The following is a 144,179-nucleotide window of genomic DNA, read 5'->3' on the forward strand; positions in this document are numbered from 1 at the left end:
TTATTTAGCGTGAGTAGTTTCCACTGCAGAAACTATTTTTCAAATATAGACTAAAGTGGATAATGCAACATCATCAAATGCAGCTTGCAGCATCACAACTGTGGCGTAGAGTGGTGCTAGTAAAGTGAAGTGCTCACTTCTAGTCCGAATATTGTTTAAATGTTTCCTCAATGAAGCATTCTCTGTGTTGTGTGAATGCCGAAAACGCGTCTTTAACCAGTAAGACCAGTAAGAAGAATAAGAAGAAGTTCCCCTAATGGAATAGCTCTCTAATGCCACCCCAACTTCTTGTACTCCTCGAACAAAATATGAAGTACCACAAAATATCAAACCATGCCAATGTCATCAACTTCATCCTTGTCTTGTTCAAAATTATTGTCAGCCACTTTGGCAGCAACTGCTGCTGCTTGCTGCTTTCTGCTTACTGCTGTGGATAAAGTGATTTCAAGTGTGCACCAGTACAGCAGTGCAGCAGTGCAGCAAAGCAGCAGTTGGAACTGTAGCAAGAAGTATCAAGTGCTCAAGAGGATTTTATTGAAGTTGATAACGACGATGTTGAGGACGAGGACAGAGACAGAGTTGGTTGGCTGAGGGCTTGGTCTGATTGCTCTGCACATAAATGCAAGCGGCAATTTGACGAAATTGTCACAAACTCAAATATTTCAGACTTAAAATTGGAAGCATTTGTGTTTGGAAACATTTTTGAATTTCTGATTATTTTACACTTTTAAAGGGAATTTCCGGAAGTGGATTTGCAGCTTAAGCACTTCGCATACACCGACAATGAAGTGCATATCAAGGGCAAACCAAGCTGAGTTGCTCTCAGCTTGAACTTTGAAATGAAAAGTTTTCCTTTTGAAATCTAAATTGCGAAGCCAACATAAACAACAGTCCTTGTGTGCTGAAGACGTACTTCATCTCTCGAGCAACACATTGGAACCTTTAGATACAATTTCGCGCTCATATACAAACGTTACATACGACTACATTCTATATGTAGAATGTAGTCGTATCTATTCCAAAATTTATGTTTACCGTTTTTATGCGTTCGTCCTTTCTCAGGTTCGTTCTTAGACAGGATTTGTGCTGGTCTTATATGTTTTTTATATTTGTTTTTATTTTATTTATTTTTTTTGTTTTTGGCGTTGTGAGTTTGATTTCTGTTTGTAATCCACCCTATTTGCTGTTATTATTTTTCTTAAATTTTATAAATTTTCATGAGTATTTTTTAGCATATATTCTTGCGTATATTTCACTTAAAATAACATTTCTACTTGTGAGCTTACTTTTGGCCTGTAAATCACTTTTTTCATTTAAATTCACTTTGTTGCTTCATTTGCATTTCATTTGCACTGCTACGTTTTTATTTGCCATTAAAACAACAATAAACAATGCATTCACTAAGAGCTTTTCACTACAACTTGCGCGTTCATTAACCGCTTGCATAGCAAGTCACCGTGCAACTGAATTCTAAAAATCAGTTCAGAATTCTTATTCATTCACTGCTTGCCTGTTGGGCTCTTGGGTTGGTGTAATTCCAGACCGAATCATAAACGCACACTAAACAAATTCAACCGACACACACATGATACCATTTGTACGTTCACGCTGTGACTGAAGGCACTGTTCACTGTGCACTGTTCGACGACTTCACAACAAACCGTAAATGAAAATGAGCACATTTTCATTTCACTCGCTCTCTCGTTGGCATTGCACACAAATTACACAGACATTACACAACGAGTGCCGCACACTCGCAGCATTCAAACAGCATTTGTTTGGTTAAAATATTATGAATTTGCTGCTTTCGTTGTTGCTCATTTTCATTTTCCTTTTCCTGTCGTTGCTTTTGTTGAGTTGGTGCTGGTGTTGGTGTTAGTGTTAGTGTTGGTATTGGTATTGGCATTGATATTTGCGTTTGTGTTTCTGTGTAAAAGTGCTGCCAGTACCGATTTTGTGCGCTGATAAGTTTGTTGTGTTTTGTACTAATTTCCTGTTTCCGGCAGGTAATAAGGATAGTTTCAACTTTTGCTTTATCATTTTCACTGCTCTGTGTTCAGCGGAGATTTTTCTTTTTTGCGAAAAAGTTTTCCGTTATTTAGCGCAAATATTTCAGTTGAATAAATTCAGATCTTAAAAGCAGTGCTAATATAAATAGAGTGTAGTTGATAATGATTTTAATATTTAATATTAAAATTATATAAATAAATTGTTAATAATCATATAAGTAAATAAGCGATTGATTTGCATAAATAATTTTTTATTATTTGAAATGAAAAAAGGTTGAAATAAAAATTTATTCAATAAAAATGTCTATTGTCCTTTAAATATAAAGCTTTTGAGAGCAATATTAAGAGTGATGTGTAATATAAGATCTAATTGCTATCCAGCCTCTGTGTTGGACCTGTTAGTTCCTGCAAAGTCACAAGAAACTTATTAACTAACCGTAATGAATTGTTACTTTGGAGACAACCAAGAGTCAGAAAACATTTACAAAACATTTTCAGGTGCTGAGTCATGAACAGATTTTTGAAAGAAAGATAGTTCGCCAAGTATATAAACCTATTCTAATTGACGACGAGACATTCAGAAGAAACGAAAAAACGAAATTTTTGACCTGCTTAAAAATGAAAATATAGTAAGATTTATCAAAGCACAAAGACTAAAATAAGCAGCTCACTTTATAAGAATGGGATCTGAAAAAAATCTGGCCAATATATATAATACTTATCCGATTTCAACAATGCAACATCAAGTGGCATTATTTTATAAATTAATTTGTGGTTTGTGCGCTATATGTAGATAAAAAAATTATTTAATTCTATATAATAAATATTAATAAATAGCTTTTTTAAAAACCTATTAGAATATGGAATTTATAATAAACCGAAACAAGTTGGAAGTACCTTAAATAATATCAGTTGTTTTGCAACACCAAACTATAGATAAAGAAGGAGCTAGACTGAGCCGAACTTGTTTCCACTCTAAAAGATAGTGTTTACCGTTACTCGAAAAGGTAACACCAAAGCAACTTTTCAACACTGTCCAGACTTATCCAGAACTAGATGTAGTTTATGGACGTCCAAGTTTTTAATTGGATATATAATTAATATTTGCACCACCGTAACTAACAACGATGTCAATCTGAGAATTACAGGAATAATTACCATTGTCATTGGTTGTAAATGTGGACTCAATAGGTAATTGGAATGTAGAGCACATATACGACGAAAAAAACTCACGCTATTTAATTCGTTCATCCTATCTGCGTTTGTGTTTGGTGAAGAATCATGATTTTTATCGCAAAATGATGAAGCAGTACTGAATGTGCTCGAGAGAAAAGTTTTTCGTAAGATCTTTGGTCACTAACTCCTATATGAGTTGGTGATGACTACCGCGTACTGCTGCCGCAAATGAATTAAGAGCTGAGCGAACTGAGCAAACTGACATTGTGCAGTGAATCAACATCCATTGGGTTAACTAATTAAGTGATGTTGTGGGAATGGATGACGACGTTTTAAAGAAAACGCATTTGAAGTGGCAGTTGGAGGAAAAAGATTTAGCCGAAGATGTTGTCAATGGGGATGTGATCAAGTTATGGAAGCACTAACTACGCACATTGAATGAGACTGGAGAAGGCGCACAAGCAACAGAAGTGTGTGGAAAAGGGTGCTAGATCAGAACGAAACCCAACGACGGATTGCTAAGACCAAATAAATAAACAAGTAAATAATGTGCAATGTGGATCAATCAAATCCAATTCTGACCAAACAAACGATAGACTCACTTCGGATATGGACAACAAATAAGTTTAGGTGTTAACTCTAACTAAAGTTTTATAAATTTTGAAGTGTTCCAAGGTTACAAGTATAACTATTTAAACTCACTGCTCCTATCATTAATATTTATACGTTTTTAACTCATCCTCATCAAGTCAATTTAAATTCTCTACTTATGTCTTATATATTCACACAATGAGCATCTTTATTGATGTTGGTTGTTGTTGTGGGCTGTGGGTTGTGGGTTGCTGTGCCAGCGTTTGATGCACACATTTTCATTGTATTTTAATTACTGCTGTTGTATGCTGGATTGCCGACAAGTGTTGCCAACTCAGTTTGTCGATAGAGTTGCAGTGCTCTACTACCAGTGTCCATATTACTTTCCGGTTTCCGGACAACAGCTTTTCTGCTTTCAATCAGTGCAGTTTACATTTTCCGATGGTTTGCTGATAAGGCTCCATTGTCAATTGGAAATTATGACTGTAATGAAATTTAAATTATTTGTAATTACACAATAACAATAACAAAAACGACAAAAACAATGTATCTGAATACGCAAATAACGAAATAATTCAGCAATAATAAAATGAAGCGAACACAAAAATAAATTAATTGTGTGGTGTGTGGTCCTATATTAATCGCAGGCGTACATGAGTTTTTCAATGGATTAAGTCATGCAACTGAAGAAACTTAAATGATAAGAAACTACCAAACTTTCAAAAAAAGTTCACAAAACTATACTTATGATAGAAAATATTGTTCGAATGCCAGCAATTATTTGAAATTTTATTTATTTCGACTTTATATTCATTGTCCTTTGTGAATGCGAAACCACACGAAATAATCTATTGCAAAAGGATGACAACAATTTCCCAAATTTTCCTAATTTTCATATACATTTATCTCTGCACAGCGAAACACACTTGCACAATTTACCCGCCTCTTGCACGTTTTTTGCTCATTTCCAGAAACTTCCGTTCCGGGTAGCTCACTTGTGTTTCATCTGATTGTGTAAGGCGTTGCCAATTTAAAAAAAAGTGTGTACAAATTTCAATGCCAATTTATGAAAATTTATATTCCTGTTAATAATTAACTTCCTTCGAGTAAGCTAATCAGACAAGCAATAGCAACAATTTCCCCAATATTGCCGCGAATTTTAAAGGAAGTTGTCGTCAGGAAGTTGATAATGGCAATTGTGTCTCCAACAGTTGAAGATTTAAGGGTAAAAATTTTGAACAAAATTTTACCTGCAAATAGGGGATGCACACAATACAAGCAAAATGGTTGAAAATAATTCGATTTGAACATGGAAACTGTATATAAAGCTATAGTTCAAGTAACTAAGATAAAGTGAGTCTTCGTTTGGTAGTAAAAATTCAGTGCAGAAATGTTAAAATGTCTTCAGACGTGGACTTGAGTCAATATGAACAATCAAACCTCAAACAATTTTTGTTTCAATGTTGACAGTAACTTCGCCGCGTCCGTTTCCAAGCCCGGATGAAAAACCGGGACCGAAATGTGTTAGCAACGAACTACAGAACTCTGAGAAAGTTCTCTCTGAAACCTTATTTTTGAGGTCTGCTAGCAAAATTTCATAATATCACTTAATGATAGTTTATGATGAACGTTCGTGTCTGGGGCATTTAACCAGACGAATGATTGAGCTTAAGGTTTATACAATTATTTCGAAACGAACTCAAGTTGAAATGTCGAACAAAAGCTTCAAATAAAAATATGTTAGCTCTTCTAAAAGGATCGATGATAAACGATAAGAAAATATTGTTTGTGATTTGGAATATTTCGACCATTGCACAATTGGTACAATGTAGATACTGTATATAGATAATGTGAGCAAAGATTTGCGAAGAATACAATTGAAGAGAAAAGCAAATGTAAGAGCATAAATTGAGAGGCTATCTTGGGACAGGTTTAAGTCATCTATTTTGTTTGTAACAACTGAGTAAATACATTTTAAAAACCGAATTTAGACCTCATTTTCGATGAATATTCAACCGATGACCACTAAATAAAATAGCAGCTCTTTAGACAATATCTCTTTCCTTTTTCCGAAATTCATTAACCACTTCCTAAAAATATTTTTTTGATTTTATTGAGTAGAAATATTTCGTTTGTAGTGGATTTGCTGACTGATTGTCAGCAAGGAAACTATGCAAAGATATTGAATATTTCAGTCAATGACTCCTACAATAAGAAAAGGAAGACGTTTTAAGAAGTCTTCTAGAAAATATTGATCAAAACCCCCCTTAAAAACCATCAATTCTAAGATAATAAACTTTTCAATCCACCTTCAAAATGTTTGTAAAACGTAACTAACATAGTGGATCAATGGTCCTAAATGTATATCGAAGAGAAAAATTGACATGTCTTCAACTAAAAGAAGAGGAACAAAAGTCTAACCAAACACGAACACACAAACATACCAATCCGAAAACGTAACAGTTACAGAACCCAGAGTTGTGTTGAAATCTTACAGAGATCATTTAAGGATCTCAATATCCACAGTTATAGAAGTCATTGGAAATGAAAAAATATTTATGAATTTGTTAATATTTAGCTTAACAAATATTAGTAGGGTAAAAGTGAAGTAAGAAATGCCGATAAATTGTTGTACACCAAGCGTTCGTCAGTACTAAAAAGCTACTCTGATAATAATTCCGCTGATAAGATAAAATTTAGTAAGAACTTTTTCTACCGCTGATAGTCAAAAAAACATTTGTTGTGTGTTGTACAGCAAAAAAAGATTCAGTTAGTCATAAGATAACCACTGCAGTTGCAACTAGAAACGCAAAAATGGACGATACAGACTTTTTCGGAAAAAAGAAATCCAAGCAAGACAAAGCAGATGCAACCAGTAGCGGCACCAATGTTCTGCCCAACAGCTTTGCAACAGCGGAACCCTCATTAAAAGCAGTCCCAGAGAAAAAAGTTGTTATATCACGTCCCACCGAACAAGACACATACTACAACAACAATCCCAATATTGGCATTGCGATTGTTCTGAATCACAAGGAAGTCAAAGGACAGAAGCCACGCGTGGGTACAGAACAGGATCGTGATGCGATGAAGAGCACATTGGAGAGCTATGGTTTTGATGTGCGTGTCCACAACGAATTGACGTTTGCTGAAATAAATGATGTGCTAAAAGCAAGTAAGTGAATAATTACAAAAGCGAGTGAAGGATAGTTGCACTATTTTTAGTCGAAGTACAAAGCCATAAAAATCAATTCATTCGCTCGGCCCTCGTTGACAAGTTGTAATTAGTTTAGGTTTTCTGTGTTTGGCATTGTTTTTTCTTGTTTTTTTTTTTTGAGTTTACTATTTTATCAGCTCTTATCAAATGTTCGAATACTGAAAATAGAAAAAAATCGTCACCAACGTCGAAGCTAAGCAAATTTGTTTACCTAAGCCGTTAATTGGAAATTATGAAATTCATTCGAAAAATATTTAAAATGTTGTGAAAATTTCTATGCAAATTTGCGAGTTTTAATTCGAAAATGAAAATTGAATATGTGGTCTTATCAAGATTTCTACATTCAAATTTTTTAAATGGATTATTTCGTTTTCCAATGAATTTTAGATTCATTAGTGGATTAAATTGTAAAATAAATAGTTAATGGAACCTACTATGATCGATTTTAATTCCAAGGAAATTAGATTTTTAATTTAAAAATGATATGGCAACGTAACGGGGGAAAGTGATCGTCAAAGAAACGCAAACCTGCGGTATCTTTAATAGAAAGGTTTCTGTATGAAGTATTGGGTTATAGAAAAAGTATTCCCTGTTTTTTGCCATTTTCAACAAAAATTTTCATTATTAAAGATTAATTTGAATAAAGTATATTTTGTTGAATAATATTTATGATCTGTGTTTTAAGTTCTGTGTTTTATCGGTGAAAAAAATTGACCAATTGACCTTTACCGGCTATTCGTTCAACCACATTTTTACCATTAAAAGAATTTTGCAGAAACCGAAACTAGCAGTAGTCAGGTGATGCAAGGTTCGTATCAAAACTTCCTAACCAAGTTCGGTGGATTTATTCTGAGCCATCAAAGAAGTGTGTGATCTGACATTATTATGATGGAGAACACTTTTTCTGCTGGCCAAATCCCTACACTTTTCTCTGATTGCTTCGTTCTAGTTGTCGGATTATGAACAGCAGAGGAACGAACTAACAATTGCCTCAGGCTGGAGTAGCTCGTAATAGACAATTCCATTTCGATCCCACTAAATACTTAACATAACCTTGTTTGCCATCAATGCAGGCTTTAAAGTCGTTTGTGAAGGGCCATATGCATTTGATAATACTTTAAATATTTTTCAAAATTGTGATTTTTATTATATATTTTTATATAGGTATGTATGTGTATTTAAAATAAAGATACACATAATTCATTTTCATTTTAATATATATAATAAACCAATTTATTCTATCGATCCATAGCTGCCAATGAAGACCATAGCAACAGCGACTGCTTCTTACTTGTGGTTATGTCACATGGTTCTGAAGGCAAAGTATTCGCACGCGATATGTCCTATCCAGTAGAACGTTTGTGGAATCCATTTTTAGGCGACAATTGCAAGTCCTTGATAAATAAGCCGAAATTATTCTTCATACAGGTGAGTTTCATAAAATATTTATTAAATATTTTTTGTATAGCAATAGTTCAGTTTATAGAACTTTAGCAATGGAAAATCTCCTACAAGTTATGTGAGAGCCGCAATGTGCTCCGCTTTGTGGTTTTATTCTGCGCGTTTCATGAAGCACCAAAAGTCTTTCATTGAAAACAATTTTTTGTTGATTGGTTTCAGTTAAGCTCCCAGAGACTAATACTCTGTTCACACATATTGAGTCATTGTATAATCTAAACTTGCTCGTAATACGTTTTAAAAGATTTTCTTCGTAGCTAGACTAGAGCGGGGTCATCTGAATGATTAGTATTCCGGGTTGAGCAATTTTCGCGTTGTTTATCTATCTTATTTAGAATTTAACACAATCATACGAAAAAATTCTCCCTTCCATTGGTTGTCAGAAAAGGGTTTCCAACAAAATGTTAATGATCGTGTATCCGTGTTATCCTAAGTTATCATCTCGGTGATGTTCTATTAGGATGATAACCTAACGGTTATTCTGTCTGAGAAACACTTTAAAAGACAATTTAAGGCCGGCAGCTTTTTATACCGGTTTTTATTTACTGGCTGTATTGTTTGTATTTGTAGAGCCCAATTAGAGTTTCATTACTGAAGTGAGAGTGTATTGAGGAAAAACTGCAATCAAGCCTTCTATTTTAATATATGAAACTCAACTAGGCTTCTAAAAGCAATAGAATTTCAGCCAGTAAAAAACACATCCAATATAAGCAGTATTGTTTTGCTGATAGTGATCATATTATTTACTTTCAAATAGCTATTGTGAGAGTCATTTTTCTAAGTTACGGTGTACAAGTGAATAAATCCAATATTTTGATTTTAAATAAAGATTTTTAGAAAGAATATTTGCATTGTAATTGCGTCCTAATTACGTAGTCATCATTCTTCACTTTTGATGATCCAAATCATGATAAAATCATAATAATGATAACGCACGTTTATATCTTTATGACTCGATTGATTCACGCTTTAGAGATAATGATACCATCACCCAGATGAATAACTATGTACGAAGCTTAAAAGTTTTTGATTTCTTAGTTCCTCTTTATAAATCTAACAGTTTGCTATCAGCACTTCAACCCAATCTAAATAAGACTAATGAACATATGTTTCTCTAAACGTCGTTATTATTTAAGTCTACAGGTTATGAAAATCTTTGTCTTGCTTTCCGTCTATCTACAGTGTATGTTTTTTATCCCGGCTGAGTGAACGTCAGCTAAATTTTCTCAACCTGTAGTTTTGGGTACTATGCTTGTGCCTAATTGTCGTGAATAAACTATATTAAACTGAATTTAAGCTTATGTATAACGAACAGCTTCTCCCAAAAACTTCCATTAACTTTTAATTCAAGGAGAGTTATCGGAGTTCTCCTCGATCAGTCATGGTCTAAAGATTTATGTATCTGTTCCAATATCTCTTGGTTACTCGCGTTACCCGAAGTTTATCACTTATTATTAGTTTATCACTTATCACTTATCGTACCTCCTTTGCTACACTCAGTCCTAATTTTATAATTATAATCTTATTTTTTATATTTTCAGGCATGCCGTGGTGAGAATTTGGAAAAGCCTGTATTGTACTCAGATTTTGCACCCATGTCACGCGAATTAAATCTTATAGCAATGCCTGCTGAGGAGCAGCCCACAATCATAACCTATGCCATTCCAAACACAGCTGATATGTGTGTCATGTATTCGACATTTGAGAGTGAGTTCACTAGAACTAAATGCATTCATCCATTTAATGCTCTTCCATTTCAGAATATTTCTCCTTCCGTAATGTCGAAAACGGTTCCTGGTTCATACAAAGTCTGTGCGCTGTCCTAAACGAAGCCAGAACGAATGAAGCAGCCACAGCACAAGGTGCCGAACTCTTACGTCTGCTCACAGCCGTAAACCGGAAGGTGGCCTACGAGTACCAGTCCTTCGCCAAGAACGAAGCTCTCAACCAAATGAAGGAAATGCCCAATTTTCTGTCCACTTTAACGAAATTATTTTACCTGAAGGTGAAACGTAAAACCTAACTCGGCGAGAAGTGACTCATGTGAATTGCCCACAACACACAAAGAAAAAAACAAAAATTAACAATTCTTTCGACTTAACTGAAATTGTTTTGTATTTATTAGAGAAATAATAATAATGTATCTTTTATATTTTTAATTGCAAGCAATCGTTTGTGTTTCGTTGTTTATTGGCCGTCTTATCAGCGCGTTTCATGAATTCCCTTTGCATTGATAAGCTCCGCTGTGTTCGATTTTGATTTTGATAAGAAACGCCAAACCAAAATTAGATATTTTTACTTGCTTTGTGGTAAATGAGTTAATGAATTCATGTGTTAATTTGCGTTTAACTAATTTTTTCATAATCAAACAAAAAATAACTACAAGTACACACGAAACGCACCACACACTTCTTCAGGTTTTCAGGTCTTCAGGTGTTCAGGTGTTCAGGTCTGCATGCCGTCATGCACTTTATGATTGCTTTGGTTTTATGGCTTTTAATGGCAGCACTTAATTGTGCGTTGGAATAATTCGAAATTGACCCTTCCTCTGCTCCATTTCATCATGACTCCATTTCTCCACTTACAAACACTAGTCGCTCTGCGGGTTGAGCTGCGCTCCAAAAAAACACATGCACGAGGGCGTAGATGAATGATGACTCAATCTGTTCATTTGGCCGCACTTAAATTCGTTTAATAATTAATCATGCACTCGGCTTATTACGACATGCAGTCCACGGCATGACACAGTCTGCAACAATTTCATTTCCCATTGTCCTGGCACTGTCACTGGCACTGGCACAGAACTCTGATGTCCTGACAGCACTAGAGCGTAGGTCAGCAGTGTCACCGGCCAAAAGTCAAATATGCGTCATTTTTTGTGTTTTATGAAATTTAATATCTTTTTTACTAGTTTGAATCCTTGATTTTTATTAATCAATTACTTCAGCAGACGTCAAATACTGCCAAATGCTCAACATATTCGTACCACTACATGTTTAATAAGTGGAATTTATATTCGGGTTCGCAAAAGAGTACAGATTCACAACAGGACAAAAATTGAATATAAGGAATGCAGTTATTACGAAAATTAATTATTACTAAAAGAAGAATATTAATTTAATTTATAATTTAAAAGAGTTCCGAGAGATGGAAAAAGCTTGAAAACACATTTTTACCATTTGTAGTTTCTCCAGTTGCAATTGAAAGAAGAGTTATCGAGTTACTCAATATATTCTAATAGTAGATACATATTTAAATTGTTGTATAAATATGTGTGACAAACTCAAGAAAACATATTGCATATACGTCGACTACGTTCAGTTCGATGGCGATAACACATATTGACAGCTCTCTTACTAATCTCTCGTACTAATTAAAGTGATTATTTACACCTCTTGTACTCTTGCTTAGCACTAATAAAAGTTATTAGGTATAGACTACTTAATTATTATTACTTATAATGTAACATTTCTTTGTGAACCTTTTTTCTACCGTTGTTCTGGAACAAACAGGATTAGTAGTTATTCGGCGATAATTGTTTTGAACCATGATTGGTTAGTTTGCCTCACATAACTAACATTTATGTACCATTTTAATACCACATTACACTCAAGAAAAGATAAACTAGACCCATCCAGTTGAGTTTATATAGAGTTTAACAGATCTTTCGTTCTTACTTTTGAGTAGTTTGACAGACTATCGCAAAAGCACGATTTGATCTTTTTACGAAACCTGGGCAGCCAGTCAAAAATTGTGTGATAGTCTCTTCTTCGTCCAAATTTCTGCAAATTTTACAATGAATGTTTTCGTTGTGTGCAATGAAGGCGTATTTTCTCTGTTTGGGCTCACGCACAGTAGTGATCTTAAAGAATTAAAATTAGCTTAACAGTATGGACTCAGTTTCTGTTAGTCTCTGTTAGACTTGGTGTAATTGTATAAAGGTCAGATCGTTTGAGATATGTGACATATTGTGAATGACACAATAAGGCCAATAAGAGATGCACCTCTCTTAGTGTGATCTCTGGAATCTCATAGAAACACCAAGACCTTATGAGGAAATAAATATAATTATATATCTATAATCGACTGAAAATAATTAACTGTGATTCTCCTTTTGGATACAACTTTGTATAACTTTTAATATACATGGATTTTATGATGCGTTTTATATCTATAGCTATTTATATATCAAATTAATTGCAATAGAGTAAACTTATTTTACATTATTATGAATTTTACTTTTCTAACTTAGATAAAACACAGAATTATTAAAAAACTTAACTAAAAAGAAATAAATAATGAATTACTTGTCCTTAGCTTTGAATCAACCTCACTGACTCAATATCGATAAAAATGTTTTTACAGTTTTAAAGACACTAAATGAAATGCCTGCGCTAGCGTCATTATTATAGTATCTTCTCAACTGTAATTGGGTTTGTCTTCTTTAGGTGGTTGTCTTTGATATTGGAATATAATAGCACAGTGCCACTGCATTAATGCGGAAAACATTATAAGTACATTTGAAATAATCATGGGTTGCCAAGACAAATTTTTAATGTTAAGTAATTTGAATGACATGGATTTAACAGATATATGTTAACAAGAACTTACTTTAGTATATATATATAAAAGTTTTTTTTTAATTTTCTTTACTAATTTACTATAAGATTAATGCCAATTGCTGTCGACTCCTCTTGTTTGATAACATATTTAGTTTGTAGTTTGGGGAACGAACAATTGTTTTGTTAAAATCAAAAAGACAAAATGCTTGGAAGTAATCTTCGTACTAAAAAATCACCGAGTAGATATATGAAGCTGCTTCTCACATGGGTACTTACATTACCGACATCATAAATAATCAGACTTTGCTCTCCAACTAGATTCTTTGAAATGACATAATTTCTCAGGACTTTATATAGACAAACATATTTTGTTATATACATCAATAAGAACAAAAAAAGCCACCGTACAGAGATATCTTTTCCTTTCAAATTTGGTATTATATAGGACATGAAAACAAATACAACCTATTTACAATGATGTAAAGTAAGCCGAGAGTTCATTTTTGTAACTTAGTCATGGCTTAGAGTAAAATATAATAAAGTATAAAGGGGCTTTCAGTGGGGCAGCGCAATGTAATGATAACAGATCCTTTATGCTAATCAAATAATCATACCATAGATCAGAAACTGTTTCTTGCTGAGAAGTTCTAAATATCTAATAGGACTATAACCTTCAATGGATTAATGGCTATTCTCTTCTTGGCTCGTTTAAAACCAGAAAGACCTAAAGTATATAGCTCCACGATGATATTCTCTCATCAAAAACAGATTCATGCGTCTTGTTGAAATGGAAGCGGCAAGTACGATGACTCTACCTAGATATCAAGCTAAAAATTTGAGTTTTACCAAAGTAAAGAATTGTTTTATAATTATAGACATAAATCAGTTCTTTATAATGACAGATAAATCTTTATATTATACTTCTCTGTATCTTCCGCAATTTCGTTTTAAGAAGATACACTGTTATTTGGCATAAATTTTTTTGGATCAGTGACTTTTACTACTTCAGTCCTAGTCCTGCACAGGATGTTTCTCGTTTTCTGTAGACTGTAGTTTGAACGAGTTCCCACATTATATATTATATGTGTATACTTAACGTTATGAAGTTACGTTTTGTTTACATAATGAAGCAATCTTATTACTATTTTAATTGCATTTTGTGTAAAAAGTTTTCATCCTTTTTTGATAATGAAGACCTTTTTATAGTACTTTATATTCATGGTATGGCAAAACACGTCCTTGTTATTCTTCATTTGAATTATCATCTATGGATGAAATTAAAGACTTTTCAAGATATTTGATGAAAGTTGTTTCCATTTTAAGTCAATAACCCTGACAATGGCTGGCATTCCACTTCGTCATCACACCAAAAATTTCTTGAATATTCTGCCTTATGCATTTCAATAAATTGCAAATGGCATTCAAAAAAGGAAACAAGCAAACTTCAGCCACTGATGTAAACAACGTTTATGGGTCAAGAAGCTAAAATGTGACCTCTTCGAGTTGACTTGAAGATGAAAGCAGTAGTCAACTGCAATAAACTGTACATCGTCGGTGTAAATAATTTACGGGTCACATACGAGCTATCCGATGCAGTCAAGTACAATTAATGCCAGCTGCATAGATTGTTGCTGCAAGTGAGCAATCACGGCAGCAACCACGGCACTGCCAGCAACAACTGCAGTAACTTGAACTTGTTGCGGGCTCAATAAGCGAGCCCATTTATGTACGGCACGAGTTGGCTGTTTGGAGTGTTTCATTCAGGAAGGCAAATGCCATTGAAGGCTCCGTATTGCCCATGGCACAATGCACTTTCAACATCACCAACAAACGCGAACCATCCAACCACCACATCACCAAACCAACAAGCCCCTGAAATCGTTTAAGCGTCTTAAATGTAATTTAGTACGAGCCACATTTGCATTGCGGCAGAAAAAATATTGGCTCAAAAGTAATTTAATAATTAAGTTTCCAATTTAAAGACTCCTGCTTTGACCGCATTTTCCTGATCTATACATGTTTGGCCACTTTTATTCGAAAACAGAAGAAGAAAATGAGCTGGGAAAGTTGTTTAGCGGTACACATAATTCACATTTGTGTTATGTAAAATGTATCTGTGGCTCGCCTGCCTGGCTCGTATGCAATCGACGAAATTCGAAGTATCTGCGTATTTTTAGTATTGACAGATTTCGTGCAACGCGTTGGTTGCACTTCACCAGTTGCAACGCAAACGAAAACTTCTGCTCAGGCACTCATTAGAATAAAACCTGAACTGGTGTCTGCCGCTGCACCGTTAGTGGCTTCAAAGTATCTACGAATTACATTTTGTCTTCATAAAATAATCTTTTTATGCCCGTGTTTTACAACTTCTTCTTCTTTCTTAGCCGAATGCGTCTTTTCCAAGCCAAGCTTTTCCATTTTAAACTGCTTTCCTGCACAACTCGAATGGCAACATTTTCTTAGAATGTGCTTAGAATGTTGCAGAATCTCATTGTTTTTATTGTTGTTGTTGTTGTTGTTGTTGCTGTAGTCGTTGGTATTGTTGTTAAAATTATAATCGTTCTGGTCTTGTCCATGTTTTCTTTCGGTTTGCTTGCTCTTTCATTCTTGGTCTTAACGAGTTTTTTTCCATTATGCGAACAAAAACTAGACTGAGTTCTAAGTCTTTAACTCATTAGGCCTCGTTTATGTCCATATTCCACGTCTATGCTAATTTTTCAGCGTTTTTAGTTTTATTGTTGTGAATTACAGTTTTTATTAACTATAAAAAAAAATAATAGAATAATGGAAACATTTATGTTGCAAGCTTAGGTGGGATAGAATCGTTACAGTGGAAAAGTGGAATTAATTCGAAGTCTTTGAATATCCAGGCTTGGTTTAAGAAAGGAAGTTTTAGCAAGTGAAATCGCTAAAATGAAAAATATAAAATATGACATAATAAAAATGATATGATGATATGATATACGATATGATAAAAATATGACAATAAATGTGAAAGAGTAAAAGCAAATGCACCACAATATAATTGAAATTTTTAGAAGAAACCTTCTTCTAGAGACCAATCCGACCGATAATTGATGGGTATATTAAAAGGCGCTGTAAATAGAAATGCCTTTCAATGAAAATTAGTAACCAAATCTGATTTTATTTAATGAACATAATTATAAATAAAATATTTATCATAAAAGAGCTGATATTGTCGTAGTACTTTATTCTGCCTTTAGAGCCAGCACCTCTATAATTTCTATTCTAAAGCCAATGACACAGCTGTTAGTAAAAGATATCACTTTTCTTTCAACCCGTTCTAACTACCGCTAATTCAAAGTGTTCCTTAATATACAACTTTTATAACACGAAATATCATTTTACAAAGAAAAGATTCGACTTTTTTGTAATTCTCTGTAATTTGCTCTCTAAATCCTTGCGCACTCTATATAGTTCGAGTTACAGAAAATTCGAGTTATAGATGTTCGAGTTATGGAAGTTTAACTGTATCTTAAAGAAAACTTTAGGATTTGAATTTAAAGCTTAAGACTTACACCTTCTTTAAGTTCCTTTTAATTATGTCAGCAGCAGTTTTTTTGGTCACCTATTGCTTGGTATCATTAGGTTCTTGGTATCAAGTAGATGCGTTCATGAATTTGCGTATGACGTTGGTGCCAACCTATAGGTTGTTTCTGCATACATAACTTGGAACAATTTTGATTTCTTGGAAACGCCAATTTGACAAGAGTTTTTAGTAAAAACTTTTATTTCACTACACTATATATTCATATAAGTTAGTAATCGAGATATCATGTTTTAAAGTTAGAAATTTTGTTTGCCATTGCTTTGTGTAATCAATATAAATACTTCACATAAGTGACAATAGGCAATAGACGGTATTAGTGGTTTTGTTAATATAATGATTGGAAACAACATAAAACCGTTTAAACTTCGTTATCTCGAGATACAAACGATATCGGCATTTAGCGTAGTGGAAAAAGGTTCTCAAAATAGCTGACTCTATTAAAATTCCTGATAAAATCGGAGAGGCTGGAAAATGGCAACCTCGCCAACAACTTGTGATATCTTCTTTAATAATCCTGGTATTGAAAGTACCAAGTATTATAGCTAATAGTGTCTCTACTAAATAGGGTCTCATACTCTACACTACTCTACGTCTCATAGATAGATTGTTTTGTTTGGGAACTTGAGCACATATAATCTGTTAGTTATGAACTAACATAAAAGATAATGCTTTTACGAAGCTTCTCGTTGATATAGGCACCTATCCAGTTCGACAAAATATTTCCATCTTAGTTCTTTCAATGTAATTCCATCAAGCATGTATATATAAAATTATTATCAACAGTTTTAACAATTTTTGTTCCAATATTTTTCCATCTTAGTTCTTGCAGTGTTATTCCATCTAATTATATCTGAGCATTTTATCCACAGTTTCGACTATATTTTCTTTATATAACATAACTCGTCTATTCCCAAACACAGAATTTAAATCATTTTCTTGAAGTTCATGTAATATCCAAGGATGTTATAATGACTGATGTATTTAAGCGATAGATGGCATCAACGGGTTGACAGCATACCAGGTGCCAGAGTATTATGTATTATTATTTATCTATTAAAACTATTAGGACGATAAAAAAGCACTTTGACTATTTACTCATATTCTAATCTGACTAATTTAAATATCTGACTAATTATTGGAATACATATAAATAGAGAAATAGAATAAGAAGTACTACTATTAAGCTTAGTTCGTTTCACTTTTCTAACCACTGTACCTTCGTCTTTATCGAGACCGTAGTTTTGAATCAATTAAAAGATATTAGTAAAGTCGAAAGAAAATTCTATGCATTTTACTGATTATTATTGTTAGAGTTGTTGTTGTTGTTGCTGTTGTTGTTGTTGTTGTTGTTGTTGTTGTTGCTGTTGCTGTTGTTATTTTTATTGTTGTTTACAATATTATTTTTTTTTTATTTACTACTACTTAACAAATGCATGTTAATCCATTCTTTTGTGTTGCACTTACGCTAACCGTGTGCACCTCTTTCCAATTGACATATGAACGCGTTTAAGTGTTGCTCTTAAAACCAAACCATATGGGAACTAATAACAGCGGCAACAAAGAAGCAACAGCAACAGCAACAACAACAACAACAGTTGAAGCGGATAATAATAGTAACAACTTGAAGCCGCACTTTAAACCAAAACAATAAAGTAGCTGCTTGCACGCATTTCAAACTGAAACAAGTCACACTGGCCAACAGCACCAAAGCTAAGCACAAGCAGCCAACTTCACCAGCCGTCTTCACCATTAACTCGCCAAGTCGCTAAGTCGCTGCCATTGTTGGCTTCTTGGGTATGTCTTCATAGCTGAAATCGTAGCCTGCATTTCTTCAGCTGTGTGCGGTTCCGAATAGCTCCATTGATGTGGTGCCACAGTTCAGTTGGTGTTCAAGTGCGGTTTAAGTTGCAAGCGTGCGCGGAAATTGCAAAGAAATTTACAATTTACACGAAGAAATTTTGAAAAGATATTAGTAAAAAATATACCACAAAAAAAAAACAAAAAGATACTAATTAATTGAGATTAAGTCCATAAATTGCTCATTTATATTCGGTAAAATATTGCGCCTTTCCAATTTAGTATTTCATTTAACGTTTATTGACCTCGAGCAATGATGTCCATTTGGAAGTGCTTAACCCAATTGTCGTAAAAGGACTAAAATTATTATTTTAGTCGTAAAAATTCTAGTGAAAATATAAATAATTGTGAGTGTGTGGCATTGTGAGTGGCTGAAGATGCAGTTTCCGTGCTGGAAGGATTTTTGGAATACATGTGTCATATGGAAAATTTTGCTCATATTGTTAATAGCAAAATTGGAAAAATCACAAGGCAAGTCTCCTATCGTTATTATCTGGTGCATATCTAATACGTAATTCGGGACGCTTCATCCGCAAGTCCGGCCGTACGTGCAGACTTAACGAGTTCGTCGTTTAAGTCATTCACTCAATGAACCGTTAAGTAACCTCGATTTGTGCCAATATCCAACTTACCTCACATCTTCGAGTTGGTCGAGTGTTGCTTTATGGTTTGTGGCCTAATACGCACATTTACTTTGTTTATCTTGAAATTAATTGTGTTTTTGCGCCCATTTAACGATATTTCATTAAGTCGCAGACAAATCAAACCAAATCAAACCAAATCAAATCGAAACAAAGCAAAACATATTTTTATAATAATACAGAAAATATACAAAAATAAGAGCAATAACGAAAATTATATTAAAAAATCAGAGAAAAAAATATAAAAAGTTTAGTTTACATTTGCGTGTGAATACGTAATTTTGAAAAATCCAATCCATTCCAATTCAAACCCCGAATGTTAATAGCCACATCCATTCACATGTCGAGCTGCGGCTATTGAGCCAACTCAGACACAAAATAATAGATGTCTTTTTATTAGTAACAAAACCCAAAAATTATTTGGTAATACTTTGACTAAAATTTGATCAAATCACTCAGTGCTACAAAAGATAAGTTCGAGGTGAAAGTTATTGAATAACACCAGAAGTACACAAAGCACATCGAAACTTCATCGTTTCATTGAAGTAATGCAAATGCAAATGCAAATGCCAATTCAGATACAATACAGACTCATACTCGGACTCGAATTAAACTTAAATCGTCAATCCATTAAAAACAAACCATCCTCAAAACAATACACTTGTGCTTCATCTGTCACAAATTTAATGTTAAAATATAAAATCCATTTAATAAATAAAATTTGTTTGCGAAACAAACGATGCCATGTTTACTGCATTATCTTCCATCGGACAAAGAAAATTTGATATTCAATCACAAATTAATGGATTCACAAACAATCGACAATATCGATAAACACATCACTTTAATCGGTTAATATCAATTCAAACCGATAATGACCCTTTTTCGCAATAGAAACCGTTCAGTAGTGAAACTAATTTATACCTCAATTAGCCAAGTTAAGTGATTGGGTATTAAGACCTATTCACTCCATACTAAATGTAATATAGGACTTATGTATATAATATTTATATATACAAAAATTATATACGGACTATAAAGTAATAAAAAAATTCGTTTATTTCCTAAGACCACTGATGATGAGTACTTGGCAATACTTGAAACAGCGTTGTATGGACAGCCTAATTTCAATGAATTAAAACAAATTTTTGTCCTTGTCATTTGTTTACTATTCAAATCCGTCTAACTTTTAAGTAGTTTCTTTTCTTCATAAAGACGCGCTACTATCGGCATGTCAAAACTAACATTAAAAATTTTCTTTATTGAAAATAAATTTTAATCCTACCTATTGACCATTATTTTTCGGTTAGCTTATAACCGGTCAATAAGAGAGTATTGCAGAGATTAGATCGAGTTAGATGGAAGTCAGAGGGTGCAAGATGTTTAATACATCAAAACAGTTCAAACAAGTACTACCGATTTTTTCCGAATCATCAAAATGTGTGTGGTGTTGCATTGTCACGATGGAAGCTAATTCTAGTCAGTTTCCATAATTGTTTCATTCAAGCTTCTAAGCTCTTCCAAAATTTAATTTTATTTTTATTCTTACATAATATTGTTGTTATTGTATATTTTCTGTTTAAAAATCATACTATTTACTTCCAATCGTACGCGAAAATGAGAGCTATTTTTCTTTGGAATGCATCGGTTAAGTGTTCTATATATGACATAATTTTCACAATACCCACTTCAGTTAAAAAATATTTAAATATATTACTTGTTCTTTAGTAACGATAAAAAAATACAATTTGAAAAGTTAAAGATTCGACTCTTTGTGATCCTACTTAATATTCTTTATCTTTAGTATTATATCTATATATTTCATTTAGAAGTTAGATCTCATGATGTCTGCTGCATATTCTTCAGCTATAACTTTAATAGTTTTGAATTAGTGGCCTGTTTTGTTCTTAGTCTATTAAATTACTTATTTTGCTTATGTACCAGTCGTTGTTTTGTATATATTATAATATTTAATCATCTTTTCTACCTCTCATTTCCAATTTAAACACAGTATTATCATAAACATTTTTTGTTTTACAAGATATGATTTAAATTGCTTTCAATCATATTTTTCTGACAATCTTCAATCAATATTATGGTGTATATATTTTATACAGAACAAATCGAATCTTAGGTCTTCATCTTTTTTCTATATCTTATCTTAGGTCCTCATCATTTATGATATACTGTACTAACTAATAAATCTTTATAAATGACTGCTAGTGAAATAAGCAGTCACGTATTTCTCCATATGTATTTCGAGTTTGTCTGAACAATCAAAATTGCTATCAGTGTCACTATATATAACCTTTATTAAGAATAACGTAATATTTATTGATATATCTCTTACACTATAGTTATAAATAATACCCCCATACACTAGTTTAACACCATACAATATCAATAACAGAATGCAATACAGAATTATGGAGCTCTTGATTTTATATATACCGGGTGTAAAGCCTTAACTGCTATTTGCTTATTAGTAAAGTATCTACTACCAGTTTCTGATATACCTATGTGTGCCTTTGTAATATGTAATGTATCAGCTGCACAATGATCACAGTGCACTTGTAGTGATAATAAACTTTCGTAAGACATTGAACATAAAAATTTAATACCCAATTTTCTTCAAATTTCTCCAAACAGACTTTCAACTTCTGCGATTTTATTGCTCAAATTCTAATCAACGTACTTGGGCAGTTTCTTTAGGTTTCATTGAAGGAATTATGGCGTTATGGCGTTTGAAAGTATTTTACCTTCGCAATTAACAATTAATTTTAGCAATTAAAAAATGTATTAAACCGGAGCTCTTACCGACTCACACTTGTATTTATGTCAATTACAAAGGCTGAATACTGAATACTGAATACGGAATACTTGTAGTCATTAAAAGAATAAAAATTTTGTTCTAATTTTTATTAAACTGCATCTCATTGTCTTTAATTATAGTTACTATTGTAGAAGTAATACCTATCTAAATATACACATAATGATTCAATATTATAGTACCAGGTATTTTTCACTTCTGTTACTAATTCACAATTGCTATTGTTTTTGAGTTCAATTTTTCTAAATTTTTATGACTTTTATGATTGGGATATATATTAATTCAAAGGTTTAATAAGCTAAATTCACTTTTTGTTGAAATTAAAATTAAACGTTTAATATTTTTCAATATATTCTATATTTCAACTCTTAAGGAGAAGTCATCATCAGGATAAGGATCGAATATAAATTAATATTAATGAAAATTTCACTCTCCTTAAAAGTCATCATCAGGATAAGGATCAAATATAAATTAATATTATTCAAATCTATATCTAAGCGTCATCCTCTTTACTCTATTGTTTTCTCTATTATTTATTTTTACTTTTATATATCATGATTTTGAATCGAAAAGAGTGAAATTAGTGCAAAAACGATCAATAACTGCAGGAATTGCTTGCTTACTAGGCCGATTTTGTTGACCCTAAAATAGACGAAGTGCTCTATGAACTTTGAGACCAGATTTTTTTTTTATATAGTTAAGTTTCCACGATTTGGAAGCGTTGTTCTAGCGTTAAACGATTCATGATGAATTCCCAAACCTTACTGAAGATAAATGTCAACACAGTTTGACATTCTCAGCTGTTAAACCATAGTTATCGATACCGATAGTTCTTATGCAGCTAGAAAAACACCAGATATTTAAAAATGGCCGGTAAATAGAGGTTGAAGAATACAGTACAATATCAAGGGTATTCTGGTAGCATAAAAGCCACCAGTGAAGCAGAGAACTTTGATTTTGATACGAATAGATCTTTGAAACTGCGAGTTTCCTAATACGATTATGTCCTTTGTTCAAAATATCCAAATTTCAACTTTAAAATTTCTTTATAGTCAATTTCTTCACGTAGAGACTAATTGCAATGTTACACTATTAATGACATGTTTTGAATTATTATCTAATCATTAACCAGAGTCTTAATTGTAGATCTCCAAATTTTGTAAGAAGTCAGAAGTAATTAAAAGTTCAAGGTAGAGAAAAATTGGTCAAGGTAAAATAAATAATAAAATAAAATTTAGAGAACTATAAACTTTTATTTAAAGCTTGAGTGCACAGTCACCTGAATGTATCTATTGTACATAACCGTGATCCATTCAGAGTTTTCGGTGTTCATTTCATAAAAATGACAACAAAGTTGGAGAACTCCAACTAATGTATGTAATATCACATGTTGCTATGATCTCTAAAGTAACCAGATCCTCAAGTGTACCAAGCGAGCGTGTATTAGTTGACATTATCTTCGCCGGGATAGGAACTTGTTTTGCTTGATGTTGGTCTACACTAAACCAGTGATATGCAAATTTTATCTTCACCCATTATCTACATACTTCATTTAATTAACTTTATCAAGTTTATAGAACGGCTCAGACGCAATTGGAGGCATATGGTATTTGACGCTTTTGTACTTATAACATTTTATGGATTTCGTGTTTAATTGCTTTCTGGGATTCTCATTTTAAGACTACAGTATTGATGTTCATTATCGTATTAGGTTAAGGCAATCGTTAACAATTTTCGAGGTTTCGATTTATTACAGCCTGGAGCGTTTTTATGCCGTCTAACTATTCGATAGTATGTAACTGTGGCTTTCTTACTCTTGTTTCGAAGACATTCTCTCGCACATATTTGACTAACATGTATGTCTGTCTGAAGAATTGTTGGACAGACAAAATCAGTTTACTAGTCCTATAAACTAAGGCTTACCATTTTCTATTGAATTTTAAAGAACCTATTAGATATATATATATATATAAACATATGTATATATATTATATGTTATTAAAATGTTAATACATGATTGATAAGTTATGGCTTCCTTTAAATTGGCTATTTGTACTAGTATATGCAGATACTTTCCCTTAAAGCCATTTAAAAAGAGTAAGACAGCAAAAAAAAACAACCTCAATAGTTTCTGAGATTTCTCTATTGGCTTGTAAAAAATAAATAATGCAATATTCACAAAAAATATGTTTGTAAAAAATGTTGTACATAAAAAAAATGTACGGACATATCCGCACCTAAATAATAGATACTTGTGTGTTTGTAGTTCCATGTCACTTTGATCGCATTTCAAAAGTTCGTCTCTCACTGCGTATCTGCAACAAATCTAAAATATGCAAAACAATAAAACCAACTGCGATTTAAAACAATAAAACAAACGCTAATGCCCAATTTGGCCCGTATCCACACATCCACACATCCAACTAACCTAAGTAAGCCAAGTCTTCCAACTCTCAGTCAGAAGAAGATGGATTCGGATTCAGTTAATTATGTCATGAGGGTGGGAAAAATTATGAAAAAGCTGTTCGCTCCTCAGACTACAGTGCAGTTGCAGTTGCAGTTGCATTTCTGCTGCAGTGGCAGTTGCCACGGAATGCAATATTGTATTGTTGGTTGTAAAAGTGTTGCTAAATAAGAAGGCATCAAATATGTTGTTAGCTGCAGTGCTGGTGCCGTAGTTGCCAACAATGCGCAGTAATTTCAGCAATAAAGTACGATTTATTGTGGGCAAAGGGAAAAGCAAAAAGCATGCAGTTAATAACGCCACTTTGCGCAGACACGGATGGACCGAAAGTCAGGCAGACAGGCAGACAGGGCGGGCAGGCAGGCAGACGAACGCGCTAAGATATTTTATTCTATAAACAAAGAAAGTTGCACTTCTTTGACTTTTATTAATTAATAATTTCTGCAGTCGCGGGAGCAGTGGCGTAGAAGGGCTATGAGTCTTTTTAAAAAATTTATTCTATGAAATGTATAAATTGTTATAATATTGCATTTTTAAAATAAAACCATTTAGTTTTGGTATTGTTGTAAATAAAATATATAATAAGAATATATATTATCATATAATATAAATACAGTCAAACTTCCACAACTCGAAGTCCAATTTTGCAAAGAAAAGGTTCGACTTATGGAGACTTCGAGTTAGAGATTTTGAAAGAAACTAGAATTATATTTTAAGACATTTATTTATTTATTTAAAATTAAATAAAGCACAGAAGTTATAGTGAAGTTTAATAATTAGAAATTAGTTTTGGGATTTTAATTTTTTTTTGTTACTTTCAGTAAAAAGATATTCCATTTTATTTGAAGCCATATAGTGATAGTGATCATCAGTTGTAGTATCATTCGTTTGCAAATTTAAATTCAGAATATTGAATGAGTCTTCTACTTCATTATTGAAAGGCAGGTAAACAATCACATCCACGGAACCCTCATCATCCCTTTCCGTTGTGCTTAGAATGGGATCCAGTGATTTAGAGCTATAGTGCCCAGCAATATCGTCATTTGTAGGAAAGCTTGATGTACAAATTTCATTGTGAAGCTCAATATAATAGCTAAGAGTAGCGTTAGAAGTTACTTTATTTACTTTAAACCACGCTGCCAGCGACTGGCATTTACACAAAGAAGCAATATAAAAAAGAAAAGTTAAACATTTGGTTTGGAAAAAGAGACTTCCCCTAAATCCAATTATGAATTCATACTAAATTCAAAAATTCTACTTATAGAATGCATATTTCCACTTTCCTGTCGGCCCGGAACAACATTTCTGTTCAAGTTATAGAGAAATTCGTGTTATAGAAGTTCGATTTGTGGAAGCAGAATTGTGTGTAATATGCTCTCTAAAACCTTGATGCACTGTTTTTGATTCGAATTATAGAAAATTCGAAGTTTGACTGTATATGTATATAGTATAATACAATAAAATATTTAAAATGCAGTATTATCCATATACGCTGTAGAGAAGTAGGTGTTTTCTCTCTCCCCCGATTACTGGAATAAAACTTTCACAATGCTGTGGAAATCTTCTCCATTCATTCCTAAGAGGTGGTTTAGTGGGTGTAAGTCTCACACGATGGTGTAGAAAAGAGGATACTGGACTAAAAACTTGATCAATTATTTAAAAGATGAAAGTAATTTCTGCAGGGTTCAGAGTTTTTGCTTGTGTGTCTAATAACTCAATATTTGTTATATTTATGTGTCCTGATCTGTTTTCAGCTGAACTTTGAGATTTTAGTTGAAGGACAAGACTTTTGCTAGTCGTGTCAATTTTCGTCGCCAGCAGTACTTATCTTTCTCGGTGTTTAATATTAAAATCATTGTAACAATTCTACTTATATCCAGTATATTTTGTGTATGCTCGATACTTTCTTCAGCAAAAGTCTTTGAATAACAGCTGTTCTAAGCTGTTACTTAGAACAGCTGTGTAAAACTAAATATTAACTACGCCACTGTGCCATGTTGCACTTGCTTCATTCACTTTGCGGCTTGTTGCATATTAAATTTTAGAAAGACTCCGATATAATGGAATGGCACTGCAAGTGTTGCAAATTTTTCGCACGGTGTCGAGTTAATAATTTAATTTTTATTGTTTGCAGATCAGATACTTTTTCGTAGCTACTCCCTTTTCTGTAGCTTGCATACTTAAATATTGTAATTATCAAATCAAAAAGTCAACAATTTGTCGCACAGCCATGTTGCCGTGGAATGGGTGCATAGTGCATTTATCTAAACAGGATGTTGCAGCAAAAGTTGCAACAATCGCGATCGCATTTCTCGCTTTCAATTTTTGTAGTTATTGTAGTTTTTTTTTTTTTGGTTAAATTGTTAGTTTAATATTTCTACTTACAGCCAATACGAGTTGCGCTTTTCACACTTCAGACGGCATAGCCGCCGAAAGTGAAGGTGTACGATTCATACGCCTACGTGAGGACGCAGAAGTGGGCAAGGATATACTTATATTGAATGCATACCCACGCACAAAGATAGCGCTGATGGGAGCCGAGGGCAGTGGTGATCACAAGTACTTTGGACTGCAGGAGATAAATGCAACTACCATTGGAATTATGCTTTCACACTCTTTGGAGGATTTAGTAGATAGTGAGGTGCCAAAAAATTTATTAAAATTTCGCGTTCTCTGTGCGGGAAAAGGAGAAAAACTTGAAGAGGTACGTGACAGACTATTACAAAAACCAATTATTAATTTTTCATTGTTTTATATGCTTTATATTTTAAATTTGGCATTCGCAGGGTAGCTACTTATCGATTACTGTTTATATAGAAGATGTAAACGATAATGTGCCAGAATTTCTAAATACACCCTATACTATTAATATTAATGAGAACACACCAGCCGGAACTGTGATTTTTGAAGGCATACAAGCAATCGATCATGACAAGCCAAACACGCCAAACTCTGATGTGCATTTTAGCATATCGACTGTGGCAGATCAGTTATCCGCTGATGGCAGTCCATATTTTGCACTGAAAGGTCCACATCGTCCATTATTGGTACTGAAAAAGGAACTTGACTTCGATTATGGAATTCGAAGTTTTAAATTGCCACTCTTTGCTTGGGATAGAGGCACACCAGTGAATCAAGCGAATACGACAATTACAATAAATGTGCTGGACATTGATGATCTTCCACCAAAGTTTACTGAAGGCGTTTACCGGACTAAGATCAATGAATTTTTTCCATTAACGGTGCAATTTGTAAATCTCTAAAGCGTTCGTTTTTTAATCATTATATAATTTTAGGGAAAACCAATACGAATGCCACTCTACTTTTCACCACCCATAATGGCTTACGATCAGGATTCGTTAAATGCAACTTTGATTTATGATATCATATCAGGAAATGAAAGGAAAATCTTTCGCGTAAGTCCACATAATGGAGTTGTTTGGATACAAAAAGAAATCGATCTAGAAGAAGAAAGCTTACCGGGTAACACATTTGTTTTACAAATCGAAGCACGACAGCGTGATAATCCTCTACAAAAAGCCGTAGCCAGGTAACACCTATCCATAAGAAAATCAAAAATAGTCTATTAATCTTCATTCTCTAGAATTGAAGTTGAAATACTTGACTTAAATGACAATATGCCAGAATTTGAAGCGGACTTCTACAATATATCAATTGTGGAGAATTTACCTACCAGTTTCAGTGTTTTGCAAGTAAATGCTATTGATCGCGATCAGGGGGAAAATGCCGAATTTCTTTACAATTTAATTGAAGAAGAAGTTTCTAGAGGTGCTTTTCGTATTGATTCCCGTAATGGTTGGATAACAGTGCGTGATGATCGCTTACTTGATCGTGAGCAACGCAAAGCAATACGTCTAGTTGTAGAAGCTATTGAACGGAATCCACCCTACATAGGCGATAGGAATTTCAGAAGAAGCATACCTAACTCAGTTAAAGTAATGATCACACTGTTGGATACAAATGATAATACACCAAAATTCGAACGTGGTAATTTGTATGAATTTAAAGTGCCCATTACTGCACCGGTTGGCTACAAAATCGGCGAAGTAGTAGCTCTGGATCCAGATGATGGCCCAAATGGCATGCTGACGTATGAACTGCAACGACCTAAAGGCAGTGGTTATATACCATTTCATTTGGATAGTAAAAATGGCAGCATACATGTTAGTGGACCGTTACGCAGAGGTCGTATTGCCGTATTTGTTGAAGCAAGTGATCAGGTGAGAAATATGGGTATTGAAAATGCTGAAAACTTTGGATAAATGTTACTGTAATTATAATTAAGCTATAATTTTAATACGCACTTTTTTTTTGTTTTGAACTAAACTGCCTTATTGCAGCCTACAAATCCATCAGAGCGACGATTTACCTTAGCAGTAATAACGATTGAAGTTTACGCTACGATTGACGACCAAGCAATAGATTTTGTAGGTGCACCTTATGAATTTTGGGTTGGCTCAGATGCAGGATTAGGTACTTCAGTGGGTCAAGTTCGGACAACTCTCATTTATGATGGAGAGGATGAAATTATGTATGATCTTCTACACACATACTCAGAAGGTGTGCCATTTGCAATTGAAGAGCGTTCTGGTATTATAACGGTTATACGTGAACTGTCGGAATTCAAAAGAAAAGTTTATCACTTTGAAGCAGTTGCGAACTACGTGAGTAAATATTTCATACATTTCTTATAAAAAACAAAGTCAAATGGATTTCTTTTACATAGATGTTTGCAAATTCATCTCAACCACTGCCGATGCCTCGCAGCGCACAGCCAAAGGCACTAGAACTTACTGATGAAGGTGTTCTCATAACCAATGTCACCATACACGTAGTACCGAAACCAGATAATAGAGTTAATCTGCGGCCTGTTATAGAGTAAGTATCGCAACTACATTTGAGGAAAAAGACTTAGAAATTTTATTGCAGAGAAATCAATATGAATGCAATTACATTTCACATCGAAGAGAATCTAGTTGGTGGCAAAATTGGTCAGCTGCTTTATAAGAACGGCGTTAATGTGGTAAACAACGACTTGGGTTCGTACAGAGAACTGAAACACAAAAATAATGTCACTATTGGCAGTAAATTTCGTAGTAATAACCCGCGTCTTTTCAATAGAAAGCGTCTTCCTCGTAGACTTGTAGGCGATTCCAATGTAAAGCTACGCTACATCATTGCAAATCAACAAGAAGTTGTAAACAAAATTTCTATCACCGAGGATGGAACGCTTATAACACTTATGGGACTCGATCGTGAACAACAACCTAAATATGATCTCACTGTGATTGTGGAGTACTCCACAGGACTTGTAAGTGGAGCTGGTATTTATCAGGTGCATGTGAAAGTCGACGATGTGAATGATAATGCGCCCAAGTTTAACGCGTTGACTTATGTTGGTTTAATTAATGAGAATAGTGCAAGTGGCAGTGAAGTTTCCACCAACCAAGTGATACTCGCGAATGATGCTGATGAAGGACGCAATGCTGAGTTTCGGGTTGTACTGCAAGGGGAATATAGTGAACAGTTTAGCATTGAATACATCAACGATACTTCAGAAGTACTTAATAAGAGCCATTACAATTCGCGTCTCACCAATGCTGAGACATTTAACATTTTTAATTTAACTGATCAGTGGAATGAAGAGATAAAATTTGTGGAAATGCAGACTATGCTTATGGAGCCTAAAATGAAAACCGATGTTGGTCCACATTTCCGAATTAAGTACACAGGCAAACGTCAATTGGACCGAGAAAAAGATCAACTCTACAATCTTAAAATTGTAGCAGTTGATACCGGCGGTTTATCGACGCAAGCCAATTTGAATATTTTGATTGCTGATGTCAACGATAATGCACCAATATTCGAACGAATTTCAGTATTTAAGGACTCCAAAATAGAAATAAGAGAATATACCACTGACATGGAAATTTACTTTGTCGAGAGTTCGTTCCCACAATTACAGTCAGTACCATCTTCGATTGTTATACCGCCTTATCAAATCCCAGGCTCACCAAGGTACAATAAAGATAGCACATTCAATGCTACTTATATGGGAGCAACGGGTCAAAAGCCACGAGCAAGAACGCGTATAGCAAAGAAGAGCCGATCGCCTCGTGCACCTTATCAAAAGGCTGGTATAGTCAAATGCCCTTTATTTGCCGTATACGAAAACATACCGCTAAACACGAAAGTACTGCAGGTTATTGCCAGTGATGAGGATTTTGGCAAGAACGCCCAAGTGCATTATGAAGTTTTGGCAGAACACATGGACCGCTCAATTGGCTCTGGTATGTTACCGAAGGTATACGGAGCAAAGTATTTTACTATTGACAAACTAACTGGTGAACTGCAGGTCAACTATCCTTTAATGGCAAATGCGGAGATTTTCTTGAATTTGACTGCCACGGATATTGATGGACTAAAGGATACAACCTGTATACGTTTTACTGTGATTGATGTGAATAACCATGCACCCACATTTAAAAAATCATGGTACAGTTTCGATGTGCAAGAAGGTGAATACAACAATAGCGTACTTGGTCAAGTGTTAGCAGTTGACCTCGACTACGGAGAAAATGCAAACGTATCTTACAGCTTAAGTGAACTGGACTTGCCTTTCAAAATTAAAACACTTTCTGGAGTCATCAAAATTATGGGCACACTAGATCGCGAAGTTCGTGCCAAATATAATTTTCAGGTAATTGCAATGGACAATGCAGAACCGCTGTACAGAATGTCCAGTACCGTTGAAGTGGAAGTGAATGTACTCGACCTTAACGACAATAAACCAGAATTTGTGGGCTATGACGATATGACAAATGCAGCGCAATACATAACAGATCTTTCAGATAAAACAATTATGGTGCCCATATATAAAGCGTATCTCGATCGTAGTACTACACAAGGCATGTTTGTTAAGCAAGTGTCAGCAATAGATAAAGATTACGTGGGTAATGGCAACGGCTTAGTGCTGTATTCCATTCAACATCAAGATCTGCACACCCCCATATTTCAGATCGATTCACGTGACGGTACAATATCCACTATAGCAAATTTCAAAAGCTACAATGAGTACGAACACTTAAACGTTACCGTTGTGGCATCCGATTTAGGTAGCCCACCACGCTCTTCAACTGCAGTCGTGCTTATAAACCTACAAGGGCAAGCTGTCACAGAACCAAATGCCAAGCCAATTGAAGTAGTTGAATCGCAAAATATTTCCGTCTTCCAACACCAGTACTACGAGGTAAAAATGCTGGAAAACAATGATGCACCTGTGGAAATATTAATTGTTAATTTAACTAAAGATATCGATGTCGATGCTTACCATTGGACGTTATTGATGGAAGTGGGTGCAGATGCTGAAGATGTGCATCCGCCATTTGAGTTCGAGGCCAAAACAGGTGCATTGTATGCACTCAAATCATTCGATAGAGAAACTAAAGAACTGTATCAACTACGAATTCGCGCCGAAAAGTCTAATCGAGAGGCACGTACTTATGCGCAAATTTCCTATCCTGTTTTGGATGAACGTATTCAAGGATTAGAGCAAAATGAATGTAGAGTGGTTGTGAACATATTAGATGATAATGACAATACGCCCAAATTTAAAGGAAATGGACAACCAATAATTGCGGTAGTGCCACGTTCTGCCACTTTCGGTTATCCTGTGACAACTGTTCATGCAAGTGATGCGGATGTTGGTCTCAATGCAGAGATACGTTATCGTTTGTTAAACGAACCGTCCAGACTTTTTGCCATTGATGAGTTTACTGGTAAAATTCGGCTTATTGGTAATGTGCCAATGGATGTACGCGTTTATGGTTTCGACGTTAAAGCTGCAGATCGAAATGGTGCAGATGACGGTAGAAGTAGCATTATAAATGTGTTTGTGTATGTAATTGAAGAGGCTAAGCAAGTGCGTATTGTCGTAGCAGGCAAACCAATTGAAGTGGAAAGAAAAATTGATTCTCTTACTAATCTGCTGAGCAGTGCTATACAAATGGATGTGCGAGTGAGATTACTTGAGCCACATATAGGTGGACTGGAACCTGCGTAAGTATTACTTCCTTATAAACGTAAGGCTTTTTTATAAATTAATGGATAGTGTAAACTCTAGTGTACACAAAAATTTATTGATATTAACTTAGTTATCACTTATAAACCGCATTACCAACCTTATGTACTTTATTTTGCTTATTTAATTTAGCAATTTATATAAGTGAACGATTTTATAAATTTAAATCCATATAAATATTTCTTTTCAGTACTGATGCTTATATTTATGCTGTTGATTTTCGTACTAATTCCATTTTGGATATGGAGCAGTTACATGAGTAAGTAGAAAACTACACGCCTTCAGCAACGTTATCCTAAATTCTTTTCGTTCAATTTTTAGGTCATTGGCTAGCTTGCAACTGGATACATTACAGTTTCAGTATGAGAAGCAGCTGCAAGAATCTGACAATATGATTACAGTGGGAGCGTCTATGCCACGCATCATAGAATTAGCAGAATTTGGAAAGCTGGCACACAATAATCAAAGCTCTTCTCACCTAATTGGAGGCTTGGAAATCTTAACTTTCCTGCTAATCATTTTATGTGGACTTGGTGCTGCGACGGCTGCTTTATGTTTCATGTGCCTACGTCTGAAACGGTAATTGTACTTTACAGAAAAACTCAACTGCATAATTAAGACTGATTTTCTTTAAACTTTAACAATAATGATTAATGGAATATTTCATAATCGAATAATTAAACAGATAAGCACTGATTTATAATAAAATTAAAATGCAAAAAAAATTTCATTAATTATTTTTTGTTTTCTTTGTGGTCTTGTGGCCATTGAAGTAGAGATAAACAAGGCAATTACTAGCTAAGAACGTTGAAGTTCACTGATGCGTTATTGTTTATCGGCTTAATTAATGAGTATCTTCAGATTATCGACCGTTAGAACTTTTCAAGATACAAAGAGATACAACATTTATTGAAAGAAAAATAAAAACTGGTTCAGTCTTAGTATGCAACAGAATATTTTATAACTGTAAATGTAAACCTACACACATACTCCATATCACGTTCACTTAATAAATAACATTTCCAGCATTCCTAGATACTTGACTCATATAATTTTCTGTGCTATTTTTTTAATTAAATATTTATTTCTTAATAAATTATCTTGTTAATGATTATTGTCTTTTTTTTGTTCTCATATGTTTTCTGCCTGTTACGCCATCCTTCATGGGCTTCAGACGAACTTGGTCACAACAGGATTTTCAATCGTCCGAAACCGGTCTCACGTATACAATTGCACGTGCTGGCATCGAATCGTGCCGCCAGCAACGCAAACGCCATATTTTACAACAACATCAACTACAGCAACAACAACAGCAACAATGCGGTAAATCAATCCACACAACAAGTTCTTTCATACCAGAATCGGTTTGCTCGTCAGCACAAACGCAATCAACAGCGCCAGCTTCACAGAAACTAGAACACCAACTGCATGCACATCAGCATCCACATCAACAACACAGTCATCATCATCATCACCATCATCATCAGCAGCAGCAACAACAACAACAGCAACAGCATCAACAACAAATTGAGTAAGTTTTCCACAGTGAAATGGAAGTGCTGTGCAGATAAATAGGTTAAGTGCGTTTGGCACTTGATTTCTTGACATCAGCACAGAAACTGAAGAAACGAGAAAACCTGTATAGGTTTGGATGTATGTATATATGCCAAGTTTAAACAAAAACCTTGACCTAAAGGTTTACTGAATAGAAGGTAATAGTTTAGAAGGTAATGAACTTGAAGAAATAACTTGTAAAGAACAGAAGAAGTTCTCAATGGCAATTTTGGTCTATGGGAGCAAAAGCATTTCATTGCCCAAAATAGTTTCTTCCACAAAATGGTTTTGTTTTCCAATAATCTTGTTACATTGTATGTCTAGAATCCATCTATTGTAATTTGATCTTATTGATCCATTATTCATTATTATTTAGCTTGTCAAATATATGTTCAAAGGAATTTGTTTATATATCTAGTAAAATACATTAAAAGCTAGGTTTATGGATATGTAATTGTGAACAACATCTGTTCATATAGAAAATCTCGCATTAAAGTGAATAAATGTTTATATCATTATAGTCAACGGCAAAGAGAATATATAGATGTGCCTTTACCCAAATCGATTGTTAAAAACAACTTAGCTCGTTGCAGTTCTTTAGAGCAAGACACCTCACCAGCTCCTTTTGTGCTGAACTACAACAGCTGTCAGCCAGTAAATAATCTGTAAGTTTTTATTTGTAAATGAAATCGTTATTATAAAAAATTACAAAAAAAAATTTTAAATCATATTACAGCGTTGCGAACAGTCCTTATGAGAGTTCTATGTTCTCATTACACTCAAATGGGCAAGACTCTGGTGTGGACTTTTTAAGTAGTAGAGAATTATACGAAACCTCGCCGGACTCATTACAATATGTAAGTGCCAATAACGGACAACGCCTGAATGGCAACGGATTGTTATGTCCGAAACATGCCAAAGCACATATGGAAGGAAAAATGAATAATGCAGATGTACAGAATGTGATTACCATGACCGGTAATGTGACTATACCAGAAGAGTGCACGTAAGCTTTATTTTAAATCTATCTAAATGTATATTATAATGAGTTGTGTTCTATTTTCACAAATTTCAGAGAAAATTACGAAGAAAACGATGTGCCACTAACTGCTTCAAATTGTCGTAGTTCGATGCTGAATCTGTGTGATCACCATAGACTTAAAGAACAAGACTATCAGAGCACGAATTTTGAACGTCGTAATGCTTGCGTAAGGCACTCCTTTTCAGGTGTTAGAGATGACCTAGTGCAGAACTCGCCGCAAGTGTCACTTAGACCACGTGGACATACACTGCGAAATTCGATGAACGATTTGGAAGAGCGATTGCAAAATCTCGAGCAATCTTTCAGACGGCCAATTGAATTTGGCAAATCTCATTCAATTTATTAGCTAGTGATTTTAGAACTATAAGAACCACTTATCCGTTGTGAAGTGGAAAGAAGCTTTTTCATAGTGAAATTGATGTAACTTTCGTGCAATATGGAAACATTTTAGTAACGTTTTCTAGCTTTACTATTAGTTTTTTATGTTAATTGTACCTGCCAAAAATTTAAAAAAATTGATGTTAAACGCATGTAGCTTTAAGTCAGTAGAACAAGTATTCGAAAGAAACTATGTCAATTGAATTAAAATTAAAAATATATGTAAATTTATTTTAGAGACTTTATATTTACATAATAAATCATTTTTTTATAAATTTAAACAGTATTTGGAATCAACTTCAAACGGTTTCTTTATTCTCTTAAAGCATCCCAACGATACTTGTCAGCTAAAAGTATTGCTTGATTTTCTTCAAAGCCAGGAGTCACCTTTTTAACATTTTCCCACCATTTCATGACATTTTCATATTTGCTGAAGTCGAACTCAGCATTAGCGAAAGTGGAAACTGTTGCTACCAAGGCAATGTCTGCTACGGTAAATGTATCACCAGCCACATACAATTGATCCTCAAGAAATGTATTCAAAAACTCAAAAGCTGTTTCAATATTCTTGTAAAGAGCAGGATCACCCTTGGATTTCTTAGCTAATTGCGGATAATAATAGTCTCCCAAGGCCTTGTATAAAGTGCCCATATCGAAGTATAAACGTTGATTTATCAAAGCACGCTTTTTAGGGTCTTTTGGGTACAATGAGTCATCCTTGCCATATTGCTCGATTAGGTAAGTCATAATGGCACGTGATTCCCACAAAACGAAGCCATTATCAACAATTGTTGGTACCATATGTTGCGGATTAATTTTCATGAATTCAGCATGCTTCAGATGCTCGCCCGCTAACAATTTTAATGGAATTCTATTGAGTTTCACACCCACAGCTGCAGCTGTCATTATGACAGCACGATTTGGAACCGATTGAGGAAAGCAATAAAAGTCCATTTCTATTGTAAAAAGTGATTAAGGTAAGAAAATATAATATTTTAATTTAATTTATTATAGTTTTGAAAAAGTATAAAGTACAAATAAACTAAATCAAAATATAAAATGTAAGTTCCAAATATGCACTTACTTTTTAATTTTTTTTATATAAGCAAAATACCTAAATATTTCAAATATCTTTAGTTAACGTTTGATTTGTTCCACAAAAGCGTTTACACAGCAGGAACTTAACTCAATCGAACCACAAATGCAACTAATCTAAAAGCCTCAAGTGTCGCAGAGATAAGGAGTGCTCTGAAATCGTTCGCACTAATAAATAATCTTCACTATCAAAGCAATAAAATTACTAATCGTGTAATTACGAAGAGAACTGGCAAGTGTTTTATCTGAACTATTTTCTCTTTACAGTTACAATAGATCAATTTATGTTAATCATGAATGTACTTCAAGATCTCTCCGATTTCAATTTGTTCAAACTAATGGAGGTACGACGACATGCGAGTAAATGAGTATAAAATATATACTAAGGAGAGTTCATACAAAAATTATTGCTGGAACTTGAAATCTACATGGAAGTACATATTTATGATAATGTAATTTGTTTATGATTTTTGCTTAATAGTTTAGATACTGCTATCAAATAAGTTTAAGAGTACAAAGACCTGTTGTACAGCGATTAGAAAAAAGGCTTATATTATTTTTGAGTATAAGGGAATGTATGATAGTTTATCATATCTATGTTAAAAGATATATAAACTTTATAAGATAATCTATTTTAAGCATTATAACTTGGCGGTTCTTAAAATTATTACAAATAGCACTTCAAGTTATTTATTGGTACTTTTCGTTACTATATATTACAAAATATAGTACTTATAGTACTATATATATAGTATATAGTACTTTCCTTTACAAATATTGTTTTTCTCATATATGTCAAACTTCTTCATTTCTTGTCACACAGATCGAAGAACATTTCCTTCTGCTTTACCGTACCATTTAGTGGTCTCAAATGAGCGACTATGGCGTGGAACTAAGCAACAGCCCCTCGAGAAAATTCGACAACGGAAATATAGGTCGATTGGACATACGTTTCGCAAAAGCACAAACGACGTAGCCCATGCAGCACTAAACTGGAATTCGCAAGGTAGTAGAACCCGAGGACGACTACGCAATTCTTGGCGTAGTACCATAAACAATGAAACAAATAAATCAAGAGGTGAACTGAGATATATCACTCGAAATAGGCAAAATTAAAAAACTTTTGTTTAAACTCTTTGCGAATAGGCTAAGTTTATACAATCAAATATTGTACAGAACATGCCATAATAATCATCGTACCAATAGATACTCGTAACATTTTTCTATGTTTAAATAAATTCATTTTAATATAATTTTTTATTTATATTTATTTATAATACTATAATTGAGCACAGTTTTAATTAATTAAAACACATAAGCATTTAGATAACAATAACTTATTTAAATATTTCTTATTATTTTTTCAAATCCTCGTAACGTTTTTTCGAGGATAAACATGCTTCCCAATTTTCTTCAAAACCGGGCACTACTTTCTTTGCATTTTCCCACCATTTATTGACATTGTCATATTGACTGAAGTCAAAACCAGCCACAGCAAAAGTGGTGACTGTCGCCACCAAGGCTATATCTGCCACAGTTAACTTATTACCGGCAATATAAGTCTGACCATCCAAAAAAGTGTTTAGGAACTCAAATGCTTTCTCCATCATTTTGTATTTTTCTGGATCTGCTGGTGCCTTAAACTTAATTTGTGGATAATAATAATCTGCAAAACTTTTGTATAAAGTGCCCATGTCAAAGTACAAACGTTGATTCACCACAGCCTGTTGTTGAGGATCCTTAGGAAACAAGGAGTCATCTTTGCCATATTTTTCAATTAAATAAGTCATAATGGCACGTGATTCCCACAAAGCAAAACCATTATCTACTAAAGTTGGGATGGTATGCTGTGGGTTCAGTTTTAAATATTCTGGTTTCAAGTGCTCGCCATTTGGCAGACTGATTAATTTTGGATTTAGTTGGACGCCAATGGCTTTTGCAGTCATCATAACAGCACGGCAGGGTGCAGAGTGTGGCATAGAATAGAAATCCATTATTTATTGATATAATTTGAACTGAAAAATTAATAAAGTATTGTTTAGAATATAAAATTTTATTAAAAACAATTTTGAATTAAGTAATATATATAAATAGTGCAATAGTACAATATATATACCATATATATAAATATATATTATGTAGTATATATGTATTTATATATTATTTTATATTATTTCTTACTTACTTTAATTAATTATTACTTACTTATAAGTGTAAGTGTAATAAATAATAAGTTTATTTATACAAATTTTTATAATTAATTATTTTTAAAATTTTTTTAATTTTATATTATTAATTATTTTTAAAATTTTCTTATTTTTAATTGAAGCAACTAAGCACAACATGCAAATTATTTTTTTTTTGCTTTCTACAGATATTTTAAACTTAGTATCTTCTATAAAAAATTATTGTTTACTTTTTGGTTTTAATTAATTAGCACTAATTCTTCTTCTTTTTTGACAATATTAACAAACAATTCTGAGTACATCCAAATAAGAATTATACAATATATTTATATATATTACTATCTTTAGTAGATACTTTAGAGCTTCTTGCTTGTCACCACTGTTTTTTATTTTCATAAACAATTTTTTAGCAATAAAGTCATACGATATTTTATTATCTAGACACAATACATATGTATTTTCGGATTTCGCTTGTGGCTGAGATATGAGATACATAAGTAAATAAAAAAAATATTAAGAAATATGTTCTGAGTATTTATACACAATCTGTTTCAGTTTGTTTATACTCATAACTCACTTTTTTCCCCTGAAAAACTTGAATTCCAACTTGGTGACCACAGCGTCAGATACGAAAGGCAACTGAATTTAAAATGAAAATATTTTTATATTTAAAGCATTTTTCAGAGCAAAAAGTCACACTTTTCAGTAGATAAGATACTTTTTGTTGTTGCCATTGATTGTTTAAATAATTATTGTTTTTCTAAATTCAAAAAAGTAAAATAAAATTAACACTCTCGCCGATTAATTTACACTTGAAAATTAATTCAACTGAAATAAAACTAATTAGTTTCACTGATTTTTTTTTGTTGTTCTAGAACTTTTATTTCAAGTGACGTAGCAACTTTTATATATATGAGTAAGCCTCAATAAACTAAAAGTTAATTAAATGCAAATATACACACATATAATATAATAATATCCAAGTGTGTACTTCACCGGTAAGCCCGTTTATTTTAAATTTAGTACTACTATATGCGAGTATTGTTCTTGTGCGTGACAACGATTATCGCTCCACTCATCTCCACTATTTTATACATTTGAGTACACGTAATAATTTCCACAGGTACGGTTCCACAGCTACTTAATGAAGCTACTATGAAATTTATTTTATCCTTACACAAGTGGCAAGACCCTTTCTAGTCTCTTAATGGCTCTCAAAATATTTATTACGAAGTAAGGCAAGTACCGGGCGCAAAATGAACCACTTACACATACATAGGTGATCTTAATCAACATAAAAAGACGAATCGATTTCGCTATTGTCATCTATCTGTTTATAATTATTGCCATCTCGCTGATTATCTATTTGTTTAGTAATTCGCCTAATTTATATTTCTATATATTTCTTCGCTTGTTTGCTAACATATAAAGTAGTTCCTACTTTTTTCAGTTAATCAAATAATCTTTGCGTAGGGACCTTTTTTGATACTGTCAAAACAGCATTAAACTTCAGTATCTCCAAAACTAGATTATTTCTCAAGATTATGGCATATAGCGTAATGGAACAAGTTTCTCAGAATTAATGACTGCTTAAATCTGTTATTAAATCTTAGCGACCCAGAAATCGTAATCTAATCAATGCTGAAAATAGATGTATGTCTTATCTTATCCAAAATAATAGTTTTAAAATTATATATGTTGAAGAAATTATAAATACTGGACATTTAACAGAACTATCTGTGGAAAGTGCATTTAAAGCTTCGACAAAGCAAGGTTAACGTTGTTTCTAGTCGTATTGACCTTGTCTTCATTAATTTCTATGATAAAATACATGATTTTCACTTAAAAGTAAACGAGCAAAACATTTGGACTTTCCTTCCCACTAATTGTTTTTTACAATGATGAAATGGATCATGGTGTTATGGTATTAAATGTTATATGTCAAGGCGATCTTGTATAGTAATTAAAAAGAATGTCAGGTTAAAATATAATGACTGTTTGTTTTTTTTAGTAAATCATATATAAATCCCAAAATGAACACAGGCTCCTCGGGAAGGTATGCAGATCTGAGTTCAGTTATTGCTTAGTTTGATGAAGTGATAAACAATAATCCAGTCAAGGCGTGGAAAGGGATTATAAAGGAAACTCGCAGTTAGTTGAGAGTAAAAAAGCTCAAGTGCACTGACTGAACTAGCCTCAACATAATAATATAAAGAAAGGGATTTTTTAGTAATAGAAATTAAAAAGAATTTCGTTGATGATTTCATTAGAAGAGACTTCTTTCTTTTTCCATAAGTTTTTTCAAGTGAATCTTACTTAATAAAAATAAATCTGTTTTGATTATTCAATCATAAAAACTATTGTTTCCGGATTTCCCGAAATAGTTCTAAATAGAGTAAATGGTTTAGTTCAAATGTTATTTTATTCAAAACAATTAGTCTTTTATTAAATTTATAAATTAATTCTATACATTTTCACTTCGCAATAAATTATTTATTTCTCATTTCATCGAAAAGTTTTTTACCCTCCAAACACGCATCCCAATTATCATCAAAACCAGGAACGTTTGTCTTAGCATTCTCCCACCATTTATTAACATTTGGGAATTTTGTGAGATCAATACCGCCCATTATCATCATGGAAACTGTTGCAACTAAAGCAAAATCAGCTATAGTTACATTATCACCAGCGGCATAAGCATGTCCATCCAAAAATGTATCAAGAAATCCTAAGTTCACTTCCATTTGTTTGAACTTCTCGGGATCAGCTGGTTGCTTCAATCTATACTGTGGATAAAAGTAGTCACCAAAACTTTTAGCTAGTGTTCCCATATCAAAGTATAAACGTTGGTTAACTACAGCGCGCTTTTTGGGATCCTTTGGATACAATGAGTCATCCTTGCCATATTTCTCAACCAGGTAACCCATAATGGCACGAGACTCCCAGATCGCAAAACCATTATCAACCAATGTTGGAACGGTATGTTGTGGATTTATTTTGACATACTCTGGTTTAAGTTGTTCACCTTCCAATAAATTCACGGTTTTTTTGTTAAGAGTGACGCCAATGGCTTTAGCTGTCATCTCAACGGCACGGCAAGGCGCTGAATAACGTAGGTAATAGAAATCCATTTTGAACTGCAAACAAAAATAATATGTTAAAAATATTTAATAAAATGATTTTTTATATAACATATATATTTTTAGTTAATTTTTAGAAAAAAACAAAATTTTATTTTACTTTTAACGTAAATTCCACACAATATTCACTGGAAGAATTCAATTCCGCACTGAGCTGTGACTGAAAGTGCTTTCGTATTTAAAGCAAATGGACTCTCCGAAGATTGTTGATAAAATAAGTAAAAAATACACACAAAATACACAAAAATCAATACAAATTTTTTTTTACTATTTAATCACATTTGATATAAATTTAAAATATAAACACCCTTACATATTTATATGGAAAGGTTTTAATCTAAATCTTCGGTATCAGTGACGTGGTAAATTCTTATCGGAATGAAGTGATTAACTAATGTTTATTTAATAGATAATGTAAACCATAATTCCAATCATTTTCATACACGACAATATAGACAATATTACATCGTGATATGAAATTGGTTATGAGCCACAGAATGGAAATGCAGACAATACATATAGAAGAGTAGAACTAGGTAAAATCCATTAAACTCATTTTCAAATTCCAGATATAGCCACAACGAATACATATGAAATATGAATGTCCCAATACCAATCTATCGCGTTGAAGGCGCGGATCACTTACACTTTATGCAAAGAGATCATACTACGAGTAACGTCTTCAATATCTGCAATTATCTTGAGCAAACATTAAAAGAAGTGAAACTCTATAAAAATAGCAATTATCAGATATTTTCTATCTCTTCTAATCCGAAGCTACGACATCAGCTGTTCAAAAAGTCCGTAACCCGTTCACATTTCATTGTATGGTTTCAAAGAATCGAGTCAGGTCTTGAAATTTAGAGTAAAAGAACTCAAAAAGTTCAAGAGAAAAATAAACTTAAAATAACTTAAAATTTTTAGAATTCAAAGATTCAAAGATCTATGGACTATCTAAGTAAAGCCGCAAGTATTATTTGAAACCACATGCTCATGTTATAGATCTTAGAATATACTGATTGTTCAGTAATGCGTTTATTAAGCTGGTTATAAATTTTAATACATTATAAATTATACAAGTTATATTGGTTTAATAGTATGTGTACATATATGAGTATAGGTAGTCGTAATAATTAGATAATGCTTTGTAGATTTCTATATATTGAGTCATCATACATTCGGTGCATTTGAAATCAAAGTCTATTATATGACTCTTTATATCTAACAAAATATTTACTTACTAAGCATTACTGTGCTATTTTAACATTTTTTTTCCAAAAATGCGATTATCTAAGTTCAACTAAAAATATAATTTGATGATATCAACTCAGTTGATAGTGTTTGGTACTTTCTTTGCAACTATTCGAAATTTAAATCCATAAAAAGTAAGGATTAACTGGTTCATTTAAAAACAAATAATTGTATTGTTTAATTATTATTTTTATTGATAAGTAGTTTCCTCTACATATCTTTGTTTAGGACTATTGCTGCAGCAGAAGAACTAGACCAATTCATATAACTATCTGCAGTGCTATCTTAAGAGCAAACTCTAAAGAATAAATGGTTGGTTATTTATTATTTAAAACAAACCGATTTAAAAAAGTAAAATACGTCTGTAAAAAAACAATACAGAAATATGCTCTATTAAGAGATTTTTTATTTTTCTCCATTTTTTTGAGTTATCTAACTTAGATATAAAATTGATTAATTTTAGCGTTTTTAAATGCCAGAACCTTGTTCTTCTTCTTTTTTTTTAATAAAGGATTAAATCCTGTTTCGATACAACAATTGAATTGAATATATTTATGTGAAATAATGACATATCAAATGGTTATGTTTCTGTATGTCAGAGCCAGGTGTCCAGCATTCTCGCCATCTCTTCAGCGGTCGACCGGGTAATCTCGCGACTGTTGGTTTCTATATCATTGCAATCGTGGGCAGGCGAATCTTGTTATAATATTAATAAATTAATATGTTTTTAATTCTTTGCAAATAGCACTTGATTTGATACACACTTGAAAAAAGTGTAAAGAGAATTTCAACATCTCTTGCTCCACATGTTCTACAAAACAAAAAAAAGATATAGTTCCATGTCATTTAATCCATTGCCGTTTTAGTGGTTGAAATCAAAATGAAGTTTCTAAGTCAATACTTCACAGACAGAATAAGGAACAACACGATTTAATATATCTCCTGAGGAACCATGGTTTTTAATATACCTCCAGTACTGTCTTATTACAGTCAGATGTATTATAAAGTATCCAGAGTGGTTGATGCTCGGTAAGTATTTTTTTGATTAAGATGGTGTGAAATAAATTTATTATTTTTTATTGAAAAACATCTTTATTTGGTTAATTATTACATATTTTAAAAATTGCTGCTGAAGGTAATCTATAATCAAGATTTTGAGTAATTTTAAAGCTTTTGTAAAGTGTAAGAATAAAAACATATTACATTCAAATTTAATTTTGTGCATTTATTTTGAGTTTATACTATATAACTATAATATTCAATATTATAATATTTTTTAAATAATATTTTTGAGCTTATAAATAAATTTTAAACATATTTCCACATCTAAGCAAACTAATTATTTTTCATTTGATCAAATAGCTTTTTAGCTTCCAAGCAAGCAGCCCAATTATCATCAAAACCAGGAACGGTTTCCTTGGCATTCTCCCACCATTTATTAACATTAGGGAATTTGGTAATATCAACTCCGACAAGTACAAGAGTAGAAACAGTAGCTACCAATGCAAAATCAGCAATAGTGATGCTATTACCAGCAGCATACGTTTGTCCATCCAAAAACGTATCGAAGAATCCTAAAGCTACTTCCATTTGTTTGAACTTCTCCGGATCAGCTGGTTGTTTAAGTCTATATTGCGGATAGAAATAGTCAGAGAAGCTTTTGTATAAGGTGCCCATATCAAAGTATAAGCGCTGATTGACTACTGCACGTGTTTGGGGATCTTTTGGATATAATGAATCGTCCTTGCCATATTTTTCAACCAGGTAACCCATAATGGCACGAGACTCCCAGATTGCAAATCCATTATCAACTAAAGTTGGAATTGTGTGTTGTGGATTTATCTTCAAATATTCTGGGGTAAGATGTTCACCTGCCATCAAGTTTAAAGGTTTTTTGTTAAGTGTCACTCCAACTGCTTTGGCTGTCATTTCAACAGAACGACAAGGAGCTGAAGCGGGCATATAATAAAGATCCATCTTGAACTGTAAATATTAATATAAAAATTTATTTAAAATATAATTCATAGAAAAGTATATTTTTAGAACGCAAATAAAAATGATATCATACGATTTATTCAATATACGCAAGTCATGTTTCTACTATAATATATAATTATTCTAAAACTAAAACTAAAAAGAAAAAAAAATTTTTTTTAAAAAACAATAAAAAGTTAATTTATCTTATTTGGCTATAATTATCTCTATTTTATTTAGTTGCTAGAATAATTATTCAACATAAATTTACTTTTTTAATTCGGAGATTCCACACCACTCGATGTTGACTGCAAAGAATTCAATGTAGTACTGAATTGGGTTCGTGAGTTTGTTCGGTATTTAAAGTACTTTCAGTCCATGGAGAGTATTTTTTTTTGATGTGGAAAACATTAATACAATAACAAAAATCGATAAGTATTTTTTTCGCAGCTAAATTATATTTGATATAATTTTAATTGAAATACTATTTGTACTGAGTTTTTATGAATGACATCTTGTAACGAACATGTTGGGGGGGACTCAACTACAAAAAACATATTCTTTAAACTGTAAGGAATCGATTGCTTATAGGAGTATACAATTTATATAATTCCAATTATGACATAGACATACTCTAAGTATTGTATTGTAATTAAATAAAATACGAGAGACCTGTAAGACGCTTACTTCCTAATCAATCAGCAAAACTTTAATGAATTAGTTTGAATTCATCTTATAAAGATCAAGAGACTTACTCAGCCCAAGATACGATATCTTTAATATGGTGGCTTTTATAACTGGTAACTGACTATTTGTTAAACATGCTCTCAGATTCAGAGCACCCTTCAATGAATATTGTTGTAAAGCTGTAAAGATGAGGAGGAAAAAGAAACAGTAAAACATATTTTTTGTAGCTGACCGGTACTAGCTAGAAGTGGAGAAATTTCTGACGCAAACATAACAAACTCTCTCATAGAGGTGTAAAAATATCCTGTACCTTATAAGAACTTTAAAATAGTTCCCAGTTAACCCAGATAAGGTATTAGTATTTCTCATTAAATTCTAATGACTGAGTTAGAAATGAGGAATGGCTTTCAATTTTGAAATAATTTGCTTATTAATGCTCACACCAAACCAATTACTTTTTTTTTGTTTTTTGAAACTAGGTATTATAACGTTTTTCTAGGGCAATTATTGGCACTACAACTAATGTACACCTCTTTTCTTTATTACAGTATTCTTCCAGTTCTTAAAATTTCTCGCAATCGTTTTCTAATTATTGAAACCACATAATCTGACCACTAGTAAGAATAGTAACATAAGTAAGTAAAGCAGTTAAAGTATTGTGTGTCAAGCAGCGGTATCGAAATGAACCCGAAGCAGGAATATAGATTTCTCTGCCTGTATTGTCTAAGTAAGTTGGTCGATTGGCCGACTGGAACATTGACATAAATTAATCTAAGCTAACTGGTTCGTGAACGCTTCAGATCGTTGATTCTTTGAAACACAGTTTTTAAGCCACTGAGTTAACTGTTGTGCTACATGGCTAGCCCATCTAATTCTCTGTGACTTTATTCACACTTCCACGCAAGTATCTTGTAACAAAGTCAGAGCCTCATTATTTTATTTTAATGGGCCTTGATTTTACTATTACATGGCCAGTAATTCTCGTGATGAACTTTCGCATCAAAAAACAGAACAACTAGTGCTATGTTAAATTGAATAAAGAAGATTTTTACTTATTAAAAAACCAAATATTTCTTACAACAAATATTTGCGTCACAAGAGGATGATTTTTTTACAAATCATTATTCATGACAGTGCACTAATTCCGCCATGCACCCAATATACCAATATACTAATGTGTGATATATAGATAACATTTTTATTACAATAACTCGGTCGATAATTTGTCTTAGTCAAATACAAACTAATGACTCAATTAGACAGCGTGGTTTGGTATTTTAGGAGATAAAAGCAAACTGATAATTTGAACAAATTATTTATAAGTCGATAATGTTAATAGAACATTTTTGCTTGTATTGTAGTGGAGTGACATGAATTGGTTGGTTAAAAATAAAATAAACTTATTGATTTCTATGAAGTTATTTTCCATAAAATAGAAATATGAAGACTCAATTTTTGAAAACATCCCCTTAATAATGGTTCTTATTCCAATTAGTCGTAAGCTCATCTAAGTGTATCGTTCGCTCTCTTTTTGCGTACATATTGCACTATAACATTTTATAGTTCATACGAACACATATATAGTTGACCTTATGATTTTTATACTCTACTAATCAATATAAACTTTATTCAGAAATAAATTTTTTTAAACTCTTCAATTTGAGAGCTTGAAGTTTCGTATGCAATGAAATTCTCTATCTAAATATCGTAATCTGCTCGGACTGACATACTCCTATTAAATCTCCAATAAGCACTACAACTATATCCTTAGAAGTTGAAGAAGGCCGGGCTTGTGAGTGTCCACCTCAGATGGTACCTACCTAAACACAACGACATTTCGGGCAAAATCAGGGCAAAAGGCTTGCCAAGACAGGTACTCTGCTTTCTGACAATTATTCCTTCTGTATTGGTATGCCTCTTGTAACAGTTATGTTGACAATTAAACAAAAATATTTAAGTGTAGCTAAAACAACCTGGACAAATGAAAGGTTTTGTCAGTTCTAAAGATCCACTGGATCCCAACTTGACCGTAAATATACTAGTCAGCTACTTTAACTCAAACGGAATCTGCTCAATACTGTGATATTGGTGCTGACAGGTTTCTGCAAACTAAGAAGACCTACTTGGTCTACCCCAGTATGACTTTTGTTGTAGTTGTAGCTCTGAAGAGCGTATTTCATCCTCATTATCAAGGTCATAGAAATTATATGAATAACCGTGCTATGTTTTTGCGGTGCACAGCTTATATAGTACATCTTAAACTGTTAGCAAGTAATTCCAATTCAATATGTCTTCTTTAATGTTCTTGTATTAGAAACATGTAATATTATTATGTTTTTTATTATTTAATACTCCTTAATAATTCAGCATTCAGTAGTTTTGTTGTATAAAATCAAAAATAATTTAATTCATGTAATAAAATCCTTTTTATTACTTTAATAATTTAATATTATTTAACAAAATAACAACAAAAATGTTATTAAAAATTATAAAAATGCAAATTTCTTACATTTATTTACTTTTAATAACTATTAAACTTAAGGTAATCCATCAAAATACTTCTTAAATTCTTGACAACTAGCCCAGTTCTCATCCCAACCAGGAGCAACGCTCTTAGCATTATTGTACCACTTAGCAACATTGGCATATTTGCTAATATCAAAACGAGCTATATCGAATGTTGAAACAGTAGCCAATAAAGCAAGATCCGCCACAGTAAGACTGTCACCTACAACATACTGTTGACCCTCCAAAAATGTATTCAAAAAGCCAAATGCAGTCTCTATTTGCTTAAACTTTTCTGGGTCAGCCGGAGTTTTGGCCATTATTTGTGGATAATAATAATCAGCAAAGCTTTTGTACAAAGTACCCATATCGAAGTACAAACGTTGATTGATAACGGCACGCTTTTTAGGACATGTGGGGTATAAAGAATCACTTTTTCCATACTTCTCAACTAGGTAAACGCAAATTGCGCGTGACTCCCAAATGGAAAATCCATTATCAACTAACGTTGGGATGGTGTGTTGAGGATTTATTTTAATGAACTCAGGCTTAAGTTGGTCACCAGCTTGCAAGTCCAAAGTTTTCTTATTTAACTCAATTCCAAGAGCTTTAGCAGTCATTAGAACTGAACGGCATGGTGCTGAAGCGGGTACATAATAGAAATCCATTTTTGATTGATTTTTGAACTTAACTGTAATGAGGAAAAGTTTATAATTAGTAGTTTAATGTTATTTTAAAATAAAAAATTATTTTTTCCCCATTACTTTATATATGTATAATATTATGTTTATGTATATATTTCTGTTTTAATTACAGCTTTCAATTCAGTTACTCGTATTTATTTATGTAAATATATATAAAAGTCTAAACGAAGCAATAAAATAAATAATCAAAATTAATCGAAAATAAAGTGCTTGTAAAATGCACTTAAAATACACAATGAATACACAATGAATAAGAAATAATTTCTCAAAAAAACCGCTGTTAAAACACTTGTAATATCAGAACACATAAATTGTTTTATTGTTAATACAATGAACTTAGTTTCTAGAACAATTCTTATAGTTCTCGATGATTGGAATTACTTTTATCCTTTCTTGAAATTTTATTTTCTAAAATCGAATAATAATTTAAGCAAATATAAATTAATATCAAGGATCCATTTTGATCCTTAAACTTTTTTTAGATTTAACGAAGTTCTTATCACAAATTTAAATTCAGAATAGCACAGAATATAATTAATTTCGAATTCCAATAAATAATCTGTATTAAACTTTTTATTTCCAAACTACTTACTTCAAAGGTAAACTAATAATGAAAATTTTATTCGTGGCCCACGAATTTTTATACAAATTTTTTGAGTTTATTAAAAAGAGATTAGAAGTTCAGTTCGCTATATCAATTCTTCCGTAGAACTTCTCCAGTGAGATGTGGATGACTAAGCAAAAAGAAAAACTGAGTGCCACACTCGAATTATTCGATAAGAATTGTTAAGTGAATACAGAAATAATTCATTTATTATTTTTGGTGAATACAAAATGCAAGCGAAAACATAGAAATAATTCTTACTTCTATGTTTTCAATGTATTTTAAACTTCGATAAAATAATGACTTTCAAAGTTCGTGTTATTTGTTATGTACATAATAACTATTATACAAATATACTAATGTTATGAAATATATTAATAAAACAATGGTTAAATAAAAACCAAGTAATTTAAAACGTTTCTATTTGTGTCTTTTTTATACATACCTATATATATAATGCAAAAATTGTTACAATAAAGTTTCAAGTATAATTCTCAGTTCAGTTAAATTTAAAAGAAGTGCAAACTTAAGAACATCTATTGCAATCAGTTCTCCAAATTCCTTTCATAATTTGTTTGCTTCAGTTTCAGTCACCTTTCTTAACTTTTATCATCTTTTGATTATTATAACTAAAACTTTATGTACGGAAAAATTAAAAATATTTTACTAATAAAAATGCCATAAGTGTATGATTTTTTATGATCATTTATTTGTTTATTTTTTTTTATATTATTTGTTTCCAATATCCGGCCGGCGTTTCGTTTAGTATTTCATAAAAGTAAAATCATTTTAAATCTGGTTTAGCTATTACAAATTAAAATATACATATATTTACAAACATACATATATACTTGTTTGTAAAAATGTTTACATTTAAACTGATCAAGTTAACAGTTCTGTTAAAATAAAAATCAAGCCTTTTTACAAAAAACATAGAAAATTTTCTATGTTTTTGCTTCTTACGGCATTATAGGTAAAGCAGGTAAAGCAGCACCTACTTATGTACAACAAGTTTCTTGGCTTTTAAGTATTCTTGTTAGAATTCAGCCGCTGTTATTAGAACGAACTGGGTGCATTGCCTTATTAAGCAATTTAAAGAATTGCAATGTATAAAAAAATAATAAAAGCATTTATAGAATATTTGTTTATAATAAAATAAAATATTTAGTAAGCTTTAAATATACATAAAACCTGTAATATTGCTACAATTACATACAACAACATCAACTCTTTTTGCTTACATATCCATATATAGAATACAAATACAGAATTGGTATTGTGTACTTCTTAACGGTCTTAGAAAACCGGTGAAAAGAATTTTGAAGTAGAAACTGCATAGTGACAACTTAAAAATGTATTTGTAAAAAGTTGAAACAAGTCACGTATTATAAATAAAACAACAAATACAAAACAAAATGTTTTCTTAAATATTTAAAAATGTTTAAATTCGCGCTTATAGAAAATTAGCTTGCAGTTTTATTTCAAAATTATTGGCTGGCATTTGTTACATTGTCAATCGCGCTGTTAATAACAATACTGTTCCATTGAACCGCTAAGTTACAGAAGCTTTTAATAGCATAGATAATAATATATTAAGCTTCCACACTTGCTATTGTATTTATTAAGTTAAATATATATAACAATAACAAAATACGTTATATTTAGTTACATATGCATTATATAATATCATATGAATCTTATAGTAAAGTACTCTCCACTCACAATAAAAGTATAAACAATTTCTTTATAAGCAATATGTACGAATATTATATACATGTAGGTATGCATATATCTATCAAGTGTTTATTCAAGTATTTATTTAATTAAATTTTAATACTTTAAGAACACTAACTTAATAATTATTATTTCAAGCTTTTAATTGAATTTTAATTAAAAATTTATATGCAGCTAACACATGCCAGATCAATATCCACATACACTGCTTTAATGTCTCGCAGAGCAAATAGAAAATAAATATGTTTTCTCTAAGAGAATGGGAAAAACTTAAGACTACCTATTCCATCAAGTATTTTAATAACTAACACAGAGAATACGGACACTATAATCAAAGCGAAAATAATAAAATTAATAAATAAATTTGTTGTGAGCCCAACCTTCTTAAGAAAGTAATTTTCTTTCATTTGAATGCCTTAAAAAGCAACTGAATGTGTATAGACCAATTACTTAATATATAATTACTATTATTACTACCACTATCCACAACATTTCTATACAAAAATAATAATTATAGATAAAGATAAGTAGAAGTAGAAATAAAAGAGGAACTAATAATTCCCTTAGAAAACGAAGGACAGTATACTTAGTTTTGATTATTTTATATATTGTCCATCATTGGAATTCACTTGTGCCATTCACTTGTGGGTCATTATGATGACGTAGGAAAATACTAATGTCAACAAAACTTCCTATATAATAAGAACAATTTTCTTGATTTCATTTTGTGTTGATTATATCTTCACAAGTACTCAGTAGAAAAATATAATTTTTGTTAATAAGTGTTAAACAATAAAATTTTTCTTATTGTATGATTTTATCAAAAAAACATATGACATATATGAGTACATACATATATGAGTATTGTGGTAAACGTTACTCTAATCACGCGGTCTATTTTACAAAGAAAATCAATCGCATGGACGATCACCTATTCATACTTGCCTAGGGTCATATCCAATCGCCCACCATATTTATTCTGTTAAATCTATTCCTAGTTTCCCAATCTTTAATTTGCCCCTCATATTTGCATCTACGTAGATCTACTCGATCTTCATCTTCTACAAAACATTTCCTTATTTCTAGAAAAGCTGCAGTCAGCTATATTACTAATTCAATTTACTGTTCAATTGTACTTTCTGAGACCATGTTGAAAGTGTTTAGAATAATCCCTTTTCCTAATCAATTCACCAGTTTCATTCTATTATCTAACTAATTCTGCGTCAGTAACTAACGTACTTTCTGGTTTATGTATAGCTGTTCTTCTCTCATCCTTTCGATTACAACAATAGGACTCATGTATTGAATATTTACGTATAAATCACATAGGATATTTCTTCATTATTTTAAAAGCAGCTTTAATAGATTTCAGGCTCATATAAAGGGATAAAGAGTTGAGATCTACATCCATGTCTCTATTGAAACTTTGGCTATCCGCCTTCTGCAACATAAAAAAAAGGAGTCTAAACTATTATTTGGACGATTATCATTATTCTATCTATATACTTAATATATACATAGGTATAGGCAATAAATAGTATAGTGAATAGTCAACACCGTAAGGCACCCAAGGTATTTCATAATAAATTGAAATGAAATTTTGTTTTCAGCTTAATTAACGATACAGTGACTATTAGTTTTTAAAAAATTTTTTTTTAATAATTTTCTTAAAGAATTTGTAAACTGATAAGCACTTTCAGCACTTCTACCATTGATACAAACCACTTGGGTCTGTAATTGCAGTAGCTTTATTCGCATATCAGCAAATTATTTAATATTAAAATACGAAGAACTCTCCTTACTTAATGTCAGCTAAGAGTGTACGTGTACACATCCATACATATGTATGTGTGTATAGCCACCACCCCCATCAGCTTCGCTCACTTTAAAAACATAGTTTTTTATGTGCTTTGTAGAGCAGTTGTGAACTAAAAACAATAAAAACAAAACAGATAATTTTATAATCACGATGACAGTGCAAAAACCAACAAAAATAAAAAGTTTACTCAAACATCCAAAGCATGTACAAGCCCACAAACAAACACGTCAGCGCTAACAGTGGCCACGCTTTGTAGTTGTTTGGATTTTTTTTAATAATCAAATATTCTAAAAACAGTGTTACCAAGTTTCAATAAAATGAAGAACTTAATCCACTAGTTATTACTTTACGTATATATAATTCATATTATAATATATATGCTTATTACATTAAAAATATGTATTTGATAGATTGAATTCGTATTCAAGTTTGTATAAAAATCTGTATTGTGACAAGTTTTAAACTCAATAATCTATGGGAAGTGTGAATATACTAACATCCCATGCTGTTAGCAAGCATTGTTCGTCAACTCCAACTTAAGCTGAGAATAAAAAGATGACTAAACAAGATTAGCTTATAGACTAAATCATAAGAAAGGAGGGGAATTTCAGGAATGATTAAAACAAAAATGTTTATCTATTGATTCGGAATTAGTATACTAGAGATACGAAATTCGTATCGCTTAAAATAAAAATTTCTTATAAAACGTTTTGAAGGAAAAACATTAATTATTGGATTTAATACCCAAATATTGAAAAATAACCTAAAATCGTACAGTGTAGTTAACATTTGTAATAAATCAATATAAATTTCAATATAAATTAAATGTAAATTTCTTGCAATATAAATTTGTAAATACGTACTTTGGAATAGTTGCATACCCGCCTAATAAAACAAAAATTCTACATATATTTTTGATCCATTCATAGGTTTTTATATGTTATAAAAAAAAGTATATTTTAAATACATCTCTACCTATCAAAGCAACCAACTTAACTTAATTGCGAAATAATTCACTACGAACCCTTGAAACTAGTATTGGAGGTAACCTTCATATGAAGTAAATAATGTCTAATTAATAAATAAAATAATTTTATCTTTAATAGCATACTTAACATTTGTTTTGTTTTGTTTTCCTATATTATCTTATCTTACTTGCAGTATTGTAGCATATATTTAAGGGTTGGCAACTCTATCAGCGTAATGTTTGCTGTGATCGCTTAATATTCTTCTAGAAGTTTCCTTTTATCAATTCGCATATATTTGTTTAAACTTTAAATTATTTTTATGGAAGTATACAAAAACAAATTTACTAAGAATGTTTTGTTTTTTTTTTTTTGTCAATATGTATGATAAGTGATTTCAGCAAATAATTTTATTATTGTGTTAATAAATATTTAAAAATAAAAGTTTTAGAATTTATACTATCTTTCTTCATTTTAGTTTGAATTCAACACTAAAATATTTCTATTTTTAGATGAGATGAGTTGTATTCAACTGTTTTTCTTTTTTAATATTAGTCTTTTAACTATTTTAATTTTGAAAGAATATTTAGATCATCGTAAATTAAAGATATATAATTGAAAATTAAAAACCAAATGGATTCATTAAATTATAAAAACTTTGTTAGTCATTTCCAAACCGAGGGAACCAACAGAGCAGTAAGTTTAGCCGAGTTTCAAGAGAAACATACTGTGGATGCTTTCTGGAATGTGGGAAAGCATGTGAATTTAGGTAAACTCTGGCATGCACTAATATGAAGGAATCATAATTACTGTTGGTATTCCTTTAAAAAAAATAATAGATTATACTATCATAATAAATTCGACTGATTGAACTAAACTATCTCTATTTAATTTTTTATTGCATTGTTGTTATGAGAAAAAACACTACTGTTTTGCCAATAAAAGAAGAACGAGAACGTTGAATGTGTTCTATACTTAAAACCACCTTGTTACATTCAACTAATCTTTAATTAAAGATTTTATTTCCAATAACTATACAGTTTCAGTTTTAAAATATTTTAACTTTTGTGCTGTTGCTATTCAAATCACCATCACTTCAAATAATCGAAACTCAAAGATTAATTATAGAAAACTCATATATGACACATAATATTGTTTTATTCAGTATCGTTGTTGCTCATTTAACAAAATCCTACCATGAAGTCTATATAGACTTTTTATATAAAAAAATATAAAATCTACTTGAAACCTGAAGTAGCTGATCTCCTTTAAAACTGACTTAAACTCCATTCCAATATATTCAAATAGACAATATAATCTAATTACTTAAAAATAAATGTAATTAAATTATAATAATATTAAATTTTTAGTAATACCAAAACAAATCTATCTAGGATAGTTGATTGAATAAAAAATAAAACTTAAAAAACAAAATAAAAAAAAGAAATGAAGTAGACACTTCCTTAATAAAATGAACATGATTTGCACTACATTTGTATGAATAAATAATTTATTACTTAAGTTATAGTTTTATTCACAGTCTTCTGCCTTTTTAAATAAAATTTTGCAGTTTAAATTCAATGCTAATAAGGGGTGTACTCAAGCTAGTATATAGTATATGTAAAAGGCAATAAAAATGCTAACTAACGGTTACCACGTTTGTGAAACTAATCTGAATCAGTGCAGGTGGACCGAGTATATATTAGTCAAAAACCTAGAAAGGCAATAAATTTTTTAATGAACATATGTGAAATACATTTGTTGGATAATACACACATAGATTAATGGCAATGGAAACAGAAAAGTTGATTGGAATCACTCAGCAGAAAACAAGTATCTGCAAGGTTAGTGCACACCGCAGTTGGTCTAAATTTATGTGACGCACCGGAACTAGTTCGTTTCTCTATGCGTCATTAAAAAATATTTCCCAAATGAAGAATGAAAGTTTCAAAAGTTATTCACATAATTATATTTAAATAAAGATTAGTGTTTAAGAGTGTAACAATTAACCTTAAGAAAACAGAATTTGAGTGTATATATTTTACTTATCACATATATGGACATTCTTTGTAATAAATCTAGTTTAAAACACTATTTAAAATACCAAAACAAACTCAATCCCATTCAATATCAAAAATTCATTTTACTTGTTTTTGTTTTAGAGCTCAACTTAGATCTCAATATTAATATAAGTTAGGCTGTAATCAACTTTGCTGACATAATTCATACGTAAGTCAGTTTTGTGTCTTGAATTAAGACTGCAAAACCTCGAATATTATTTTCTTCTCTTCAAGTTGAATTTTCAGCAACAAATAATAGAGCATAATGTCCGCACTACGACACAAGAAGTCATAGAAAATTAATAAAAAAAATGTTCAGTTCACTTATAATAAAATAGATTCAATCAGGCCAAAATTTTTGATAACCCGAAACGATTTTTAACGCACTTCTTATTATATCTTTATGCTTCATGCTCTCACAATGTTTGATGAACCTCTCTATGTTCTTCAATTAATCGACTAACAATATTTTATATTATTTGAATAGGAGAAAGTTTTTAAATTTTCCGAACATAATTCTCCAGATTCTAAAACAAATATTTTTGTATATATAAGTATATATATCTCGCCATATATACATAGTAAACTATACATATATAATAGAAATTTTGAAAGGGAATTTTTCAAGTCATTGTTTACTTTTATAAAACTATTTTCATATTTCTCTTGGTCAAGGTCACATTCTCATTACGTATCTGCCTCTCTTTGTTTTTATAGAACAGTACATACGTATATATACGCAATATCTTCTAACAGTTTTAACTGCACTACATATATAATATCATATAAAATTATATACATACGGTCACTGACTTTTCTAAACACAAGTTTTAATAAATTTTTGGTTTTAATGGAGAGAACCAGCATAAATAGTTAAAACTTACTATAAATACTCCATAAATTTTCATAAACAAAACAACTTCTTAAAATTTTTAGCATTTATTTATTGTATAAATATCGTTGATTAAATATCTCTTAGTAATATCTTAGTATGTATATTCTTTTTGTTGATGTTGTTGCATACTTAACAATTTTTATGTATTTTTAATTGAAATATAAATACTTTATGTACTTAAATTCCTACAAAAGTTGGAATTAACAAATTTTTCAGTGTTCAACACTTAAAACATAACTAAAATAATTATCTTTTTTATGATCGATGGAAAATGGGAATAAACGAACGTCGTCCGTATCTATTTTACTTTCTATAATATCAAAAAACTAACAAAATTAGTTAAAATACTTCTTGAATTCTTCACAACCAGCCCAGTTTTCATCCCAGCCAGGTGCAACGCTCTTAGCATTGTTGTACCACTTAGCAACATTGGCATATTTGCTGAAGTCAAAACCAGCTACATCGAATGTTGATACACTGGCCAATAAGGAAAGATCAGCCACGGTGAGACTATCGCCAGCAGCGTACTCTTGCCCCTCCAAGAATGTATTCAAGAAATCAAAGGCAGTCTCAATTTGTTTAAGCTTCTCAGGATCAGCTGGAGCTTTAGCGAATATTTGTGGATAATAATATTCAGCGAAGCTCTTGTACAAAGTACCCATATCGAAGTACAAACGTTGATTGATAACGGCGCGCTTCTTAGGGCATTTTGGGTACAAGGAATCAGTCTTTCCGTACTTCTCAACCAAATAGATGCAAATAGCGCGTGATTCCCAAACGGAGAAACCGTTATCAACCAAGGTTGGAATGGTGTGTTGTGGATTCAATTTGATGAACTCAGGTTTAAGATGTTCACCGGCTTGCAAGTTCAACAATTTCTTGTTCAGTTCAATTCCAAGAGCTTTAGCAGTCATTAGAACTGAACGGCATGGTGCAGAACCGGGCAAGTAGTAGAAATCCATTTTTTTTATTGTTATAGGTTAACTGCAACGATAAAGAAAAGTTTAAAATAAAAACCGTGCAAATAAAACTATTTTACGATAAAATTATATCTAAGCGGGTAAATCACACAGATTATAATAAATGCTTTATTTTAATACACGACTGTTCGGAAAAATATTAATCTTTTTATTTTTTTTATTTTTAATTAAATTTTGAAACTTATTTCTTTTTTTCCATGTGCACTATTTTAAATTTAATTTAATTTTAACTTTTCAATTTTATACAATATGAAAGTTGCCATTAAATAATAATTTAATTTTTAAAAAATTTTACTAAGAAAGTTGGCAGCAACAAAAATCAAAATGGATGCAAAAACGCAAGGAACTTTAAGCACACAAGCATTTTTATTTATGGCAATAAAAATCAATTTTTCTTGTTTGTCACAAAATTTGAATTAAACACAAACAGTTTTTTTTCTTTTTTACTTTTTACAACTTATTTATCCGCACAATTCAACAAAATATTGCTAATATTAATAAAAGTTTTAACAAACCCAACCAACTTACTTCGCAAATAAACTTATAATAAAATTAGCTAGAGCATCACGCTGCATTTATAGCAAATTTTTGCATTTTATTGGTGTGAGTAGCACAACCATATTCTCACCAACACATTGTTTGCAATGAGTAAGAGATAAAAAGCGGTAAAACAATTGAACATTAAAGAGCAAAAAATAGTGTGAATTGGATTTTTCTCCATTTCATTTCTCATTGGAATTGTGAATGAGAGAAGAAATAGTGCACAAAAGATCAGTCAAACATTGAAAAATATGGAAACTTAAATATAAGTTTGTGTAAAAATTAAAAGACTTTCTGCATTTACAAAACTGTAAAAACTATATAAATTAATAATTTTATTTATCTGAATTACTTAAAAACGAGTTTTTATTGTAACCAACTTACAACCAACTTATGAATTCAGCATTATTCACTGCTGCTCTCTTCTCCCAACAATTATTTTATTTTTTCTCTGCTATTCATTTTCGTATTCCGGCCGGCTATGTTGAATCATTGCCAAACATACTTTTTAGGTTTAATATTGTTGGCATTTTTGACTTTTATGTATTTAATATTTTTGTTTAGACATTTTTAGTTAATACATACATATGTATGTTAATGAAAAATATGTACTCAAATTTACATGCATATATATCTGTACATATTTTAATAAATAATATCTGCAAGTTATGAAAAATAATGAGAATAAAATTTTTAAATTTATAAGTAAAAATAAAAAAAGCATTTCAAAAGATAATTTTATCTACATACATACATACATATGTATTTAAAGCAGTTGTACATTCAGTAAGTTAGAATACAGTTTTAACTTAAATAAATTGTTATATAAAAACTTTTTATTGAGGGATATGGAAAAACAAGCAGTCTGAACAGTTTTCAGCATTCTGAAAACAAAACTATCACCTTTCTATTACCATATACACATACATATATATGCACATAAATATTTTCATAAACAACTAAAATTTTTTGCTGTGTAGTTGCAAGTACAAGTACAAACATATAAAATTAAAAACTCATTAAAAATTCTAGCTTAGTATAACTAATCTTTCCTATACTTGTACTATACTTTCGTACTTAAGAGTATTAATAATATTTTAAAATTTATAGACATATTTAAGTATATCTTGCAGTTTTCGTAATCTTCGTACTACATATAATACTCCTTTGAACATTGATGCAGTGTAAATGCCTTGCTTTAAAATCCTAAAAAAACAACACAATAGCAAATGTTAGAATTTCTATGTTTTTGATCAAAATGTTCCAATAAGATTTAAGTCATTCTTGTAAAAAAGCTTGAAGTTTTTAGCGTGTGTTATTAAAGCCTAATGTGGCACCCAAATGCTTCTGATATACATATGTATGTATGTAATTAAAAAAATATTTATACAATTATTTTACTATTAGATACATATATAATGCATTTTTTAATTATTCTAAAAACTAGTTGGTTGTTGCTGTTGTGCGCGGCAAATACCTAGTCGGAATTGGTAATATATTTTGTTTATTAAACAAAAGGCAAATTATTTTAAAAGGTAATTAATTTATTAAAATCAATGATCATTGATATATAGTTTTCTAATGCTAATTTCAATACAAATCTTAAAATATTCTATATATAAGCTTTAAATGTGAGTTTGGCTATTTGAAGTGAATCCCTTATAGGCGAAGTTTTAACATAGCAACAACAATGAACAGTACGTTACCTTCAATTATAGTTTCCTATACGAATGCCATCCAAAAAGTGAAATGTAGCGGTTGATATGTGTGTGTATGTTCACATGCATACTAAAAGGGGCTTAAGCTATTACAAAATTTGTTTAACCTTTCACTTGCTATGAAACAATAATTTTACAAATACAATGAATTTTTTTTGCTGATATTATGAATTACAAAGCTTCATAAGTTTTTTATAGACTTTATGAGATTAAGTTAAATATAAAAACTATTTACAAACTATTGATATATTTTTGTTTAATATGGGAGCTATACACCCTCATACAAATTCCTTTAAACATACAAAATATATGTATGTATGTATGTATGTACATCGAAAATATACCGGCAATTTTGTAAAAGAGTGTGGAAGAGTGAGTGAGCGTGAGTATTGTTGGCAACAGTGCATTTGGGGACAGCTTTTAGAAATAACTTTGCGAATGCAACGAGAGTAATTTAGAAAAAAAGTTGTCTTGTTTATTGTGGTCAGACACGACTTTGTCAAATAAACGGTTTAATTGCTCTAAAAAGTCGCTTTCTACTCAATTTATTGAAATGCTAGTAACTGTAAGGAAGCAATTAACAATTTACTTTTATTACTTTATTTCATTTACAACTCTAATTATTACTGCTCTTGTACCGCTTAATGTCCTTTTCCTATGTAAACCGCTATTAAAATAATTATAGGAAGGAACAAAAAAACATTATTAAAAATGCTGCAAACTGCGTTAGGCAAAGAAAAGTGAATTGGCTTTTATGGGGTTTATGGTACATACATTTATTTGATATTGATTTTAATTTAATTTTATATGAATTTTGTAAGACTAAATTATCTTTTCAATCATATACATACATACATACATATATATATGTGCATATAAACACATTTCTTAACAAAAATATTTTTTGTGATAAATATGTACTTCATTTTTTATAAAATTTGTTTCTAAGGAATATTATAATCTATTATTTATAAACACTTGTATTTGATATTTCAATTGAAAACCTAATACGAGTTATCTGTTTTGTTATACACACATTTGTACATACATATTTTAATATGTAAGTATAATATGTAAGACCATCCTAACCAATTAGCTTACATGCTGCTACTGAACAAAGGCCACAGACGTCTAAAAAAGAAGGACACCATTAACATCTGTTAACCTTCAAAATTTTTATTTCATTTAAAATATTATAAATTTTCTTTAATTGAACTGAATGTGATTTCTTGAATTAATTTTAATCTCAATTTTAATTTTAATATTAATTTTCAATTTTATTTTATTAAATAAATTAATGTCTTAATAATTTTTTCCAAATCAATGGCTTAGGAAAAAAAAAATAAATTTAGTTTTAAGATTTGATCACTTATTGTTAGTTTCCAAATTGAAAGATTCAATAAATAACGTATGAATTGAAAAAAAAAAAAAAAAAAAATATGTAAGTATGCATGGAAAATATAAATAAACACCCGGCAGAAAGAACATTGCACTGAAAAAACATTTGCTAACAAATAATACAAAAATAATATTTTAATCAAGAATGACAGTGCAAAAAAAAAAATATATGTATATATGATAACATTTATTCAAACATAATAAACATTGAAAAAGCTCACAAGCAAATATGATAGCGCTGCCAATTGCCACACTGTAAGCTCAAGCAAATTATGATAGTTTTTTTTAGTTCAAATTGTTGTTAATTATTTCTTAGTGTACAACAAGAGTTGCCAACTTATGAGAAATTGCAAAATATACAAAATGATAAATAATCAGCCTGAAAAATTTTTGGATCAGTTAAATTTTGAAAATTTTACGATAAATGTAACAGATTCACTGGATGTCTTTTTCTAAGTTTAAAGTGAGTGAATTAATCTATTAGATACAGATAGTAGATAAAAGCACATGGCATTGCAGACACGATTATAGTATCTTAGAAGTCGCGATTTTATTACCGATCTTAGATGGTGTTTAATAGTTGTTTGTATAGTTAATGCAAAATGTTTACAATTCTAAAATCTATACCTCAATATGTTTAGGTTTATAAATTACATGGTGAATACTTAAAAATAACAATTTTTAACATTCGATATGCATTTCAAATCAAAGAAAGATTAAATGGGACGAACGGTAATTGTAATAATAAAATGATTTATATTCATACTAACAGTTTCAACTTTCTTTTTTTATAACTCTTATCAGATAAAAATCAGTGCAATCTCTTGTGAACAATATCTTCATATCTTATCTAAGTAAACCATAGCTACTTGACTTGCAATTTTGTTTGCATTTTATGCGACATGGCAACACTTATCAGCACAACGCCTATGAATCAGGCTGTGATCACAAACTGCAAAATGCTAGAGTATTTGTGGAATAAAAGTACTGGCAGTTTATTTCGTTTGCTCTACAAGAGTTTTAGTTTATCAATTCTTAAATAATTACTAAAGCTCTTGTGTAGATACATTTGTTTACTACTAATTCAGATACGATGTTTATTTTGAAATTGTAGATACTCTTGTTTGGTATTTATTTTTATATTCGTATTCGTGTACATATGTACATACATATGTACATATGTATAAATTAATTTTGTCAAACTTTTAGGTTTTATTTCTGTATTTATTTCCGAATATATATTTATTTTGTTTTAAGTATTATTCATAGTTTTAGCTTGAATCAGATATAAAACTAAACACGAAAGTTTGTTTTTTAAGTATTTTGGTTTCTACATAACACATGCCGGGTTTTTGGAAAATCCGCTCTTTAGCTGTTTTATTCATGGAATAAAAATGTTTAGAAGAGTTTTTCGGCTTCAACGATTTTGAGTATTTGTTTTCAGTGTCTTTTAAATTTTTAAGATTATTGTTGGATTTCGTCTCAAAGCAATCAAAACCAACGATTATTCATAGAAGCATAAAGAAATGTATGTACATATTGTATGTATAGTAAGTATATTTACTTATAGGTTTTTAACGTCTGTAAACTTCAATCTGTGAAGAAAACTGTTAACTTCAATAGTATATATGTATGCAGCTACAGGAATATATTAACTTATGATTAAAAAAGCCACATTAAAGGTCAAATATCCTATTTAATATAAATTCAAATTTTATAGAATTCCCTTATAGCAGAACTGTGTATTTATATGGCATCCATACTTAAGTCTAGACCAGTCGTTGTAATTAAATATTACTATAGTTGAATAAGTTGTTTATTTTAAATTGGAGTAAAAAAAAAAACCTATATAGATAATTAAAAAGCAATCTTTTGAAAACAACTACATCTATCATTTTGAGAGTACTGGATGGAAAAGATCCCATATCAACCATATTAAATCATAATAATCATTATAATAATTATTATTATGCTAAGGCTAGTTGAGTCATTGCACTTTTGCACTTTTACTCTTTATTAACAGCGAGGTTTCTTCATAACCCCTGTCTACACCTTGATTGGATTTTTGTTTATCACTTTATCAGACTAAACAATAACTGACCTCAGATCTGCATACCTCCCCGAGGATCCTGTAATTTGTAGCGATATACTATATACAAAATATTTTTTTTGCAGTGTTTTATTGTCAAGATTAGAATTCTCTAGTTCCATCTGAATACACCATATTGTCTTACTTTCATTTAATAGACATGGTTTTTACTTTCTGAAACTATAAATTTCATTATCGTATGAAAGTTTTTATGATAATTTAATAATATCGTTTATATGCAAACTATATTGTCTTGGAATAGAACTTGAAAATATGTATGTATCAATAAAACAAAGTCATTACCAGCTAAGAGTAGTCCGGCTATCTTTGAAATAATGTTAATGTTAATATCAATACGTTGTCATACTAATATATGGAAGTCGTTTTAGAGATATACGTAATAGAGTTTCGATATAGAGTCACATTCATTATAAGAAAATTTAAAAGCGTATAACTCTGAAACATTCTGAAGATATATGTATAGCATGTGTCAAGATCTTCTTCTTCATTATTGGAAATGTGTATGTACGAATATACAGGTTTTATATACAGAAATTTCCTTACTAAGTCTTCAGATTCACACGCTGTGTGACAGATAGAGATCGGCTTCTTCATGATTGGAAATGTGTATACGAGTATACAGGTTTAATATACAGAAACTTTCTTACTCCTACATTTTTTATTGTTGTTAGCTGGCACTTTTGCTTCTGTTAATTTTATTATACATATTTTTTAATAAAATGTTTAAAATTGAATTAAATTCGATTGAAACAACAGTGTCTTCACGTATAAAAGATATTTCAATATCCAACTTAAATACTTAATTGCTTAAATAAATGAAACCGAGAAGTTTTAGTTATTGACATGAAACTCAAGTTTTACATAACTTAAATACATTTTTAAGAGTTTTAAGAGTTAAAGAGGTCGTACTTAAAAAATTCCGAAAATTTTACTATTGTAACCTACGCAAACCCATTGGAAAAACAATCTGTAATTACAATAGATATTGTATTTAGATTGTGTTATATTAAAGCGGATCGCAATTGTCATATTGCCCCTCTGACGTAGATTTTGATAACTCATATGTCAACCTCTTTAACATACATTTTTTTTATGAAAGTATTTTCTTTCATTCATTTCATTGACTGTATCCAATCAAGTGGGTTTATCTCCAAACACGCACATAAATGTATCTTGATTTGTATTTTATGTTAATAGGTGAATGAATACAGAAAACGGTTTGTTGTGTAACAGCAATCGCATTTCATTTTTTTGTAGTTATTTCTTTTTAATGTTTATTTCGATTTTGTTACGGCACCGTTAATAGTGGTAGATTTAGATATTTATAGTTGGGCTACGTTGGGTTAAACTACGGACAACGACCGATCGCATTTAGTCAAGGCCACCAACAAACCTGTCTATGAGAAAATAGATACAATGCATGTAATTGAAATTATTTTCGATGTAATTAACAATGCATGAAACTTCCAACTTCATGCCGAGACTTGCGTGTATATTTTTTAATATATATACAAATGTAAAAATAAAAATATATATCATATATAAATATATATTAATAACATAAGCTTTTAAAAATGCATTCAGCACAAAGTACCAAAAATTTAATAGAGATAAAGTGGGTAAATTATCTGCAATTCTCTACAATTCTCTAAATCAGAATAATTTTCTGCTATGTATGTATTTTAATTAGACTAGAAATAGGAATAGCAACAAACGGGGTACCAGCTCCTTACGGACCGGAGCACTGCGACCATGGTTGATCTTTTGTGCTGCAACAGACCTTAACCGAACAGAAGACATTCTCTTTATGTCAAAAGGGTAGTTCTCGACCCAGTGATCTACACATGGTCCAGATCAAGGCTGGGTAGTCACAAAGAATGTGACTGAAAGTCTCGTCTGCTTCTAAGCAGAGTCGACAATCTATCTTTTCGGACAGACCCATTTTGTTTAGGTGTTAACGCAGTCCATGGTGACCTGTCAAGTATCCCACCAGCAACTCCAACTCTGTACTGTTAAAGAAGGATATCTTACCATAACTGTAAGTATGAATCAGCTCTTTAGTCTGACGGTTACCTGGAATGTCACGCCAATAGTGACTTTTCCATGCTGACAACCATTTAATTAGATTATTTATCTATTAAAAATATTATTAAAATGTACAGTACTAGATTATACCTAGTAGACATTACTATTACTACTGTATACTACAATGTACAGTACAACCGTAAAAATGCAGTACTAGATTTTACTATGACTATAAAAATTACTTCTAATTCAGTATTAATTAAAGACTTCAGTAAGTAACAATGTTGACGTTTTTTTGAAAAACTTTATTATGTACTTAAAATATTTTGGTTCGTGACTGGATGTAATAAACAAAAATTATTAGTTGTGTGACACCAACAAGAATTAATCAATATTCACTATTCACGGAGGACTGGAGAGGTTAAAGCTCTACCAATATTATGGTAAACAGTACACAAATAAAAAAATAAAACAATCAATCAATTCATTGCTTTATTTTTTTTTAATTTTTGAATCGAAGCGCATTCAATCTTTAAAGTATTTGTGTATCTTGAAATCTGCAAGTCCCCGAAGTAAATATCTGGGTACAAACCTTTTCAACTTTCCAAATACACATACCACATTGTAGACTTAATAGTTGGTTTAGACTTTTATTTTTATGAAAATTATTATATTTGGATCAACTTATAAAATATTCTATATATGTTTTAACAGTGGGCCATACATATGTATCTTTGTCATTTAGTGTACAAATGTCTTATTTAAAAGTCATGAACAATGGAGAAACGAGGATTGTGTCATTGGAGGATGTTTTTACAGTATATTATCTGTAAATTGTATTATAAAGGTGGAATCTATTTTTCTCCGGATACTCCGCTGATCATGAATAATATATATTCTTGCTTTTCGTCGTATACAGTCTTTATATAGTAGTGTGAGTGAAATTTGTTATGCATCCATAGAATTCTTTAACGAAATAATAATTTTCAAGCTATGATAAGAAAAATATATATTTAGGCAATTCAGAATAGTTTCTAGACTTCAAAATGCTCTTTCAAACATTGCAACCTGAGGAGAGTAAACATCAAAACAATATTATCTCTTTAAAAACAGAAACCCATCATAAATTTCACAACAGGATTTCATTAATCTCTTGACCTTTAGAGAACAGATTAAAAAAGTCCAAATTTTTCTATTAATAGATTTAAAAAATTTTATTTTATTATTAAACATCTCTATTATATTATGTTGTGAAGTGATAAGCAAATAACTTAGCGAATTTGCACAACTTATTCCCCACACAAGGTAGCCCAAGTATCACGCAATTTTTATCCAAGAGTTTTCTAATCTTCCTTTTGATCACTTAATTTCTGCATGGCTTGATATTTACGTAAGGCATTACGCACAAATTCCGTCGTACGACGTATGCGTTCCGGTGTCATTTCATCAGCAATCATGCGTCCCACCACTTCAGCAGTGCCACTGCGTTTCAGGGCATTGGCCGCATCACAGAAAGGTGTAAAAGTACAAATAAAATTACGTATAGCAGTGCTGAAGAAGATCATAACAATTGTAGATAAGACTGCTGCTATGACACGAAACACAGTGGTGGAGAATATATTCCCTAACATACTGAGTGGATTTAGAACTAACGAAAGAACACTCTCCGTACCATCATTATTATTGGTATTTTCACTAACATCTGTGGTGGGTACTAAGAAGCCTTCATAGCCTGTTTGCACAACATAAGGATTTGGATAGCCAGGTGGTGGTGGTGGTGGCACATAGCCCATTGGTGCTGGATAAGCAGCAGCTGCAACTGGATAAGGTACATAGGCACCACCAAATTGATTTAGATATTGCTGAAATATTTCCGGTGGCACCAAACCAGCATAAACTGATGGATCGAAAACACTTGCTGCTGTCTCCGTATCTGAGGTCTTAAAAAAAATGAAATTTATTCATTTATTCAAAATGAATAAAAATTTAAAAGAATTAAATTATTTATTTAATATTTACAGTTTCATCCGGTGCTACGCTGGTGGGTTGGTTGACAGTTGGTTTTTCACCAATGTCAATATTCTGTGAGGTGAAATTTGTGTTCGACATTGTTGCTCCCACAATTGTCGTTGTATTGGCTGAATCCTTTTTGACTTCGGTTGAGCTATCGATTGCTGCTGCCTTCGCACTAGCCACAATTGCAATAAATACAATATTTATTATTAATATCTTGCACATATTTTTAAAATATAAATTAAACTTTTTGTATGCACAGCAACGTTTCCTTATTAAAACTACTACCTTAGCAGATATCCTGCAGTATTTATAGTTTCAATTTTGTGTGAAAATAATAAGAAGAATATATTTTTGTAATACACAAACACATTCTTAAAAATGTATTAAAAATGACTATGTTTATCCTTCCTAGCCTTGGAAATTTAGTTAAAAATGGATTTTCATATTTCACTGGCGTAAGTCAGACTCATTAAATCGGCAGACATACATTATTTTGGTTTGCTTGGGTAATTTCATACATCCTGCATTCACACATATTTCAGAATTTCCAAAACAATCTTAATTCTATTGTTCACCCACAGGTAATCTTAGTCATAGATTAGATTTATTTTCTACTTGAAATAGTCAGGTAACAAATTTAAAAAAAATTTCTTTGAAATAAGAACTCAACTTTTTTCACAACCACTGTACAGTTGAATGGTTGCGAGTGGACGCAACTAGTGGTACAGTAGTGGCTATAAATATGATGTTATTTTGATATTGTGTAAAATATGTCCCTTTAGTTTAATATAATAATTTTTTTATAACAAAGTTTATTAGAGAGACTATAATTTTTGCATTTTTTCTTATATTTAATTCTGAAATGTCTCGTTTAAAATAAAAATTAAAGAACAATAACAACTAATTTGTATCGAGTCCATTAGAGTATAGATGACAGGTATTTAATTATTTGGGCTAGACATGTTCGCATTAAGAAGTTGTGTATTTTTTTGGTAACAGGTAAGTGTATGTTTCTAAAACATAAAAAAAATTTTAAAATTGTAATGAATTCTTCTTTGAAGTGCAATACTTAAACATTTTTGCGTAATAATCTAACTATTTATTAAGTTAAAATAAGAAAGGATACAAATGCCAGCTGAGCCCATTGTAATATCACAGTTTTTATATACAAATATTTTTTTATATATATATTCAATCCAACTGTATATTAACGTAAAATAATGTAATATAGATATAGTAGCTCATCTTATAGAAAACACCGCGGCACTTAGGGCCAAAAACTGGGGCCATTGTGATAACATAGTTTATATATATGTATATATACTTATATAAACATTCAAATATAAATAGGTACTCCATCACTAACAGGAAAACTCTACACTGGACCAGGAAATCTACTTTGTTGCTTTACTAAAGAAAGCAAAGACTTCAATATCTATGCCATTGATATCGGAGGGATTTTAAGAATAAGAAATGGAATGTGTGTATTTTGACGAATACTTTTTTTCTAATCATCAGTTACAATAATATTTGTTAAAAGGAATCCCTAATCGGTCGGCGTATCTACAATTGAGATAGTATTGTGTAAGTGTGGCGATTGTATCGGACAGCGAGTTATAAGTCTTTATAGTTGCACTTTTTTTTTCAGCGATAGTATCTTGTGGGTTTGTTAGGAAGACTTTTACTCATATGGAGTATCTAATAATTAAAGCAAAGTCTTTTAAGTTAGAAAATACTAATAAAAATACTAGTGATCAAAAAATGCTTAAGGGACAGAGCCCTGAAGTTATATGAGAAAACTGACAGGCTATTCTACTTAACACTATCTAATCTTAGAGTAATCACTCTCCGCACGGGAAGATACGCAGATCTTAGATCAATCGCTAAATAATCATGAAGTTTATAAGGAATAATTGACATAAATTAGTCAATGAGAAGGGTGGGACCCTGCAGTACCCCTAGCTATCAAAGAGTAAAAGTGCCCAGTTGCACTGACTCGAACATACATACTAGTGATCCACTTTTCAAATTTATTCAGTGTCATTGTTATCCTCTTCAGTTAATTATAAAAATATTAAATTTAATTAAATGAATAATTTATTATAAAAAGGTATTTTTTTCTGAAAACTTTTACTAAGATATAAAGTGTGATTAGCATATGTAATGAGTATGTCTTCTATTATTGAAACAATAATTGTGGGAAAAGTTTTTATGGCCAAGAAGGTTAAAGACTAAGGACATCTTAAATGTGAAAAGTATAAAGTATAGCATAAGTAGAAGAAATTTGTGAAGAAATTGAATAGATACCATAAGTAAAATTTTTAATATTTATTTTTGATTGTGAAAGTCTTTAGCAGTCTAGGAGTCTTTAGCACCTGTTTGGAAATTGGTGAGATGAGTAAATGTCAAAGTTGAAAGTGAAATTGAAATTGAAAGAACGTTTTTTAATCAGCGTAGAAATCGTTATAAAGTTTTGTGTTTCGTCGTGAGTCTAAAGTTAAGGTTATTTTAATTCGTTGAAATCAATTTCCTTCCTCACTTTCACTATGACTATGACTTTCTACTGCAGTCAAGTGTACCTAATTAGAATATTTAATTTCGAAATAATCAATAGCGTCGCTATTTTTAAATTTAACTGACCAAACTTAAAACATAAAAAATAAATAAATTTCTCATGCTGACACAGCGGAAAAAGCGCAAAAGGCAGGAAACAGTTCAAACAGTTTGGCAGGACACGCGCAGGATACGCTTCAAGTATACCAAATTAGTGAATACGAAATTTGGCTTTTTGTATGGACTTCGATTGGAAACGCCAGAAATGTGTAATCCTGAGTATCCTGGCAACGCTGTCGCCCAAAAACGTTAACATAAACAAATAAATACACAATTTGTATTTGTTGCTGAAGACAAAACGTATTATTTAATCACAAGCTTTACACATGCACAGTATTGTGTGTTGTATATAAGACGAAGTAAATGAATGTCGCTGGTGTCATAACAGAAGAGTGTACGGTCGGTGCTGTGTTTGTAGTGCGAAAGTAACGGAAATAAATAAAAGAATTGTAAATCCACTCAAGGACATGTTTCACTTAAGTCGATAGCCAAGTGCCAAACATTAAAACGCTTTCCTTATACCCAAAACTTGTGCAAATCCACAAACTACAAACTGAAACTCGCAACCCAAGTGGTGAAGTGTTAATTTATTTGAAGCAGACACACTGGGGAATTGCATTGATACGGTGACAGTGGTGCAACATAAGCTCGTGCATCAAATCAAGTGAGTTGAGCAATTAATTTAATTAAAATCTAATAATACAAATCGAAATAACAGTTGAATTGAAATTGAAAGAAAGCGCGCTAAAACGGAACTGTCACTACACCTAGTAGTTGCTTGAAACCAACAAAAAGTGTAGCATAATTTTAGGCTTTAATTAACAATAATTACAGCAGCGATTTGCTGTGTTTTTTCGGGTTATGTCAAAACACCCACTCATTCTGTCTCCCAACGATTGGTTAGTGACACCACTACAAAAATAATTAATGCCGCGTTTTTGGCGTTCTTCAGTTTCAAGAATTTTTCTTCTTCTTATTATATAAAATTTGCTTTTTCGAAAATTTCAACAACGTTTTTTTTTCATTCAATATTCCCGTCTCATTGTTTACGTTTATGGACTTTGCTGACTTTGTTGGCTTGGCTGTCCATTATCCACAATTTGTTCACCCATAAACATTTTCCACTCATAATTAATTAATATAATTTCGCATTCAATCGATATTTGTCTTATTACTTATTTGTTTACGTTTACATATGCAGACTGGCCGCAATTTGTGTTAAGTCAATCATTGACTGACCGTCATTGTGTCGATTACTTCAATTCAGTTTTTTATTTTTTTAAATTCACAATTGACTCGTTTGGTTAATGGTTGTTTGTGATTATTTGTGTTTATATAATTAATATGTTTGATGAGACAGCTCACATTGTTAAAGAATTTGTTTACTGTATTTTGAGCAGAGGAGGAAAAATGAATCCCATCCTATACTACTTACCACCAAGCCCGCCTTGTCGCTGCATTTTGTTACTAGCCAAATTATTGGATATTGAATTTGAGCTTCGAATCATAAATGTGTTGGAAGGTGATCAAATGAAACCTGAATTCTTGCAAATCAATCCGCAACACTGTATTCCGACTATGGACGATCAGGGTTTGGTGTTGTGGGAGAGGTAAGTGTAAAATGACTGAATATCAATAAACATCACTTTTTTATTTTAATTTACATAATTGAATTTAATTCTGCGAAAGTCTCACTTGAAATTTTAAGAGTAATAGTGTTATTAGCTCTCATTTTTATCAGAGTTTTCATTACTGCATTTAGTATAGTAGTTCATTTATCTCAGTGAAAGCAAGATTCAATTAGAAAAAGTTTTATGGATTAAATTGGACCACCACGTTATTCAAATAGAACAATATAATTCTTTTCTGTTTTTCTACGTAGCAAGACAATAAATATTTTTAATATAAATTTGTTATATTATTTAGTTAAGTCTTATTTGAGCTGATATTTTTATTGGTATATGAATAAGAGGATTATAATTCTAATCCGACGTTTTATTGCTTTTTGACCAAATCTTTAGGGTTATCTGAAATGTTTTTATTTATTAAGCAAAACGTAAGGTTAGAATTGTAAAATAAAATTTTGTTTCTTTCTGATTTCCAACAGAGAGACCAAAATTTAACTGAGACAAATAATTATTCTTGTCCATATTTATTATCAATTTTACATGATAAGTATTTCATTTAATCTACAAATACAACATTAATAGTATATTAAGGCGATGTAGGTATGATCTGTTCTGTTTTGATTAGGAACATATTGTTGCTTCAACTTTTTAGTGCAGATATCCTTAAATCATTTATATATATATTAAGAAGTTACAATATACGTTTCCGACTGAGTTTCGCTTTTTTGCTTCTGAGTTTTCATCCATTAATATAGTTTAAACCTTCAAAGGTAATCTCACCCTAAGAAAATGTTATCAGATCGATACAGTACTTTTATTTTTATTGAAATTTATAAAATAATTAATAACATTTATATAAACGTGAATAAAATGCTATTACATTTTTAGTTTTGTATAACTCTTGATTATTACCTATGAAATTCTTTTTAATTTATGTTATAAGTGCTAAAGAGTTTTCTATACATTCACATTTATTTCTTTTTAATTTTTTATTTTAATTACCTAGTCGAGCTATTCTAGCCTATTTAGTGGCAGCTTACGGTAAAGACGATGCTCTCTATCCGAAGGACATACGTGTGCGAGCAATGGTCGACCAACGTATGCAATTTGATTTAGGAACGCTTTACCATCGTATGGTGGATTATTTCGTAAGTTTCTTTTCATCTTGATTGTTATTTGTTATTTTTTATAAAATAAATGAACATTAAAAGGTATTAAAAGGTCCATAGTTAATACTAATTTTTATATATCGCTAGAATTATAAAATACGCAGACACCTGTAGATTTCATAAAATATATAAAGAAATAAGAACCTATCTTCTTTGGTGGTTTTGCGAGTAAGAGAATCTTTTACCTTTAATTATCTTTCATTCAATCAAAAGAGCTCTGGAAAGTTGAGCCAGGCTATATTGTTAGGATTATTGATCATTAAACTACGTTTGAATTAAAATAGTAAACTTCTTCCAGAAAAAGCATAACAGATTCCATAAAAGGTGATTCTTTTATAATATAAATTATTAGCGAATTCATTAACATTTATAACTAAATCAACTTAATATTTTGACATAAAATATTATTTATATGCCTGTCTTATTGTTCAATTACCCAGATATCGATTCCAAGACTATATATATATATAAGTATATATATATATTTATTATATGTAGTATATACCATATATTGTTGTTACATTTTGTAGTTTCCAACTATGCTAATGGGTGCGCCTTTAGATGAGAGTAAGAAGGCAAAGCTTCGCGAAGCTCTCAGTTGGTTCGATGTCATGCTAAAAGGTAACTTCTTCCCCTCTTACAATTTAAATATTTTTATATATTACTCTACATATTAATGAGAATATTCTGTTAAATAATACTATTACATATACTTTCGTAAAGGACGTGATTACGCCGCAACAGACCATTTCACAATTGCTGATCTCTGCCTAATGGTGACAGTTTCTCAAATTGAAGCCTTCGGTCATGAATTACATCCATTCAATCGCATTAAGCAATGGCTACAGAGATGCAAAGATTTTCTGGAACCCTATGATTATGAGGTATGGGACTTAAAATATACAAATATAACCATTGTTTATCTCTTATTTATTTTAAAGGAAATCAATGCTAAGAAAGCTGAAATATTAGCCAATAACTATCGATCAAAATTGCAAAAATAATTAAAACTCAACATAGAAAAGGAAGTAAAATCGCAAATGTAGTAGAGGATTAGTAAATGACTAAAATAGATTGTTTATAAAGCAAACAGTAGCTTCTTTTAACAACATAGTACCAAAGACTCCATTCCGCACTCAAAGGTAGTCGTCCGTCCATATGCACAGAAACTAGAAACTCCGCATAGCAATAAAACTTTATTTTAATAAAGAGTTACTATACAATATGTATGCCAAAAAAACCTAAAAATAAACAATGAAATAAATTTAAATAAAAGCATTGAAGATTATTTTTTATAGTTTTACTAATATAAGACTTTTTCTATTGTCAGACTAAATCATTAACGCTTTAGTACTCCATATTTGGTCGCACTTTTCTGCTCTGTGAAAATTCTTGCTTTGAACTTGCTCGCAAACTAGTTAATTGCTTATAGGGTGTGAGGGTTCAAAGTATGTCCGTGCTCTATTTTTAGTGCAAAAAGAAGAAGAAAATCAATCAATTTAAAATTAACTATAATCATCACTGCTGGCGTTAGAATAAGCCAATGGGATTTTGCTGAAAGTGTTAATGGCGTATCGATTGAGGCACAACCAAAAAACAATTTCTACGATGAAAGGTGATAACAAAATTGATTAAAAATATATGAACGACTCTCATAAGGACACATCTTCACATGCACTCGTACATTGACTGGTCGTGAACTGTGAGCAGGGCAATGAGGCAAAAACTTAATCACTGCTACAATGTGCCAACACTAGCCAGTCGACGGAGTAGTGCGCACAGCTCATTTATCATCTATTAATGCTATCAAATTAATGTGAATATACTTCGGAAGAACTTAGTGGATGCCACAAGCCAAATGAAATTGTTACATTAAAAGGATTTGTCGAGTGTTTAATGGTGTGGATGTGTACGTCCTACGTCCTTATGAGTTACTGAGTTAGTGGCTGTGAGTAATTGGCTGTGTGTTCTATTGCTATCATAGCAAGGTTAATAAAAACTAGTCAATCAGTGCTCTTCAGGACAGACGTTGAATTGGGGTTCGAGAGAACAATAAAATACTAAATAAAATTGAATTAAGCGAGTGGTTCTGTTGGTATTTTTAACCTTTATTAATATATTTATATGCATATTATATAATAAGAAGTAAAAGTGTTTAATTTAATGATAGTCTAAAAATATCATAAATATATCACGAAAACTTTAAAGAGGGGTTTTATTCTTTTCTAGATAGTTATATATTAGACACACAAAGTTATGTTACTGATTGTATTTTATAAATTTTATATGTGATTTCTTTATCAATAATCTGTCTGGTAAATTAAGTAAACTCGCAGTGAGAGTACTTTTCTTAGTTATATATGAAATCATTAAAAAGCCTATCAGACTTCAACTCTCTAAAACCACCTCTTAGCAGTGATTTGTAAAACGGATGCGGCTATCGGTTTATATACAGATAGGATCAATAACCGAAATCTCATGTTGTTATCAAGGACAGCTGTGAGACGTTGTAAGCGTTAATACTTTGCTGAACTTCTCTTAGTTGCCAGGACGCGACTAAAAACATATATGTAGGAAATTACTCTGAGGGTGTTGGCCAAACAATGGAGGAATTTGGTTTAATGCACAACAGGCCTTTAGTAATAAATATGTTTAATATAAAAATATATGCTATTCATAGACTTTTGAGGTTTATAATTGTGGAGTGAAATAAAAGTAGTATTATTTCTCCAGCCTCCTTAAAATAAAGTGGAGTTATTGAGAAACTCTATGCCACATCGCCAGCACTAACTCATTGCGATGAGAATCATGTCGTAATATTTAAGATTATCGATTACGATATATAGTGTGATAGCCCAGTAAAATGTATGAAGTATTTATCAATGGAATTAATGTGTGGTGTTTTATCCAAAACACATTAGAAGAGCGACCTATGAGGCTATGAGGTATTACAATCATTCCAACCCTGTTCTTTATTCTTTCACTTTGGTTAAAAGTTTTAATAAAAACATAATGATTTTAACACGCGGGTGTTTTAACCTTAGCCACAATTTCCTGATATTTTACATATTGAGGAACTTTTCAATCGAACTTTTCTCTAAATGCTTTTAAACTCTGTCCTGTATCTCTGGCTTTTTATCATTCTTTCTCTTCTATTCTGATAGTTAGAAATGTGATATCAGTTGTAGTCCTTTAACGAACCGATAGTTGACATCGCTTTAGAATTCATCCCTATTCCACACAAATTGTACTGATATTATATGGATAGCTTAGGTTAGAAAACCAGTCTTATACACCAAAGTCTACTTGTTCTTAAATAATAGTTCGTGATCACACCACGAATTAACGTTGTTTATATGCAAAACCCCCCAGAGGAAGCCAATGATCAGTGTACAAATAACACTGATGGGCCTGACCACCCTATTCAAGTGAAAGAGAACCAACCTGACAAGTCTATAAACGAGCTAAATTCCAATGATAACTCTGTTAGGTCGGTAAGAAAAATTGCTTAAATGATTTTTAATCTTGAACTAGCCTAAATTGGGCATTGACAAAGAAGGTGTTGTACAACAGCCACGACCGGGTAGACCTAGTATCATAGCATGTTTTTAATATTATATGCTATGTCATGTGAAAATTACGTTTAAATTCTTCTTAAATTATGGAACCAAGTTTGACAAAGTTTTTCAAAGATGAATTTAAATTTATCTTTTATTAAATAATTACTTTCAGAGCAAATAGAAAGTCATGAAACTTTGAAAGTTGCGTGAAAGTACTAACCAAGTACTATAGCCATTAAGCCGACTATCACCTCTTCCACTATAATACGTTGTTAGCATTAATAAATTAACTGCTCCGGATAATGTCCTTACAAATAGTGGTGCTATTCCGTCTGCTATTGTATGTGTTGTGGGCAGTAAAAGTTTTTGTCTCTTTGGCGAGTGAAGTTGACTCGTTTCTATGAAATAATTTTTGATAATTTCGCCTTTAGTGCTAAACGGCAATGCTACTTAGTTCTACGTACATTGCTGGTATCAATTTCTTGCTCATATCATACTCAGCAGCATGGTGCACATCCCCTTGTCCTACAATGCGCACATACAATACTCGTACAACGCTTCCGCCTAGCTAAGGATCTATCCACCTACTGATGTACATATATAGGTCGTCAAGCGTACAGTGGTCTGAAGGCGCAGCCACTAAATCAGTAAGTTAGTCGACGCTGCGCTATTTTTAAATGTAAAGTTTCGAATTGAAAAAAAGGCATTAACGCTATTTCCGCTTCCTCCATTCAAGTGTACCCGTACGAAGTTATCACAAAAAAAGCAACACACACACCTCCACCATAAACTCGTCCATAAACACTCATACATAACTGTGGTTAGACATGTGTTAACACGTAGCAATGAGATGAAATGGAAAATCCAATTCATGCAGCATCGACACGTTGAACAGGACTCAAAGCGCGCCAGTTGCCATTTTCCGATAACCAAAGTTGCACGTGAGAACTGAACGGATTTCGTGCTGGTGAAGGTGTTGAACGAGGCACTTTGACGGTGCATTTCTTAAACTGTCTGCCTTTCGTGCGATTTTGAAGTGTTTGATACATTCGGCTATATAAGCATTTACTTATTTAATTTTTTTTTGTTGTGTTTTGAGTTTAAATTTAAAAGCGTTTTTGTGGCTTCAATGAGTTACTTGAGCATTTTGCACGTGTTTTTGGTGTTAATGTATTGCAGTTGGTGCGTTGCAAGCACACAATTGTTGCAACAGAGTCTGTGGCTTGGTGAGTGTGAGCCATGCTCGGCTTCTAAACGTTTAACTGTGAACTGCTATAAGTGTCTGTGTTATGGATAAGTTTTTGGTGTACTTCTAGAGTGCTCCTGCCACCATGCTATGGAACGCAATAGTAGTAATTGGGGTGCGGTGCACTTGAACGCCACATTGGCGTTGACCGCTAAGAATGATTGCTATATGATCTTCATAACAGGCGGTAGTGATGATATTGTGGCCTTTCGTTTTAAGCAACTTCAACTCACCACTGGGTAAGTACACATTTAGTTATCTCTGATGGGTCTCTAATTAAATAATAATATATCTACAAGTTAACTTAAATTAAAAGTTTGCGGAAGTAAGCAGTTATACACAATAACTACGAAAAAAAAAAAATAATAATAATAAATATATTTAATTTCGTATCTAACGAAAAACAAACAAAAAATCATTGAGATACTCATTGAAGCTGAACTGCTGCGCTTGTTTTATAATTGAGTAGGTTAAAGACTATAAATAATAAATTTATTTATTATTTTCTATAAATTTGACATTAATTGAATTTAAACACAAAAAAAAAAGAAAATCGGAACAAGAGGTTTAAATGTAAAAAAAATATTTTGTAATAAAACTCATCAAACCAAACAATTTAAATGCAGCGCAAAGTCGAAAAGAAATTGCGAATATATTAATTTTGTGAAAATATTTAAACAAATTAACAACAAAAACAACATTTATGATTTTTAAATTTTTTAATTTTTATTTTAAGGAATTTTTTAGCTATTAAACATTCTACTGATACAATTAGTCGTATCAGGCATTTTGAGGTAATGAGCAAAATGCAGCAACTGCAGCAACTACAGCAACTGCATCAGCGGCAGCTAAAGCCTTTACTTAATTTAATTGTGAAAATTGCTGTGCATACCTCAAGCCTACTTACCTCAAATGAAAATGTCCAATCTTTGAATTTGCCAAAATAAAAATAATAAATACGCCTTTGTGCATCTACAAGATACGCGGACGAGCAGCTTTTAGTGTGCTTTGCGCTCTCGTCACATGCTCTCCCAAGTCAAAGTAAAAATATTAAAAATATTTTTGTCACACTTCATTTGCATCAATCAATCTTTGGATATAATGCATTTAATATTGTATCTCAAAATCGAATATATATTGGCATAGCATTTGTCACAGCTGTGAAAGTACCTCAAGCGTTTACGAAAAGTTCCTTTGAGAGTGTACGTACCGTCTATATTCTGCACTTTGTCCGAATATATTTTTTATTAATAAAATTAACATATATTAATTAATAATTAATTTTAAGAAGTTGAAAAAGACTTTCATAAAACATATAATACAATTTAATAAGTTTGAAAGCTACTTTCTTTAATCTCATTAACTACAATAGATTATAGTGAAAGAGCAAAAACTCACTAAATACAGAAAGCGGAAGAATATCTGAACTGCTGACCTGCCACAATAATAGATTAACAAAATGTTTTATCGTTTGACAGAAAAAATTCTAATAAGGTCTTGGGCTTGAAACTTATAGATTGACTGAAGTGAAAGGTAATTAAGTTACATTGCTTGGAAAAAAAAAATCTTGTGGGAAATTTTTAACCCTCCTAAAAAACAACTAGACGCACAGGATATAAAACAACAGTGAGCTATACCAGTTAATGAAAGAATATAGCATACTTAAATCCATAATATTGCAAAAATTTAAATGGATTGCTCATATCTTTGCCTTCTTTTCTGTTTTAACCTTTTCTGTTTTTGGCTCATACACTTGTTATAACTCTATTAAGTAGTCCGGGGATATCAGACTAAAAACCAGAACTGTTTCGCTAAAGTTGGCATCGGCTTGGTTTGTTAAGCAATAACACTTTCCAAATGTGGATCACGAATCCCCCCACCACAGTGACTCTAGTACAGCTCTTTAAAGTTTATTGAAATATTTTCTGAAAACAAGACATTTTCAAATATTACATTTTTAGACCACGGGACAGTCACCTCAGACCTACTGTAAGATATCTGGAAGACAGACCACAAACCAACATTTTTACTATCAACTCACTTACAAAAATGGATGGATAAAATAAACATTGCGTTACGTAGAATAGGCGAAAGCAGTTGGAAAGACATATTTAGAAACGGTTGTTAAGAGAAACTTTACAGACCCAGGAAATTCCTGCAAGAACATTTACCTTATATAGTATAGAAGAACATAACTAACAAAATCAATAAAATAATAAATTAATTTAACAGGTCTCTTTTAATCATTTGATTAACTAAATTCTAAACTTTGTTTTCATTTGAAGATTTATTGCAATACCTCTCACCGTATTGAGTATATATATGTACATATATTAACTGTTTGGTTCCACGTAACGAAATGTTCGGCAGTAATTATATTAATTATATTTTATAATTGAAACTTATTATATTGTTTTTTAGTGCTATAAGCTGGCACTTTGAAATTTTTTTATTTTTATTTAATACAAATATATATGTCAAACATATACTTAATATATGTGAGTGCCTATGAGAACATATGTGAATAAAGTATAATTGATGTGATCAAAATTAATTAATGCTCAAAGTGTCTTTTTTCTATTGTGTAATATTGAAATCGATAAAAATATCAATAAGTTAGTCCACTGCCTAATGAGGACATTTTTAATTTATGACTTAAATACTTTAATAAATGATGTTCATGATTTTTTTTTGAAAAAATTTTGCAATTTTAATAAAATTGGAAGTTAAGACACATCCATATAAGATTTACATATTGTTAAGTGAATAATTTTTAAAAATATACTACCCACAATAGTTCAGATGAAAAGTCCACTTTACAGTATAAACATAAATTATTTAAAAGAAAAATATTAAAAGTGCTGCAAAATCACTGAAACGCACTAAAAAATAATAAAAAAAAGTGTTTCGAAAAAAATGTAGTTGACATTCAATTTCAAGTATTCCCAATGTTTTGATGAAGGAGAGGTAGATTAATGCGCAGAAGGTGAGAGTTGAGGGTGGTCATCTAAAGGAACGAAAAATTATTGCACTGTAATGGAAAATTGAATTTGACGAAATTTTTGTCTAAAAATATAAGATACAAAATGGCAAAACGGCAAAACGGAACACTCATGCATTTGTGTCCATTATGGTGTGTGCGGCTAAACACAGTTTCATTAATTCCAATATATAAAGACAACAACAACAAAAACAATTTGGATATAGAAAAAATTTAATTCGATTTTATAATAAAATCGACGATAAATTCGAAACGATTTTTCAGTAGAAAATTAGCAAAGCTCTTGTAAGAACGGAACTTCAAGCGGTTGTAAAATTTGAAATCGAAAAGTGTGAAGTCCGAAAAATTTACATATCAAAGCCATTGAGACTTTTCTGAAAAAAAAAAAAAATTAATTAAAGGACTTTTATTTAACAAAGAAACGGGAACAAAATGTCCGCAATGGATAATTCCATTCCTTTCGAGGAACTTGAACGGGTAGGGTAAAATTTTAGTGTTGAACAATGCATTTGGATTGCAAGGATAACATTTTTTTTATCGCACAAATCACAGCGTCGCCGTAAAGCGAGTTCTGCACGAAAGTCCTCACAACCAAAGGTACCACCACCAACGGAATCGGAAGCAATGGCCGTGATTAATGAAATTTTTAATCCAACACTTAAATTACCAAAATCTACCGGACAATATAAACTACCGGACGAATTCAGTGCCAATGATGATGTTGCTCTATCGGATTTGGATATTAAAAAACTGGCCGAATTAAAGGAAGTAAATTGTGCAAAATAAAAAAATAAATGCAATTTATTCATATATAAACTATATATATTATACGAAAGGTTTTTGTGCTTTTCGATATTGATGGAGATGGCCTCTTGTCAAAAAATGATTTGCGTTGCACTTTCTTAGCGTTGGGTACAGATATGTCTGATGAGCAATTGGATGATATGCTTAAGGAGGTAATGAGAAGGAGAGATTTTTGGAAACATCTATCGTTGAATGGATATAGTAATGTTTTAACTGAAAATATTTTATGCAGGCTAAGCAACCACTGAATTATGAAGCTTTTGTCGAAATGATATGTAATCGTACCCTTGAATTAGATCCGGAAGATGTGCTTTTGGAAGCCTGGAGTAAATGGGATGATTACGGCACCGGCAAAATTGACGAGAAAAAGTAAGTTAAAAAGTATAACTATATATCTATATGTATATATAAAAGGGCTTTCAAAAATTATGCCAGAATTTGTACTTTAAAAACTCGAAAAATTTTTATTTTATATTAAATTTACAGTTGATTTAATAAAAATTTAAACTTACATATAATTCATATAAAAGAAAAATTTCTTAGAAGTATTAAAGAGAAGTCATACTAGGTATATGATGATTACATTCATATTTACATATTTTAGTCTGAATTTCAGACCGTGTTATAAACATTAAAAAAAATGAACGATGAACGAGGACTGTTAATTTGATTTAATTTCTTACTGACATAAAGCGCTACTATAATTGACTGCAAACGTCAGTTTTTAAAGATTGAAAGCCAAAGAGGAGTACACATTTTAAATTAAAAACAATAAAAAAAATTGAATTCTTACATCTTTTATATTCTAAACATTTACTATGTATCGCATATATATACAAGTTTATATGCGATACATTTAGAAATTGTTATAATTTTTTTAATCGTTAAAGTGGATAAGGTTCTTCGACTATATAGATATGTATATTTTTACTTGCTGGAAACAGTTACTAATAATTCGTAATTATACTTTAGAATCTATACGGAGCTGACAAATTATGGAGATGTGATGAGCACTAGTGAGGCTGATGAAGCATTAAAACATGCGCCACTCGCTAAACCAAAATCTCTCGAAGAACCGCCCATGATAGACTACCCAGCATTCTGTCAAATACTGTCTGGTCTGCGAAAACCTAAACAACCCAACGAGGACGCATAGAAGAGTTTGAATTTAATATTCATTTGAGTGAATTAGTTTGTAATCAATTGTAACATAAATGCACATTGTTAATAAAAGTATTGCATGTAATTTGAATATAAAATCTCTGACACTTCAGTAAATAAATCATAAGCATTATATCTAAATCAAATAAATTGGGATGGGTATTTATTTGCACAAATAAATGAGTATTTAGTCATGGTGCATTTAGGATGCTAGGCCAAAAAATTTCAAACTTCATTTCATTTTTGGCTTCACTTCCGTTCTATTATGTTTGCAGCTGCTCGGACTATGTTGAAATATTTCCGTATTTGCGAGAGGCCGTCATTGAGAACTCAACAAATCCGGAATATGTAATTTGTAATCGCGCAAATACTACAGCAACGAGCGGCAGTGCAGCAAATATGACACCAACATCGGTGGCAGCAGCAGTGGCCACATCGGCGACTAATGCAACTGCGGCTATCGACGCGAGCGCAGCAGCTGCCATTGTCAATGATTTACGTATGGACGAGTTTATTTATAGTGCGGGCAAGGTACTGGGTATACGTGTACGCTTTAAAAAACCTAGAGAACGAAGAGAAATCAATAGTTGGATATTGAATATAACTGGAGAGTATCGATTTTTAAGAAAAGGTAAATTTTTTACATTAACAAAAAATCTATTTATATAATATAATTTATTTTTTAATTTCTATTGTTATTAATTTACAATAAACTTTAAACAATCCTTATTAGTTTTTATTTTAATTTAATTCTTGCAGATTATTTCTTTGGTCTCGATATAAGAGTTTTTATATGCTGAGTCTATAGTACGATGGCTTTTTTTTACAAAATATACATATAATATTTCTTTTCCATTTAATAATGACAACTGCTTAAAGTCTATCATTTGCATATCCTACATATTCCTTTGGCTTTTATTACTTCCCGGTAAAATGTCTAAGCGAATTTTGTTTAATAGTATATGAAATTTAGTCTTTGTATTTTGATGTACCTTACTATAAATGGGCATTTATTAATGTATGAGGTTAATTTTTTTTTATTTTGTATACACCAAACAATGTTCGCAAAATTTTTTTGTCAAAAGGGTCATCTTTTTCAGTTTTATATCCCTAACAAAATAATTTCATAACTAAAATCACAGGTTTAATAAAATTCTTGGGAACCCCCAACGCTAATTTGTATAACAATTAGTATTCTGCATACTACTTTATTATTATTTCGCTGGATTGAATCATCGCTCTTAATAAGATTACAGCTTCAAAACAGCTTGTATACTATTATATCGCGTTAAGTCGGTTATTGTGTACGCCCATAAAGCAGAAGCTATGTATTCCTTCAAAGCTTATAGAGATTGCAGAAGTGCTAATAGATTGGAAGTTCTTCTATGTGTAGTTACTACTACTATATAAATCATTTTATCACTAAAAGTTTGAAGACTTTCTGTTTGTAAAACCATCGAGCATGAAAAAGGTTATTCTGATGAAATAATCAATTAAAACGCTTTCAAATTCGGAATCTATCACATTTAGTAAGATCCATTATCACATGCGCCAACTTTTCATTATAAAATTTTAGAGATGGATCGCCGTTTTATGTTACCATTGGATATTGATCATGATAACGCTATTATTGTTAGTAATATTTTGTTATATATTTTTCATAAAAGAATACCTAAATTAAAAAAGTTTTAGTAAAAATATGCTCTCCATGTGTAATATAATTAATAAAATCAACTATGAAACAACTTCATATCATTTGCTATTCTTAGACTACTTTAGAAATGATGGACGTCTCATCGCTGGTTCTTATTGTGACTATTATTTTTTTGCGGATGCTATTTCAGCACCAAAATCCATGGAAATTTGGCAATATTTTCATTCGCCCCGATTTCCTGCCAAATATCCTGCTCACATCAAATGTGCTTACAAATTTATAGGTCGGTAAGTATTAATCAACTATATGGATACATTTTTTAAGATCACATCAAATCATTTACGAATTACTCTTTTTTATCTACTTCAAATTCAAAGACCTGATAGTCGCGTTGAAATTATATTCGAAGAGCTGCATATACCTAAACAGGAACAAAGGTGAGCATTGACTTCTTTTAAAAATATAAAATTTTGCTTTCAAAATAATAATATAGAATAAAAATTAATAACTTCAACTAAATTTAAGAAACAGTTGTAGCATGGATAAACTCACAATATTCGATTCCGAATCGGCAAATATGAACGCAGTCATTGACGTACTCTGTAATTCCTTACCCACGCGGCGGATTATTAGTTCCGGTCCGGATTTGCTTATTGAATTCAATGCCAGCTCAAATATAACCGATAAAGGATTTCGTGGAAAATTTAAATTTTTACATAATGAAATCGAAGTGAATTATTTAACCACAAGTAGAATAGCAACAACAACTACAAGAGCGACAACAAAGTCTACACCAGCGGAAGGTAATTTTTTTAAAAAAACTTTATAAAATTTATATCACATAAATTCAATAAATTTTATTATCCCTTTTTATCATAGCCGCAGAAGCTGTTATTTCTATGGAAAAAATCGCAGTGGAAAAACAATTTATCACCTATAATCTGGCAGATACTGGAAAAGTTTACAAATCGCTGGGTAAGTATGTAGTCATAAATGGTTTTTAATGCAGTTTTTTAGGATTTCAAAAACTTGATTTTATTAGTGATAAATTTCGTGAGCGCTACATACAATTGCACGTGGATTATTAGCACTATAATGAATTATGCAATATCTGATTCATTATATGTCAGCTTTTACATATCACGAACAAGTTTGTATTTTATTTCAAATAATGGTTTTTGGATCATAGATTTGTTTCCTTAATATGCTAGTTATGAAGACTTATAATGATGTGTAAAGACTTCACTTACTAATTTTACTGCAAAAAATTAAAAAAGTGGTTCTTATATATATATGATATCATTTATCATAACAAATAACCTAATGAAAACATTGCACGCCAATCTCTGGGGTGGAATCCTCAAGACAGCCGTCGACCTGTAGCGCCAGCTTAAAATTGGAGGAGGACAATTGAAGAAAAGTTTAGGGACGCCAATTATTCCTGGAACTATATCTTTCGATAATCAAATAACAAAATCCGATATAAAAGAATGTTAGAGGTCCTATGCTCCACTGGGAGATGAGATTAAGAGAGATAACAAATAACAAATAATGTATAACTAGTCCGTCTGAATGTCACTAACATATATAATAATATACGACTAAAAATATTATACATTTATTATTATCTGAAGAAAGTTTTTTTTTCTAATCTAGACATAAATCAATGCTATTGATCGACAATACAATATTCATTTATTCGTTATTAGCTTTTGTCAACAATTTGTTTTCTCTTTCGCTCACTTTCGGCCCTTTAAAATTCGAAAGAAGGTACTGGATCATATATTAACTGAAGGCTTCTAAACAACCGGGTCACTAGTTCACTTTATAAAAATATCAGCCTTTGGTTATTGTACACATTAAGTTCATCTAATACATTTCCTCATTAATTTTCGTAAATTTCATATTTGAGAATCAAAGATGTGATTTTATATTTAAGGAACTCTAATTTAACTCTAAGGAACTCTAATAAGAATTTCTGTTTTTAATGAATTAATTATAAGATAGTCTTTATTTCAATTTGTGAATAGCAATTAAATATATTTTGTTATAAAAGTTACCACTGCCTTATTAATTTCAATAATAAAATTTTTTTTAATCATTTTCTTCTGCATTATATTTTCTCTACTAACTCTAATATGTTCCTATAACATGCTTGCATTTTTTAGACGACACTTAGGGTTTTAGTGTCGGCTAAGTCAGTAGATATTTCTTTTGTGGGCATGCATTTGTGTAGCGTAAAGCACAGCGATACATAAGTGTATGTGTAATGATTAATTGTAATCTTAAATAATAGACAAAATTATCATATAAACGTGATAATGACTTATTGTGATTTTGAATAATATAAATGCCGACTAATAGATAAAATTATTATATAAACGTGATATATATTGTTACCCTATAACTCAAATTCATTATCTACTTCGTTCTTTAATATACTTATAAAGAGTGCAATATTTTTGTGTATTCATACATACAGTATAAGCCTTAATGTGATCTTTAATGAAATTTGATTTAATATAATATTTAAACACAGCAAGTGAATTTGTCAATATAACTTTCACGACAAATTAACAAAAACTCCAGAAAAATGTGCTAACATAAAAGTCAAGTACGGCTTTGAGTCAGTTGATTAAGAAGCACTGACTCTGAGTTTCAAATTTGGCAGGGCATAAGTTCGATTCCTGGAACTTGTAATCTCAAAATTTATTTACGAATAATTAAATACAAGAATAATTTCCTAGACCACTGATGATGGGTATTTGGCAATACCATATTCGAAACAAAACTTGAAATATAAAATGAATTTTTGTTGTTGTAGTTCACTACAGTTCAAAAAAATCTCTTTATATAATATTTCAATAATTTAATGTAACTGAAATTTTCTTTGAAAATCATTTTAACGTATTTAAATTTAATACTTCTGCATTAGACTAGAAGACATTAGACTTCTGCATTACACTATAAGTTAAATATTATACTTTAAAGCACTTTATTATACTTTTATATTATCAAGCCGAAGCACTTTATATATTTCGTTAAGTATTATTTCTATTATTTCAACTATTCTTAACAATGAATATAGCATTCGTTTCCTCTTTGATAGTTGTGATCTTCTAAAGCTATGCATTTTTTCCTTCAATGTGAAGCTACTGTGCATTTGTAATACACAACTTTGTAATATTAACTAAATATCTCTGTAGCTCTTTACCATCGTTGGTAAATTGGATTCAACTGCAAAAAACAGTTGATTGCGAAGAAAAAATGTTAAAAGCAGTTTAAATTGCGTAAAGAGAAATGGTTCACATTTTGCCGGCAAAATGCCTGAAATGCATAAATTACTTCTGGGAACTGCGAGCACATAGGAGGACAAACTCATATGCGTACTCACTTTGGAGTTTTATGCTCTGGTATCAATTTTCACATTACCCATCCAATCAGTTAACCGTAACATTGCCCGCATAACAACAACAACAACAATTACAGCACAAATTAAATGTATCCTTCAATACTAGAAAGAAGCCGGCTGCTGTTGGGTATTTATTGACCGTGTGCTCCGTTGGTGAAAACAAAACTTGAAATCAAATTATGCCAATAATATGGCCAAAGTAAAGGATCAACAACAACAGAACAGAACAGAACTAAAGTGAAAGTACTTTCTATTTGCTTTGATAAGTCTGATGTTTTTTCTTTATCGTTTTGTGTCAGGATTTGGCCTTAATTTTAAACGGAAAAGGAAATGAGCCATCGTGATGTGGTCTTACAGTCTTCTAACAGTTCGTATACAAAATTTTTGGTTTATTTTTTTTTGCTTTGTGAGTTTTGTATTTTATTTGTACTGTACAGAAGCAAATTTTACTCTGTAATGCTTAGATTTTTTCCACACTTAAACATCCCGAATAGGCTATGTCAGTTCTATTGTTGCTTTTGCTGCTGCTGTTGTTGTTGTTTCGAACAGAATTGCGAAGGAAGCCTTCTGAAACATTTTACTTCTTCAGTTTAGTGTTCCAATGTCTGGCAAACGCATTGGACGTGTTTCGTGTCGCAAATTTCAGTCCAACGTTTTAACTTTTTTGGATGCATTTTACGTGTCGCGAATTTTTGCGATATCGCAATAAATTATACGACGTGTTTCATGGTTTCTCATTCAGAAGAATAAACGACAAAATAAAAACTTAAATAAATAAAATGGGTCAGGATAAAATGTGTGTTCCAGCACATTTTCGCGTCCTTTCACATGCTGGCTTTGTGTTAGTCGCTTTTGTTTGTTTACGAATCTTACAAGCGGAAGTAAATGGAGAACATGTGGCACCCACCATGTTGGGTTCAGTGAACTCCACAAATGAAACGTGTGTGTACGACTTCTCCGGTAATTTAAGTAAGTCAAAAGTCTACCTTTAATTTTTTGGCAATATAAATTAAATTAATTTAAATTAAATTAAGTCCACATATGTATACAGAATTATTCTTATAACTTAGTTTTTGATGCATTTCTGCTATATGCACTATAGAGATTTTATGCAAAGGACAGTGAAGCAACAATAAAATATACCAGCAAACAACAATATATATTCTAAAACCGACTTTGATTGTTGTTGAGTGCTTTTTCTTAATGAAATGAACTATTTTGTTGAATGAAATAAATTACTAAATTGTAGTAATTAAATATTTATATATATATGAGCGCTTAAACATTTATATCATATTGAAACTACATGCATGCATATATAAATCTTTTTTTTGTGCCGTCTTGTCTTGTAGTGCCTTGTCTAATAGATCACAGCAGCAATTATTTAAAAGCACTTGTTTTCTACATTGAAAATGTTTATACAGTGGTTTTCTTTAAAAAATTTTTTCAATTAAGTAATTTTTTGTAAATGACTTTTTATAATTTTTAGAAATTTTGATGCTGTTAGTTGGCAGTTTGGTAAAGTTGCTTGTTTTCTGCCTAGCACAGCAGTTAACTGGGAATGAAATAGTAATTTTTGACTGTGATTTTGTATAATATAGTTTAAACTAGGATAACTTTTAAGATGATTATTAAACAGAAGTAAATTATTTTTTTTTTTCGACAATACTTAGTTGCTTTAGCTTTTGCCTTGGGTAAAAAATAATAAGCGGGTTTTAGTTACATTAGAGGTTTTATAAATATTAAAAATGTTTATAAAGAGATTTTCTACAAATATTATTTTACATTTTTTTGTTTCAATATTATGTTGTTATATATATTTTTTAAAAATACAAAAATACATGTATTTTTAAAAATAGTTCTAAGTTTGACTAATAGACAAATGGACCAAAGTTAAACTATTTAAAAAAATTCAATTTAAATTCTAGTGTTGGTATTTGATAACTTCTTTGATATATTTAATAGTAACTAAATGGTCTTAGCCTTTCTAATCAAACCAGTACTTCTTGTTAAAAATTTGTTTTGCTTTTGCAATTCTGTTTCCATTATTTTGAACTGTCTAGTAAATTTGTAAGACTACAAGTGAAGAACTTCTGGCTTTACCTTTGTCAATTAGTAACAATTTAAATACAAAATTTATTAACCAAACACCCAAAAAACCTTAAAAGAGTCATTTAAGTAGCATAAAAAATATAAAATAGAACTAATTAGAGAATCTTCTTGCTGTGGTTGAGGGAAGTAGATTGAATCAAGTCAAACAAAATAGTTGTGAACTTCAGAAATATTTATGCAGTGGTGTTTTACAGATGTTTCTTGTGAAATTATTAACTACATTCTACTTTTTTTACATGGAGCTTTTACGATAGTGCTGTATGGGTTCATATTTTTTTCTTTTGTAGTGATGTTAACTGGTTATTCAACACTTTTTTTAAATGTATGTATGTAGTTAAGTTGAACACTGACTGCATGCGTGAAACAAGTGAGGGTTCATATAAACTTAATCAAAGTAACATATTTAATATAGGCACAATGCTTAAATAAATGATATTGAGAAGAAATGAGCAATAACTTATAAGTTAATGTATATAAGTTACGTTTTTAGCTATTTAACTTTAATTAAAAACTTTGAAACTTAAATTTATTAATTAATTAATTATTAATTTATTAATTTTTTTTACATAAACACAAAATGTGGCAAAAACGCATACTTAAGAAGTGCAGTGCAATTATCAAGTAGAAATTAAAAGAATCCGACTAGCAACAAACATAACTAATAAAATATAATAGGCATCTTCAAAACTTTTATTTAGGAAATATTATAAATATAAATAATAAATATAATATCAATATAATAAATATTTATTAAGTAATTTGTATGAAATGTCGATATTCAATTCGATTCAATTAACATAATTTTGAATTATCAAAATCGGTTGTCTTGTAATATTTCGGTGTTGTTTTAACTGTTTCAGCGAGCTCTACTGTAATCATAAAATTTGCATTCACGATATTTCTATTTAGCAATTTAACAGTTTAGCATATTAGCAACAGTTTAGTATGCTATATAAAAAGCGTGAAAAGGTTAAGTCAACATATTTAGCACAATCGTATTTTATCACTAACTAAGACAAAACTTAATATACTGTGCAGTTTTTTTTATAAATCATATTTTTTTCGCTCGATATAAGTATTTTAGATAGACGTATAGTCATTATACATACTTCTAAAATATATTTTATGAACAACTTTACATAGAACAATAATTTTTAAAAGAAACTATCAATTAAGTCCACACCTCAATTTTAATTGACCATAGTGAACATGTAAAAATGTAGCTTTTAAAAGGTTGTCGTACACTTAACTAAACATAGTAAACTAAGGTTGTTAAATATAGTTTAATATTATGTCTAAGTATATTAAGGTAATTAAAACTCAATGACCAATATTTCAGGGTAATATTTAGAAACATTAGGAAATGCAATGCGGCATAAATTGCAACTGCGCTATATTCATCGAAAATAATGCATAGTTGCTACTCTCCACCAGTGACACAATGATATATTTATTAACATTTATATAGAAAAAAAGATACGGTTTTATTGTTATACTTTTGCATTTTGTAATAAATATTTCATAAAAATAAAAATTTGTACTGTTGCTAATCTTATTTCAACTTCTTCATTTCAAAGTTATGAATCATTGATGAACGTCACGATTTCGACTTTTCTACTTACTTCTTGTGCAACCAAAGACGAGTAAGAGATTGGCTAAAGTGTCGGAGTGCTACTTACTGTGATCCAATTATTTCGTTTTCTTTATAATTTCTAAGCAAGTGAAATGCACATAAGTTTTCCACTGCAATGAATGGATCCAACCAATGTAATATGAGAGCCACAATATTTTGCAATTCGGATTTGGATTCATTGTTTGAGAGTGAGAACTGAAATTAGCTGCACACTCGTATAGAGACACAACCATATTTATATGCAATATACTATATTTAATTATTAACATTGCACAGATTTTGTTTTTACTTTCTTTATACAACCCAAATATTACTTTTTTATTCAATACTTGTTACAGAGTTTTAAGTATTATAAAATTATTTAAATATTATAAAATTTAATGACCTTCAACAAAAGAGTTTTGAACATGAATTCACCAAGATAACACCTTGCAAATTAAACGTTATCAACATCATGATTAGAAGGTTATAACAATCTTTCTCGGGATACTAATAAAAATCATATTGCTTTTAAAACCGTTTAAAATAATTAATGAATCAGCTAAGCACCTTTATTTGAAAAAACATACAGCATTTACTTAATTAATTAAGTTTCTGTCACCAGAACAGATTAAGAGGTCTTCTTTAGATTTAGTTCTGGACTTTGTTCACAAAGCTTTATGTTAAAGAGCTGTGTGTAATCAATAGTGAAATTGGTATAGAAGTAGGAGTCTTCTGACCGTAGTACCGGCTGCTGGGCGATTTCACGTCAAAGCTTTAACAGTAATAATATGTAGTGCTTTAAAAATCAATACATGGAATATATACATACTATAATAGACATACATTTCTGGAAAGAATGCATTAAGGCAACACCCTATTTTTTTGTCATTATTTTTATTTTCTCTCGTTGTTACAGAAAATATTTACTTTAAAATAAACTTTATAATAATTATATAATAAGAATATGTGAAATATTTGTCAATTTTGTATTGTACTCATTGTTGGAAACCACTTCAGAGCTTGAGAGACCTCAATGTCCTGTTGTTGGAATTACGAGTATCTATATAAAGATACAACTATAAGTTACTTCCTCTTAGGAAATTATTTTTCTTCTTGCAATAAACATTATTGAATTATATAAAAGATATAATAAACCGACGACTCCACCGAAAAATATATATTTGCAAACGTGATGTAATATCCGTAACCTGCAAAGAAAATGTATTTTAAAGAATTAAAGTTACATTTAAAGAATTAATATAATATAATTAACACAAAAAAAAACATTTCAGTTTATACCGATCAGTTCAATTTCAAAATTAGCTTGTATGAATTTTTCTCTAAGTCGCTATTGTTAGTGCAACCCGTATCATTCCAAAATACTTTAGTGCATTGATACAACCCGTGACTGAATTGTTGTCTATTATGCTACCATTAACCAATTCTCAACTAATTGAAATTGAACAATTACTAAATTTTTTAAAATGTTATTTACATATATAATAATAAATTATAAGACATAATTCATTACCACTGAATAAACTTACTTTTACTTTTCTAAAAAGTACTTGTTATAAATAATCCTTTTCTTGCTTAAAATATCGGAGATTAAACCAGTTTCAAACAGACTATAGAACACTTATGCATATATACAAAATATCTGACAAATTAGTTTTCTGATAATATTTTTGTTCTTTATTCAAAGACAAGCTTTGAATAACTTTAAGTTCACTTATGATTAAATATTTCCATTGATTGATTTGATGAGTTACACTTAAATTAAAAGATAATTATGAATACCTTTTTACACGCTCAATACTCTTAGGGATTGTATCCGGTTCTTCTTTAGCTACAATTCTTCGCATTCCCCACAAATTGGTACGTATGTATTCGGACCAATCGAGTGACAACATGTCAAAATTAAACAATTCCTGATCTTCTGTGGACAATGAGTTCCATAGTCGCTTTGTATTGTGCATAGTAAAAATCCAGTTATGTGTTACAAAATACTCTACTTTTTTCACAGGTTTCTCTACTACAGAGATGTTGATAATTCTGAAAAGAAAAAAGGGAAAAAATTACTTAAAACCTCTAATACAATAATTGTACATGGAACCAGGGAAGAGTATACCTTGTCTTATTGCGTGTTATAGCCAAGAATAGTTTGACAAGCAGATACGGTAAAGTATTCACAATTGGTCTAGCTACTTTATAATATATCTTCGATTTGCACAAAATTAGAAACGGATACCATATCGTTTTACTTATTGGAATTTTGGAGCCATGTAAAGCTACAAGATTGCTGGCATTTTTCCAGCTGATGGGATTGTGCTCATCAGTAGCGAAATTATAAATTAATGGTGTCAGATTTGTGCTGCACGAGTTAAAATAAGTTATTAGACCTAAATCAATTTAATATTATTTTAATATAACAAAATTCGCACTTTAAGTTTGAGGTCCTCCAAGCACAAACAAGTATGTGATTTGCACAATAATCAACAGGAACCAAAACAGCATTAACATCATGATTTATGTACATGATACGTAGTAAACCAGTAGCTACTGAAAACAAAATTCCAAAAGGTCCTTGGTGATTATCAGTCCATCCAATGATTGGATCTTTACATGTAGAACTTACTATGAGAATAATAAACAAATATGTTTATCCTGAGTTCAGTTTAACAATTGTGTTTCTCCTACCTATTGCAGGCCGACAAATGCATACTGGTAAGTTTTCACATTTTAAAACCGCATCCTCTGCCATAGCCTTTGTGAAGGTGTAACTATTAGGATACTTCTTGCAAAAATCTTTATCTAAATTATTAACAAATTGTTCATTAAATATATCGTCTTCTGAAATTTGGGAAGTGTTTATGCCCAAATCTTCAGTATAGAAACGCTCTTCGATATGCTGCGTAAGGCAATTAGCAAAAGCCGAGGAAACATGCACAAATGACTGAAAAATATAAAGACAATTTAGAAGAAGATTTCAAAACTCTATTAAATTGTATAAGCAATGAAAAGCTGATATCAAAATAAAAAATAGATAAATAATTTCCTTCTTATCACTCCACTGACCTGCAACATTAGCATTTCTTTCGCCATCTTTAAAAGGGACACTGTGGCACCAAAATTTATGGGTAAGGCACTCTTTAGAGGGTTATTCATATGTGTTGTGGCGGCACAGTGTAATATAATATTTACATTCTCTATAAGAAATTTGCGATCTTCTTTGTTAACTCCCAGTTGTGGTTGAATACAATCGCCTTTAATTAGTTTTAGTTTTTGCATAAAATCTTTTTTAGTTTCATGTAATTTATCATATAACTGCAAGTATTAATGAAACATATATTAATAGAAATGTTTAAGTAATATTTTTGGTACATACAACATCCTTAAAGATTTCATTAATGCGTTCATCAATATCCTTTCCGCGTTTGGGTCGCACAATTAAATATACGCAATTTACTTCAGTCACACGCAAAAGTTTCTCAAGAACAACTTAATTAGCAAAATCAGTAGAGTTTTTAATAACATAATTAGTATATCAACATTTTTTTTTGATTAAATACATTAGTATAAGACAATTGATAATATTTTATCACCTTTTCCAATGAATCCTGTGCATCCTGTCAATAGAACATTTTTATTTCGATAAAATTTTTGAACTTCAGTCTCCATTATTTTCTCCATTACTTCTTAAATAAGTTTTGAGCAGTGAATGCCTAGAATTCCAGCAAGCTATTGGATAAGCTTAAATGGTTCAATCATTTTATATTGCGAATATGTATTAATTAAACACTTATTAAATCTGAACACCCAAGCAAAAAAGTTTGTATTAATTCCTATACACAAATAAATTTAAAAGTAAATTTAAATCCAAAAATGAATTTTATGCCGAATATCCATAATCAGAAGTCGTTGAGAATATTTTTTGTTTTTTATTTTGTTCATATATAATTTTTATATTGGAAAAACTTGAGGAAAGAATTTGAACTCTGTCAAATTTGAAATGCATACCCATGAGGTAGACCACTGAGTCATCACCGCATTAAGCCATTGATTTGCGTTGATCAACCGTGAAGTTTCATGATTAGATTATAAAAACAAAACGAAAAAATATAAACTAAATGGCTAGGGTATTAAAAAATTAATGTTAGTAAAAATGAATCCTTTACGATGTACGGATAACAGACTGATTTTAAGACTTACCGAAGTATAGTTGACCACACTGATTCAAAAACTATCACACAACCGACATTGATAGACAAAGTTATAACTAATAATATGATAATGATGTATGGCTGAAATGTGAAGATAAAATTAATTTACTTAGGCTCCCTTATAGCAAGAGTATTCGTATTAATAATATATCAAAGAATTAACTATAAGTAAGAGTAAGCGGAAGAAAGATTGCAACCTATCTTGCAAGCAATGAAAAGCTTGCAGTAATAATACGCCACCGCAGTGTGCCAAGAACAAAGGACTGATGGAAGAAAAGTATATTTCTAGGAGAGAGGTTTTTAATTAAGTTGTTTAAAAGCAACTTTTATCTTAAGTTTTGTTATACTGAGCTTGGTAAATTGACCCAAGAGGGAACATGAGATATTTGTATATAGAATATAAGCAGTGAAAAATGTAGTTAAGCCGGTACAACATCGAAACTGGATGTGTATAATGAAAAATAGATCAACTTCAAATAATGGCTTGTAACTGGCTAGAAACGAAAATTTTGACAGCGTGATCCTCAAACTCTGGGAACTAATTTTTTAAAGGAAATGTAGTGAATTTTATAGATTTCAAATGTTGGACTAATATTTTTTATTGATCTCCATTATAATCGATTATTAACAAATAAGATTATAACGAGTTATTGTTATATAATAAGAGTTATATAATAAGAACCACACAGAATTATATAAATTAACAATGCACAGTGGAGTCAATTAAACATAAAATTTTTAAGGCCTTTAAATAGTTGAAGGTAATTTTAGGTTGTATCAGATACTCTTCAATACTCAATATTTGAACAGCTATTGTCATTATAATGTATGCATATTTCATTGTTGGTTTATGATAGGAAGCTAGTATTAGTATTGTATTTAAACAAAAATATCTAGTAGTACTTTTTAATAAATGAAAGTGCCACAGTGTGAAGTTTTATTTGTTCTTCAATGTGTTTTACTATAATTGATTTATTTCCCTTTGTTTTTTACAATAATTGTTGCAATTATATATTAAAAGCCATTTAGCGTATTTATAATATAAAATTAAAAAAGAAAAATTTATAAAAAACAAGCAAATACTTCTTATATCAGTCCAATTAAGTTACATCAATAATAATATTAAGTAATTAACTATTCTATTTTACATTTATTGAGTATATAACTCAGTTTTTTTTTGCAAATATAACACGTTTGTTTCTAAGAGATAAAAATATTTAGTTTTTTTTATTTTAAACTAAATATTTTTTATCGTAAAGTATGACTTTTGATCATCCTTTTGAGAATCTATGGATTCCATGGAAAAAAAATTATTTGTCTTTTCAAGTGCTCGATACATCGAGCATTCATTGTTTGGTTTCTTCGTGGTTTCTGAATTTCTGGTCGTGAAGAGCACATATCAGTGAACGGATCAAGTAATAAACTGATGAAGCGCAATTAGGTGAGTAGGGAGCATGCAGTAAGAGTTTACCATCTCAGTGCGAGTTCACTTGGCTGTGATCGAGCATTGTCGTTTAGCGAATTCATTTCACATTGTTTGGTGACTAGAATCGAAAGTTTTTCATGGTTCAAATCTCTCAATTGTTATTGGTACAGTCAGTAATAATATTTTCGTTCGGATTTAGCAGCTCATAGTACAGCACTCTGTTTTGATCACACCAAATGCACAACATAACCCATAAATATTTTATTTTGCTGTTGATATGGATAGTTCGCCTGGACGAACCCATTATTTTTTGCATTTATGGTTGGCGTGGTATATCCATTTTTCATCATCAGGCATAATATGATGCATGAAATCTGATCTTCGCTGTCTTGTAAGGAAAAAATTGCAAGCCATTACGCGATTTTCAATATTGACTTCAAGAGGTTCATGAAGTACCTTTTTTACTACTTTTTGATTAATTTTCGAGCAGGTGAATCTTTACTTTTGGCCCTTTAACTGTTCTGTAAGTTCTAGACTTTTCCTTTAATAATGTTTACACTTCTTTATTTTAAAAGTTTTTGGATTGACCGGAACGTTCTTTGTCACGGACATCAAAATCAACACTTTTGAATCGTTTAAGCCAGGTTTTGCAAGTCTGTTGAATTGGTGCACGTTCACCATAAGTTCCTTGAAGCAGACAAAGACTTCCGGCAGCTAAGGTTGTTTTATTGGTACGAAATTCGAATGTTCAAACGTAATAAAACATATATTGTTTATTCTTTTACATATAATGGCATATTAAATTTAATTGTGGAATTGCAACACAGACTTCAAAACTGTAAAACGACATAAGTGTCATTGTAAAATAATTTTTGGTACGTAGGAATATACCTGTTGGAAAATATAAGTTATTCACACAATATGTATATTCGGGAAGACTGAAACAATTAAATTTTTTGTCTAAGAAGTATAAAAGAAACAATATGTAAACATCCTTCAAAAAGTTTTTATTGGAAGTTTTAGAAAGTCGAAGGAAATTTTAATGTTTTATTGAATAAGGATTTCGTCATAGGTAAAATAAAATATCTTTCCCACTTTTTTCAATTTTTTACCATTTATTACAAATTACTTTCCGTTTCGTCTAATTATATTTTATAAAAATCGCACCTACATCGATTAACACTTAAAATTACATACAATTTTCATCTTTTAATAAAAATGTAAATACCAGTTGGATAGATAAACATATATCTACAATATTATAAAGAATAGATTTGTAACTGTAATTTTTTATAATTAAATAATATACAATGTATCAGTATTTGATTGCTTTGAATGTCACACGCTCGGAAAAAATGTTACATACATTTTTAATTGTTTAATCAACATGTAATTAAGTAACATATACTTGGATAAATGAAGATTAACCTTTTTATACTTAGTAATTTAGTTTTTAGTATAATATTAAAATAAGTACTGCGCTTAGAGAGAATAAATTAAATTAATTTCACTCTCATTTTCACTGCTTTCTAGTATAACTAGACAGTTTTAAACTATCTATGGGAAGGGAAATGCTTATTCCCTTCTTTTTCTCCTTTTTTTTGCTATTCTCCGGAAATATATAATATCTATATAATTTTTTTAAGTGCACATGTGGTTAAGTAATCATTTGAATGGAAACGTCAAAATATTTTTCGCGGAAAAATTATAATTATTTAGATGTCGCCATTTCACATTTTACATTTTGATATTTTAAATAATATTTTCCATTAAAAATCAAAATTTTCGATTTTTCCATTTAACATTAAAAATTTTTACATAACTATTATTATTATGTTAAGGCTAGTTAAGGCAGTGCATTTGAGTACTTATACTTTCTATTAACTGCGATGTTTCTGCATAAACCCTCTTTACACCTTGATTGGATTATTGTTCAACACTTCATCAGACTAAACAATAACTGACCTCAGATCTGCATACCTCCCCGAGGAGCGTGTAACCATTCTGAGATTCGATAACACGGTTTAGATAAGCCTATCAGTTCTCGTAAATAATTTCAGAGCTCTTATCCTTTACTTTAATTTTCTTTTGTAAAAATGTTTATATGACTTTTTAATGAAATTTTCTAAATTTTTGTTTTTAATTTTAATAAATATATTAACATTTTAAAGCTAGATTTTCGAGTTAACCAGGTTTAAAGGTATAAATTCTTAAATTTAATAAAGAAATAGAAAGTAGTCATGACATCTATCAGTAACTATTTATAGTATATTATATATTAACATTGATTACACCAACGACGATCTTCAGCTGTCGTAGAGTACTTTCTGCTCCGTATTTTGTAAATAAAACAAACAAATTTAAATTTTATTCAAAATTTATTTTATCTCCTTCAAAATATGCTCCTTCTGAAGCGATTCACATATGCCAACGCTTAACCTAATCTTCCATACACTTTTCGTAGGCCCGTGCAGGTATGACTTTTAGTTCCTTCGGCGAATTCTCTTTTACCGATTCAATCGACTCAAAACGCTTATGTTACCACGAAGGGGCAATTTGAGTTTCGGGAACAGAAAACAGTCGCACGAATCCAGATCTGGCGAATATGGTGCCTGAGCGATGACAGTGGTGCCGTGTTTGGTCAAAAAATCGCGTACAAGAAGAATCGCTAAATGCACTTGAGGTAGTCTCACATTAACAGCTGCTGTAAACAAACTAATTGACAGACGGCGCTCAAATTTGTACCATATGTCAAGAAAGGGTGTACCAACATAACAACAAAAACTTTTTGAAACAGTTCTATTACTTAAGAAGTAGTTAATAAACAACAAAATCCGGATACTTTTTGAGCAGAAGGTATATAGCCTAGAATGTATTTTGTTGGTAGTTCTGATAATTCTGATTTAATATTGTGAAAAAATTTTTTTTGAGATAAACTAATATTTTCAATATTATGATACATCGAGTAATTGAACAATAACAACTGTGATGTATTGAGTCTATTTACAAAATTAACTCCTTAATTTTACAGTTGAATTCTCAGCTGACTCATGTTAAGTTGTCCTCTTAGTGTGTTTCATAAATATTTATAGAAATTTAAGATAGCAGTCAATGTACAACAAAAGTATTACTAAATGGTCTGAATAAGTCGCATGAATACACAGGACGTGCTTTTGAATAAATTCGCTCATAACTTAGCTGACACTACTGTCAATTGCGTTATTCCGGCAAATTTATGTTAACTTAATTTGTAATTAGATAGAAAAAGTCCTCGTGAAGTGGAATTTATGTGCTATTCCACATTTGATTCTAGCTGGCTGCGGCGCATGCTACAATTTTTTCATAGGAGCTATAAATCATAGTTGGAATTGATCGAAACGCAATTCCACGACTATTTCGTTTTATCTGATTCCTTTTCTATCAGCAGCAATTTTGCTCCGCATTCAAATGAAAAAGGAAATTAATCGGAGCGGATGTGGCTGTAGCTGTAGTTGGTGTTTCTAGTTGGTCCTTTGCTTCACCTACAAACTGAACCGAGTTTATTGCTATCCTTCTGAGTGTTTGTTGTTGTTAGCGGAAAGTTTTTCTGTCACATAAAAATAGTTTCATTCAATATTTGCATGACGGCGATTTCTTCTAATGTTTGAATTCAGTCTGTGAAAGCGTTGCGATTGCAAAGGATCTGTTGGAAGATGAAAGTAACTGATTTAATTTCAAATAAAAACAGACATTTAACTGAAGCGTAGTGAGGCGAGTGAAGTAAAAGTTTTATTCAATAAAGTAGAACAAAATGTTTTTCTGGCACAGAATAGTTGGTAATGGCAGTGTTCTTGGAATGCTGACATTGTTGTGTCTTCAGTTGCAACAACCAGAAATATCTGCTGCCACAATGGAAACAAAGTCGAATGACAGCGCATTTGTTGCATGCAACAATATTGGGCTTCCACGTAAGTCACAACATAGCGATGTTTTGTTTGTTGAAACATAAAAAACATAAAAAAATTTAAATAATTTTAAACATTTCTAATTTTTTATCATTTTTATAATTTTTTTTTATTTCATTTAATATCACTTACATGCCAACTAAACCTTAAAACTAATAAAGACAAAGTTGACTTGAACCATTTATTTTGAATTAATACTGTTGAGCAGTATTTGTACAAAACCATTTTTAATTCAATACTACGTAAAAAAACTTAATTTACTTATTAAACTATATGGAATAATATAATTTTTTAGAGGTCCAATAGAATAATAGACTACCGCCACCATAAACCAATAGTTGTACTGCGCGATGGAGAATTAGAAAACTGCAAAGAAAACAAAATAAGATCATAGTGAAGTTTTTGTATAAAATTCTTACATATATATGCTTTAAATAATAATAGAGAAAGATTATTTTCAAATTCATTATTTTAATTTTCGGAATTATTTAGAAACTTTATTTACATACCGTTTTTTGAGCTCCAAACCCCTTGGAATTGTGCTGGGCTCTTCTTTTGCTAGAAATCTTCTCATACCACATAAACTATTATAAAAGTATTCTGACCAATTAATCGATAGCATATCGAAATTAAATATGCTTTGATCTTCCGGAGTTAAGTTCTTCCACAATTGCTTCGAATTTGTTATCGAAAAATTGAAATTACGTTCCACAAAATAATCAAACATGGGTCTCTGTTGATGGATTTTTTTATAAGTTTTTACTAATCTAAAATAAAATTTTAAATTTAATATATAAATCGTAGTGCAAATCCAAAACAAACAATGGTAAGTAAAATTGTTTATATATTTTTAAGCTTACCTGCGTTTTTTACCAAGTACCAATAATAACAGATCAAATATATATCCTGGTATTGTGTGATAGAAGAAGCATAATATCTTGTAGAATAAAATTGAATTTGTATGAATTAAAAATGGAAACCAAATCATATTCGTTAAAGGCATTTTCGTACCATGCTCTTCAACAGAACGCATGTATGATTTCCATTTTAATGGATTTGCTGAGTCCGGAACTAAATTGTATATTGAAGGCGGTGAAGTAACACTGAAAAATTTAAAATTTACATTAGAAACAATAAGTTAACATTATTTATGATTTATTCTGTCAAACAGCGTAAAACATACTCTTGTCTCACAGATTTAGCCGTATACCAAGCCGTAGAAAGCATAGCATTTGCACAATAATCTACTGGCACCACACCAGCATTTGCTTCAATATTCGCATAAAGCACATGTAGTACACCATAAGCTGCACCATACAAAATGCTAGTAGGTCCATATAAAGTATCTATCCAACCAGGCACTGGTTCACTGCAAGAGGGTATAACTGTAAAAAGTGCAACATCAACATATATTCTTCGCACCATATTTCAAAACTTACCGATACCAGGCCGAAATATGCAAATCGGTAGTTCACTGCCTTGACTAAGAATAGCTTCTTCTGCGAGAGCTTTTGTGTAACAATAAGTATTTGGAAAATCTTTGCATAGTTCTGTAGCTAAACGATCGGCCGTCTCCGTACCTAGTATATCTACCAATGTGCATAACTTTTCTGCAGTGATGTTCAAATGCTCTGTATAGTAGCACTCATCTATGTCTGTCTTGAAGCAGTTAGCAAATGCGGAAGATACGTGAACAAAAACCTAGCAAATTAATTAAAATAAAAACGAGTTTTGTAAATCTTCATTATCTTCGATCTTATTTAAATTCCACCTTTAATTTTTGCATTTTCTTCGCCAGTTTTATTAAGTCCACTGTTGCACGCACGTTTATGGCCAATGCGGTGCTCAGCGGCTCATTAAAACGTACTGTGGCTGCACTATGCACCACAACGTGCACATTCTCCACAAGATCTTTGTAATCATCACTGCTCAGGCCAAGATTTGGTAGCAAGCAATCGCCAAATATGGGCTTCACACGTTTCGCTGAGTTCGGTTTCAGTTTGTGAAGTTGATCAAAGAGCTAGAAAAGTATTGGACATGTTTTAATCTTTTTAAAATTGTCAATGTTGCAAGAGGATTAAAAAAATGCCGCAATGACTTACTTCATCCTTTAAAATGTCATTTATGCGTTCATCTATGTTTTTGCCTCGTTTTGGGCGTACCAAAAGGTAAACATAGTTGACGTCTGTGGCACGTAAAATTTTTTCCAAATAAACTGAAATAAATTTAAAAAAAATACTAGTATTTACGCTGTTTTAATTGATGTAAGCAAAAAATACAACTATTTTGTATATTTTAAAAACAAATTTATTTTTGTCTCAAATATATTTTTTTTTCAATTTTTTTCTCCACAAAACTTCATTTCATTCAGTCATAAAAATTTCACAACTGAAGAGCACTGCAGTTTTATGTGCTCACATCAAAATTCAGTCAATTTAATTAACTGGAACAATAAAAAACCTCATAACCGAAATTTATTTCATTTCAAGAAACACTAAAATCAGTTTTAAAATCAGTTTTAAAATCAGTTTTGTAACATTCGAAATGAATCTTGTGTGCACTCGTGAAATAGAATTTCGTACATGGGTGATAATAAAAGTTGGCTACAAGTAAAAATTAGTAATAAGCAATAAAATAATTAATTTTAATATTTTACACCTTCGGTAATACACAACTCTTTCAAAGCTTTCAAAGACATCGATTCTTCTTAATGAATAAGTTTTACTGTCGTTGGGCTTACGGTCATATACATGAGAGTAACATTAAAAGCAATTGGAATCTCACTATTATCATGAGTATATAATATATATTTAATTTTTGAATTTATATTAAAATTACAAAGAATTTTTAACACTCCTTCTACGCACGCAGTCAGTGTTCAAATTAATTTCAATTCCTATTATTCACATTGAATATGCAAAATTATAAGTCCCAGTTAATAACACCCATAATTATATCAATTACATTAAACATTTCTATAGAAAACGTTTGCGTAAACATTTACAATATAAATATATAAAATTTACAAATGAAATATAAAATTCAAAGAATAATCTCTATATAATATTTCTGTGACTTTGAAGAAAGAAATAGTCCCACAGTCAAAAAGAGAAGTAAATGCAAGGTGTTTAGTTTTATTCCGAAAATTCAATGAGGTAATTCGCTGATAATTATTAATTTAAAATTGTTATTTTGGTTTTTTTTTATTCATTACAAAAATGATGACATAACTTAATAATAAAAAGTAATATAACTCTTATACTAGTACGTTCAAGTTCACATTAATTTATAATACAAAGAGCGAAGTGAACTTTTCGAAATTGGTATTCGAACTTCCCACTTCTTTCTATTACAATAAACATTTCACTGCGGAAGCCTTAGGACTAACGAGCTTAGCATACATCACAAGTATAGATCTTCAAAGGATTATATACTTCCAAAATCTAATATCTGAATATGCAAACCGATGATTATGCACAGGACCTTACTATCTACAATCTTTATAAGCGTTATTCGTTCTGGGTACTTATTTATACTGAAAATTAAAGGGTGAAAATAGTGAGGAAATCCAAAAAAAATTTTTCAATCAAGTAAATTCTTTCTTAGACTAATCATACAGATGTTTCGGATATCATTAAATATCTGTCAATTGCTGTTTTTGAAAAAATTTGATGGTTTCATTATCCGCATGTAATTTTTAGACTATAAGTGTCAGGAAATTGAATTAATTGAATATTAAATTCTATAAAAGATGTGTTTTCTTATTAAATGACCACATATCCACATATCCAGTCCCATAGCCACATATCCAAAACATTGAACGGCCTTGATTAAGCAGGACATAGACAGAATGCCACTGTTAGATGAGGATAAAAGAGAAAGAGAGAGAAATAGAAAGGAAATCTTCATCGCCTCATAATCGCATACATTATGCGATTCATGGTAAATCTAAGTTGTTTAGCACAATGAATGAAGAGTCTCATATATTTTCGGATATTTGAATACATAGAAGCACAACGCGTTTCCCACGCATCTTTGAAGTATTGTCAGCCAACAAATCAATTAATATTTATTAAAAATATTTAAATTTTAAAATTTGAAATTTTTAATTATGTTTTTATAGTAACTATCTTATTTAAATATAAATAAAATGCTCTAAATGAGCAATTGTAGCATCTTCTACGGTGTAGCTACGAGTATAAAATGTCATTAAGATGAATGTGGACTGCTTTTTTTTGTGGCATTTAGAGATGCTTTCAATATAGTCATACCTCAAATGTTATTAATATTTAGTTAAATTATTTGATACACTATATTTATTGTTATATAGATATTATGATTCAACATTTATCATGATAAATATAGAATAATAATCGAGAGATATAAGAAGTCTTACTGCAGGGTATAACTGTTAGTAATGTAACTAAAAAAATTGAGAACGGAATTTAAGGCTTAGGTTGAAGAATAAAAATATACTGCATTATAATTAATTTATTTTATGTGCGGTTTTTTATTGGAACAGATTTTAATACACTTAGCACATTCCAGAAAGACTAGTACAAAAAAATACAAAATAATTATTAATTTTATTACAACTTTTAAAAATTTGAAATTGCAACTTAATATGAATTGAAAAACAAAGCCAGATTTTGTAATTATTTTTTAATGAAGAATTCATGAATCATAATCATTTCATATATTATTGACATTTATTTATTATTATTATTGATAGTTAAAATTTTAGATTATTAATTCCAGTTTGGTTTATAAAATTAATGATTCACATAAGTATGTTGAGATTATTCACACAAAGTTGTGTTCTTACTTATATATTATATACATATGTACTGTAAATACATAATATTATATATATAATTAAATAATAAGAAATCCATAATAAATCAAAGACTAGATATTGTTGTTTAATCTTTGTACAGATTTTGTACAAAAAAGAACAGATATAAACATTAAGTAACTTCAATTCAAGAAACCTGTACTAAAATACATAAATATAAAATGTATACTATAATGATGATATTTTTAACATGAATTACAATAATGATAATAAATAACAAATAATAAATAAAAAATAAAATACTAATAACAATAAACTCAAAGAAATAATTTAAAAGCAGAATAACTAAAAATTGTAAACATGTTGTACTATTAGATTATATATCTGGCGGAATAATCCCTAAGAAGAAATAACAACTACACAAAAACTATCATATTGTTTTGTAAGATAAAAACTAAATAATAAATAATACTGATAACTATTTTATAATTAACATCTATAAAGTAATAACCAATGCTATTCCTGTGATATCACAATGGGCCCTCATTTGAGCTCAAGTGTGCTTTTTGAAAACAAGGTCGTCACTCCAGCCTACCTACTTATAAGTAATAGTATGTTCAAAATGAAGCATCTAGTGTGATGAACACCATTTGCTATAATAAATAATAAAATTATGATTACAATGTAATTGTAGTAAAATCATAATATTAAATTTAATACAATTATAAAACATAGCTGTACCATATAGTAATTTTGCATTGGAAGTTGAAGTTGATAATGGGTTGTTTTTTGTAATTAGAAAAAGTTAAGAAGGACAATAATAAATTTATATGCTCTATTTATTATAATAAATGGAAAAATATTGATTTTAATAAGTCTGAACACGCTGGCAATATTGTCAATAAATTTATTTTATTAAGGTAAGTTGACTTCTTGTTTTATTAGAAATCGATACAATTACGTTACTATACCTATTAAATTGTAAACTCAGTGGAATTTCACAAGAAAATTGATATATATTTTATATACACTAAGTATGAAATATATTTTGTCGAATAGAATACATCCAGTTTATAAAATATAATATAATCGGATATAAGTAGAATAAGTGTAAAGACTCAGAATCTAAAACACACTTAAATAAAAATGAAAATATGTTGAATCATTAAGGCTGTCAAATAATTTAATTTTAATAATAAATAGTTCAATTTAATAGCAAAACCTAATTAATGAAATGTTGAAACTATGCAAGAAACCCCGCATTATGTTGATTAAATAATTTAAATAAATTATCATACTTCCAAATAAGTTACTATCGAAAATGAAAGCACGAACTACCTACTCCTTTTTGAGAAAATTTATATTTCAAGATGTGAAATAAATTTTGTTTAGCCCTATTCAATATGTGCATATACATATATCTAAATAAAAATTATTCAAAATTATTATAAAATTATTCAAATATTATTTTTTATTGTGTTCACGGATTTGAATTAAATTTGGCGCACATGATTAGGTATTATTATCTAGCTGAAAATATATACATATATGCTATATATGACTGCGATAAAAAGCGTTAAAATGGTATTAAATTGGGTGGACAATTATAAAATAGTTTTATAAAGCAGTTTGCTTTGATCGAAAATGTGCAGTGGGAGGATGAAATTCACTTCAACAAAAACGCACACTGAACTTCAAATATGTTATACCAATATTTTATTTAACGCCTTATAATTGTATTAATATTATATTGACTTCTTAAATCATATTTATTTCATATATCTTTTTATCACAGTATTATTTTATTGTTTTTCTTTTGTTTAATGTTTTTAGGTAATTGTAAATAATAAAATTTTTTAAACAAAAACTTTCCGCATGGACTGCATATTATTTTGCCCTTCGAATCAAAATCACAATTCTTTGCAGTTTAATTTTATTTTTTTTTTATTTTTTTTTTATTATTCATGGTACGTAAAAATTAAATAACCTCGTTGCAATAAAATATTTTTGTTGACCCACTGTTTTCTTCTTTTACGAAATAAACTCATTTAGATAAATTTGCACTAAAATCATTTTTCCACATTTTCATAGAAAAAGTATTATTTTACATAAATTAAAGGTGAAATTGTGGTCTGGAAAGGGGACTTGAAATTTATACAATTTTATATATGTATATGCTAATTTAATTAGTTGTTTAGTTATTCAATGAAGTACACACTATAGAAATTATTTATTTATTTATGAATTTTTGAAAGTATTAATTTTAAAGAATTTGATTTATTAACATTTGACTTATTGAAAATCGTGTAGAATGCAATAAAATATTTAATAAATAAAGTTTAATTTTACAATTAACTTTAATTAAATAATAAATTTTAGTTTTTACACTGAGAATAAATTAATTTTATGCATTTTCATGCAGTTTCATGCATATATATATTTAGCACAATAGATCTAGTATGGTCACAGTGGTCTATTTCACTAACAATCTAGACTTCTATAACTTTCTAATATATTTTTTGTTATATAAAGATATGTATGGTATTAACTTTATATATTTTTGTACGCTTTAATGTGTATCTACAACAGCACTATTGCAATAAAAATTAGTCATTTTTATTTTCACTATTTTTTAGATAAAATTTTCACTACCTTTTCCTAGAAATCCTGTGCCGCCAGTTAAAAAAACATTTTTGTTTTTGTAAAAATTTTGTATTTCAGTTTCCATTTCTCAGCACTTGTGGTATTTGAGATTGTCTGCTTTAAAAATCACTTTGTATATATATTATCTTATTATCTGTTCATGAGACAGAATAAAAACTACAGCAATTGTTAAAGAACAAGAACTATTTGCAATGTTTCCGTTTCCGCGACAAAACTCCGTTAAAACTCGAAGCGAACGCTTTTAAGTATTTCGTTTTAACCTCTTCACGACAAAACGTCAACAAAATTCCAAATAACGTAAACGCGCTCTTTTTATACTACCAAAAAGCAGAGAAGCCAATAGTAACGTAAGCAGCACAAAAACTACTAACGAAAAATCCAACAACAAAAGCTGTAACTGTAGCCACAGTAGTCACAGTAGCCACTGTAGCCACTGTAGCCATAGCAGCCGCACTAACAGCCGCACTAACAGCGAAAACAGCAATAATGACGACGTCGCGACGTAAACAATGAATCCGTTGAATTCTTTAACAAAACTGATTCTCTACGTGCAAAGTGGAAAAATTCAGATTTTACATTAAAAAAAAAAATGAAAAAAGTAACTCTTAAGCTAAACACATATGCAAATGTTTGTTTATAAATAAACACTAGCTACAGATACAAAATCCCAAGTAACTATTTAGACAAATCTATCTTTGTATCTTTGTGGGATCGTAAACAGTACAACAACGAGACAGTACAACAGCACAACAGCACAATGCCTGCCTGCACCAGCAATTTTAAGTGGAAGCTGTTTGAACAACGAAAACAATATAAAATCAATGAAACTCAATTTTATGGTTTGGCTTAGTCAATTTTTAATTGCTGTTGTCTTCATATGAGCACCTTGCATTACGTTAACCTCAAGGCGGCATTAAATTTTATCTCATATTAATCAGTTACAAATTCACAAATTCAGATTCAGATTCAGATTAAGATTCAATGTAAATTACAACCAGCTTGACACATTGCACTTCATACAAGTGCATTGAGTTCTAAAGAAGCTATGATTTATATTTTGTGATTTACAATATTTACGACACGTAATCTTAAAAATTTAAACACTTGTTATAAATTATTAGGAAAGATTCGTGTTATATATGTGTATCTATACTCTTAAAAATTTGTATCAAGACATCCGATAAGTTCATTTTTTTATACTACTCACAAATTGATTTTAATTTTATCCTTAAAATATATAAATGGATGTCAATGGTAATCCGTCTGAAAATGAAATTCCAGAGACCCTAAGAATTGGGCTAGTTATGAACGTTTAGGGTACTTTAGCTTAATAAATGGATTACGACTATAAATACATCTTTCTTAGTATCAGAAATCACCAAATCATCAAATTTCTTAGTATCAGCAAAGGAAACCTATACATATAGGTAGTATGTGCAAACAGGGATGAAAACAAAAAAAAAACCATTCCATTGCAATAATCATTGAAATACTGTTCAAATATCTAAGATTATTATTAGGAATAGGAATCGGTGTTACATTGTTACATAAAACTCTTTAAACATATACATTCCCGCACTTCAGCCATCGAACCAATGTCATTTATATGGACTATATGATAAAATATTATTTTGAGTATAATTTTAGGAGATGGTGCATCCTATAGTACAGCATACGGGCATTTTCTAGTAGGAGCCAGGCAATTATAAAGTACAATATTTGTTGAAATTACCATTTAGTTTTATTCTAAAGGTATTTAGGTATAGATGAGCTGAATGAGATAATTAAGACCGAATAGAACACATTTGTATTTAATTTAAGTTGGAACACTAATACTGTTCGAACTATTAGTTTTGAACTGGATGAAGTAGTTATAAAGAAATATAACACATTAACTATTGATCAACTTGACAACGTAGTATTACGACTATGAAGGAATATCGAAACTATTACTTGGAAAAGTAAACTCATTCAAACACTTACTTAGAATATATGAGAGAATATAAAATATACCATTAATATAAAAAACTTAAAAAAAACCGTAAACTTTAACGTCAATGGCAATAGATAAGGTTTTAGATCGATAGAAAATAGTATATCACTATACTAGTAAACTGCAAATAAGAACTAATATACTTAAAAATGATGTATTTAACAGCTTTCTAATTGATTTAACCAAAACCAAAAAGCTCTTAGATTACTCTTAGTAGAAAGCAGCTACAGCTTCAAATCGTTCAGTCAATCACAATAGTTCGATTAAATCAGGGCTGTCCAGACTGACAAATGACAAATGAGTGATTTAATAAAATGACTAGCAATACAATATGGTTAGAAAGAAAAGGTAATAGTTTCATAAGATAAATTCTCAATTAAGATATAACATTAACTGCCATTATATTAAGTTTTCGCTTAATTTTAATACAATAATAAATTTATTTAAAATAAAAAATTTGTGCATATGATATGCATAGTATAGTAATCTTATGCTTTCCTCCATCAATCCAAGTAAGACATAAAGTGTCTAGAACTCCATGGATATGATATAGGTGTCAACATTAATTGACCTATACCTATATTTTAATATAACATAAAAAGAGAGAGAGATAGAGAACAATTACTTCAATTTCTGCCTTTATTATTCAAATGCTATTTTTCTCAAGAAGATTAAATTTTTACTAATTTTTTTCATGGAGTATAAATAATGTTTTCTAAAGCGAACAAACTAGTAATTGTTTATTTTGGTTCCCTTGCTTCTTTATTTTCATATAATTAATAATAACTGTGCGAAGTGCATCTTAATACTTCAAGTCTCAGCTCCTGGCAACGGTTTGACGTCAATGCAACTTTGAACTTGAAATTGGTCTTATCCTTTCTAAAATTTAATTAAATTTACGGAACCAATTTTGTTTATCATTTAATGTTTGCCCATAACTTGTTTTGGACGTTAAAAAATTTCCAACCAGTTTAGGTTTCAGACTGAAATGTATTTTACAAAAGTTTATTTTAAAGCTACTAAATAATTGCAATAATAATAAACTGCTTATAAGTGACGTTGAGCCCCCGGAAATTCTCACTAGTGTATCATTAAAATATGTAAATAATTAAAAAAATTGTTTAAAAATAAATTAAAAGGACAAGGATGATTTTAATTTCAAGCTTCATAACAAATTCAGGATATGATTTATATCTTTATTAAGAAATTATTGTTTCAATCTTTTTGTGTATCGAATTGATACATAAGAAATAATGAAGTTGCAGAGATGATAATGTACCTAACACAATTTTAACTAGAAATTAGAATACATTAGAGAATGAGTGAGTTCTTGACTTCCAGTAGAGCAGAACTTTGCGACTATAGTTGATATTTTGTGTTGAACTATCTATTATTAATTTCTATCTATTAAAAATTTATCAAACACACGAAACAAAACACAACAAGAGAAAAGACAAAATTAATCTCTAATGTATAATGTAAACGGTGGAGATTAAAAATACAGATTAACTTAATTTCGTTATCTTAATCTCACAATCTCAACGAAACATAGTATAAACAAAAAGAATGTATTCACGTCTTCAAATAACCACAGATAAAAAAACTTAAAGTTTATAATTTTACTTCAATAAAGTAAATTTCAGTAATAATAGTATTTATTTAAATATTTCAGGAGTAATTGTATTAAAGAAGCAAATTGGAAATATCGACATACAGTTTCTATATTATCTTAAATCTAAAAATTAATTTGAAATTTCGAAATAAAAATTAATTGTAAATTTGCAGATTTCTGATATTATTATAACACAATTCATTACATAATATAGTTTATAAACGAGAGCGACACTCTAAAACTCGAATACGAGTATAAATAAATTTAAGAATAGCTCAGAAATAGAAGAAAAAACTCTCAAATTAATCAATCACAATTATAAATACTGTTACCATCAGGTAAATGGGTTAACAATCTTGATTTTCCCATTTTTATATAAAAATATTTTATAATGCAAATGAACCTAAGCTAGCAATACTAATAAAAAAGAATAAATTATATACAATATAATTATTGGCAGTATCTTTTATCAAAATCATACCCTACATATTATAATAAGTGTTAGAAACTGCTTCTAATACATAACATACATAATTTTTAGAAAGTTGTTATTTTTATAGTTTAATTGTTATTTAAATTTTAAATACGTTGTATTTTAATAATTAAATATTTTCAATGTGCAAAGTACAAATAACACACAATAAAATTATTAACTACACAAAATGCGATTGGTCACCTTTAAAGTAGATCCCAACGGGTGCAATATCACTATACTAGCGCTATACCAGCTATAAATTTCTTCATCAAATCAAATCTTCGGGAATAGAAAAAACTAACATGGATCAAGCCTACCCATTATGTACGGTGCTTATAATATTTGTTCAGTTTATTACCGAAAATTAGCGTATTTCTTCAAATTATAAATTTTGTATGTTTCTTACACAGAATGCACATATTTGCTCTATTTAACATATCTTCTCTCCAATTTTCAGGGAAATCAACTATATATCAAAGAAAAAACAATATCTTCTTGAAGATTGTGACTTATACAGCCAAGTTTCAAACTATATAATATATTTCAAACACTGTATACACTGTATTTATATAAAAAGCAGAAAAAATTGATTATCAGTTGCGGCTTTAACTTATACGAGTACGTTCATATTTACAATTGAAAATGGTTTTATAGAAACTTTCTAGAAAAATTTTTTTCTTAATTTTTAAATACTAGAAGAAGAGGCAATAAAACTCTGTAAAGTAGATACTACACTACTTTTTATTGATGCAACAGGGTTTAGAGACCTACTCTACCTACCTATAAGGGAGCACAATAGACCCGACGGTCGCAGTGCCACATCCCCTAACAAAAATAATAAAATACTGAAACCTATTAGTGTCTTATATTGCGTTATGAATACAACACATTCAAGAAAAATATTAAAATGTTTATAATTTTATAACATAATTAATATATTCGACTTCAAATGCCAGTAACTAAATCGACACACAAACGCAATGTAGAGTGCAAAAACATTATTGAATGAATTGTACTGTTTATGTGTGGCATTATTGACTATGTTTGATAAAAAATTGCCTAATTCAGGTGGGTGTATCCATAAAATAGCATCAGTGACTTAAGTGAATTTTATCTCTCTATTCAAACGCCCTAATAAATATTACATAATACAAAAAACCTATAAACTCTTAAAATAATATAAATAAAAACCTACAACTTTTTAGATACTAAAATCGGTTTGTACAACTGTGATTAAAAATATAAGCTTTAACTTTCTTAAGTTAAAATACATATATACATAAATCAAGCATCTTTATCTTAACCCATTTATCAAACTTTCATTTCAAACTATTTTTATTTAAATTTTTCTGGTTTTTTTACAATCTTTGCGAATTTTTTTAAATTGTTAACTAATTTTGTTGAGCTAGCAAATTAGTCAACAGAATCATTGAAAGAAGTTTAACGTGTTTCAAAATGATGCGAATACTTTTATCAAATACTAAAGAATTGTGTTACAACTAACAATTAAAGATAGATAGAAAGCTTGCGTAGCATAGTTCGTCAGATACAATTTTGTATGAACATGCCAGCCACGCCTCCTAATCATGCGTTTGTGGAAATTTAAGCGGTTAAATAGTTTATTTCGCGTATATGCAACCCACTTGTAAGATTTCAGTATTGTTCTAGTGCGATTTCTATTAATGCCGTGATGAACTTAAACTCTATTATAATTCCTGTAATTATTTCCCACAGCTTAAACGAATTTTCCTGCTCTTAAACGTAAACTTATCAAATTGTTTTGAATAAATTATATACTTCATTTATTGTACTAAGCATTGATTGCATTAAGCATTATAGCAATAAAATATCTAATAGTCTAATTGTGGAATTATATTGTTCAAGTGAGCATAGGCGTAGACGAGGGGGGTCATGGTATAATGTAACTCTTCCCAAAAAATTGTGATGCACTTATAATTGTAATTTAAAAACAGATTACAGCAATGTTTTTACTCCCTTAAATATTACAAAAGAAGAATTTTTATAGAGAGATAATGCGAATGGAAACACCATCCGCAAATACCAGAGGAAACACAACAGTGACTTTATTTATGTATTAATGTATTTTCCTTTTTTTTTTTTATTAAAGGAAGTGAAATCTACATTTCTACACTATTAAGTGTGCAACTGGCTCAAATAGAAATAAATAAATAAATAATATAAATCATTTTCATCACATATTTACCGAACGGGATCCCCTACCTCTAGGTGTCTGGCTACGTCCATGCGTGAGATAGTCTTACAGCCTACAATTGTGTATTATAATTAATTGCAAGTACAATAATAATTAAATGCAAGTGTTGAATTGATAATAATTGAATCGTTTGATTCATTAACTATCAATAATATACTTCAATTAAATTCCATTAAACAAAGTACAAATTTTTCCATTTCGAACTATAATTAATACTGCTAGCAAAACATTAACAATTTTTCACAGATACACAATGATTAACAAACTTAATTTCAATAAAATTAATATATGCTTACATTGGCATTTATTAGTTAACAACATTGGTGGTATTTATCAAGGAATCGACTATTTTGTTTAGCTGATTTTAAACTGTCGTTTTACTGTACTTCTGTACTGAATTTTATCACGCATACTCTCAACATTCTTCAAAAATGGTTATTTCATATACTGGCCATTGTAGAAGGTGTAGCGATGAGGAGACAGATGATGCGAATATAGGGAGTAACTATGATATGTAACTATCAGCTGGAAGGTGTGTATCTCATATATTTCTTCATTTATTACAGTTTGTATGTTATGTTAATTGTACTCGATCTTCCAATGGGATCCTGTGGTATCACAATGCTCCAATTTGATCTAAGCGTGTTGACTTCCAAAAACATGGAAATCACTTTTAATTCATTTATTGAATTAAAAAACAACACCATTCTACATGTTATAAATCTTTGATTATGTTTTGCAAACTAATATAGATAAACCAAAGGCTGTTATTATAAAGACTCATTAAAAAATGTTGAATTCTTTAGTAGGGTTTCAACCATCCTTAATCAACATAGAAGGTAACAATAATATTGAAAAAGTTTATTATTAGTAGCAAAGAAGTTATCTACAATACTGCGTTATAATCATAATAAATTATGAAACTATGATAATTATCATTTAATATTAATTAAGTCGAGCCCAATAAATCGACTTACTCTCTTTCTCCATCTATCTCTGCCTCTCTTCCTCTTGATTGCGATGGTCATTATGTTCGATTCTTTGCTGCTATAATGTTGTTTTTAAGGGAGCAGGGTTCAGTCTCTGCAGTCATAAAAATATCGAATTGAAATTTTCAGTTCTCTTTACAACGTTTTATTGTAAAGGCCTAGGCTTTCGTCATCTATTAGATTTATATATTTTTAATAATTATTTGTCGGTTGTCACCATTTATATAAATTATGAATATATATGTATGTTTTCCTAAATGTTTTATTCAATTATTAATTTTATTATAATATCTAAAATAAGTACTTGAAGTATACCAATAATATTTTTTTATAACGGCAAAATTTGTTTTGACCTTCTGTAATCATTTAACTTTTTATTTATCTGTTAATTAAAAACCGCGTCTATTGCATATCTAACCAATTATAGATCTACTATTTATAAATAATTACATTTTTTAACATTGTTTTTATTGTCGTTAACACTTATTAAGTAATTATGATTCAATTGAATGGAATCAGAGAGGTAGAACAATATAAAATACACATACATATACCTTATATAGAATAACATATGTTAATAATTAGTATTTTAATATGAATAGTATATAAGTAGCATTTACTTTTATTTATTTTGCAATCTTTTTATACTAACAAAATAACGACGCATGTCCCTTAAAATTCAATTCAAATTAAATTAAATATATTTGTGATCAATTATAACCATATTAATTAAGAAGATCTTGTTAATATACTTGTAAACAAGTCATATTATTTATTTCTAAATTATTATTTTTATTTATAATTACATGAAAACAAATATATAATAGACACAGTCTGTAAAAAATTTTGAAGTAGTCAGCTACGAAATTACATTCATCATGATGATTTGCAGATTTCATTAGCATTTGTTAAAAAATTAGATATTAAGTATCGATTGTAAATATTGATACAGCGCCAATCTTATTGACAGCCCTCATTTCAAATTCAAATAATTTACTTTAAATTAATACTTTAGCATTTGTTATTAATTGTAATAGATTTTTCTTTTCTTAATCCCTTTTATGTTAAGGTACATTAGTTGGGGTGCGACAATTGTAAATCTGTAATAGAAGTACTACTAATTTCATTTTTAAGCTTATAAATATTTAAATTTCCGATTGGTATAAATTCACTATGGAAGAAGTTTAAATTGCAGAAAATAACATCGCTCAGTTATATCTTCGTTCTAAAAAAATATTGCACTTTGAAGTGTTTGTCTCAACCTCGCTTTAGAAAGCACATCTCGTGCTTCTTCTTAGAAAATTTAAGAGATTTGCAATATTCTATATACATATATCAACACCACATTGTCGAATCTCAGAATGGTTATAGGCTCCTCGCGAAGGTATACAGATCTGCGGTTACTTATTGCTTAGTCTGATAAGTGGTAAAGAATAATCCAGTCAAGGCATAGAGAGGGGTTAAAAAGAAACTTCGCAGTTAATAGAGAGTAAAAGTGCTCAAGTGCACCGATTTAACTAGCCTCAACATATATATGTAAATGAATAATGGTTTGATCTTTAATGTCGGTTTATTCATAACTTTTTGTTCTTGTTCCACTGATATTGATTAGCACTCCTTATAACGGCAGTATATGTAGAGCTCAGATTTCGTCCGTAAGCTGACTTAATTAACAAAGAAAATATATTCCTTTTAAGAGTTTTTGTATTCTTATCTCGTTTATTACAAATTCTTCTTTCCAAACACATATCTTAAACATTGGCTATCGTCCTAGTCTGTCTTGTTTTTCTTTGAATTCTATAACATTTCAAAAATGTAACTTTTATAACATTTATAAAAGATTTTTATGTATTAATTGAAAATATAATTAGGCGATAAAAAAAGAAAATTATTTAGTTTTCGATTTTAACTAAAGATGAACGATTATGTAGATCCTATAGTTCATATATAGGAAATAAACCATTGATTTGATATTGGGCTGAAATATACAATACATGCATACAAAAAATTTACAATTTTCCTTAAAAATATTACTGAGCTACTTTATTTTACATTAATTCTTTTCATATTTTTCAACAGCGATATGAATACTATGTTTAAAAGGTCTAATACTGTTTGATATCTTATCTTGAAATCGTATTTGATACAAAAGTCATTATCTGTGATTTAGTTTTATACAATAAAATAACAAAAATGTTTCCACTTAATGTACATTTATTTACCAATAAAACGTTAAATTGATTGAAAATAAAAATCGATGACGTCATGAAAACTATCTTGTCTATTTTTACGCTCTTAAAAAACCATTTATAGTACTTCAAAACTGTGTATGTTTATTAAAGGTTTTAAGTACCACTTGACTTGGTCTATACTCGTAGACAAATTCGGTAACTAATTAAAATGTGTTATAAACTAATTACAAATAATAAAAACTATGACTCAAATTCAAATATATTTGAGATTAAAATATGAACAAATTATGTACGGAACAATCTACAATTATAATACCTTACACTCCGCTAAACCTTAAAACCGGAATGCTCTATTAAATATAATTCGTTCTTTTTCTAAATAATAACAAAATATGTATCTAAAGTAAGAACAAAAACCGACCGTGAACTATTCTTTGAAAAATATCTAATAATGTATGTATTTATATGACGTAATGAAACAAACTTCAATAAAATAACAGAAATTAATTTATTATGTATGTAGAGTGTTTAAATGTTTAATATATGTGAACTCATTTTTATTTGATGTGATGAAAAATTCGAACGACCTTAACCGATAACAAATAATAGATTACGTTTCTGTTCCCACATAAATAATATACAAATACATTGTAATAAAAATACTCCAGAATATATGACAGCGACGATATAGTGATCAGATTATTATCAATCTTAGGTTATATCAGATTACTGAAGAAAGTAAAATTGTGCCTTTAAAAGTGATTAATAGCTTTAAAGAATATAGATCTTAAATTATACTTTGGAACTATGATTACTGTATATATATATATATAAGTAGAACTGATACCGTAGAAAATAAGGGTTGAAATTCACAAAAAAATCTTTGTTCTTCTCGTGGTTGTAAATCGGTGCTTGAACAATTGTCTTTAAAAGAGAAGAATAACGGATCGCTGCAGAAAATAGAGTTTATTGAATTTAAATATAGAAAGCTTATGAGGTGCTATTATAATGACAACTAAATTAATATTTCACAGTAACAAAAGAATTTAAAATAGATACCTGTATTTATGTTTTGAATTTCAATTGATGAATAAAACGAATTTACTAATACTACTTAAAGTGTAGTATGGTTAAAAAAAAAACCTTCATTATTTTGATTTTTTTGATAATGAATTGTTGAATGATATTTTTAAAAATTTATATATATTATAATTTCCAAAAAAAAGAACAAATAATACGACAGATTAGATAGATTACTTGTGAATAGTAGTAGAATCTCTTCAATAAGTTGATACCATGTAATTTTTTAAGTGATTTATTTATTTATATATTATTAATTGTCGTTTAACATTTTTAAAATATTAAAATATACAAAGAAGCATCCTAAAAAAAGCATTTTATAAAAATATATTTTTTAATTTAATTAATAAATTAAAAAGCTTTAGTTAGGTAAATAAAAATCCTAACAACCAAAAAATTTGAAATGTATATAAATAGTCCCTACTTTATTAAATAGTTAATAGCATGTTTACAATATATATCCAAATTAATATATTAAAATTTTGAAATAAAAATTATATAATATGTATACAAATTTTTTATTGAATTCTTGGCACCAGTTTAAGCCAGAAACCAGACTTAGGTATAAGTTGGAATGTGGCAGCTGACAGTTCCATTGGAATTGTAGTTTTTGAGGTTTGCTTAATGGAGAAATCACGTACTAAAAAATAAATCAAGGCCTTTGCTTCTAGTTGCGCAAAACGGGAGGCTGATAATCAAAAAATAAAAATATTTAAAAATATAAATATTTAAAATTGAAATATATTTTTATATTTACCAATACAAATTCGTGGTCCTGATCCGAATGGCAAATATGTGAATGGCTTAATGTTGTCTTTGTTTTCTTCACTGAATCGTTCTGGATCGAACTTTTCTGGATTCTCATAATATCTTGGATCACGATGTATGCCAGCAATTGGTATCCAAATACTTTCACCTTTTTTAATTTCAATTTTTTCATTATCATCTTCATAAACGAAATCCTTATTACATTCACGACCAATAGTCGCAGCTGCTGGCCATTTTCTTAATACTTCTGATACAACCATGTCCAAGTATTTCATACCTTGTAACTGTTCATATGTTGGAGCTTTGCTTTTAATATCTCTTGTAAGATTTTGAATTTCTTCATAAAGTTTTGCTTGTGTTTCTGGATTTTCCATAAGTTCATGTAATGCAAAGCACACTAACACAGATGCAGTTTCGAAGCCCGCAAAAAAGAACAAGAAACACTGACCTACTATATCGATATCAGTCCACTCTCGATTGGGTTTTGGATGTTCAGATTTGATTAGACCACGTGCCTCCATAAGTATATTAATCATATCAGGTCGTGATATTTTGTGATCTACACGATATTTCATGGTATCAAGTACTAGATTCATAAAGTAATCGGAATATTTTTTATCGAATAGTTCAACTTTAAGTAACTGTGAACAAGATAAAATAATTTAATAAAAATATTTTTAATAAATTTTGGTTTTAGTGCAAATGTACCTTCATAATTGTCTTAAAATTGCCAAATAAAAAGAACTTGATATTTTGCCAGGCAGTAAAGCGAGTCACTTTCTTACCCATTACGAAAAATTCGTTATTTCTATCTTCCAGCGAATTCACTTGCAAACCAAATGCCGCAGAAGCTATAACATCACTGGTAAAACAAACACAATAATCTTTGAACTCAATTTCGATGCCATCATTGGGATTGGAATTAGTTTCTTTCTTGAGATGATTTGCTGTATCTTCAGCGACTTGATTTATTAATTGATACATTTGACGCATTTTACTGCCTGTGAATGCTGGACTTAGTGTACTTCGCATGTCCTTCCATTTAGCATCTCGCATGGAAAAAAGTGAACTGGCGAAAAGGTTTCCATCATCATTGTTGAAGATTGAACGATGGTTGACGAAATGATCAAATTCTTTGACAGTCACATGTCTTATTAATTCTGGATCACGTATCATTAAGATTGGTGTACGTTGCTCAAATACTCCATAAACTCTGAAAATATTATATATGTATTTATAATTATTATATGTATAATTAAAGTGACTTTCATAGTTGATTGTACTTTTCTAAATAAAAAATATATGATGTACTTTCTTCAAGTATTTTCATTAGATGATCTAATTGATATGCTAGATATAGCAGAAGAAAAATTAAAGGAACACCATAATGCACAAAAAAACAACTATTTAAACAAAAATATTATATAAACATAAACAAATGAATAAAAAAAATCCAATATATCAAGAAAACATCGTCAAAAAATTGGGTTTAGTACCATAAATACCAAATTTTAACTACTATAAAGATTTTAATGTTATAATGACTACAAACAACATGAGATGGTCTTATAAGTGCAATCAAACCTTATTCTGGATTTTCTTCAATTTAAAAATACCTATAGATAACAAAATAATAGCAATAATAACAATAACACCTGTTCTGAAATCTATATTTGAACTACTCGGAAACAACTCCGTGTACGTATCTCTGAGCATTACGCACAATTATAAAAGAAAAATAAATAAATAACACTAGCTTTTCACCACTTGAAAACTTAACATACTTTAGATTTCCAAAATGTGAACAGATGATTTTGGACAGAGAACACACAATGTCAAGGCATTTTACTTTAGAGAGCTTAACAGAAGAATGTAGAAGAGCATCAAAAATACAATGAGAATCAAAGATGACAACCATAAATAAAACGCGATCTATGTAAATGTATATGACCTAAGATAGAAAGAAAAGACATCAGTACTTCTTCTGAATTGTATAAAACAGGGCTGTACAGACCAGATAAGATCGCGGGCCAATACAAATCACTGAATAGTTTGGAGGGCCGCAGAAATAAATGCATACGTTCATAATTTTTCCAAGGCAAAAATGAAAAAACCGCGATAATGATAAATTTAGTTTTATTAATTCTTCACTCATTTATCTTCTACAATTCTATCACTATCACTATCACCATTATTAATATTAGTTGTTGCCATATGAAAAATATTTTATTTTTAATGTAATGTTAAAATAGTGTTCTACAAAAAATATATATGTACTAAAGTTTTTGCCAATTAAGTAAATTAACGTGAAGTGTAATTAATTATTTAATACATTTTAATTCATTTGTTTGAGATATAATGAAAATAAAATAGTGTAATGTTACTAATATTTAACAAAGAAAAATTTGCGTAATTGTGATAGATTAGAAGCACGCGGGCCGCATGACACCCGTGAGCCTTACCTTGGAAAGCTCTGGTATAGTGGTATAGAACATCGTATTGAGTTTGTTAACGTGTGTCGTACAATTTCTATTGTTTATATATATTACACATATATATTGTATATAACATAATATATAATATGTAATATATAATATATATACATATATGTAATACAATATTATATAAATTATATGCATATAGATATGCAAAATAATATAAATTTCATTCAATTGAACCAGTCAAATTTAATTAACTGAATATTACCTGTACCATCTGAAATCTTAATAATGAAAAATTCATCTTATTAATATGGTATAATATTCTATTAATGTTATAATATAAATTTGATATATATTTAAATTCAAATAATAAAAAACGTATCTCAGAAAATGTTGGAAAATCCAGTCATATTAAAATTGTAAATAAATAATAAAAAAAAATATTTGTTTATTATTTTTATTTAGTAAAACCTTAGCTTAATATAAAAAACTCCTAAATATATAAAACAAATAATCCCCTAATAACATTTAAATAATTTTTTAATTACGAAACGAAACTATTCACGTACTTGCCGTTGTGGTTTTTATACAAATCGATGATCAAATCAAACATTGACTTCTTTCGAAAAAGCGCGTCTTTCATGCTGCCGAAAAGTGGAAACGGCTTATGATACGGTAAACCTCGCTTTTCGAAGAAATCATATTTGCTCACTGACCAGCGATAGAACAGAAACAATGTAACGACACTTAAAAGCAGGAACTCGATCAACATTTCAACTTGTTTTTATTGTCGCTGCTCATCCAACAATGGTTGGAATTAAACTAAATTTCTGCAAAACAATTTGTACGAGGAGAACTGAATTCTGAATTCTTTATGATGTGTACTCGCATATGAAATAAAATTTCGAAAGCTTTCAAGTTGGAAGCTTTTAAATAAATAATTTGTTTTTGAAGATACTTTTTATCAGTTCTTGATTTTTGAATTAAATTTTATAAACAATTTTTTGCATTATGTTTAATATAGCATTGTATCACTAGAACCTAATGAAGAATTTCAGAATCAAAGAATAATAAGTAACATACAAAATAGGAACATGATATATAATGTGTTGTCTATAGATATTATGAGTATATTCATATTATTATTATATTGAGACAACGAGTTATTCACCCAAACCTTTATTAAAAATGTACTACCGTATAAACTGATACCAACAGTAAAGACAAAAAAATTTCAAAAATATTTCACTTTAATATTTAATAATGGAAATATTTTTTATAATACAGATATTGCATCAGTCAAAAATATGTACAAATTTTTTTCCATTCCCTTCTGATTCAGTTATGTTTATTATTAAATGTTATTATTAAATTTTATCCATTCATACAAATACCCGTAAATGTAATTATCGCAGATGTTTAAGAGATATTATCCGTATATTTTCCACACATAATTCTAATATATTATATATATTTAAAGCAGGAAATCTCAGGTTTATTTTATTGAATAATATTTTTTTTATTAATTACATTACTAAAATTAATTATACCTATAATATTAGAATTATAAATTATATTTTTCATTACAATTATTTCATAAGGCAACTGAGCAGATTTCTGAGACTATGTGCAATGATTGATTAAGAAGAACTGCGAAGCGAACTAACAGAAACTGAAATCAAAACTTTTAAATTTTAGACGGATTAGATTAATCAATCAAATCATCCGTTCAAGTTATCTCAAAAGGTTTGGTTTGGTAAATCAAATCATTCGTTCCAAGATAGAATTTTATTTTCTATTTTAAGAGAATATTTCATCTGTTCCTATAGAATGAAAATTTCTAATTTGAAAGGTATTTTCTTATTAAATAAAATTTTATCAATATACATGTAAAAAATAAGTTATATTTGATAATTCTTTTGTTTTTTAAATTACTTTATGTATTAAAATATAAAAGGGAAAAAGTTGACTATCAAATAATACGATAATTTATATTTATCATGATGAATTGTATTTTCTATAACATTAAAAGATTAGATAGCGACCGTGAATTATACGATTTGCCAATGTTTTCAATTCACGTATTAATATTTATTTACAAATATTTGCTTACTACTTATTTGATGTAATATATTACTAGGATACGATATTCGCTACCATTATCGATTTTTAATAATGTTTATAAAGGAAACCTTTAATTTCCATTTATTCTTATATATGTGTGAAACCTTTATTGTCTATGTCAAATTTACAGAAATTGGCATCGAATAGTTGTATCTTGGTTTCAACAAAAAAATCATATTACGTTGTATATTTGAATAGGAATAAACGGGGTACCAGCTCCCAATGGAACGAAGCACTGCGACCATGGTTGATCTGTTGTACTGCAACAGACCCTAATCGAACAGAAGACATTCCGCCTTCCGAATGTCGGCCGTTGTGGACCTCCTAATGTCAGAAGGGGAGAGTAGTACTCGACCCAGTGACCTCCTCCTGGCCCAGATCAAGGCTGGGCAGTCACAGAGAATTTGATTAAATGTCTCGTCTGCTTCTAAGCAGTGTCGACAATCTATCTCTTCCGAAAGACCCATTTTTGTTAAGGTAATAACGCAGTCCATGATGACCCATCAGCAACGTCAGCTCTGTTCTGCTGAACAAGGATACCTAACCACAACTGTAGGGATGAACCAGCTCTTTAGCCTGACGGTTATCTGGGATGTTGCTCCAGTAGCAACTTATCTCGGCTGAAAACCATTTATCAATCAGAGACCTAGTTGTATATCTCGTAGTTCAAGTTTTTATTGAGTAACCATAAACGATGTATATATAATATATAATGTATTGAGCTTATCTATTGTCCAGATATATACATATATAGTATTTTCTATTCTTTTGAAATACAATTTATACAAATAGATATATGATATATGCATATCTTTGAATGAACTATTTTGCTATTATAATAATTTTTATTGCAGACCGCAATTAGATATTTTTCATAGCGGTGTGATTACTAATACTTCTCGATATCTTATCTTAAAGTACATTTGATATATCAGTCACTATCTACGATTTTTGTTTTGTTTTACCACAAGAGGCGCTTTTAAGTAAATATAAATACAAATAAAAATATAACAAAATATAATATAATATAACAAAAATAATAATATATTTAATATTTATAATACAATATAATATATAATATAATAATAAATAATAAAATATAATAATAAAAAAATATATGCACTAAATAATTGAAACTTGTTTACTAAAATTTTTTAATCCTTCAAATAAGGTAGGAATAGTGGTTTTCACACCAAATCTTAGTTAAGTACAAATAATGTCTTCTTTTCGATATCACGGACAAACGTTATTTATATACCCAACCAGCCACTAAAAAAGATATGGAGGCAGAAGTGGTCACTGCACAGACAACGTTAAAAAACACTCAAAATTCTTACGGAAAAACAAATCTATAATTTAAAACATATCCCGAATTTTGAAGGATAACTGCATTGTACATTCAGTAAAAAATATTTACCAAAGATGTTTGTCTTCTACTTGCCACAGATGGACTTTAACGCATAATGTGGAACACAATTTTCTCCTTCTCTGCAGAACCATAACCACGACAAAAGTTTTTACGGGATGGAGTAATTCTCATTTCATGCTTTCCTTTAACGCAGTAACCTGGTGGCAATAATACAATAGTACTGAGCAGGTTTCGGTTAAGTTGAAGCAACTGACCGATATCGTCATGAATATATGATGGTTATACAGGCATTTGAAAAATTATTCATAGTACTTCAACACTGTGTAAGTTTGTTAAAGGTATTAAGTACCACTTGACTTGGTCTATACTCGTAGACAAATTCGGTAACTAATTAAAATGTGTTTTAAACTAATTACGAATAATAAAAACTATGACTCAAATTCAAATATATTTGAGATTAAAATATGAACAAATTATGTACGGAACAATCTACTATTATAATACCTTACACACCGCTAAGCCTTAAACCGGAATGCTCCATTAAATATAATTTGTTCTTTTTCTAAATAATAACAAAAACCGACCGTGAACTATTCTTTGAAAAATATCTAATAATGTATATATTTATATGACATAATGAAACAAACTTCAACAAAATATCAGAAATTAATTTATTATGTATGTAGAGTGTTTAAATATTTAATATATGTGAACTCATTTTTATTTGATGTGATGAAAAATTCAAACGACCTTAACCGATAACAAATAATAGATTACGTTTTTGTTCCCATATAAATAATATACAAATACATTGTAATAAAATACTCCAGAATATACGACAGCGACGGTATAGTGAACAGATTATTATCAATCTTAGGTTATATCAGATTACTGAAGAAAATAAAATTGTGTCTATAAAAATGATTAATGGTTTCTAAAAATATAGCTTTTAAAATATATCTCAGATGTATACTCATTAGATAGTTTGGAAAATATAGGCTGAGATATATATATAAAAAAATCTCTTTTCTTCTCTTGATTGTGAATTGGTGTTTGAGCAATCGGCTTTCTGTAGGAAGTAGAGTCTAGAGTCTACTTATAAATTTCTAAAAAACTTGCAAAAAAAAAGTTTATCAGGTGCTTTTATAATGACAACTGAACTGATATTCACAAATATAAAAGGATTTAAAAACGATATCTGCACTTACGTTTTACTACATTTTGAAGTAGTAAGGAATATTTTATCTTGAATTTTCTAAAAGTTTATCAAATTTTTGTATTTTTTGAATAATATTTGAAACAGTCTAAATTTTAAATATTAAAAAACAAATACATACATATTACGGGGATTTTGTTACTTATACAAAAATAGAAATAGAAGCTCTTCAATAAGTTCATACTATGTAACTTTTTATGTGATTTATTTATTTATATGTTAATAATTGTCGTTTAATATTTTTAAATATGTAAATATACAAAGAAACGTTCTAAAAAAAGCATTTTATAAAAATATAATTTATAATTTTAATTTATAAATTAAAAAGCTGTACCTAAGTAAATAAAAATGTGATATTATAACTCACTTCCACATAAAATAATTATAAAAATTTAATAACCAAAACTTTTGATATATATATAATTCCTACCTTATTAAATAGTTAATAGCATATTTACAATATTGAAATTAATATATTAAATATATATATATAAATTTTTTATTGAACTCTTGGCACCAGTTTAAGCCAGAAACCAGATTTGGGAATAAGTTGAAATGTAGCAGGTGACAGTTCCATTGGAATTGTAGTTTTTGAGGATTGGTTAATGGAGAAATCGCGTACTAAGAAATAAATCAAGGCCTTTGCTTCTAATTGCGCAAAACGTGAGGCTGATAATCAAAACATTAATATATATAAAAATATAAATATTTAAAATTGAAATATGTTTTTATATCTTACCAATACAAATTCGTGGTCCCGATCCGAATGGCAAATATGTGAATGGCTTAATATTGTCTTTATTTTCTTCACTGAATCGTTCTGGATCGAACTTTTCTGGATTCTCATAATATCTTGGATCACGATGTATGCCAGCAATTGGTATCCAAATACTTTCACCTTTTTTAATTTCAATTTTTTCATTATCATCTTCATAAACGAAATCTTTATTACATTCACGATCAACAGCCACAGCTGCTGGCCATTTTCTTAATACTTCTGACACAACCATGTCCAAGTATTTCATACCCTGTAACTGTTCATAAGTAGGTGGCTTGCCTTCAATATCTCTATTAAGTTCTTGAATTTCTTCATAAAGTTTTGCTTGTGTTTCTGGATTTTCCATAAGTTCGTGTAATGCAAAGCACACTAACACAGATGCAGTTTCGAAGCCCGCAAAAAAGAACAAGAAACACTGACCTACTATATCGATATCAGTCCACTCTCGATTGGGTTTTGGATGTTCAGATTTGATTAGACCACGTGCTTCCATAAGTATATTAATCATATCAGGTCGTGATATTTTGTGATCTACACGATATTTCATGGTATCAAGTACTAGATTCATAAAGTAATCGGAATATTTTTTATCGAATAGTTCAACTTTAAGTAACTGTGAACAAGATAAAATAATTTAATAAAAATATTTTTAATAAATTTTGGTTTTAGTGCAAATGTACCTTCATAATTGTCTTAAAATTGCCAAATAAAAAGAACTTGATATTTTGCCAGGCAGTAAAGCGAGTCACTTTCTTACCCATTACGAAAAATTCGTTATTTCTATCTTCCAGCGAATTCACTTGCAAACCAAATGCCGCAGAAGCTATAACATCACTGGTAAAACAAACACAATAATCTTTGAACTCAATTTCGATGCCATCATTGGGATTGGAATTAGTTTCTTTCTTGAGATGATTTGCTGTATCTTCAGCGACTTGATTTATTAATTGATACATTTGACGCATTTTACTGCCTGTGAATGCTGGACTTAGTGTACTTCGCATGTCCTTCCATTTAGCATCTCGCATGGAAAAAAGTGAACTGGCGAAAAGGTTTCCATCATCATTGTTGAAGATTGAACGATGGTTGACAAAATGATCAAATTCTTTGACAGTCACATGCCTTATTAGTTCAGGATCACGTAACATAAATATCGGAGCACGCTGATCAAATATTCCATAAACTCTGAAAATAATAAACAATTGTCTTATATGTATATAAATATGTATGTATAATATAAATATATATACATATGATATTATTGGAAATGTATAAATTGTATATTTCTTATATGCACCATATATACATTTCATTTCATAAGACAAAAAATATTCATTTGCCACAAAAATAAATTAAGTGAGATAAATAGTTGTGTAGATTAAGTGTAATTTTTAAAAATCTTTTTTACTCAATTTTTGGTTTTTATTCTTCCATAAATATAAATATTTTTTTACCGCTTTTATAAGGCGGTATCTGTTTTATCTGTTCATATTATTTATCTAATATATATAACAATATTATAATGTATTTGATTTGTTTTACTAAGCTTCTGAATCCATTGCATTTAGTTAAATACAATATTTTCATATGTCAAACTAATTCTTCTATATTCGTTTTTTTTCTTGCAGGATCCATTAAGTCTTCGATGATTTTAAAAAATAAATTATGTTTTTGTTATATAGAATAGGCAATGACAAATATTTATTACATATTAAATTGAATATTCAGGTATTCATTATATTGGGCAACTATTTTGTGCATATAAGCATATATTCTTTTTTGTTTTTTGAAATATTCAACTACAAATGTTATAAGTACATGTAATTAAAATTAAATTTTTTTTTACTTAAATTTAAAATTACAATAAAAAAGAGAATATAACACAAATATTTTTTAGTTAATTTTTTTTTAATTAAAAAATGTTTATTAAATATTATTATATTTAAATATTTGATATTTATTAGATAATTTTTTTTCTTTTCATTCTCTATTTATTATAAAATGAAATTAATTAATAATTTATTATTCAAATTCAATACACACACTACTACACAGAGCTACTCCACAATTTTTTTCACAGACTATTAATTATAATTTCATCTTAAATATTAAAAAATATTTACATCTCTTTATGCATGATTGATAATTATTTGATACGAATATTAAATATATAAGTAATATACGTAACATATATACTGCATAATATACTCATGTACTTGCATATATACATAGTATTACGCAGTTGATTTTCCAAACAACATTTTAGATTGTAATTTTATCTCAAATTCAAGTTCAAGTACAAATTAATATAAATTAAATAATTAGTTTTTACTGCACTTTACACATTAATTGAAATTAATATTTAATTACGAAACAAAGTGTCTCACTTACTTGCCATTGTGGTTGTTATACAGATCGACCACCAAATCAAACATAGACTTCTTTCGAAAGACCGCATCCTTCATGCTGCCGAAAAGTGGAAACGGCTTATGATACGGTAAACCTCGCTTTTCGAAGAAATCATATTTGCTCACTGACCAGCGATAGAACAGAAACAACGTAACAACACTTAAAAGCAGGAACTCGATCAACATTTCAACTTGTTTTTATTATCGCTGCTCATTCAACAATGTTTGGAATTAAACTAAATTTTCACAAAACAATTTGTACGAGGAGAACTGAATTCTGAATTCTTTATGATGTGTACTCGCATATGAAATAAAATTTCGAAAGCTTTCAAGTTGGAAGCTTTTAAATAAATAATTTGTTTTTGAAGATACTTTTTATCAGTTCTTGACTTTTAAATTAAATTTTATAAGCAATTTTTTCATTATGTTCGATATAGCATTGTATCACTAGAACTTCGGAAAGATTTTTAACAACAATAAGTAAAATAATAACTAAGAACATGGCATATATTGTATATTATATATATTAGGATTCAATTACATATTATTATTATATTTAGACAACGAATTATTCACTCTAATCTTCATTTAATACTAACATAAAAATTAATACTAACAATAGATTCACTTTATTATTTTTTATTTTAAATATTTTTTATAAATAATTTATCAGTTAAAAATATGTATAAACCAGGAAAAGTTATTCATATTAAGTTATATCTGTACATCATTGTCCCTACATAATTCACTTAAGAAAAAGATTTAATATTCTGGTCAGATTAACTGACCATTAATATTTCTCAGACTAAATACTTAAAAAATAAAATGTTTCTTATCTCATTTAAAATGTAATGGTTTGACTCAGATAACTAGACATTTGACAGTTTTATTTAGGTAACTTAAGGAATACATATGATCCTTAATACGAATGATCCTTAATAATGATCCTCATCGTACTACAACTGTACTTGCTTATAGGCTAAAAAATTTATTCTATATTAATCACTTAGATAAATTCCATACATAGATGAAGTGCTGTATACAGATAGAGATATTTATATCTATGTATAGATTTTATCTGAGTGATTAGTATAGAATAAATTTCTTAGCCTATTTGCTGTACTTGTAGCAAAATATCTCAAAAAAGAAACTAATACCAATCCCAATGATGGCATCGAAATTGAGTTTAAATATTATTGTGTTTGTTTTACCAATGACGTAAAAAAATTGTTCTCCAAATTTTACGACAATTGGTTCAGATTCAATTATTGTTGGTTTAAAATTAGTATTTCAAATCATCGTATAACTATTCTGAATATAAGCAATATAAGGAAAACGGTGAATAACATTCGCAGCAATGAAAGGAATGAAAGGAAGACCTGAATTACTGTAACTCCCGAAATAGTAGACTGTGGACTACTATTAATGCAATAAAATTCAATATGATCGCTTTCTTTGTTACTAAGCATTGTACAAACCACAACTGTGCGTTTCTGTTTTTCGGAAACTATAGTCTAATAGCAACACATTGCAAGACTCTCATATCTTGAATTAACTCTCATATCATCAAATGATACGCAAAATTTAAAGAATAATTTCTGCTGTATCCTGCAAACAAACGGATCAGGTAGAATCTTACAGGCCGAATACTCTGCTTTCTCTAGTAGCAAAGCTTCTGAAATAATTGATTTCAAGCAATTATCGCCATGTATTCACCTTGCTCCATATTAATGCACAGCAGCACATAAGCTAGGACTTGTGACTACAAGGAAATGTTCCTTTATATATACTACCTCTCGAACCATCTTGAAGAAGTTAGACATATAAAGTGATAATATACCAGAAATACCAGCATGTCAAAATGCAACATTACGAAATTTAACCGACTATCACATGTTTTATCAACTCAGTCCTCAGTTACTCACTCAACATTACAATTGTATAAAACAAAATTTATATAAAAAAGGAATTTATTTTAACTCCTTAAAGTTCACATTAAATATTTATTTACAAATATAGTTAACTATTTTATATAAATTAATTTATATTAAAAAATAATAATAACAAACTAACAACTTAAATAAAATAATTTCAAAAAAAAAAGTAGTACTGAAAGTAGATACAAACGAAAATTCTTATAGAAACAGCGCATACAAAGGATATGGTTTACATGTTTTTTCATTCAATGAATCCTGCACCCAGTCGACACTAATATGACGACAAGAAGGTTTATACGTTTGCCTAGGAAAATTTAAAAAAATAATTATTCATTTGGTAATTTTATTATCAATAAATTTACCTTATCTCTGCTAATTTTACATGTTCGTCTACTGATTTATAAAATGCTAAACTCGCATTTTTGGGCGTTTTAGTGACTTCACCACCATTGGATTCAAACAGTTCAATACATGTCTTGTCTTCTATGTCTTCATTGAAAAAAGCAGTTATATTTTTAAAGATACCGGATGTGTGTCTTCTTTTAACACATTTGGTCTCTAATTCAACATCTTGTTTAAAAAAGTTTAATTTCGTTTGTTTTTGAGATATTTGAACTTCATCTGCTTTTAATTCAGATTTCATTTTCTTACTAACACTAGATGCTTCGGGCTCTTCTAAATACCTTATATCTAGAGGTCTTTTAAGTTTTTTGTTACTTGGAGATTTGATGCGATTTGTCGTTGGTGAAACACTTAAGTTATGTTTATTATCTTTTGATGCCACAGTTTTAGAAATACCAGTTGCTTCTGGCTTTTCTAAAACCTTAATATCTAAAGATTTTTTAAGTTTTTTGTTATTGGGAGATTTGATGCAGTCGTTGTTTGAGTTTTTTGTTGGTGAAATGCTTAAATTAAGTTTGCTTTCTATTGATACGATAGCATCAGATATGTCCTCTTGTTTGCAATCACCTAATAACAAATCGACATTAACGTCTTTTTTAGATGCCTCAAATAGTTTTTCCAAATATTCAAGATCATTAGCCTGCTTTGCTGACTTATCATCTCGTAACTTGGTTATCCGTGGGAATCTTATTGATATACCACCAGCTGTATGTGCCTCGGATTTTGTGAACTCAGCGCCAGTTATTTCCCAAACTGGCATTTTGTCTGCACATTTTGCTATATAATCAGGCACAAGTGGTTTTTTACACAAAAACCATGTTGGTAATTTATTTGGATCAGCCCGTTCCATTAACTTCATTAACTTTTCATGTATTTCTTCATTAGTAGCATCATCTAATCCAGAATGCACTTTGGTCACAGTTTTCCATAAATGATCACGAAGATCATAACATCCCATTAGAAATATGCTAAGTATGCCACCTTTTTTCCCCGAACCATACCAGGCACCCAACACTACTAAATCGGCAGTATCAGCCATTTTCCCACCAAAGAGGTAGTCTTTTTTAACCTTAAGCCAACCACGCTTGCCAGGCTGATATGTGCCAGTAGGATTTTTTAGTACCACGCCTTCTAAATTTGCTTTAAGCACCTGCAAACACAATGGAAAGTTAGTTTATACAAAAACAAGCGTTTAGTAATTAAATTTACCTTAGCCGTCATAACTGATAACTCATTTTTTGTCTTTAGAAAGTGGCTTTCTGATAGTTGCACATATGATTGAATAGGTTTTATGTTGTTTTCCAAAATTTCTCGACGCTCACGAAATGGTCTGATTTTAATTAAATTTTGATCTTTGAATTTAATAGTTTTTTTTAAATAAAATTAACATACGAATCAGTCAAATCGTCTCCGTTGAATAAGATACAATCAAACACAAATAGACAAACCTCTGCTGCAGCATATTCCTTTTGTTTATGTGCACCTAATGTACCAAATGGTAGTAATTCACCAGTCACTGTATCAACTAAAATAATTTCTGAATCTAGTATCATATCACCACCGCCAGGAAACGCCTGAAATATAATATATATTAACTTCGACATAGCAGTGTAGTGTGTTAAATAGATACGAATGTACATAATGATTAGGACCTAAAATCGAGTAATATATAAACAAATACGTACAATAACTTTAATATTAATATAAATGACAACAGCTTTTTGTTTAAATCACCTTTGGAATAAATTCTTTAAACCGTTTAATTTTATGATCCATAACGGGTTTTAAATTTCTACTAAAAAATCTGAAAAGTTTATAAAATTAGTTGAATGAATTTAAAATGTATTCAAAACTCACTTAAAATCATTGCCTTGTTTATGAATTTGTACGCGCTCTCCATCATATTTGATTTCACTGTACAAGCCTTGAGGACTTTTTTTAAATGCTTCCTCAACGGACTTGCAAGCGTTTGCTAGCATAGGTGAAATGGGAGTCATTATTTGCACTTGCCCCACTTTAGATCCAAACTTTTTAGCAGTTTTAGCATTTAAATTTTTCATAGCGCATATATTTTTTGAAAATTGTTTCACAACTGCGGCTAAATCACGAGATGATTGATACGCTGGATATGCAAGTGGATCGAAAGCATCAAGTATGTGACGTGCACCGGCATTAATGCGTAAGTCCTGCTTTATAAAACGTATAATCTGAAAATAATCATGTAATAAAAAATTTTCCGTACAAATGTTATATGATTACCATTTTTAGATCTAAGGCAGTTGCTTGTTTACATATTGCAAACAGCAATTCCCTTTGTTCGTCCTCTTTTGATTTTAGTTCGAGTTTCATCAAATATTCTTCTACTTCCTGCAAATACAGAGTACTTTTGCTTTGCGGTTTCAGTTTTGTTGATGCTTCAAAATATTTCCGTACTGTTTCAGAGACATCACCTTCTACAAAATAATATTTAAACCATGTCATACATCTTTTTATGTATCAATCTAAGTTACCTTGTTCTAGGTCCATATGCATAGCTTGTACGTCACACGAAAAGATACGTGCAAACAGCTTTAGCATTTGCTTATTCTGCAAATTATACACTCGTTGTGAAGCGCTTGGTACTAACATCTGAACCCATAATATCATATCACCCTTAAAGTCTTTCTTATCACTCCCTTTTTTAAAGAAATTTTCCAAAATTTTTGCTTTTTGTTTATAACTTCGTTCTTCTGCTATTTCATCACAAACCCGTCGAAACGTTTCGAGTCGATTATCATCTACTTTATACATTCTTTTTGCTAATTTGCTTTGTATACAACGTGTACTTATAAATTTAGTAACCGAATAAATATTTTTAAAGTTTATATACATTAACTTTTAAATTTGTAAAAAGCGAACACTTTGTTTATATTTTGTAGAAAACTGCAAGCAAATTTTTGACTCGCGCGTTAATAAAACTGGCAGATTTGACAGTTTACAGCTGTTTATTGGGTCAAATATCGGCGCCACTAATTTAAATAAAGTCGGCGTTGAATATTTTTTAGGCCGAGTGCAGTGCCGTTACGAGTTTTATGGAAATGCTGATGAGAGAATACAGGTGGTTATAAAGCTCAATTTTATTTACTATTTAATTTTCTATCACTAACCATATAATATAAACATATAATTTTAGATAAAATTTCTTGATTTCAACATACCAACGGAGAGCAAAAATGGCAGTGATTGTAAAACAACAGATGCATTTCAAATATTGACACAAGTCCGTGGAAAATATGAAGCTACTGATCTCTTTTGCGGTTCTTTTTTGCCAAAACCAATTATGTCCAGTGGACCGAAAATAGTTTTACAATTTGTGGGCAAACATCCAACATTTGAACCAAAAATTAGTTTTTATGGTTTTAAAGCGGAATACAAATTCTTGACAAGTATTTGCTTTATGCGACAATCATTATTAGATATTAAAGTCAATATATATTTTTTAAGATTACGGCATTATAACTGGACAGCAGATGGGTAACAACTGCACATTCATTTTTAATAGCACTGATAAAAAATCAGGTTGGCTTGGCTCTCCTAATTTTCCTGGTTATTATCCACAAAATATGAATTGTGATTATTTGTTTTATGGTGAACCGGAGGAGAAAATTATTATACGTTTTACTTATTTTGATGTTGAGGGAATAGGAACGTATGTTTATTATTTGATTATGTGGAAAATGAATGTTATTATTACAATTATTATTTTTTTAGGTGCGAATACTTGACAGCAAGTGATTATGTGGAATTTTCAAACTATATGAGCACTGATCGAAAATATACAAAATATTGTGGAAAGCGTGATAAATTTGAAGTACGATCTGATGGGAGATTTTTTCGCGTGACGTTTTTTTCAAATGATCGTTTTGAAAAAAGTGGATTTCGTGCACTATATGATTTTGAAATCAAGCATACACCAGTTGAAAATACCTCTACGCAAAGCTTTGTTTCGACAAATAAATGTGTTGGAATGGTGTCAACAAATAGTCATCTTCTTATTATATACGTTATTTACATAATTTATTACAATAAATGAGCCAGTTTAAATAAAGTTTAATATACAATAAAAATAAATAAATATTATATATTAATTTGAAATGTAAATTGCAAATTTTAGATAATACTGTGATAATAAATAATGCTTTATTCTCACAGCGGGTATTTCACAGATATAAGTTATTATAGGAATAAATTACATACGTATGACCTATTTCTATAATAAATAATATGGTAGTGTGTGATTCAAAAAAGCGCGATTCCTAAATGACTTGACTGAAATAATACTTTTAAATGGCTAATTTAATAAAAGTATATATGCAGTACGTATAAAAGTACGTAGAAAATAAAGATGATCATTCGCAACTATTAAACAATTAACTGCTTGTCTTCACAACTTACTATATTGAATTCATATTAGCACTGAAATTAATAAAAAATGTCTAATATACTTGTAATTATTACTTATTTTTGCAGTAAAATAAAAATCCTGATGAAACTTAATGACTTGTGAATATAATGAACATCTAACCACAGTATCAAAACTTCGGCAATAAATAAAATTTGAAGATAGAGGTACATTAAGTACATTCATTGATGCGTTGGATGACGGCAACATTGTTATGTATACCTGCAATTCTTTGCATTTTATAAGACAACTATTTTTAATCCGTAAATTTTATATTCTCATTACTTTGCATGTTAAATAATGATATACATACATAAAATCTATATTTAATTAACGTTAGAATTTTTTAAAACAATACATATGAATTCATATTTTTGTTTTTTCAAATACATTTATCATATAATATAATATTTTGAAATAACGTTTGTATCCATTCAAGTTTATATTTATTATAACGGGTGTTTTTTTTTAGCCGAATGAAAATGATCGATATCGATTCTATAGTTTGTTAGCTGAGAATGTCAAACTCTATTGATATTTCTATTCAGTAAGGTTCGGCAATTCAGTCGTTTGACGCTAGAACGCTTCTAATTTGTGAACATTTTTTTTTAAAAAAATAAATCTGTTCGCGAAGTTCATATTGAAGAAATGTGTTCAGCGACAAAGCTCATTTCTATTTAAATGACTACGCCAATAAGCAAAATTGCTTCATATAGCAAAGATAATCCTCAAGTCGTCAACGAATCACTATTACATCCATTAAAATTGATTAGTGCGGTTGACACAACTCTGGTAGCATCATCAGTCCTTATTTCTTTTGAAATGAGTAAGGAACTGCCATCACCGTTACGGAGAATGGCGAGCGCTATCAAGTCATGCTGACTGAATTTTTGTTTCCAAATATTAATCATTTAAATGTTGACGACAATTGATTCGGAAAATATGACACAACTTGCCATACAGCGCCACATCATTGCAAAAAATAGTGAAAAATTAAACTGATCGAATGGTCTAAGTAACTCGTAGCCGCGGTGGACAATTTCTGGAAATCGTATTAAAAAAATAAATGCTTTGAAATTATCTACCAAATTATAATAAATAAATTCATTTCAACAATGTTTCTGTCTTGTATTATTTCTTTAACAAGTAAAACTAACATTGATGTATGTAATACCAGGTATGGTATTACATACTAGCTACTCATAGTAAAACTCAAGTAAAACACAAGTAAAATTTACACGAAAATTTGCTGGTGGAGCGCACTTATGCATACACAGTGTTACTCAAAGTTACTCAAAGTTACTACGAGTAGCTCGTGGAACAGACTTATTTGCAAATTCAATATTTCGTTTTTTGTGCCTAATTTCTCTATTGGAAATTTATGAGAGAGTTGTTTCTGTCAAATACAGATTTTTTATATACAACTTTGTGAGAAAATGTTCACAATTTTATTACACATTTTATTGGATATTTATTTTATATTATATAGTCTGTGATAATATATTCATAATATTTTTAAAATGATATATGAAGTAATTATATTGTATATTAAAAATATCAACATAGATACCTAACATGCTATGTAGGCAATACTGTCATCAGTTAAAAGTTTTGACATTTTAATATGACAAGAACAGAGTTGATTTTATTTTTTATATTTTGCAACATATGATATTATTTTCAGTTGGAGCTGTGAGTTTGTCGCGTTAATTGGTGTTGTGATTGTTGCGCGGTTATACAAAATATATTTAAAATCTGGCGAACATTAAATATACATTAAAGGATATTTTAATTTTAACGAAAACAATTTTTTAAAAAATTGTAATACGAGTTTTATAATAATCGTTATTGGAACATAAGTGCAGGCACAATAGTACAAATTTTACAAAATGCTGACGAGAACAGTGTAAGTTTAAATTAAAATTATCATATAAATATATCATAATGAAAATATACAAAATAATTTAACATGACATTTTTTTTTGTTTATAGTTGTATTCTTATGCAATCCTTTCATCCTTGGCCACAGTTTTTCTTTAATTCTTAAACTTTACGTATACATATTTACTAGTGACCTACTGTTGTGCCTTGTGCCAATAGCAGCTGTTACTGCTCCCCTTTTGCCTGTGATGAACTACACTATTATAGGCAAACGCAGAAGTTCTGGCGTCAGAATGTCTGCTTTCGTTTTTAATGGTATAGCATTTACTGTTTTCTCCTATTTCTTAAAATTGCTATAGACAACAAAAAAAAAACACCGTGATACATTGCGCAAAACATAAAAAATATATAAATTTTTTCATAAAATGTTTGCAAAATATTGCATAACTAAACAATATTATTCTCATCTTGGCAATATAAAATAAACAAGTAAAAATTGTGCAAAAAATCGATAAAAAATGCCGACAGCGCAGTTTTTGAACAATTTTCGTCGGCATTGGTTAGAGGCCACAATATTTTTGACAATCGCTCGGAATATTTTTGAATTTTATATAAAATTTTATATTTAATAAATACACTCAACTAATTTGCAAGTTAAATGTAATTCTATTTTTACATTTTTGTTTATGTTTTTACCCAAACTTTCAGTTCAGAAAATCTTTCTCAGTCAAGTTCAAATTTCTTGGCCGTTATATCTTATATTCGTTCTTCTCATACACATGAAATTTATTCAATTCTTCCGTTGGGCATGAGAAGATTTTAAGAGATATGCGCACTTGGTGCAAGATACTTTTTTAAAGAGAGCGACTGGTCTGCGTTGCGTATACAGTGGGTGCAGTGAGTACACCGAATACATAAATTTTGACGACAAATTATTTTATATAAAATTTCGATATATTGAAAAACCACAATTCTAATAAAACATTTTCAAAGTTAGATATTGTCTATATATAAAATATTCAAATTATATATCAATAGATGTAATAGTTACGTTAATAAGAATGGCGTATAAAATACTTCAAATAAATAATAATTACTAATAAATATAATTGGCAAACAACTTATTAACTATATCTATAAATTTCTCACTTAAAGTTCCATAAAATATTTTTAAAGCATTACAAAGTGTAAGCATTACTGTATGAAGCACTCTCTTAGTTTATATAAATCATTAATGGAAAATTTTATAATTTTTCTAATGGCTTTGAAAATGGTTATTAACACATCCATTATCGAAATTAGTTTATACCGCATAAAACTCCCTCAAAACATCGATGATTAATTTTCATTATCTAAAGCGAAATCATCGTTAACGTTTCTTTATTTTATTTTCAAAATACACAATAATTTCAATATGTCTGTATGTATGTATATGTAGTTATGTATTCATGTACTTACTCGTACACATATACAATACTGCACTGCAATCACTAAAGCGTCTATTTCTTTTAATTATACTTAGTACAATTATACAGTAAACAATATTGTGAGTACTTCGGCATTTTTAATGTTAATGCTTAAACAAAATAATTAGGTTATAAATAATTTATATATCAAATCAATCAATAAACAATTTTGTTCTAATATTTTATGTTTTGGTTTGAAAACTTTCAAGAACACAATTTATTTACTAAATTCCTACGGAAATGTATCTATATTTTTATTTTATAAACTAGAAGTTAAAGCGAAGAATATAATCTGGATGTCAAATAAATTTTATTAGTGGTCATAATATGCAAATAAATAAAAATTCACTTTAAAAAATTGTATATTTATTTATACGCCATGTATTTTTAGGGGAACTTAACCTAAATCTATCATTCTGTCCATCGGATTGTAGTTTGTATCAGGTAGAAGTTACTACTATTTAACTAGCCATCAGTAAATCATTTATCACAATAAATTAATTGGTATTCTCAGAGCAATTAACCGGTATTATGTACTTAAAAAGTGTTTTGACAACATGTAGGGTTATCTCGAAATGTCATATAGCGTTGAATTCCTCAGTTAACATGAAATGTGTTCCGCCGACTGATCAAAAGTGGCATATGAATTATATAACTTTAACTTAAGTTAAACTATATCTACAAATCTACAGATTCTGTTATCTGAAATTAACACAGCAACACATTAGTCTTGCAATCAAAGTACTGTTCAATATAATAACCGCGCCTACAGAATAATTTCTAATAAATAACCATTCCCCCAGCTAGGCGCATCTATTATCGTAACTGCGAGTCATAGTAGGAAAGAAAGTGTTCCCTGATCTTAAGTGACAGTGTTATGACATCAGTATATAATGTCGTTTTGTACGACATTGAAGATAAGTGTTGTGAGGGTCCACCCCAAGGAAAATGTTCAAATATTGGTCAGTTCTGCTTATATGGTATGAGGACTTTGTTTTATTTTTTTTTTGTTTTTGATGTTATATTTCTACTGAATTCGGTAGTTTTTTGGAATGTTATTCTTTGTGAGAACAAACCTAAGTTTCGTTCCATCGATGTTATCAAAAGTTTTCTGGAAGTCAACAAATGTGAAGTAAATGTATTTTTTTATTTTGCAAAATTTATGATAATTACATTAACTTAACATTTACTTTACACAAGCTCTATGCAAATATTATTTTTTGTACCTGTTTATTCTGCAATTCTGTGTCTTCGATATATATAAAAATAAATGAAAAATTGTTAAACTTGTAAATCTTATACTTAGGCGTTTTTATGAAACTACATTTAAAAAGTTTTAACTTATATATTTCCTTATTTACTTATTTATTTAATTATTGTATTTATAAATATTTTTGACTTCACGTTCACATGAAACTGCAGTGAAATTGTTATCATCCAACTTACACTGTTTATCAGTGATAAAAACGTAACTGCCCAAGTATGTATGAATAAATAAATAATCATAATTTTTTTCTCTAATCATTTGTGCAAATAGTAACAGTTTTTGTTGATTTTTCGAAGCTACAATATATAGAAATAAAAAATTTTACGGAAAAGATCAAAATTTATTCAAAATTTATTCAAAATTTATTCAAAATTATCTCATTTCTAACTACCATATTGAGTGCTGACGATTCCGTCATTTCACTTACACCTCATTTTCGTTACGTAAACACTGTAATTAATGACGTAAGACTAATTTTATTAGTATTTTAAAGTTCTCTCGTAAGAAGTTTGTTTAATTTAATCAGAAATGAATTAAAATTTTTATCGCTTTAATTATTCAAAGTAAATAGCGTTTTGCTAACGTCTTTGTAATCTGAAGCGCAACCAAAACGAATCGCTTTCAATTATTTTGACGAGCTGTGGGGGGTGATGAGATTTCAGCAGCGTATGTTTTTATATTGTAACTACATAGTTTCATTTCCAAGCTTTAACAATTCCTAGCTTGTAAAACGAAAAATATTCTACCAGTTACAGCTTTCATTTGCCAATTCTTTATCCCATACGCAAAAACTTGACGTTTGCTTTTTTTATTTATTATAATTTTAATAAAAAGAAAAAATGTAAATAAAAATAATCAGAGGGGGTATCTTAGAATCACAAGCTTTTATTACCAACTGCTAATACTGAAAAATTCTATAATTACGATATTCGCTCTCCAATTCTGACGTATTCTCGTCATATTATGCGGTACACATGGTATGAAAACTCATTATACGCCTGATTAGCATAGCAAATAATAGCGCGTAAAGCGGTTTACTTGCTTCATTTTCCTCTTCCTTCTCTCGTGATGAGTGATGTCTAATTAACGCTGCTATTGTTGTTGTTTTATGATTTATTTCAGCTTCTGAAATATGTGCTCTATTCGCAAGTTCATGGACTTCTATAATCCATAGGTGTATAAACGGACTGTGATTGTATTTCATGAGTAAACCAAGTCAGTCGCTCGGCAACAAAAGTATTCCATTTGATTGAAATTAGTACAAAAATTTTTTTTTGTGTTAATGGATGTGCTTTCATTTGATTCATGGATTCTGAGATTCTTAACTGTATTAGTTGTAAAAAGTTTTGTAGTCAGATGATTCTCCTACTTTAATATTTCAACAGTTATTTGCCTAAATTGTTAACAATATTTGCGTTGTTTACAAGATATAGACTCATTTCTTTTAACAACTGATGTATCACATTTAAGCATTCATTCGAAAATTAATCAATTTACGAATTACTGATTTAAACCAAATTAGTTTTTTTCATTTTGTATGTATAAAGTCAGTGTTTGCAATGTGAAATACAAACAAACGATTGAATTTCGAATGATTGAAAGTTTCAACCTAAAAGCAAGTAGATCGAGTGCGTAAGATTAATCTCTGTAGTTATTATAATTATGATTTGATTACTTTTAATCATATTTATAAAATGCTAATAATCTTTGAGTAATAAAATGTAAAAAATTAGCTTGCAAGTGCTTCCTAACGATCTTTTTTATTCCTCTTGATTGGAATGACTGGGCACAAGAAATTCTACAATTATTAAATACTACTACCTGTAGATTTTAATAAAAAAAAAGATTGAGCATTACGATTATCTAGAAGTGAGTCCAGTATAATTTTTCTGTTATTAATCATTAATTAATTCTACAGAATCACTTTGAGTACATCGTACCCGTAGTTCCGTTTTTGTAGGATCTAGTCTCTTCGTAACTTTTGATACCGTACGAAGACAAAGTGATCCTTTATTCTGTGATCTATTCACGTTACGGCAATCGAAAGAATAACACTTAAGGAAATACAGTGTCTTTGGAGGAGGAATCAGATTGAGGAAACACTAATCGCACTTGTTGTAAAAGAGTGCTGCGTCAGGCCCAATCCCGAAAATGGGTGGTTATGGCAAATTAAATAACAAGTTGTATTTATTCTTCTTAGCTGCAAGATTACAGTAATATTACAAT

General features: G+C 30.1%; 17 protein-coding genes across 18 annotated transcripts in view; 6 read left to right on the plus strand and 11 right to left on the minus strand.

Annotated features, from left to right (window-relative positions):
- The window catches only part of LOC119676814 (GATA zinc finger domain-containing protein 10-like), a 148,619-nt gene extending 147,002 nt beyond the window's left edge, over window positions 1-1,617 (minus strand). Inside the window, exon 1 of the mRNA XM_038088073.1 lies at window positions 1,036-1,617. The gene's annotated coding sequence lies outside the window, so the exon portion shown is untranslated. The remainder of the gene's footprint in view (window positions 1-1,035) is intronic.
- Window positions 1,618-6,531: 4,914 nt separating this feature from the next.
- Window positions 6,532-10,576, plus strand: LOC119680914 (caspase-3). Its single transcript, XM_038093936.1, has 4 exons — window positions 6,532-6,948; window positions 8,243-8,418; window positions 9,990-10,155; window positions 10,209-10,576. Exons 1-4 carry the CDS (start codon window positions 6,591-6,593, stop codon window positions 10,469-10,471), a joined length of 963 nt encoding a protein of 320 aa, XP_037949864.1. The 5' UTR covers window positions 6,532-6,590; the 3' UTR covers window positions 10,472-10,576.
- Window positions 10,577-22,775: 12,199 nt separating this feature from the next.
- LOC119676816 (cadherin-89D) lies at window positions 22,776-35,495 on the plus strand. Its single transcript, XM_038088075.1, has 15 exons — window positions 22,776-22,782; window positions 26,761-27,077; window positions 27,160-27,615; window positions 27,670-27,923; window positions 27,978-28,614; window positions 28,735-29,058; window positions 29,121-29,272; window positions 29,324-32,452; window positions 32,665-32,733; window positions 32,796-33,053; window positions 33,649-33,981; window positions 34,550-34,693; window positions 34,777-34,981; window positions 35,028-35,034; window positions 35,106-35,495. Exons 1-15 carry the CDS (start codon window positions 22,776-22,778, stop codon window positions 35,414-35,416), a joined length of 6,603 nt encoding a protein of 2,200 aa, XP_037944003.1. The 3' UTR covers window positions 35,417-35,495.
- Window positions 35,496-35,681: 186 nt separating this feature from the next.
- On the minus strand, window positions 35,682-36,705 carry LOC119683902 (glutathione S-transferase 1-1-like). Its single transcript, XM_038097788.1, has 2 exons — window positions 36,533-36,705; window positions 35,682-36,404 (listed from the first exon to the last, which is right to left on the minus strand). Exon 2 carries the CDS (start codon window positions 36,400-36,402, stop codon window positions 35,761-35,763), a length of 642 nt encoding a protein of 213 aa, XP_037953716.1. The 5' UTR covers window positions 36,403-36,404; window positions 36,533-36,705; the 3' UTR covers window positions 35,682-35,760.
- A 1,133-nt stretch (window positions 36,706-37,838) lies between these two features.
- LOC119683033 (glutathione S-transferase 1-1-like) lies at window positions 37,839-39,362 on the minus strand. Its single transcript, XM_038096630.1, has 2 exons — window positions 39,307-39,362; window positions 37,839-38,558 (listed from the first exon to the last, which is right to left on the minus strand). Exon 2 carries the CDS (start codon window positions 38,535-38,537, stop codon window positions 37,899-37,901), a length of 639 nt encoding a protein of 212 aa, XP_037952558.1. The 5' UTR covers window positions 38,538-38,558; window positions 39,307-39,362; the 3' UTR covers window positions 37,839-37,898.
- A 1,812-nt stretch (window positions 39,363-41,174) lies between these two features.
- Window positions 41,175-42,006, minus strand: LOC119684013 (glutathione S-transferase 1-1-like). Its single transcript, XM_038097943.1, has 2 exons — window positions 41,970-42,006; window positions 41,175-41,866 (listed from the first exon to the last, which is right to left on the minus strand). The coding sequence occupies exon 2, from the start codon at window positions 41,858-41,860 to the stop codon at window positions 41,219-41,221; it is 642 nt and encodes a 213-aa protein (XP_037953871.1). The 5' UTR covers window positions 41,861-41,866; window positions 41,970-42,006; the 3' UTR covers window positions 41,175-41,218.
- Window positions 42,007-44,415: 2,409 nt separating this feature from the next.
- On the minus strand, window positions 44,416-45,437 carry LOC119682510 (glutathione S-transferase 1-1-like). Its single transcript, XM_038095969.1, has 2 exons — window positions 45,366-45,437; window positions 44,416-45,103 (listed from the first exon to the last, which is right to left on the minus strand). Exon 2 carries the CDS (start codon window positions 45,095-45,097, stop codon window positions 44,456-44,458), a length of 642 nt encoding a protein of 213 aa, XP_037951897.1. The 5' UTR covers window positions 45,098-45,103; window positions 45,366-45,437; the 3' UTR covers window positions 44,416-44,455.
- A 2,835-nt stretch (window positions 45,438-48,272) lies between these two features.
- On the minus strand, window positions 48,273-48,997 carry LOC119683090 (glutathione S-transferase 1-1-like). Its single transcript, XM_038096696.1, has one exon. The coding sequence runs from the start codon at window positions 48,952-48,954 to the stop codon at window positions 48,319-48,321; it is 636 nt and encodes a 211-aa protein (XP_037952624.1). The 5' UTR covers window positions 48,955-48,997; the 3' UTR covers window positions 48,273-48,318.
- Window positions 48,998-57,318: 8,321 nt separating this feature from the next.
- LOC119679425 (glutathione S-transferase 1) lies at window positions 57,319-58,075 on the minus strand. Its single transcript, XM_038091773.1, has one exon. It carries the CDS (start codon window positions 58,027-58,029, stop codon window positions 57,403-57,405), a length of 627 nt encoding a protein of 208 aa, XP_037947701.1. The 5' UTR covers window positions 58,030-58,075; the 3' UTR covers window positions 57,319-57,402.
- Window positions 58,076-67,181: 9,106 nt separating this feature from the next.
- LOC119676817 lies at window positions 67,182-67,947 on the minus strand. The gene is made up of 2 exons (XM_038088076.1): window positions 67,858-67,947; window positions 67,182-67,778 (listed from the first exon to the last, which is right to left on the minus strand). The coding sequence occupies exons 1-2, from the start codon at window positions 67,945-67,947 to the stop codon at window positions 67,182-67,184; spliced, it is 687 nt and encodes a 228-aa protein (XP_037944004.1).
- A 2,718-nt stretch (window positions 67,948-70,665) lies between these two features.
- Window positions 70,666-74,534, plus strand: LOC119681349 (glutathione S-transferase D7). Of its 2 annotated transcripts, XM_038094516.1 has the most exons (6): window positions 70,666-71,131; window positions 71,868-72,077; window positions 73,102-73,243; window positions 73,795-73,885; window positions 73,988-74,148; window positions 74,206-74,534. In XM_038094516.1, the coding sequence occupies exons 2-6, from the start codon at window positions 71,878-71,880 to the stop codon at window positions 74,266-74,268; spliced, it is 657 nt and encodes a 218-aa protein (XP_037950444.1). In that variant the 5' UTR covers window positions 70,666-71,131; window positions 71,868-71,877; the 3' UTR covers window positions 74,269-74,534. The 2 variants fall into 2 exon arrangements, with proteins under 2 accessions (XP_037950444.1, XP_037950443.1); XM_038094515.1 differs by lacking the exon at window positions 70,666-71,131 and having other exon boundaries at window positions 71,812-72,077.
- Window positions 74,535-81,322: 6,788 nt separating this feature from the next.
- LOC119681801 (myosin regulatory light chain LC-2, mantle muscle) lies at window positions 81,323-83,186 on the plus strand. Its single transcript, XM_038095090.1, has 5 exons — window positions 81,323-81,548; window positions 81,624-81,839; window positions 81,908-82,027; window positions 82,108-82,244; window positions 82,848-83,186. Exons 1-5 carry the CDS (start codon window positions 81,504-81,506, stop codon window positions 83,029-83,031), a joined length of 702 nt encoding a protein of 233 aa, XP_037951018.1. The 5' UTR covers window positions 81,323-81,503; the 3' UTR covers window positions 83,032-83,186.
- A 9,552-nt stretch (window positions 83,187-92,738) lies between these two features.
- LOC119676818 (fatty acyl-CoA reductase wat-like) lies at window positions 92,739-109,407 on the minus strand. The gene is made up of 15 exons (XM_038088077.1): window positions 108,870-109,407; window positions 103,525-103,637; window positions 103,194-103,442; window positions 102,862-103,123; window positions 102,606-102,807; window positions 102,283-102,525; window positions 101,932-102,189; window positions 101,695-101,788; window positions 101,555-101,561; window positions 94,908-95,095; window positions 94,530-94,785; window positions 94,274-94,466; window positions 93,961-94,203; window positions 93,630-93,884; window positions 92,739-93,037 (listed from the first exon to the last, which is right to left on the minus strand). The coding sequence occupies exons 1-15, from the start codon at window positions 108,943-108,945 to the stop codon at window positions 92,923-92,925; spliced, it is 2,754 nt and encodes a 917-aa protein (XP_037944005.1). The 5' UTR covers window positions 108,946-109,407; the 3' UTR covers window positions 92,739-92,922.
- Window positions 109,408-119,948: 10,541 nt separating this feature from the next.
- Window positions 119,949-130,813, minus strand: LOC119676820. The gene is made up of 8 exons (XM_038088078.1): window positions 130,543-130,813; window positions 128,832-129,336; window positions 128,113-128,764; window positions 127,876-128,042; window positions 123,234-123,448; window positions 120,932-121,436; window positions 120,213-120,864; window positions 119,949-120,143 (listed from the first exon to the last, which is right to left on the minus strand). Exons 1-8 carry the CDS (start codon window positions 130,743-130,745, stop codon window positions 119,974-119,976), a joined length of 3,069 nt encoding a protein of 1,022 aa, XP_037944006.1. The 5' UTR covers window positions 130,746-130,813; the 3' UTR covers window positions 119,949-119,973.
- Window positions 130,814-132,644: 1,831 nt separating this feature from the next.
- On the minus strand, window positions 132,645-135,798 carry LOC119681800 (DNA ligase 3). Its single transcript, XM_038095089.1, has 8 exons — window positions 135,409-135,798; window positions 135,158-135,351; window positions 134,756-135,105; window positions 134,633-134,702; window positions 134,291-134,472; window positions 134,108-134,228; window positions 132,859-134,048; window positions 132,645-132,800 (listed from the first exon to the last, which is right to left on the minus strand). The coding sequence occupies exons 1-8, from the start codon at window positions 135,767-135,769 to the stop codon at window positions 132,695-132,697; spliced, it is 2,574 nt and encodes an 857-aa protein (XP_037951017.1). The 5' UTR covers window positions 135,770-135,798; the 3' UTR covers window positions 132,645-132,694.
- Window positions 135,799-136,217: 419 nt separating this feature from the next.
- LOC119676821 (suppressor of lurcher protein 1) lies at window positions 136,218-137,063 on the plus strand. The gene is made up of 4 exons (XM_038088079.1): window positions 136,218-136,323; window positions 136,382-136,586; window positions 136,649-136,940; window positions 137,052-137,063. Exons 1-4 carry the CDS (start codon window positions 136,218-136,220, stop codon window positions 137,061-137,063), a joined length of 615 nt encoding a protein of 204 aa, XP_037944007.1.
- Window positions 137,064-138,926: 1,863 nt separating this feature from the next.
- Window positions 138,927-144,179, plus strand: part of LOC119678015 (NADP-dependent malic enzyme) — an 11,172-nt gene continuing 5,919 nt past the window's right edge. Inside the window, exon 1 of the mRNA XM_038089634.1 lies at window positions 138,927-139,245. Coding sequence (XP_037945562.1) covers window positions 139,229-139,245 — 17 coding nt within the window. The 5' untranslated portion in view covers window positions 138,927-139,228. The remainder of the gene's footprint in view (window positions 139,246-144,179) is intronic.

The sequence above is a fragment of the Teleopsis dalmanni genome, chromosome 2 (assembly GCF_002237135.1).
Source record: "Teleopsis dalmanni isolate 2A chromosome 2, ASM223713v2, whole genome shotgun sequence".
Lineage (NCBI taxonomy): Eukaryota > Metazoa > Arthropoda > Insecta > Diptera > Diopsidae > Teleopsis > Teleopsis dalmanni.

What these genes read in the sequence shown, in the direction of transcription:
- LOC119683033 (XM_038096630.1), bottom strand. Translation starts at nt 38,537, where the DNA reads ATGGATTTCTATTCTATGCCACACTCTGCACCCTGCCGTGCTGTTATG.
- LOC119676821 (XM_038088079.1), top strand. Translation starts at nt 136,218, where the DNA reads ATGTCCAGTGGACCGAAAATAGTTTTACAATTTGTGGGCAAACATCCA. An exon ending in GGAATACAAATTCTTGACAA is followed by an intron (nt 136,324 to 136,381) that starts GTATTTGCTTTA and finishes ATATTTTTTAAG; the next exon opens with ATTACGGCATTATAACTGGA. An exon ending in GATGTTGAGGGAATAGGAAC is followed by an intron (nt 136,587 to 136,648) that starts GTATGTTTATTA and finishes TTATTTTTTTAG; the next exon opens with GTGCGAATACTTGACAGCAA.
- LOC119682510 (XM_038095969.1), bottom strand. Translation starts at nt 45,097, where the DNA reads ATGGATCTTTATTATATGCCCGCTTCAGCTCCTTGTCGTTCTGTTGAA.
- LOC119680914 (XM_038093936.1), top strand. Translation starts at nt 6,591, where the DNA reads ATGGACGATACAGACTTTTTCGGAAAAAAGAAATCCAAGCAAGACAAA. An exon ending in AAATGATGTGCTAAAAGCAA is followed by an intron (nt 6,949 to 8,242) that starts GTAAGTGAATAA and finishes ATCGATCCATAG; the next exon opens with CTGCCAATGAAGACCATAGC. An exon ending in CGAAATTATTCTTCATACAG is followed by an intron (nt 8,419 to 9,989) that starts GTGAGTTTCATA and finishes TTATATTTTCAG; the next exon opens with GCATGCCGTGGTGAGAATTT.
- LOC119676818 (XM_038088077.1), bottom strand. Translation starts at nt 108,945, where the DNA reads ATGGAAACTGAAATACAAAATTTTTACAAAAACAAAAATGTTTTTTTA. An exon ending in ATGACATTTTAAAGGATGAA is followed by an intron (nt 103,443 to 103,524) that starts GTAAGTCATTGC and finishes ATACTTTTCTAG; the next exon opens with CTCTTTGATCAACTTCACAA. An exon ending in GGTTTGGAGCTCAAAAAACG is followed by an intron (nt 101,789 to 101,931) that starts GTATGTAAATAA and finishes TTTTCTTTGCAG; the next exon opens with TTTTCTAATTCTCCATCGCG.
- LOC119683902 (XM_038097788.1), bottom strand. Translation starts at nt 36,402, where the DNA reads ATGGACTTTTATTGCTTTCCTCAATCGGTTCCAAATCGTGCTGTCATA.
- LOC119681349 (XM_038094515.1), top strand. Translation starts at nt 71,812, where the DNA reads ATGTTTGATGAGACAGCTCACATTGTTAAAGAATTTGTTTACTGTATT. An exon ending in ATCGTATGGTGGATTATTTC is followed by an intron (nt 73,244 to 73,794) that starts GTAAGTTTCTTT and finishes TACATTTTGTAG; the next exon opens with TTTCCAACTATGCTAATGGG. An exon ending in GTTCGATGTCATGCTAAAAG is followed by an intron (nt 73,886 to 73,987) that starts GTAACTTCTTCC and finishes ACTTTCGTAAAG; the next exon opens with GACGTGATTACGCCGCAACA.
- LOC119676817 (XM_038088076.1), bottom strand. Translation starts at nt 67,947, where the DNA reads ATGTCGAACACAAATTTCACCTCACAGAATATTGACATTGGTGAAAAA. An exon ending in GCGTAGCACCGGATGAAACT is followed by an intron (nt 67,779 to 67,857) that starts GTAAATATTAAA and finishes ATTTTTTTTAAG; the next exon opens with ACCTCAGATACGGAGACAGC.
- LOC119681800 (XM_038095089.1), bottom strand. Translation starts at nt 135,769, where the DNA reads ATGTATATAAACTTTAAAAATATTTATTCGGTTACTAAATTTATAAGT. An exon ending in AAACAAGGCAATGATTTTAA is followed by an intron (nt 134,703 to 134,755) that starts GTGAGTTTTGAA and finishes TAAACTTTTCAG; the next exon opens with ATTTTTTAGTAGAAATTTAA. An exon ending in TATCAGTTATGACGGCTAAG is followed by an intron (nt 134,049 to 134,107) that starts GTAAATTTAATT and finishes TTGTGTTTGCAG; the next exon opens with GTGCTTAAAGCAAATTTAGA.
- LOC119681801 (XM_038095090.1), top strand. Translation starts at nt 81,504, where the DNA reads ATGTCCGCAATGGATAATTCCATTCCTTTCGAGGAACTTGAACGG. An exon ending in CTTTCGAGGAACTTGAACGG is followed by an intron (nt 81,549 to 81,623) that starts GTAGGGTAAAAT and finishes CACAAATCACAG; the next exon opens with CGTCGCCGTAAAGCGAGTTC. An exon ending in GGCAAAATTGACGAGAAAAA is followed by an intron (nt 82,245 to 82,847) that starts GTAAGTTAAAAA and finishes ATTATACTTTAG; the next exon opens with AATCTATACGGAGCTGACAA.
- LOC119676820 (XM_038088078.1), bottom strand. Translation starts at nt 130,745, where the DNA reads ATGTTGATCGAGTTCCTGCTTTTAAGTGTTGTTACGTTGTTTCTGTTC. An exon ending in TATAAAAACCACAACGGCAA is followed by an intron (nt 121,437 to 123,233) that starts GTACGTGAATAG and finishes TAATATTTTCAG; the next exon opens with AGTTTATGGAGTATTTGAGC. An exon ending in AGGACCACGAATTTGTATTG is followed by an intron (nt 120,144 to 120,212) that starts GTAAATATAAAA and finishes TTTGATTATCAG; the next exon opens with CCTCCCGTTTTGCGCAACTA.
- LOC119683090 (XM_038096696.1), bottom strand. Translation starts at nt 48,954, where the DNA reads ATGGATTTCTATTATGTACCCGCTTCAGCACCATGCCGTTCAGTTCTA.
- LOC119676816 (XM_038088075.1), top strand. An exon ending in CTACAAAAAGCCGTAGCCAG is followed by an intron (nt 27,924 to 27,977) that starts GTAACACCTATC and finishes TTCATTCTCTAG; the next exon opens with AATTGAAGTTGAAATACTTG. An exon ending in TTGAAGCAGTTGCGAACTAC is followed by an intron (nt 29,059 to 29,120) that starts GTGAGTAAATAT and finishes TCTTTTACATAG; the next exon opens with ATGTTTGCAAATTCATCTCA.
- LOC119679425 (XM_038091773.1), bottom strand. Translation starts at nt 58,029, where the DNA reads ATGGATTTCTACTACTTGCCCGGTTCTGCACCATGCCGTTCAGTTCTA.
- LOC119684013 (XM_038097943.1), bottom strand. Translation starts at nt 41,860, where the DNA reads ATGGATTTCTATTACCTACGTTATTCAGCGCCTTGCCGTGCCGTTGAG.